Source organism: Strix uralensis, chromosome 27 (genome assembly GCF_047716275.1).
Source record: "Strix uralensis isolate ZFMK-TIS-50842 chromosome 27, bStrUra1, whole genome shotgun sequence".
Lineage (NCBI taxonomy): Eukaryota > Metazoa > Chordata > Aves > Strigiformes > Strigidae > Strix > Strix uralensis.
Genome location: NC_133998.1, coordinates 1,425,544 through 1,556,939, shown reverse-complemented (window position 1 = coordinate 1,556,939; position 131,396 = coordinate 1,425,544). Strand labels below are relative to the sequence as shown.

The window sequence follows — 131,396 nt, the reverse complement described above, 5'->3', positions numbered from 1 at the left end:
GTATTCAGAGTTCCCTTTCGACTACCTCCTTTCAAGGGCTTAAAGATACAAAAGCTGAATTTTTCATCAAGAACACTGGTAATTTTGTTGCTGGGGGTAGGCAGTGAATGTGATATCTGTGAATTTGGGCCATTCCTGACTGAATTCTGGTAGCCTGCCTTCAGCTTCGAATGAAACCTAGGAAAGCAAAGTAGGGATGTTGTATTTGTTCTCCTCCTCCAGCCGAGAGCCCACTGCTGCTGGTAGCCGTGATCGGTCCGTGCCAAGCCTCGGGCTGTACCGATTGTACACACGGGAAATGCTTTTTATATTGCCTGCTGGAAAGGAGCTCACTAACTGTAGTCCATTTGCAGACAAGATAAAATTCCTGCTCTGGGGAGTTCAGAGCTGTGGGTTTAGATGCAGCTAGGTCTATTGAGTAAGGCCATACAAAAAGCTCCTGAAAGAGGGGAGGATAGGGAAATGTTTTGAATGTGACTTGCTGGTGGGTGAAAAGTTGCAGAGGTAGAAGGGAACGAAGTTATTTGCAGCTTGTGGTACGATGGCAAGTGACTGCCCCCATTTAACAGTTAAGGGAACTAATACTCTGTGTTAGCTAACTGGTTTGTGGCCATAGTCTGCCGTTAGCCATAAAACAGTTGGAGTCAAGTTAGATGTTTTAAGAGTAATATTACTTACCTAGATTGATTTATATGCTGCTTTCTGTGGAACCTGCCTGTTTATAGTAAGATATAACTTATATCTTACAGTATGAGTTCTCTAATGAGCGCTAATTGCCTAGGAAGTCTCTTACAGCATTCTGAAGCCTGAGGATGGGCTTCTGAAGAATAAAGGACAGCAGCAGTGTGCCAGTCCCTAGGGTGAACTGCAGTCTCTAGGGAAGGCAAGTTAAGAGCTGCACAAAACCAGGTGCTGGGTCTGGCAGCTACAGGCGAGAGAAGTAGGAAGGATCTCCGTCCCACCTCACTTGTCTGTGGAAGCAGGGGTTACAAAAAGGCCATTGAATGACTCGAGCGTGTCCAGAGAAGGGCAACGGAGCTGGTGCAGGGTCTGGAGCACAGGTCTGATGGGGAGCGGCTGAGGGAACTGGGGGGGTTTAGTCTGGAGAAGAGGAGGCTGAGGGGAGACCTCATGGCCCTCTCCAACTCCCTGAAAGGAGGGTGCAGAGAGGGGGGAGGAGTCTCTTGAGCCAAGGAACCAGTGGCAGGACAAGAGGGAATGGCCTCAAGCTGTGCCAGGGAAGGTTTAGACTAGATATTAGGAAGCATTTCTTTCCAGAAGGGGCTGTTGGGTGTTGGAATGGGCTGCCCAGGGAGGTGGTGGAGTCCCCATCCCTGGAGGTGTTCAAGAGTCGGGTTGACCCAGCGCTGAGGGATCTGGTGTAGTTGGGATCTGTCAGTGCTGGGTTAACGGTTGGACTAGATGATGTTCAAGGTCCTTTCTAACCAGATGATTCTGTGATTCTGTAATACACATTCAGAAGAGCTTACAGCTGCTTAAAGCCTGGAATGCTGTTCATTACTTAATGGTGTGGAGTCTTATCCTCTCCATCTCATTCTAAAACTGACACTTGACAGCTCTGAACTGAAGATGACTTGTCTGCCCGGCCGTGCCTAACGTGCCACCGCTCTGCTGTCCCCAAGCCAGGGGCTGTGCCACAGCTCCAGGCCCCCTTCTCGCCCTGCTCAGACCTTGCTTAGGCTGGGCCTGGCAGCCTTGTGCTGGGAAGTGCTGTAACAAACACCTCGCTCTTGGGGTGACACCTCCAGCTGCTGTGAGCTCCTATCCCAGAAAAGAGGTGCTGTGGGGGATGCACAAATGAAGTATTTAATACCCTTTTCACATAAAGGGGGAAGAAGACGGGTGAGGGAAAGCTTGAGCTGTCAATCCGGGCAGGGACTTCTTCCATTCAGCTGTTGAAGTTACTTCAGTGGTGGTGAAAAGTGGAAGAGCTTGGCTTGAAGGGCTACCACTGAGAAATCATGGTCGTGAGCCCCTGAATGTTTTATATTAGCAAACTGAGAACTGGAAAAATACATACATACACTACAGCCTAAGTATGTCAAAGCATCTTTATTATTTCAGAAGGACAAAATGGAAATACAAGTGTAGCAGTGTACATAAACACAGAATTAGAAGAGAGTCCTTAAAACTTCATACAAAATAATCCATGTACTATTTAGTTATAATTGTAGCCCCTTCACAAACCAAAACCCACAAAACCCCCAAAACCCCACAAACGACCCCAACACTGAAAGGATTGGTGCTACCAGAAGTGTTGTTCAGGTTTAGACACAGAGCTGCACTCTCTGAAAGCACCTTAAGAGCCACGGCTGCGGTGTGAGCTGAAAACATGAAATACAATTACTTCTCTAACGGATTTCTAAGGGTTCGCTCAAGCACCTGCCAGCCGGAGGCAGCGCAGCGGCCCCGTCCGCGGGAAGTGCCGGCAGGAGGCTCCCGGCGCGGGGATGGCGCGTCCCCAGCAGCAGCTCAGCTCGGGGGAGCTGCGCTCCTTCGGCCTGCACCGGGAGGCCTGTTCGCCGCTGGAGGAGGCCCCGGTAGGCTCAGGCCCAGGCCCAGGCCCAGGCCCCGGGACCGGAGGGCGGCGCTGCCGGGGCGGGGCGGGGCGGGGTCGCGCCGTCTTCTCGCGAGATCTGGGCGGCGCCGCGGCTGTGCCCTTGCGGTGCCATGGCGGGCTACTGGGACGGCCCCGAGGGCGAGGAGTGCCCGCGCCGCACCTGGCTCACCACCCGGGTCGGCGCCGCCGCGGGTGAGGCTCGGGGGACCCGCGGCTGGGGGCGGGGGGCAGCGGCGATGGGCGGCGGCGAAACGGGGCCCGGCCGGTTTCGAGCCGGTAGCGCTGGGGCCGGGCGGCGGGAGCCCCCTCAGCCGCGGCGGCGCTGAGCGGTGCTGACGGCGCCGCCCTGTGTTGCAGGCTTGATCGGGACGGCCTATCGCATCATCCTGCTGCAGCCCGGCTCGGCCCTGGCCGCCTTGCAGATGGCAGCCGCCGACTGCGTCACCATGGGTAAGGGGAAGGCCCGGCTCCGGCCGGCGGGCGCTTCGGGGGCGGGGGTGTCCCGGGCCGCCCTGCGCTGCCGCGGCACCGGCCGCCTCTGGCGAGGCCTTCGGGTTCGGCCTCCGGGCTCAGCCTCCGCCTCTGCGCTCGGTGGTGGCTGGTTTCCTCCTCGGCGTGCCCCAAAGGCAGGTCCTTAAGGATGGAGCCAAGAGCCAGAATGCCAGAACGGCTTGAAAGAAGTGCAACGCTTTACAGTTGGTATTGCCTTTTGCTGTATTTTGTCTAACACAACCCTTATTATATGTCACATCACAAGAGAATAAAAGTTCTAGAAGAGGAGGCTGAGGGGAGACCTCCTGTCCCTCTGCAACTCCCTGAAAGGAGGGTGCAGAGAGGGGGGATGAGTCTCTTGAGCCAAGGAACCAGCGCCAGGACAAGAGGGAATGGCCTCAAGCTGCGCCAGGGCAGGGTCAGACTGGCTCTTAGGAAGGATTTCTTTGCAGAAGGGGCTGTTGGGCGTTGGAATGGGCTGCCCAGGGCAGGGGGGGAGTCCCCATCCCTGGAGGGGTTGAAGAGTCGGGTTGAGCCAGCGCTGAGGGATCTGGTGGAGTTGGGAACGGTCAGGGTGAGGTTCATGGTTGGACGGGAGGAGCTTCAAGGGCTTTTCCAACCTCGATGATTCTGTGACTATTCACATGTGGATAATATTTTCTGCTGGATAACACAATACCAGTAATTATATGGGTAATGGCAGAAAAAACTCCTGCATTAATGCTTGAGACAGAAGAACAGCCGTGTCAGCTCAGGCTGAAGATGCAGCTGAGGCAGCCTCTGCCTCCCATGTTCTTTATGTAATGACACGTTCTTTATGTGAAGTGCAGGTAATGCATTTTTTACAATCTAGAGTAAAAGGTACATCTTTTCAGTATTTGCAAAACAGCTAGTTTATGGACAAAAGTATAGTGGAAGCAAACTTATTTTTTTACTTCATACTTCAGGCTTTGCACTTAATAAATCACACTTGCTGAAGAGCAAATGCAATATTTTTGATGGCAAATGGAGAATAAATGTGGGTTTTTTCCCATCATGCTGTATAGCCAGGAAGAAACCACGTAGTTTTCCTGAATTGCCTTTGTTTTGCAAGAGAAAGGGGACACTGAAGAGACAAGCAGGGAACTGAGGAGCCTATTCCAGATGCAGGTGCAGATCCGCAAGGCTGAAGCTCCCCCCAGCCCCTTGGCAAGTGCAGAGTTTTCTCACCAAACTCATCTTGGTTTTCAGTCTAATTTAGTGGTTTATATCACCTCTGTTTCTCCCCATGCATTAGTGCTCTGAACTGGAAGCAGGTTGACAAGCAGTCCAGATCTGCATTTTTGAATTGTTCAACTCTAAAACAGGACCTGGAATCTCCTGTAATAAGTTGAGCCCTAAAAGGTGATTAGAATGGTCTGGATAATGTAACCAGTTATGATTTCAATAAATCCCATAGTCCTAAACCAGCATATTAAATCTTCTTACCATTTCTCACAGCTGAGGAAGGGCTTATCCTGCCCACTATGAAGGGGCCAGACCTCGTGGTCTGAAGCCGTGTGTTTTACCTACAGACCCCTTGGTCCAAAGCAGAGAAAGATGGGAAGCTGAAATACTGTCCTTGGTCTGTGGGTTTGCTCTTCTCGGTTGATTTTAGGATCAGCATAATTGCACTTTTTGCTGAAAAAATGCAGAGGTTTGTAACATGAGCTTGTGGTTTACTAATTTACCATAGAGATTGAAAATTTTTATCCTGGACACTTTTGCTGTTCCCAAGAAAGATGAATTGGAATCTGTAGATGGTGCCTGGTAGCCAGATTCACATTTTGTGATCAAGAACCTGTATTACAAACAAATCTTTTTTGTTTTTGTTTGTGTCTGCTTGACACAGCTGTTTGCCAGAGTTTGCAGTTACACAGATTTAGGGTCTGACGGGATGAGGTATGTAATTCAGTGGACAAGACAATTCTACTTTGTAGTTTCTTAGTTTGATTCCAAATTGTTAATTCAATTTCAAAATCAGTTTACAAAAAATTTACAAACTCAATCCATTTTTCTACTATCCAAAAATCTTTGCAAGCCCCAGGCAGGCAGAGGAGTAAAATGCCATGGACAAACTGACCTTAAGGAGAGCAGAGCCATCTGAGTTCCTCTGCCTGATTCCCCGTGGGGCTGGAGTCACAGGGACTTGGGAGCGGAGTTTCAGCGCAGAGCCCAAACAGCACTGCTGGCTCCTACGCCCTGGGGGAATGTGCTACAGAGAAACCTCCTTCTCTCTTCTCTTTCCCCCTGGCTGTTGGGGGGCTGCCCCCTTGCTTCATCTGGAAGGGCTCTTACTGAGACCAAGCTGGATGTGGGGGTGTTTGTCTGTAGCCATTCGAGCGCTCCTGCCCTGGGTGCTGACACACAACAGGGCTCCTGGGGACCCAGCTGAGGGCTGTGGTGGCTCGTGCAGGACCCGTGTGGCACAGGGATGGCTGCACCACTGGACTGCAGGAGTCACCAGGAGGAACTAGGTGGGACTTGTATAATGCTGAGTCTCCCCGTAGTGGCGAGGACATGATGCCCCTGGGTAGCCGAAAGCACGTCTTGCTTCATTTTCCTCTCTTCTCTCAGAGGAACTCTGGTACAGCACTGTGCATCTCAAAATATGCTTTGTATGTAATTCTCAGTTTCTTGAGGGGTTTTGTTTTGGTTTTTTACCTCTTGTTTACAGCTACACTAGGAGCTGTGTTTGGAGTAACTACTTGCCTCAGTGCCCAAATCCGAGAGGAACCAGACAGTCCCTTGGACTATTTCATAGGAGGCTGTGCGACAGGAGCTGTCTTAGGTGCAAGAGGTAAATGTGGATAATGCCTGTAATGAAATGAGCCCTCTCTGTTTTCTGAAAATCGTCCTATTAGGGAAAAATGTAAAATAATCTTGATATCAGGCTTATTTGGTAAAGATTCATCTCAGTATCTGAACTCCATTTCGTGCCAGTTTCAGTGATGCTCCGTTGTACAGGGCTGCTAAAATAAATACAGCTACAGGAGGACACCAGAGAAAACATCGAACTGATTTACAGCACGAAAACAGAGCTGACCCAGTGCTGCCGGTTATAACTACTGGTTATGACTTGAAATTGCAGGGTGTGAAAAACAGAGTTGTGGAAATCCGTGTTTTCTTGGCAACAAACGTGATTTATTTTACAGGGAAAATACAGTCAAACATCTGCCTTGTGAATTCTTCATGCTCTCTGAGGGACAAGCTGTATCTTGCTGCTGCTGTTCCTGTGGCATGTTGCCAGGCTAGATGAGCTCCTGCAGATATTTATACAGCTGTTTTCTGTAGGCGTTCAGACTCGGTGTTAAAGATGTGAGGGATTTATTTAAGTTGTAATTGTGGTGAAATAGAATTTATCTTTACTTTTCCTAGTTGCTGAGCTGATGAGAGTTTGAAGCAGCGATTGTTACTTTTGTCACTGAAATAAGCAATTTAAGATTCCTTATGTAAGGGGATGGGGTAGTGGATTATAGAAATTGATATTTCGAATTGCAAGCTAAAAGCATGAGAAAATTTTAAAAAAAGTAACTTCTGATTTCTCTTGGCAAACAACGTTACTGATGGTCAAGGGACTGTGAGTAGCTCATGGAAAATTTGCAGAGTCTGTCGAGATCTGCTGGATAGTGCTTGTGCCCTAAGAGATCTTTTATGGTTTGATGTGTTTTTTGCAGCTCACAGTTACATGACCGGTACCACTGCGTGTGTGGGGCTTGGAGTTACCGCTGCTCTCTTCAAGATAGGTAACAAGGAGGGCTGGAGGCTGACGGGACCTCCCAAGCTGTAAATGGAGCTTTCCTTCCCTGCGAGCTGTCTTTCGCATGCTGTATGTAATAAGCCTTTGTGTAATAAAGATACTGTCAAATCAGCAGTTGTCACAAAATTTTGATGTCGTCCGGCTGTTTACAGTGTTGGGGCCGAGGTGCAAAAACCGTGAAGCCGATGGAGTGGAAACTTCATCTGCTGCTGAGATCTCTACGCGCATCACTTTGCCTCTGTGTCTGTATCGCACACGCAAGCTCGAGGGGTACAATTACTGTTTTCAGTCTGGTCTTTTGGTTGTTCTTGTAATTTTGAGTGGGCCCTGCAGGATTTTTTGGCAAGGATTGGGATTGCAGCGCACTGAGACCATCCGTCAGGGCTTGGAGTCAGAACTTCTGAGGAGGCGCTTGGCTCTAGGTTGAGGATGAGGAAGTTGGGGTGGGGGAAGGAGCTATAGATCACCCACAGCAAGGTGTTCAGGAGCCTGGGGCCTTCCTCAATAAGCATTTAAAGAAGTCTAGAGCCCACAACTTCAGGGTTAGAATTGGGGAATAGCTGAATTGGAAGGGACCCCTGGAGATCTTCCTGCTCCAAGCTGGAGCAGGTTGCTCAGGGCTGGGTCTGGCTGAATTTTCTATGTGCAAAGTGAAGCGTGTCCAGCAAAGCCACGGAGAAGGTGTAGAGGGTTGAGCCACAGGATGCCTGAAGAGAGGTGAGGAGAACTCCATCATTCAGCCTGGAGAAAAGAAGGTCAAGGGCTGATCTGATGCCAATTTTTCACAGTGGACATGGAAAAGGCAGGCTCAGGTGCACAGTAAAGGGTGAGAAATAACAAGCACAAGTTGAGAAAGGGAAATTCTAGATAGAAGGAAAAACTGACAATTGGGGTAGATAAAGTGCTGAAAAGTGGCCTTGGAGAGGCTGTGAAATCATCTTTGGGGGCAGAATTCAACCAGACACATGGGAATACGAGGGTACAGGGACAGGACATTTAGGGACATGTGAGACATGTGGGCATGAGGGGAGGCAGGAATGGGGGGTAGGGGAACACAGGGAGATGCAAGGGGAGGGGACAGCAGATAGGGGAACCCCAGGATAGCAGAGGAGGGGCAGGGGGACACCTGGTCCCAGCCATGGCAGCCTGCTGCCCCCTGGTATGTCCTCTCTGTGGGCAGGTGGGGGTCCTGGGCAGGTACAGGGTGGTCCTGGGGGTACGTGGGGCTGGGCCAAGGGGATGGTGTCCCCATGTGCTCCCTGAGGCTGGGGGCACCCCAGTGTGGGCGTCAGGGGAGCTGAGCTCCAGTTCAGAAGCACAACGAGTGGTGGTGGATGTGTCACCCCCCATGGGGCTGGGGGAGGAGGGGGGTTGTGTCTCTCCCACCCAAGCGCTTTTGAGGGCAGCCTGCTTCACCCTGGGCTGTGGAGATGAGCAAGGGTTAGGGGGGGGTCTGATGGGCCAGAGACCCCCAACAGGACCTGTCCGGGCTAACCCGGGGTTTACAGCCCTGCCTGCGCCTTCCTGCTGCCTGAGAGGGGAAAAAACTCCTGGCAGCTTCCAGCTGCCCCGGCCTGTCCTCAGGGAACCCGGGTGTCCGCATCGTCCTGTCCCAGGAGTCCGGGGCCTTGGACCTCCCTCCGCCTGCGCCTCTCCCAGCTCCTGGCCGCAGCCACGTGTCCCATCTGAGCTATAATTACCCGGGCACGTTCCTGGGGGGTCACAGGAGCTTCCCGGAGCAGCAGCAGGCGGTAAGGGGGGACAAACGCATGGCACGGCTCGGCGTGGCACGCCACGCGGCAGCGCAGGACACGGCACATGACGAGCACCCCACTGGGCTGCAAAGCGCAGCCCGAGCGAGGTCACGCGGCCCCGTGCAAACGCAGCACGAAACACGCGAGGTGCCACTTGTGACGGGGCTGGGGGGTGGGCGGGCGGGCAGCAGCGGGCAGCGCACCGTGGTGTGCCGCGGGGTGCCGCGTGAGGATCGGCACACCCCGAGGGGAAGCGGTGCGAGAGGGAGCGTGATGGGCGACGTCACATGCAGCTGGCAGCGCACAGCAGACGCTGCCACGCACCGAACGGGTGGGGACAGGTGGCTTCGCTGGGGACCCGTGCCAGGGGCCGGTGGCTTTGCCGCTGTTGGGGCACCAGCAGTTTCAGCTGCAGGGCAGTGGTTGGGGAAGGGCCTGGTGGCTTCTGCTATAGGACAGATGGGACAGAGGGTTTGATGGGGGACAGCGGACTGAGCTATGGGGCTGTGGGGCCGTAGCTTCATGCAGAGGGTTCAGTGCTGTGGCAGATGAGGGACATCAGCCTCAGCTACGGGGCAGCGGCGTGGCCCACTGGCCTCACCTGCGGGGCTGTGGTTTTGCCAAAGGGCATCAAATTCAGTTATGGGGCTGTAGCAGAGCCTGGTGGCCTCAGCTGTGGAGTAGAGGCTTTGGCGATGGATCCAGTGGCTTTCACTATGGGGCAGGACCCCATGTCCCCAGCCAGGACTTCTGCTATGGGCCAGAGGCTCCGGGTATGGGGCTGGCACCCTGACCACCCTCTCCATGTGTTCCCACAGGCAAGATGTGGGTTGCGGAGGGGCCGGCCCCAGCCCAGTGGAGCCTGCGGGACGAGGCCCACGCCGAACACTTCTTGTCCACGGCCGACCACCTCCGCACCGCCGGACAGCTGGTGGACGTGGCTGTGGGCCCGGAGGGCGACGTGGCCCATGCTGTGGTCCTGGCTTCCATCAGCTCCTTCTTCCTTCGCTTCCTGGAGAGCAGGACCAGAGAGCTGCGCCAGGGACCCCCGCCCCATGTCCCCCTGCCACCCGGGGCCACGCTGCGGGGCTGGCGGGCTCTGCTCGCCTTTGCCTATGGGGGAACTGTGCCCCAGGGCTCAGAGAACGAGGTGGAGGAGGCCGCCCGGGCCCTGGGGGCCCCCCGGGTGGTAGCCACCTGTGCCCCAAGGCTGGAGAGTGAGGGAGGTCCCAAGCCGCTGGAGGAGCAGTGGGAGACGCTAAGAGCCATGGAACAGCTCCATGCCAGCGGCCTGGGCTGCGACCTCCAGCTCCGGGCAGGGGATGAGGTCATCCCAGGTGAGCTGGGGGTGGGGGTCCCCCAGGAGTGGCTGAGGAGGGGGACAGGGCGCTCTGGGACAGCCAGGTCCCCTGGCAGGGATGCTGGGGCCTGAGGGTCCAGGAGGGGATGAGGAGCTAGAGGTTCCTGGAGGGTTGGTCCTCTCGGGAGAGCTGGTGGTTTGGTGGGGGAGGGCCGGGGCACCTGAGTTCCCAGGGGGCTGCGCGGTGCAAAGGGTTCCCTGTTGCCCCCCACCGTTCTTCCTTCTTCCCCCTAGTTCAGCGCCTGGCCCTGAGCTGCTCCTGTGACTTCTTCCGAGCCCTCTTCACTTGCCCCATGCGGGAGGCCACTCACGACCCTGCCACCCCGCTGGCCACGGGACTGTCCCCAGCCGAGCTGCGTCTCCTCCTCTCCTTTGCCTACACAGGGGCTGTGGTGGGACCGTGGCCCATGGTCCTGGAGGCAGCCGAGACCTCCCTGCGCTACCAGGCCTGGGGGCTCCTCACCCTCTGCCTGGATGTTTTCACCCATGGCCTGACGCCAGAAACTGGCCTGGACGTGCTGGCCTTTGCTGTGGCTTACGATCTGGCCCAGGTGGGCCGTGTAGCAGAGGACTACATCTTGGCCACCTTCCCCAGTGTGGTGGCCACACCGGCCTTCCTGGATCTTCCTTCACATCTTCTCATCCGCCTCCTCCGCTCTGACGATCTCAATGTCCTCCATGAACTGGAGGCCTTGGAAGCAGCATCACGGTGGCTTATGGCCAATGGAAATGGCCAAGAGGATCTCACCAGGGAAGTCCTGTCATCTGTTCGCTTTGCCCTCATGTCTGGCCGGGAGTTGAAGAAGGTCCCATCAGTGATTGCAGGGGTAGCTGACCCAAAGGTCCTCCGTGAGCTCATGGTATCAAGTTTGGCCCCCATGGCCCATCTGCCATGCCGGGTGCGTTCCTTGGAAGAGGTGCTGGTGGTTTGTGGTGGAGACAAACTGACGGCCAACCTGGCTGCCCGGAAGCCCAGCAGAGACCTCTGGTTTGCCCACCGCTACCTCAGTGCTGTGGGGCTGGTGAAGCAGGTGGAGTGGCGAGCACTGGGACGCTTTCCTGATGGCCCACGCTTCCGCCATGCTGTAGCTGTTGTGGGCAACATCCTCTATGTGCTGGGTGGTAAGCGCTACTACGGGGTCCACGACACCCTGGCCAGTGTCTACAGGTGAGAGCTACAGAGGACCTAGAGGTGCCATGTGGCATCAGGACATTGTGGGATCAGAGGAGGTGTTGGTGAAGCTAGAGCTGCCCCATGGACCATTGTGGCATTGCAGTTGGTCAAGTGGCCCAAGACATTCTGGGATTGGTTGGGTGTAGGACTGGGAGATGCCCTCCCACTCCAGGTTGTTACAGGTTTTTTGGGGTTAGGGCAGAGAGGCTCCTATCTGGAGATGCCTCAGGGCATTATGGGTTTGGTATTGCCCAGAAGGTGGGGATATTCCTATGCAAGGGGACCACGTGGCCAACATCACCTCACGGCACTGTAGGTAACTGGTGGTCTCTTGCCCCTTTACCTCTCAAACCCAGGTATCAGCCTATGGACGATTCCTGGGAGCGCCTGTCCAGCATGACCTGTGGACGGAGCTACTTTGCTGCTGTGGCACTTGGGGATTTCATCTATGCCCTGGGGGGCTGCTCGAGGGAGCTCTACTGCACAGACACTGTGGAGTGCTATGACCTGGCCAATGACACCTGGAGGTGAGACCGCTCCATGTAGACACCTGCTTTCCTCTGCCCTAGGAGCCCCTTACATTGGCCAGTGGTGCCCATTGAGTGGTCTTTGGGTCACTGAGCCTCCAATGGAGAATGGGCCTACAGTGGCCTTTGGGAGAGGTCTACTGGGTGTTGAGCAACCTTGGGGTGGTGAATGAGTTTTTGGCCAATAGTTTTCATTGAGGGTCTGTTGACCATCTGCCAATGAGATGAATCATTTAAGCATCTTCCAGCATTGGGTGCTCTGTTGGGTGTTGGCCAATATTGTCCCTTGAGGGAGTCCACTGTGGGTTGACCAGTGGTGTCTTTCGGGGTCTACAAAGTGTTGAACAGTGATGCCCCTTGGGCATCCATTATGTGTCAGCTGATGCTGCCCACTGGGGCTCATTAGGTGTCGGCCAGTGTTGCCTTCACTGGTCAATGGAGCCATGGCTCACTGGGGAACTCCTGGGCAGTCACCGTGGGGCAGCCCTGCTTAACCTGTCCTTCACCCCTCCCTCTCTCCTTGCTCAGGAGGTGCCAGCCCCTGCCAATGGCTCTGTGTGGGCATGCAGCATGTGCCCTGGATGGTGCCCTCTACGTGTCAGGGGGGTGCGATGAGGCATCCCAGTGCCAGGCATCCTTGCTGCGCTACATCCCCGGTATGCCTGCCACGCTTCTGGCCCCCATGAATGGCCAGCGAGCTGGCCACATCATGGAGGAGGCAGGTGGGCAGCTCTATGTGGCTGGGGGGCTGTGCCAGCGGGACGGGCAGACTGGCTACAGGGACCAGCTGGCCTTTGAGGTCTACAGCCCCAAGCTGGACATCTGGGTCCTCCTCAGCCCCCTGCCGCATGCCCATGTAGTTGGGGGTGCAGCTGTGCTGGGGGGGGAGCTGCTTGTACTGGGAGGGTACAGTCATGAGACCTACCAGGACACCCACTTGATCCACGCCTATCAGCCGGGCGCTCGGCGCTGGATCACCCGGGGAACCTTGCCCCATGCCTATACTGACCTCCAAGTCTGTGTCCTCACTGTACCCCCTGCCTTGCGTGGCCCCAGCTGCCTTGAAGACCCCTCAAAATCACCTGAAACCCCCATTAATACTTAGGGGGGCTTAAAAGCTCTGCACCCCATACTGGGATCCCCAGGTAGCATCCATGGGCACTTCTGTGGGACAAAATCACCCCCAGATCCCTCTCCCAGAATTGGTTCCTCCTGTGGTTTCCAGTGAACCCCCACCCCAGGGTACATGCCCTTGACTGTGGGGATCTCATGAGACAGAGACTCCCCACACTGCAACCCTGTGTCTCCAGGAATACTCACTCCCCTGCCCTGAGCACTTCACTGGAAGCTGGGGGGGGTCCCCAAATTTCCCCCCACACTTGGGTTGAATAAAAGTGGTTCCTGAACTGCCCATTTGGGTCTTGTTTTTTCTGCTGGGGAACCCAGAGATGCAGGTGCTTCTTGCGAGGAACAGGAGGAGAGCAGGAGACCAATGGCCTGAGTGTCCTGGATGGGTGGCAGTGGGGACCAGGAGGTGGGTGGAGGGCACTGGGGCTCTGGGTGCCTGTGTTCATTGGACATGGGGGAGGGTGTGTTGTGTCTCAGGATTGAGAGGCATCTTGGGGTGCATGGGGGATCCTGACGGAACAGGAGAGTCCTGGGGTGCCAGGGTTTGGGGAGTAGATGGTAGGGTAGATAGGGGGCATTGGGGGGTCCTAGGTGGTTCTGGGAGGTCTTGGCTTCCTGGAGTGACCTAGAGTGCTTGTTGTATGGAGAGGTGGGAGAATCCTGGGGAGGACTTGCAAGGAGAGGCGGAAGTAATGGGGATTCTGGGGGATATTGGGGCATGAGTGGTACCTTTGGGGAGAGAACTGGAGTACTGATCTGCTGGCTCTTCCTGTTTCTTCCCTCATCATTCCCTGAAACTGGAAGGATAGAGGAGAACACTGCTTGTGCTCCTGATCCCTTAACCAGTTGTCTCCAGGCCCTGAAGTCTCTCTTGGTTGCCCTTGGACTTCTTGTTGCAACTTCATTGCTGCTTACCTGAAAAATCTCTAATGGGTATTAATCTGAGGGCCATAGCAGTGTAGGTAGTTTTCTCTTCACATCTTTAACCTGAGCCTCGGGGGGGTCAGCAGACTTCCCTAAGAAGTGGGTCTGATCTGCATATTGGACCTGTTCCCTTCAGAAGGGAATCTCCTGTGACAATGACCCTTTTGTTTTCTTCATGGAAGCAGTTTTGACACAGGATGTAGGCTGACTTAACCTCGGCAACACCTCCAAGATAGATGAACCGTCGTCCTTGTTATTGTTCAGTTCCACTTGCAGAGCCTCATAGCTATTAGGAGCACCTAGAAAGGTGGGGCAGTCACAGAGGAGAAGCGCCTGCCACGCCGGGCAGGAATTGTCACCATTGCTCCCTACTCCTTAGATCACTGTGTTCAGCCAGGTGGACAGAGGATGGAGAATCGTTAGTGTCAGGCATCCTGTCTGCCTGCTGGGCCTCTCCCAGGGAAGTCAGGGTGCAATTCCAGTAGTCTCTCTCTCTCTCAAACTCCCTGATATCACAGGTATCACAGAATCATCGAGGTTGGAAAAGCCCTTGAAGCTCCTCCCGTCCAACCATGAACCTCACCCTGACCGTTCCCAACTCCACCAGATCCTTCAGTGCTGGCTCAACCCGACTCTTCAACCCCTCCAGGGATGGGGACTCCCCCCCTGCCCTGGGCAGCCCATTCCAACACCCAACAACCCCTTCTGCAAAGAAATCCTTCCTAAGAGCCAGTCTGACCCTGCCCTGGCGCAGCTTGAGGCCATTCCCTCTTGTCCTGGCGCTGGTTCCTTGGCTCAAGAGACTCATCCCCCCTCTCTGCACCCTCCTGTCAGGGAGTTGTAGAGGGCCAGGAGGTCTCCCCTCAGCCTCCTCTTCTCCAGACCAAACCCCCCAGTTCCCTCAGCTGCTCCTCATAAGACCTGTGCTTTATTTCTCAACCCTCTCACCCCCTCCCGGAGCTCTGTCCCTAAGCAGAGGAGCTCCTCTCCCTGGGCTCATCTCCCGCAGGAGTGCTCACTGCTGCTGGCCGATACTGGCACAAGAGCAGGGTCCACCCTGTAGCCTGGCACCGGGCTGGCAGCGTGTTCCCACCGCAGCTCTGCCTGGGCAGCTGTGTCAGTCGTGGGGGGTGCAGAGTTTAGAGAGACCATGGCTTTCTGCTGGGCGGACACCATCGCTCCCTGGCAGAGCTCTTCCTACATGTCCTTCTGTGTGAACTACCACACCGTGCCCTGTTTGCCCGCCCTGGTCCCTGGCACTCCCTTAAGGGCTTTTTTTATAGATGGGGGCAGGGCTGGGCTTGGCTGCCGTTTCTCCTGGCCCTGACCAGGTCCCATCAGCCACTATGGCACAAGCTGCAGGCTCCTGGCAGGTCTCTTGGCCCCCCCAAGATTCCCCCAGTTTGGGAAACCCTCCTGTGCACTATGCTGGAGCTCTCCACTGCCGATTGTGCTGGCACCGGAGCTGCTCACCTGAGCGTGGTCCCAGGGAAGTGGGAGGGAGCATGGTGTGGTCGGAGGGCAGCACCAACACAAATGCTTGCTTACAAATGCAGCGCTTGCGTGTCCACGGACACCCCAGCACACGAGCTTGACCAGCAGACACGCTTACACAGAAGGATGCTCACCCCAGCTGGCCAAGCACAGGCCTACGTACCCTTCTGGGGACCAAGTAATTAATCTGGCAGAAGGCCTGATGACACACGGTAGCTGGACAATACGTTTGGGACAGTTAGAACTGGAACAGTGTTTGAGACTGCAAAAATGATCCGTATGATCTAGTTGCTGCATTTGTGTGCCAGTGCTGAGGCCTGCCGTTTGACCCCTCCAGTGACAACCTCTGCCTCCTCCTCACACCTCCCAGAATGTTTGGGTGATTTCTGCACTGGTGGTCACAAAGTTTGGCCAGCCCCTGGGCACTTTGTCCTAATGTAATCCCTTGTGAGTCACATCCATCACCCTCCGTAGCCTCCCACCCTCCTCCTCCATTTCCAGCCATCCCATGATGGGTCACTGAGGCACTGACACTACTGTTTCCTAAACTTACTGTGTGGCAGTGGGACATGCAGTGGGATGCTTTTCCCACGTGATTCAATCTCACAGGGAAGGATCACATGTTTGGGGTGAAAGTCAGTAAGCTGGGTATAAGTGGACTTTTCTATCTTCACTATTCCAGGTACTGAAGACAATTTTGTCACTCACTGTACCCTGCCAGGACTATGGGAGGTCCAACAAAATGAAACTAGCACCCATTTGAAATTTGGGCAAAGAGAATATTTATTCTGTGATTAACAACCTGGCACTGAGTTGAAAGCATAGCGCATTTTTACATGCATCATTCAAACAGAAGCAGCTGGGGCATAGAATGCAAAGTAAGCTCTTCTTCCTCACACTCATCCCAAAACCAGGCAGTGGCAGCCCCAAACTATCACTGACCAGTTTAAGACATTGTGTCCCTCCCTGGCAATTACCCAAGTGATTATTTCAGATCTAGAAACTTCAGGGTGTGTGAGAGTAACACTAGAGGAAGGAGCTGGATGGCTCCCCACTGGGCAAGCAGAGGCTTCCCTTGTAAAACAAGGCTACATGAAGCAGAGCTATGACCCTCCATCTCTTTCTCTGAACGTACAGAAGCATTCACAAGGAGTTGTCAGCATATTTCACTCTGACATTACCAATGGCCTCGACACCCTCGTCCAGGCTGTAAGCAGAAGGGGTCCTCAGGGACTCGAGGTTTGTGACCGTCATCTTCCTGGAGAAAGACTTGAGCGAAGCATTCGGAGGTCTGTGGTGGACCCACAGCTCCTTTGTAGTGCGGAAGGAGGAATCTGCAGGAGGACTGCGCTGTATCTCCACATCTTTAATTGTGCAGTAAGTGACCTCAGGGCACAACTCCACTTCCTTGATGGTACAGAACGTGGGGCGCTGGAGGGGGCTTTTGAAGCTGCTGAGATGCATTGAAGGGCTTCCTTCTGTTGACTCCTTCCACCTCAGCAGAGGACACTGCACCTCTTGGGTCTGCAGGGAGTTGCGCCAGGAGGGCCGTCCCACCAGACACACCCACACCAGCCAGCCTGCTAAAGCCAGCACGGTCAGGACCAGCAGAACCAAGCAGGCCAGGTAGAGCACCCAGTGCAATAGGCAGCAGTGCCTCAGCACCCACTGCCCCCACTGTGGACCCTCCCCACCTGCCCGCGAGTGCAGCACAGGTATGGTGAGCTCTGGGATGGAGCACGGGCAGAAGGGGAGACGTCCAGGTGGAGGGGAAGGTTCAGGCTGGTTGAAGCGTGTGGTATCCAGGGGAGTCGACAGTGTTGGGGCCTGAGTGGAAAGCATGGTGGTGGAGATCGCTGGTGTGGTTGACGTCAGAGGAGGAGATGAAGATCTGACAGCGGAAGAGGCCTCTAGCGTGGCAGGAGAAGGCACTGCTGTGGAGCTGGTGGAAAATATGCCAGTGGACACCATGAGAGTGGCATAGGTGTTGAGGGTGGTTTGGGGACCGCTGCTTGTGCTGGGAGGTCTGGTGCTCGTAGTGGTTGGCAGTGAGGTGTTCGAGATGGGGGTGGTGGGTCTGTGCGGGGTGCTGGCGGGAGCAGAAATGAGAGCGGTGGCAGTGCTGGGGGTCTGTGTGGGTGTGAGGGCAGGACTGGCTGGCACGGGAGTGGTGGTCTTGGGAGCTCTGGTGCTTGAAGGCATCTCCAGCAAAGTGCTTGGGGCAAGGGTGGAGCTACAAGGGGTGCTGAGGGGAGGCTCTGCGGTAGTGAGGGGAAGCCAGGTAACAGCACGGGGCATGGTAGTGTGCTCTTTGGGGATGGATGGATCTGGGGCCATCCTGGTAGCTTTTTCCATTGTTTCTTCCTCACCATAGTAGTCATACTCTTCATCCCCCACATTGCTGCAGTTGGGCTTGAAGTAGATGATGGGCCTCCGCTGATGCTCAGCAGGGCTGTGACACAGCACCTTCTCAGGGGCGACTTCCACCTTTGTCTTCTCCAGACCCCGCTCCGGCTGATAGACACTGCCTTCGTTCTGCCGGATCCAGGCCCTCAGGTAGAGCAGGTCGCAGTCGCAGTGCCAGGGGTTCTCAGTGAGGAAGACATACATGAAGAGGTGCCCCTCAGGGAAGAATTCGTTGGGCAGGGTCCGCAGGCGGTTCCCTGAGAGCCAGAGGGTCACCAGCTTTTGCAGATCCTGCAGCAGCTCCTTGGGGAGCTCCTCCAGGAGGTTGTCTGAGAGGTCCAAGTCCTCGAGTGCCCTCAGCCCTGCAAAGGCCTCCTGGGGCAGCGTCCGCAGCTGGTTCCCACGCAGGTCCAGGTCCTTCAGCTGTAACACATTTTGGAAAGCCCGTGGGTCCACCGTTGCCAAGCTGTTGTGGGCCACGGCCAGGCGGGTGAGCGCGGGCAGGCCCTGTAGGGTAGGCAGAGCCTTCAGCGCGTTGTGGGAGAGGATCAGCTCCTTCAGGGATGGCAGCAGGGGCCCGGTGCGCAGAGCCACCAGCCCGTTGTTGGACAGGTCGAGGTCCTGCAGCTGGGGGAGGGGCAGGAAGGCAGCAGTGGAGAGGGATGTCAGGCGGTTGATGCTGAGCAGCAGGATGCCCGTGTCCACAGGCAGGCCTGGGGGCACTGCACTGAGAGTCTGCCCTGTGCAGTTCACCTCCAGAAGGTCCTTGACCTTGTTCATCTCTGACGGGCAGGGCTGGTCTGGGTCAGTAGTGCTGGCTGGGGGCAGCAGGACTGGGATGATGAGCAGGAGCAGGGCAGGGACCCACATGGCCTGGAGGGAAGAGCCAAGAGGTGTGGGCACAGGCAGACACACATCTACATGTCGCCTTTCTTCCCACACAAGCACCATTTGCAACAGAGCTGGCATCCCCCGCCAGACCCTCTGGGAGCCCTCTGAGCCCTGCAGCTCCTCCCTGGGAGGATGGAAGGGAGAGATGAGTCCCACACCTATTGTCAGCACCCACCCCATCATCTCAGCCTTGGCAAGGAGACACCATCTCTGCCCTTTTGCTCACCTCATCCTTGTCTTGGGGCGGGGGAGGGGGGCGAGAACCTGATTCACGTGCCTCCTCACAGCAAAAGCAGTAGGTCTGTGGTGTTCACGTCTCTGCAATACCCACACCCGTCCCAGCCCAGAGAAGCCATGTCCTGGCAGAGGCTCCCTGAATATGCTCTTACCCAGTGCCAGCTGAGCCCTCTGATAGATTTGGATTCACAAGATAGAGGCATGAATCATGTGAAAAGAGCTTCCCAAGCACAGACACGGCTGCCCCGTGTGCCCAGGCCCTGATGGATGCTGCTTCCCTGGGACTCACCCGTGGACCCTCCAGCGTTTGCCCAGCTGCCTCTTTGCCTCCGTCCTGCCTGCGGATCGGGTGCTGCTCTGGCGGCAGCGCTGGTGGCAGGGCTGCCCAGGCCTTCTATCAGCACACACAGCTGTGGGAAGGGACCTGCGGCTTCCTGAGCAGCCAAACCCATCTCCTGTCCTTCAGCACAGCCCTCGCTTTAACTGCGCTGCCCCATCACTGTCTCCTTGGAAAAGTCTCAGCCAGAGAATGGCTCCATAATTTCTTGCTTCTGCACAGTAAAGGAGGGGGGTCTCACCCAGGAGGAGCCCTTGCATGTCCCTCTGTTCCCCAAGCCACACCTTTTTACATCCTGGGAAAAGGGCCCCTTGTACAAATGTTTGCGCCTTCCTCTGCTCCAAGGCAGCTCTTTCTCAGCACACTCTGAGCTTCCATTCTTGAGGCACCTCAACCCGGGGACTGCAGGCTAGTTGGCACCCCAGCAAGAAACAGTTTCTGCACATTACCTCAGCTAGCTGTTTGTGGTGCAGACAAGGGATCCTTTCTTTCTGGCTTGCCAGGGAAAATGGGGATGGCTCCTCTGGAGAGCTGAGAGGCAGCTTTAACATTTGTGGGAGAAGCCGCAGCACAGACCAGGCAAGGAGATTAGAGACAGAGGAAGGAGCTCGGTTTCGCAGTTCCTCCGGCTGTCTGTTCCTGCAGCCAAGCTGTCTCCACTTCCCTGGCCCATAGGTCACTGCAGAGCATCTTGGACTGCAGGGCTGGAGGGCCACCCAAAAGCTGCAAGGGGAAATGCTACAGAGGCGGGGAGGTAATGGTTTTCTACTGGTTTTCCATTCTGTGGATTGTGGTGGATCAACCCCAGCCAGCAGCTAAGCACCTATCACCCGCTCGTCCACTGCCTCTATAGTGGGATGGGGAAGAGAACTGGAAAAGCAAAAAAACCTTTTGTGGGTTAAAGACAGTTTTAATGAGTGAAGGAAAGAAAGAGAAAAAAAAAAAAAAGTGATGCAAAAGTACCTTGAAAAAACTCCCTTCTCCCCCTCCCCTTCTACTGCTCAGCATGATGCTACACGGTATGGAATAGCCATCAGGGTCAGCTGTCCCTCCTGTGCCCTCTCCCAGGCTCTCTCTTACCCCCAGCCCACTCACTGCAGGGGCATTTTAGTTCACCTCGTAGTAACTGAGCTGGAGGCAGCAGCAGAGGCAGCACTTGGCAGGCTGTTTTTTGGCTCTGCATCAGCAATTTCCAACAGAAAGCAGAGGTAGGAAGGGAGAGAGCAAATGTAACCCTGGCCTTCTCATAGGATCCCAGGGATTAAGCCTGCATGTGGTTTCTCCTCCTTCACAGCACTACTCTTTCCCTCACGCTGGACCTACAGCACCCCCACGACACCACCAGTCCGTCTTCCATGTCGCAGCCCCACGTTCCCAACCAACAGCCCTTATCATTACTTTTGCCTCTCTGTCTCCCTTTTCCAGGTGGATGAACACACGAGGACACCTTCAAAAGGTCCTTCACCCCACCTTCTTCACTCCCTGAAGGAGAAGAAGCAGAAGACCCAAGCAGTCGACTATGACAAGCCTTGCTGAAGGGGAAGGGGCACGCTGTACCCCAGGAAAGGGGTGCACAGGTCAGGAGTCATTTGCAGGCACACTCCTCCCATGGCTGATTACAAGCAGTGAGGAGGCAGAAGAGATCCTGGGGTCCTGCCATCTGGGTGGGGAGAGTAAAGAAGCAAGGACAGTGACTCCTTGCTGAACCTGCTTCCCTTAGGGGAAGGCAAGAGGGAAATGAGGGTTACGTCATCCATCCTGCTAGCAACGATGATTTTGCCCTGTATTTGCAGTCCACTCTTTCATTTCTGTTCTGGGTTCACATTTTTGTCCAGCCCATCAGCTTCCTCCCCTGCTTCAGAGGCTGTTCCCACACCTGGAGGGTCAATCTCCCATGAGGTTGTCGCCCCAACCTTGATTTCACTTGCAGACTATTTTGAGTGGGTGTTTGGAGGGAACAAGATGATCCAGGCTGTTTCCCACTTCTTTAGCACCTCACCAACACCATATGTGACTCTGGGAAATAGGAAGGACATCATGAGGTGATGGTGCCCGAGGGTCATAGAAACATGTAACTGTATCACCCCTGGCTTGAGCATGGTGCTTCTTCTCCAGTGCAGAAAGCAGGGTCTGTATCTTCACCTTCCCAGCAGCCTTCTCTAGGGACACGAACATCTAACCACTCTTCAGAGCCCTGGCAGCAGGGGCCACCCTCATGCTGCCTGTCCCTGTCGTTCACAGGGCGCTTTGGAATGCTCTGTCACTGGGTCCTTCAACAAGCCCCTCAGCTACTGCGGGCCTCACCACTGATTTAGCATCTGCTGCATCATGTGGGCTTGTGCGTGGCAAGGAACGGAGCTGAGGCATGACCACCAACCTCTGGGAGCTCTAGTCTGGGGCTGGGCAGGCCTGGAGAGAAAGGTGAAAGCCCTAATAGCATCTCTGAGCTGTTCCCTTCGGGCTCCTCCAGGGCGGGAAGATGGAGCTGCCCTGGGCTGAGCATGAACAGACCTACCCTGGCACACACACAAATGCATCCTCTTTCATTTCTGAGAAGCCTGTGAATTCAGCAGTAATGGTGAAGCCTTCCCTTGCACGCTGAGCATCGGTTGAATGGAGTATCTGGTGCTAAAGCATGTCTGGCCTCAGAGGAAGCACATGCTTCTACCCTCCACTTGCAGGTGGCAGTTTCTACTACAGCAAAATAATCCACCCCAAAACACACCTCAGTAGGAGATGCCCTTCTTCATATGAACTTTTGCTTTTTCCAGCTTCATTTCAGCTCACATGGAACATTCTGAGCCTGCTCCAGGCTCCTCAGCACTGGAAGCAAAAGCAGCTTTTCCTCCTCCAGAATGAGCGACCAAAGGTGGGCTCCATCTCAGAGTGTCGGATGTCTCCAGGTCACAGGTGAGCTCATCATCTGGGCTTGTGCTGCAGGCAGACATGGGGACAAGCGCAGGCATGGGGACAAGCACAGCCATGGACCCATCCCACTGACATACCTTCGTTAGCTCCTGCTAACAACGTGGTGAACCATTTTCTCAAACACTAACTCCCCACAGGCTAAAGAGAGGTGGAAACAACGCCACAGACACAGACAAACCCCACTTTAGTAACTTTATTCCATACATTTAAAAAGCAATCCCTGTTGCAGGAATGTCTTTTCAGTGGAAGTGTTGTTCAACAGGTAAAGAGCGAGGATGAAAGGTGACAGTCACCTGCAGTTGGGAAAACTCTGACCAAACATAAAGGGTTGATTCTTCCCCTTGCGAGAGGTGCAGCACCAGAACAGGGGCTTGGAGAGGTAACGAGATCTCCCCCCTTGGAGATCCTACACAATTCAGCTGAACAAGGCCCAAACAGACCTTTGGCAGCTTTGAGGTTAGTCCTGCTGTGAGCACGTGGCTGCCACAGAAACCTCCACAAGTTCCTTCTAACCTAAATCCTTCTGTGAGTCTGAACTCCCGAGGTCCCCTAAAAAAGTCTTCTCTTACTTCCCGCCCTTCATCACGGCCACATTTTGAGCCACGTCCCAGGACCCAGCCAGACCCAAGGGTGGACTCTTATCCCCTCGAATGACACCAGTGGAAACGTGAAGATGGGAATCTCCTCGTCAACACTGAAAAATGCCACCCGTCCCTCCTCATAATCCAGAGAGATCCGGACCCGCGTGGGAGTCTGGATTTCAGGAAGGAGAGTGCGATTAGGGGACGTGAGAGCTTGGAAGTTCCCTGCCCACTTCCCCACTGCCCAGATGCCCTCCTCCGGTTTAAACTCAATATCTCCCTTCCTTTTCACATCTTCTCTAGAGACTCCCACAGTCCACCCTCCTCCATCCACCAACTCCACCTCCCAGTAGTATCTCCCCGAGGTGAAGCCTTCACGGCCCAGCACGCAGCGCCACGGGTTAAATCTCTGAGGGATGTCGGGGATGTCCTGCAGCGTATCTTCTCGTTTCACACTTTTGCAGTCCTCAGACAGGACCAGGTCACAGTGGGCTGTGTCTGGATCCAGAACCACCTTCACTGCGGGAGAGATGGAGTCAACACATCAGGGCAGAGCTCACCCCAGGAGACGTATTTTGCTGGGGCTGCATAAGGAAGAAGAAAAAGGGTGCAAGTGATAGCTGGCAGACTGTGGCATGGGAAGCTGCACGAGCTAACAATATTAGTGCAAGGAACAGAAAATGAAGCAGAGAGATGACATCAAGCAGAGAGGGAAGAAGGTTAGCAGACATGAAGAAGTCCCCATGTCTCTAAAAACGTGGCCAGCACTGCTCACTGGGGACCACGACTCTCCTGAAACGAACGTTGGGGTAGGCACCAAACGAACGTGGGGTCTGAGTATTACATTCCTCCTGTAAAGTGAGGGTTGGCAGAAGCATCCCCAGTCCCACCAGCATCACTGTGGGAGGGAAACTACCCAGAAGGGAGATTAAAGCAGGGAAGACGATTCAGCACCCTGAAAGGCCCAACTTTAATTACCTTCTTCTATAGGCACTGCGTATCTTCTCCATGCTTTATAAAAACAAACAAACAAACAACAACAACAACAAAAAAGATGAGACGTCATCAGAACACACTTGTTACTGGATTAGCTCAGAATAATGATAGGTCAGTGTAGCTGCACGTTTTCTGAATTGTTGCTATATTTGTGAAAGTCATCTCACAGTGTGTAGCTTCAAAACTTCAGTGTCAAGCTACATGAAGGGGCTCCATCTACTTTCTACAAATATAATTACACTGCCTGTCCTGATTCAGTCATACAGAACCACAGGATGGTTGGGGTTGGAAGGGACCTTAAACCTCATCTAGTTCCACCCCCCTGCCACGGGCTGGGACACCTTCCACTAGCCCAGGTTGCCCAAAGCCCCGTCCAACCTGGCCTTGAACCCTTCCAGGGAGGGGGCAGCCACACCTTCTCTGGGCAACCTGTGCCAGGGCCTCCCCACCCTCACAGGGAAGAATTTCTTCCTTAGATCTAATCTAAATCTAGCCTCTTTCAATTTAAAACTGTTTCCCCTCATCCTATCCCTACCCCCCTGATCAAGAGTCCCTCCCCCCTTTCCTGTAGCCCCTTTCAGTCCTGGGAGGCCACTCTAAGGTCTCCCCGGAGCCTTCTCTTCTCCAGCTGAACCCCCCAACTCTCTCAGCCTGTCCTCACAGGGGAGGTGCTCCAGCCCCTGAGCATCTTCGTGGCCTCCTCTGGCCCCGCTTGAGCAGGTCCGTGTCCTTCTGCTGTTGGTGCCCCCAGAGCTGGACCCAGCACTGCAGGGGGGTCTGTGTATTTATGGTCTGTTTGTACTTTGAAAACTGAAAGAATTTTCTTCTTAGTATAGAAGGATTACAGGGAATAGCTTAAAAGCACAGATAGAACAAAGGACAATAATGTTTCTGAAGTGAGTTCAGTATTTGCTATCTCTCCCTTTCCCAAAAGCAAAGGCAAAACCATGGCACACATGCAAAACCCCGATAGGAACTGGCTCAACTGAAAAGTCTTGATACTCACCAAGTTCATCAGCTTGCTTCTCTGAAAAAGAAGATAAACCAGCACAAATCAGTTGTGGGATACCGATTTGGATATAACCTCTGCTGTAACCGCCTCCACGTGCGGGACAGTGGGTTCCTGCAACGCTTGGCAATGCAAAGCCCTCTCCCACCCCCTGCCTGGAGCTCTGCAGGTGATGGTACATGTTGTCCTGCTCAAATCTGGGGCAGGAAAAGGTCTCTGGGAGATCCCTCACTTACAGGGGGACCCATCACTGGCCATGGTCACCCTGCCTGTGCCACCACTGCAGGCACCATCCCCAACCCCAGACACCATTTTCAATTTTTTGATTCCCACATTCACTCTCTTCCTTCCCCCCCCTTCCCCCACCGCTTTTTGGTTCATTACACGCTTCAAAAGTGAAAAGGCAAAAAAAGACCACCACCCTATACAGACTCTAAAAAATCCTTTGTAAGGAAGAGAAGACGACTTACCAATTTCTGCATCACGTTCCCCTGAACAAACAGAAACACAGACCAGTTACTATTTGACACGATCCCTTCTCCAGGGCCCCAGCGAAGGGAGCACAGAGGTGAAGGTGATGAAGGCAGCAGATGTGCTGAGTTATGCTCTGATTGCAAGGGTGTTAACGATTCCTGAGTGAACTGACCTGCATTTATTTTCCCCATCATATATTTCCCCCTGCGTTGACACCAATTTAGCAAGAGTTTTTAATAGCCAAAGGACTATTTCTTGGCAATTCTATGAGCTGCAAGCACACAAACAAAAATATATGCCCTTTTCAAGTGTTTTTGTGGTGTTTTTTTTTTTTTTAAATTTCCTTGTAAATAATCAATCTAAATTTTTTATAAGAAAATTCTCAATTTCTTAGGTTTCTATAATCTTCCCCTAAAAACCAACTACTTTTCAGTACCATTTCACTACTTAAATTGAGTGTTAAAAAGCATTGACAGCCACTCAGGAAAAAGAACCAAAACCTAATGACTTTTCAGAGTGAATTTTCACATTATTAGGGGGTCAAGGCGGGGAGGGGGGGGGGGGGGGGGGAGTAAAGTATCTGCCTAAAAAGAACATTTGAACAGCATGAGAGGATGAATAAAAAAATTTGAAAGTTTCAACAGAGGATTTCACCGGGAGGATGGGGGCCAGACTTACGCAGTACTGCCGCTTGCATCGCTGAAAAGCAAAACCAGAACAGAGCATCACCACCAACGCTGATTCCTTTTTCCCTGATACACTTGTTGGGTGGGGAGGAAAAGCTTGAGCCCAGGAGCTCCTCAAGACTTTGGGAGATCTTACCCTCCCTCCCAGACCCCTCCTTGGGCAGAGGCCAGCACTGCAATGCTGGAGACCTAAGCAAGGGTTCCAGCCACAGGGCAGCAGTGAAGGGGCAGGTTTGCACGGACAAGGGAGGAGCATGGGGTTAAATTTCACCTTCAGTGCTTCCTGACCACCCTGTCCCTGTGGTTTTTTTAGTGCTGAGACAAAGCTGAGGTCCCTGCAAAATGGAATGTGCTACCCCAAAGCTTCCTCCAGCTTTGAGAAGAGCCCTTTGAAAAGCAAACTTCACTGTTGGTACAACACCTTTCATGCTTTCTTTGTTTCTGCAGTGTTTTTCTTTAAAATTACAACATCATTTCATCATTGCATCATTTCATAAATTAATTTCAGAATTTTCTCTAGCTGCTAGCCAAAGCATTTCCTTCCCCCACATCCACCAGAAATGGGCCCCATGAATTCTTCCATTTGAGGGAATTCTCCAATTTATGGAAAATTGAAAGTAAACTTACCTATTTTTTTCTCATGTTTTCCTGTGAAGGAAAGAAAGAAATGTAAGTAATTTAAAAAATCATCCCTTCCAAAGAGCACTGATTAAACCACAGCAGGAGTTACAGCCACTTGCAAGTCAGAAAGGCCGCGGGGTCTGGGAGCGCTGCAGTGCCTGCATGACCCACCGGCTCCATCCCTTTTGGTAACAAACATTTCCTTTATTCCTCTGTATTATTTACTCCCTGAGGGGTGTTTCAGAAGGAAAGGAAGCCCTGCCAGGCCCCCAAAAGTGCCAGGGTTTTTTTGCAGGGCCAAGCAAGTTATTGCTCCATTTCTGCAGGCAGAATCCACCCTCAGCTGGGGCGGAGGAATGGTTGGCTCACGCTGCTTTAATGCCCACTTCCTTCTTTGCTAGACTTTTTGTTGGAGAAACAACCTTTCTTTTCTCACCAGAAGTTAAATCCTCAGGTCTTTAAGTTGCCTGGCACCATACGTGTGTCCGAGACACTGAGACAAGACTCCAGGACCATCCGGGCATTTCTCAAACCCACTTGTCTGTCAAAACCAAAGGTGGCTGAGCAGCACAACCACCCACTCCCCTTCCTCAAACACTGCTCCGGGATGTTACCTTTCATTTTAAATAGATAAACAGCGATAATAAAGAGAGCGACTACAGCAACCAGGACCACACCCAGGGCGGTCATCCAAGGCTGGGCGTTTTGGAAAAAGGGATCTGAAAAAGAAAACCCGCAAAGCAGTTAGGTTACTCTGCAGGTAGCAACGGGAAGGAGAATCACAGACTCACAGAATCATCTAGGTTGGAAGGGACCTTGAAGATCATCTAGTCCAATCGTTAATTTACCGTTAATAAACCATTAACCGTTTCTATTTCACACAAGCTCATCCCAAGCAGGTCTGAATCCCACTGAGGGTGAAAATCAGTTCCTGACGCTACTCCACCAAAAAAAAAAAAAAAAAAATTAAAAAAAAATCCATTTTGGCAATTTAGCACTAGTCTGAGGCTGATGATGTTTTGTCTGTATACATTGTGTCCCTTTTCAAAGGGAAAATGGATTTCTAACCAAATTATTTCTAGTTAAATCAAGGGTTTTTCTCCTTTGGAAAAAAAATACTGTATTTCATTAGGCAACATAAGATCAGAAACAGGGTAACATATGCATCAACAGCACACCGGTATCACCAGGACAAAGGTACCCAGGGAAATAAAATCTCCCCAAATTGTTCATTCCCAAAGTAAAAAAGGAATAGGATGCAGCTGAAAAGCACATGATACTGCAGCGCAGTTTGGTGTATGGTTAGTCCAGTTCACCATTGCAGCGCTGTTCTGATACACCCCCCAACCCAAACCAATCTTCCAGTAACAAAGGAGCTTTTCTGTGTGACAAGAAAAAAATTAAAAGATATTCAATATATGCAGATGCTAAAACGAGACAAAACCATTTACTTGTCATATCAAACCACTAGAACAGGATTTCACAGTAGGGGAGACTAAGTGCATGGGTTGTTCTTTCCTTTTGTTTGGCTCTAGTGTCATGAGTGTTTGTATTTAAACTCTGCTACAATGAGGGTTGTCTTTTTTCCCCTCTAAACCCACCGTTCAAGACCGAACTGGTACATTTGGGCAGCACACCTGTACAAATGCTACACAAAGCCTCAGCTGTTCGCACGCTGCGTGTGCAAAATACACTTGATGCGCTGAACATGCAGCCTGCAAAATGCACCTGAGACTTTCTGCTGCCGGTGCTTTCCCAGCACAGCTCCATCAGAAACCTTAAAAGGGTGTTTTTTTCACAGAATTTCACAGAATCATCTCGGTTGGAAAGGACCTTGAAGATCATCCAGTCCAACCGTTAACCCAGCACTGACAGATCCCAACTCCACCAGATCCCTCAGTGCTATGTCAACCCGCCTCTTGAACCCCTCCAGGGATGGGGACTCCACCACCTCCCTGGGCAGCCCATTCCAACGCCTGACTACCCGTTCTGTAAAAAAATGCTTCCTAATATCCAGTCTAAACCTTCCCTGGCGCAACTTGAGGCCATTACCTCTTGTCTTATCGCTCATTACTTGGTTAAAGAGACTCATCCCCCCTCTCTGCACCCTCCTTTCAGGGAGTTGCAGAGGGCCATGAGGTCTCCCCTCAGCCTCCTCTTCTCCAGACTAAACCCCCCCAGTTCCCTCAGCCGCTCCCCATCAGACCTGTGCTCCAGACCCTGCACCAGCTCCGTTGCCCTTCTCTGGACACGCTCGAGTCATTCAATGGCCTTTTTGGAGTGAGGGGCCCAAAACTGAACCCACTCATCGAGGGGCAGCCTCACCAGTGCCGAGCACAGGGGTCAGATCCCTTCCCTGTCCCTGCTGGCCACGCTATGGCTGATACAAGCCAGGATGCCATTGGCCTTCTTGGCCACCTGGGCACACTGCTGGCTCATGTTCAGCCGCTGGCAATCAACAGTGTTGGCCTTGTCCTCTACTCACCTGATATGTAAAAAGCTGATCCCCGTTCTTGGCTGTGCAGGGCATGTCGGACCCAGCAGGAAAGTTTCTGGTTCCCTCCTCTGGTGAAGATTATGCTGCTTTCTGCTGCAAAGAGTCCGCTCTTGTCCTGGGTAATATTTTCCGAGAGGGATGGGAGATGCTGCCCGTGGGGATCTTGCCACAGCACCTGGGGCTGCGGGTACCAGCCGGCCGAGCGACAGGCCACCCGGATCCCCCCGTCCTCGTAGCGCTCCAGCGCGATGAGCGGGGCAGAGCCGCCGGCTGCGGGGAAACAGAGACCCTCAGGTGATCCTGCAGGGTGCCAGATCTCGGGGGAATAAGGTGGCCTGGCTGTTCCTCTCCCTGACAAGAAGGGATAAACTGCAACACAGACAAATCTCGAGGTTCTTTTTAAGACAAGTGTCAGCTGGAGTCAGGACATTTCCTGCTGTCTTTTTCACATAACTTGATGATCTGCTCTGGAGGCTTCTACTGCAGCAAAATAATCTGCAGGCCTAGATATTAAAATATAAAAGCACGAACCAAGACATTCTTACTTGATTATCAAACACCAAATTCTTTTCTTACGCTCACTTAGATGAAGAAAACGATATCAAGAACATTTCTGAAGTAGGTAGCATATCTCACGAGCTCCTTCCAACCGCTTGGTAGGCAATTTTACCTCTCTGGAACATTCTGGGTATTTTCAACCATAAAACACTATTTCCAAAGCAACCACCTGAAATTGCTTCTGGGAAAGATAGGGAAGAAGAACACTGGCTATGAGCAAATAAATTAGAGGTACCAGGGACATGGACTACACACCTGTCACCCTCAGCTCCACCACAGCCTCATCGTATTCTGAGTCATGGTGAACAAAGCAGGTGTAATTCCCTTTGTCAGACAGTTGGACACGGAAAATCTTCAAGTCCACGGTGCCGTTGGTGAGGCCGTTCTTTAGCAGCTCGGTGCGTCCTTGGTATTGAAGCATCTGATCCCCGTACAGGTCTTGGCCCCCCTTGTAGCGATGCACAAAGGGCGAGAAGTGTTCCCGAAACCAGGTCACCTCTATGTCCCGCGTGCTGTGCTTCGTGGAGAAGTGGCAGGGCAACACCACGTCCTTGCCCATGGCCACGGTGATGGGGCTGGGGGGTCCTGTCACATTGAGCGAAGCTGGGAGAAACCCCCGGAGGAAGAAGAAATAACCATGAGTTTGCTGTGGTGACTGAGCTCAGAAAACCAGCGGATGCTGCTCCGCGCAGGCAGCACGGTGAGTAGGCTGGGGCCGGGCCACTGCCCGTTCCTCTGCCTCCCTGTCCTGCACTGCCATGAAAGTCCTTCACATCCCTAAAAGATGACTTTTTGTCAAGGGACCAAGTGCTGCCATGCTGCTCAGGGCAGGGAGAAAGCAGGAAAAGGAATGAAGGAAGCGGCTGGAAGGTTTCTGGGTGATTGCCTGGAGAAAAGAGACAACTTGGGTACAAATAAAACTCAAATATCTTCAGCTATTTGCAAATAAAACTCAAATATCTTCAGCTATTTGCACCTGTTACAAGAGAAAACAGAAACATTTCAGGTGCTCTGGGCATCTTTGGAAATTAAAAAAGAAAAGGTTTATTAATAAGCTGGCCACTCAATTCACAGAGAAAGTGGTTTCTAGTTGAAGGAAAACAAAAGAGAATCAACTTTTTTTTTGGCAAGGTAACTTTCAACTCAACTGTTGTGCAGCATCCTTTTGCCAGGGCTGCCTTGAAGAAGCACCTTCAGGTCAGCAATCTAACAGAAAAAGAGCCCAGAATATTTTTTAAAAGAATTTTTTTGTGTTTTTTTCCCTTTATTGAATTTGTTCTGCAAAGGATCCAGCGCATCCTGGACACAGCCCAGTAAAGTGATGACATGCTGGGAACATGCTGGGAACAGGAAAATCAAGGAGGGAAATGGCAGCAAGCTATAACTAAACTATAACTATAACTATAACTAAGCAAACTATAATCAACTCATCGGCATCATCTTGACGACACCAAGCTGTGTGGGGTGGTGACATGCTGGAGGGAAGGGATGTGCCATCCGGAGGGACCTGGACAGGCTGGGAGCCTGTGCAAACCTCATGGAGTTCAACAAGGCCAAGTGCAAGGTCCTGCCCATGGGCCGGGGCAATCCCAAGCACAAATCCAGACTGGGCGAGGAGGGGATGGAGAGCAGCCCCAAGGAGAAGGACTTGGGGGTATCAGTGGATGAAAAACTATGAGCCAGCAACGTGCGCTCACAGCCCAGAAAGCCACCTGTGTGCTGGGCTGCATCCAGAGCAGTGTGGGCAGCAGGGTGAGGGGGAGGATTCTCCCACTCTACTCCACTCTGGTGAGACCCCCCTGCAGTGCTGGGTCCAGCTCTGGGGACACCAGCATCAGAAGGACACGGACCTGCTCAAGCAGGGCCAGAGGAGGCCACGAAGATGCTCAGGGGCGGGAGCACCTCCCCTGTGAGGACAGGCTGAGAGAGTTGGAGGGGTTCAGCTGGAGAAGAGAAGGCTCCGGGGAGACCTTTGAGTGGCCTCCCAGGACTGAAAGGGGCTACAGGAAAGGGGGGAGGGACTCTTGATCAGGGGGGTAGGGATAGGACAAAGGGTAATGGTTTTAAACTGAAAGAGGCTAGATTTAGATTAGATCTAAGGAAGAAATTCTTCCCTGTGAGGGTGGGGAGGCCCTGGCACAGGTTTCCCAGAGAAGGTGTGGCTGCCCCCTCCCTGGAAGGGTTCAAGGCCAGGTTGGACGGGGCTTTGGGCAACCTGGGCTAGTGGAAGGTGTCCCAGCCCGTGGCAGGGATGTTGGAACTAGATGAGGTTCAAGGTCCCTTCCAACCCAAACCATTCTATGATTCTGTGGTCTAATCTCCACCTACATTCAGTGAGGTTGTGCGGATGTCTGTGCTGACATGGCTGGAGGAATAAATCAGGTTCCAGAGGGATGTTGGTGCTCTTAGAAGTGGACGTGGTTTATGGCAAAGGGTCTGTCCCCGCTCTGTGTTCTGCCCTTCACAGGGAGTTTCTCCACTGGCAACTGGGAAAATACTCATTCTGGAAACAATGCCACAGGGATCAGCAAGAACCAGGGGGATCCTTACCTGACTGCAGCTCGTGAACTTGGAAAACTAAACCATAAATGATAAAAGCTGGCAGAGAGCAGCAGAGGTGGGAAGCGGAGAGCATCCTCTTTGCTGGAGCACAACCTGGAGATGGGGAAGGAGAGGGAAAGGATAAAATAAAAAGCAAGGATAAACAAATAATGCCAGAAAAAGGCAGTATTCACTTTTAAAAGGGTTTATTGTTGATTGCAGCCCCTTTTTATAACATCTAGGGAAGACCCTCAGATGCTAAAGGCTGAAATCAATTTTCCATCATCAGCCTGCCTTTGCTTGGTCCTTTGCATACAAAGTACCCAAAAGTTGTAGGAATTTCCCCTGAGGGAAAAAATGACAAGCTGCAACATCTCTAATTCCATGAAAAAGTGGCAGTTGTTCTAATATGGAGCCCTTGCTTTTCTTCTCCAGCCGCAAGAAAGAGATGGAAAGGCCCAGGATGAGAAGGAGAAACCCAGACCAAACGCACATGGAGCTGGGGCTGTGCGCTCCTCCTCTGGGACAAATCTGTGACTCAGTGGCACGTCCCCTGCCACCGGACCGAGGGTGGGAGGACGTCTCAGAACAGAGAAAGCAGAACACAAATTCAACACCCACCCAAGATGGGACCCAGCCCTGCTCCAAAACCCCCCAAACCCTCTTACCACTTGCTGACTTAGTCCCAGCGTTTGTTAACGAGATGTGAAGACCACGACTGATTTTGGCAGATGGCAGAAAGCGATTTCAATCTGCAGCTTTCTGGAGGCCCCGAGCTCCTTCGTGGGCTCTGGGTGGGGGCAGGAGCTCCTTGGTTGTCACCGGCTGCATCTGGAGGGGCCACCCCAATCAGCGTTAAGCATTTCCCTGTCTGAAAATCAAACAAAAATGTCCCTCTGTGTCGCAGCCTGCCACCCGTTTCCTGCTGCGCTGCCTCCAATCAAAAATGAAAGTAGCTGAGTGATTTGCCTTTTCTTTGGCAATACTTTTGCTCCGGAAATCATCTTCTGGTAGCATTCGCGGGCGTATCCTTGCTGCAGACACCCTCCACGGCTGCGTACGCAGGCTTTTCCCGCAGCTCTCCCCGGCTTGGGAGGGGATGGACGCCGGCAGCAGTTCGCGTGTCCCTGGGAAGAGCGCGGAGGTGACGGAAAAGGGCTTCACACCCAGAGGCGGTGCCGGGGTGGGAGCAAAGCCCAGCACTAGCTTAAAAATTGCTTAAAAGCAATTCCCACTCTGGCCAAGAGGCGAGGCCATAGAAGATGGTGTGTCCAGAGAAAGCTGCTGCTCTGGGATGTGTCACCAAGGCGGCTCCAGCGGGTGCTGGGTCCAGCCGGGTCCAGCCCCCTCCCGTCCCCGGCCGGGAGCGTGGGTGCACGGCGGGGCTGAGAGCATCCGCTTGGGTAAAGGGGCCTGATCACCTCATCAAAAGGGGTGACAAGGAAGAGAGGGAGGTGATAAATGAAACGTACAGAGACACAGACCTGTCCAACAAATGATAGCAGAGATAAATATAATAAACCAACCTCACCACTCCTGCTAATCACTGGGCTGTCACAAATCTGCGGGCGCCACGTCAGGGCCAGCCTGGCTTCTGCATCTGTAAGGATGCAAAGCGAGGGGTGCCCGATACTGGGGGGTGTCAGTGGAAGGATATCTAAAGGCATGTGCAGCAGAAGGGAATCAGGGGGGACAAAGTGAGGCAACCAGCAGAAAGGGGTGTAAAAGGGACCAGTCACAGGTAAAACTGGTTGGTGAGCTTGGCTGAGTAGTGAGTAGGAGATCCCAGGGCCAGGCAGGGGTATCAGGCAGGCGGAGGGTCCATGCTGGTGTTGGGGGGGGGGGCATGAGCGTGGGGTGCCTGTGGGATCAGTGTATGAGTGCTGTGTGTTTGTAGCAAGCATCAAGCTGGACAAGCTGGTGAGTTGGGGACCTGTGGGGGGGTGTCAGAGGGGCTGGGGGCTGGGCAGGGGTGCTGGGTGGACTGAGGGGCTGTGCTGCTGCTTGAGGGATCTGCAAATGTGCATGTGAACCCAGAGAGTGTCACATGTGCCTGCACCAGTGCCCTCCTGCTCTGCCAGCGCTGCAGGAGGAGGGGACGTGGCTGCCTGTGCTGGCGGGTGATGTGGGTCCTGCAGGTGGGTGCTGCTGAAGGAGCCCCTTGCCTGCGGCAGGCTGTGTGACCGGCCATGTCAGTGTGTGTGTGTGTCTTTGGCTCTTAGGAAGGATTTCTTTGCAGAAGGGGTTGTTGGGCGTTGGAATGGGCTGCCCAGGGCAGGGGGGGAGTCCCCATCCCTGGAGGGGTTGAAGAGTCGGGTTGACCCAGCGCTGAGGGATCTGGTGGAGTTGGGAATGGTCAGGGTGAGGTTCATGGTGGGACTGGAGGAGCTTCAAGATCCTTTCCAACCAAGATGATTCTGGGATTCTGTGGATACATGTTTAATTTTGTCACTGGTTGGCCCTGCCGATGGCAGGTTCAGCAGCAGGTGACTGCACATGCTGGATGCCAGCAGCAGCCCCCACCGTGCCATGCCCATGCCACCAGGCGACAGTGGTGCCTGGCTGAATAGTCCCTGCAGAGCCAGTCTGTCCCCAGCCCTGCCTTCCCAGGGCCCTGTGCCAGCACCACGCAGCAGAGCCATCTGGCAGCAGGTCCCCTCACACTCTGCTTTATTTTGTGCTCAACCAGTGGCTCTCAGAGTGATGTGACCAAGTAGAATGGGTGCCACCTCCCAAGTTCCCTACAAGCTGGGGGTGGGGTGGGGGTGGGGGGTGAGGTGGGGTGAGGGGGTGAGGCCATCACCCCTGGGCACGTGAAAAGCTGCCTGCAGAACAGAGAGTGGGATGCAAAGCCCAGCACCTGCTGTCTCCCATTTACCAGTTGAGCAATCGAGGCAACAGAGGCCCTGCAAACATCCCCACCCTGAAACCCACTGTCAGCATGACAAACCTGAGCAAGCAGCACCTGTAAGGAACCAGACCTCCTCCCACAGCCTGGCCACCCAGAGCGCAGCCACTGCTCTGTGGCTGGTGTCCCCAGGCGACATCCCACCAGGTTGGAGGTGCACGTGGTGCCGCTGGCCCAGGCGGGCTCCGAGCATCCTGCCGCAGGATGATACAGCCTCTTTCAGCGGTGCAGCAGGCTCTTATCACCCCACTGCAGCTGGCTGAAGGGAGGGGAGATGCACAGATCCTACGATGCAAACAGGATCGGGGCACTGCAGGAACCTTGGGAGGGAACTTCCAAAGTCAAGTGTTAGATGAGGTCACACGCCCGCCGGCACCTTCAGGGCTTGGGAGGCAATTCAACAGGAGGGAGGTGGAAGCTCCTGTGGCGTGGTCCCCCACAGACAGGCAAAGGTGCTGGACTCCCAGCTGTGCTCTCCAGGCCATCCAGCCCCTCTGGTCTTCAATCTGCTCACTCAAACAAGCTGGAAATGCTGGGCAAGCCCAGTGCAGCCATGAGCTGATGATCAGGGGAGTGGAGAGCAGACTGAAGACCTTCAGACACATCCAGAACCTCCTTTCCTGGAGTCAGCCTCCAGGCGAGTGCTGGCTTTCTAAAAACTGCCTGAATGCTGTGACTTTCCTATCATTCTTTCTGCTTCTTTATCATCTTTAGGCAGTCTCTGAGTCTTGCAATTTCCACTTTCAACAGGGAATCCCGCCTCACCTCCTGTTGATTTCTGCAGAGGTGTTGGTATCCAGGATGGAGAGACAAGAGAGTGAGACACTGGCCAATGAGATGGAGGAGACGAGTGGAAGAGGTGAGTTTTCAGAAGGGAAGAGGAGGGGGAACTGTCCTCTGTTGAGGAGAAAAATGCAACCTGCTTCTCTTGTAGAAGAATTATTTAGGGTCAAAGCACCTCAGGCTTGTCCCACCCTGGGCTTGTGTTGAGACTTGGTGGCTGCAACACCCCCAGCTGAATTCCTCATGCTTATCTGTGGACCCACCACCAACACCAGACACCTGAGCTGCCATCCTTGGCTCCCTCCATTGCCCACAGAAAGAAACAGGAATCTGGGGCCATGGGTTATTGGTCTTGGGGTAATGTCTGCACTGGTTTGTGCCCAGATGTGCCTGTTTTGCTCTTGCAGCACTAGAGACACCCAAGCTCAGGTCCAGGTCTCTGCACAGCAGATGTGTACCCACCACTCAGGTGCATCCTCCTCCAGGAAGCTGAGGTCTCCTTGGCCGGGGATCGCATGGAAAATCCTGGATCAGGAGCAGGGGCAGGATTAGGACTGAGGCTGGGGCAGTCCACACAAGCGGGTTTCCCATCCCACACTGGACATCTCTGGGCACAGGAAAGGAAATCGCCCTGTCCCTTCTCTTGCTGGGGTGGATGCAGCCCTGATGAACCCCTGGGGTTGCCTGACCTGAGCAGCTTCTTCCCCTCTGTCCCCAGCTGATGTGACCCTGGACCCAGACACTGCCAACCCCTTCCTCATCCTGGCTGGCGACCAGCGAGGCGTGGGACGGGGGAATGAGTGGACTTTGCTGCCCAACAACCCCGAGCGGTTCGACACGGAGCCATGTGTGCTGGGCAGCCAGGGCTTCACCGCGGGGAGGCACTACTGGGAGGTGGAGGTGGCCAAGGGGGGGGACTGGTGGGCTGTGGGGGTGGCCCAGGAGTCTGTCAGGAGGAAGGGGGTCCTCAGTTTTGCCCCCCAGGAGGGGATCTGGGCCGTGGGGCAGTGGTTTGGACAATACCATGCTTTCACTGACCCTGACTGGACCCCCCTGCACCTTGCCTGCCTCCCCAGGGCCATCCAGGTCTGCCTGGACTTTACAGACAGGCAGGTGGCATTTGCTGATGCTGAAAATGAAGCCTCAATCTTTGCTTTCTGCCTGGCTTCATGTCCTGGGGAGAGGCTACGCCCATGGCTCTGGGTGGGGATGGACTCATGGCTCACGTTGTGCCCCTGATGTGGAGGAAGCGCACGTGGTGGGAGGAAGACTGGAAAGGTGAACACCATCATCTTGGGTCTTGGTGCTGGGAACTGGGAGGGTCCTGCGTCCTGCTGGCTTCTCCTCACATGGTTCCTCTGGCCACCCAGTGGGAGGACTGGCAGGTCCTGGAGATGGACCCCATCACAGCTCCCCTCCACCCTACAGCTGGGACTGCAGCAATGGGAGCACAGAGATTCGGTGCATGGAGGAGCTTGGTGCCAGGTGTCCCCAGGGCAGAGAAGTAGCATCAAGTGCTGGGGCACTGCAGAGCTGCTCTGTACATGGCCATCAAAAATACAGCAGGTTCAAACTCCTCAAAAGCTGATGAAGTGTCTGACTTTTTTCAATTAAGCTTAATGATTAAGTTTAAAAAAAAACCCCAAACATAGCTGGATGCTGGAGCTCATGATAACACTTATCTTCATACATCCAAAGCCTCTCCTTGCCTTATTTCCAGTTCTCACTGACATGTCATTAAGTACCTCTCTTACAGCAGAGCACTAGCAAAAGCTATAGGGACAGCCAAGGAAGGTAAGCAAGAAATTGAGAAGTGTCTGAAGGCCACAGGCGAGTCAAGTCCCACAACTCTGCTGTTCTCTGCTCTCCCCCCATCAAGGTCTCCTTCTCCTCACATAGACTAGACTAGACTAGTTCAGGTGGAAGGGACCTACAGTGATCATCTAGTCCAACTGCCTGACCACTTCAGGGCTGACCAAAAGTTAAAGCATGTTATTAAAGGCATTGTCCAAATTCCTCTCAAACCCTGACAGGCCTGGGGCATCAACCACCTCTTGGGGAAGCCTGTTCCACTGTTGACCACCCTCTTGGTAAAGAAATGCTTCCTGATGTCAAGTCTGAACCTCCCCTGGTGCAGCTTTGAACATTCCCAGGGGTCCTGTCCCTGAATCCCAGGGAGAAGAGCTCAGCACCTCCCTCTCCACATTTGCTCCTCAGGAAACTGCAGAGAGCGAGGAGGTCACTTCTCAGTTTCCTTTTCCCAAAACAAGACAACCCAGAGTGCTCAGCCACTCCTCAGAGGACATGCCTTCCAGAACTTGGATTTTGGGGCAATGACGTTCAAAGGACGTGTTATATCTGGAAAAGGTGGGAGGGTCCCCATTCCCAGGGTCCTTTCTCTGTCATCTCCTGCTCACTCCTGCTCTTAGGAGAAGAAAAGGTGAATGTAGGTGAAGGGGAACATTGTCTGGGTCCAGCCTAGATTTCTTCTTCTCCACCTACATTGCTGGTTGGACCCTCTTAGTGCCAACTCAGTTGTCACCTTTGTGGTGGCAGCTGGGCACAGGCAACAGCGTTGGTCTCTCTGGTCTGCTGCAGTAGCTGGAAAGAGTCGCAGCACTGATCCGGCACAGATACCCCGTCCTGGCACTAGGGGATGGGCTCACCAACCTCTCTGGCACTGTAAGGGGACAGGTGACATCCCACTGCACCTGGACTCTGCACATCCGTGGGACCAGCAATCCAGCAAAGCAACCCAGGGGACCATCCAAGGAGTCAATCCCAAAAGCAGGGACAACTCATGCTCTTGGCAGAGCACAGAAGAGGGGCAAATCCTAGTAGGAACGGATGAGGTCTCCAACTGGCTGCCCACATCTTGGTGCCAGCCCAGCCTCAGCTGGTGCCAAAGCTGACGCTGTGCCCACACAGGAGGAGGGACAGCTTACTCCTGCTGGGGCCCGGCTCTGCATGTCCACAAGCACGCTGAGAGGAAGGTGAGATCCCACAGCTGAAGCATGAAGGCAGCTGGGTACATGTCTGGGAAGAGCTGGGATCAAACCCTGCTGGGTACGTGTCTGGGAAGAGCTGGGATCAAACCCTGCTGGGTACGTGTCTGGGAAGAGCTGGGATCAAACCCTGCAGCAGCACCACAGCCAAACCCAGCAGGTCACCAGGGGCTTCTGGCCACAGAGCGAGAAGGGGTGGGCTTCACCCCTGAGCAAGCTGTGACTTTCACTGGTGCTTTTTCACACACACCGCTCTTTCAGAGGTTGTTTTAAACATCCTGGGCAGAGTCTGTGCTTGTAGCATGGCTTCTCTTCCCTGTTCTTTGAATCCTTTCCCTTCCACTCCAGCCCCCAACCACACACAGGTCAGCTTTTTCAACAGAAGTAGATGGAGTCAACATGTTTAAAGCCCTTCTCATCCATCAGCAAGGTCTTGTGGGATGGGATTTAGTTTCATATTTGTTTGACCAGCATTTGAACTTTGGTTATTTATACCACTTTGGTTATTCATAATTTTTACTTCTACCATGCAATGCCACAAATCCTGGCAGTTCTACAAATCAGCAAGTCTCAAACCAGCAACTCCTACAGCCTGTTCCTAAACTTCAGCAAATTCCTGATACTAGTTATTTGGCTGGAGAATATGTAAACCTCTAAATTTTCTTTCCAAGAGACTCATCACAAGCAGAGAAACAAACTGAATAGACAAATGTCGAAGAATTACTGGGTACACTAATTTATTAAAAAGCAGTGATTCCACCCACAAAATGATGTGCAGATATAAATCTTACTAGCACCTCTCAAAAAGATGAATATTTACTTGTGTTTTCTTGGGCTAACACAAGAATCAAATCAGGCCAATCACAGGGACTAATATATGGAGGCTGCCCAGGCTTCAGGGCTGCAGAGCATCACCCCATGGTCAGGTGGGCTGCTGAGGAAGGTTTCATCCTCCTTACCTCAAGCAAAAATATACTATCACTATGCATTCCAATACCACTGCTGTGCCCCTCAATCCCCCTCATGGCTCCTGTAAATAAAGTATGTCCCCAGAAATGGCCATTCTTCACCCAGAGCCCTGCTCTAAGCCTCTTCCACTGCAGTAGGAACAAGATTGGGGAAGCCCATGGAGCTCTGCTCCCAGCAAGGCAATGCCTACTCGCCGCAGGTAGGCAGAGAGGAGTTCAACAGCCTTTGAGGCTCACAGCAGAAAGGTTGTAGATTGAGATGGCAGAAGATTTGTAAGCGGATGGAAGTCCAAGGACTAGCCAGATGGGGATGCAGGAGGGCAGGGTGGCCACAGCAGAGCCTCCCCGGAGGGACACACCTCCTCAGGTCTCAGGACAGTTTGAGCTGGGACCCCTTACCCACCCAGAACCAGGGGTGGATTTTCTCCCCCGCAAACGTGGCTCGCGGGAAAGTGAAAATCACAGCCTTGCTGTCCATATTGACAAACATCACCTGGCCCCCAGCATGGTCCAGACAGATCTGCACCCTCCGGGGGACCATGCTGGGAAGGACAGGGGTGGGAGCTGGGGAAGTGAGAGCCTGGAACTTCTCCTTATATTGCCCCACCGCCCAGATCCCCCCCAGCGGGCTCATGACAATCGGTCCCTTCCTACTGACAGATGCCAGGGCCACCCCCACAGCCCAGCATGACCCGCAGACCACCTCCACCTCCCAACACAGTCGCCCTGAGTTGAACACCTCGCAGCCCAGCACACAAGGCCACGGGTCAAATCGCTCTGGGTTGTCAGGCCGGCTCTGCTGAGTGGCCCCCTGCATCACACTGCTCTGATCTTCTGACAAGATGAGCCGGGACTGAGCTGTATCTGGGTCCAGCGTCACATTCACTGCAAGAGACAAAGATCAGTCCTGGGAAGAGTTTTACCATGCTGGGTCCATTTTTGGTCCTGGCTTGGGAGGAAACCTGACAATACTTTTCTTTAAGAAGGTGCCCAGCTCAAAATGGGGAGCAGCTCTGTGCCCTGTGCATGTGAAGACTCACTGTCCCCCAAAACATGTGTTGCATCCCTTGCAACCAGGGTTCACCAGGGGAGGCTCCCCAGCAGAACTCACCTTTTGTGTACGGTCCCTGTGATACCTCCACTCCCTCCCCTGTGGCAGTTGTCAAAGCATCTGAAAGAGATGGAGCCCAGAGGTCACCTCTGACATCTGGCTAACACCACCATCCCTGGGAGGTGCTTTGTGGAGACCAGCGCCAGGGAGATGGTGGGCAGAGATACTGCCCCTTCCTTCCCCAGGGCACAAGCTGCTTGCTGCACGTGCCAGCTTCTCCAGTTGAAGCAGAAAGGAAGAAACCTAAAGCAGCAGGAGTGAAAAAGAATTTGGGCCTACCTAGCACGAAATGGACATTGACATACTGCAGCACATCTAGAGGGTCACCAAGATGGTTTGAAGAGTCGTGAGATCTTCACCTCCAGAGATATTGAGAACTCAACTGGAGAAAACACAGAGCACTCCCACCTAGTTGTACCTGCTTTGAGCAGAGGTTTGGACTAGGTGACCTCCAGAGGTCTTTTCCAGCCTAAATTACTCTGCACGATGCCAGGTTCTGCCTGACAGTCATCTCAATCGTTTCTTTAGGGATGAACCTCCTCATTAGGAGAGCACGAACTGAGAATCATTCGGACATCTTGGGACATCTGGGACTTGTTCATATCCCCGACCCACTTCCAACCATGGAGCAGGTCTGGAGCACAGATCTAGAGCAGAAAAAGCTGTGGCAGCATCCAAGCCAGGTGTTGCACGAAGGGTGTTAAAAGAGGTTCACATGCACAGCAATTTATCAGTAGGCTTCAGAGCTGATGATGCGAATCAGCACTAATGTTGACTATTCTCTGGGGGAAAATAAAAGCAAAGAGAGATCAAGAGAAAGGACGGGGGGGAAAGGAAAAGAAAAAAGGAAAGAGAACACTCTCCCACTTCAGCTGTGACATTCTCCAATGCATCCCCAGGGCAGGACACGCTACACAAGGATATTCAGCTTGATCTCCCTTCTGTGAGGCATTAACCACCCCCTTCCTTCCACCCCTGGGATGCTTCTCTGTTCTCCTCTGAGATCCCTTCTTTGTACCTTGGAGTTTTCTTGCCATCTCTTCTAGTGCAGGAGCTTTTGCTGAGCAGACACCGGGCTCCTTCTTCAGCTCGTGGCTCGTCCACTCCTTTTGCTGGAGTTTTGCCCTCTCACACCTGGAGTTGTACAAGCCACAGCATTTCTCTTCCTCCTTTAACTCAGTCTCCTGTTAGTGCCAGTTGCTAGAAGCCACTTTCCAGCTGAATCAATACTCTCCGGAATGTTTTGGGGTTTATTTTTTTGTTTTTTAAAACACAACAGCATCAATGACAAGAGAGACAGTAGGTCTCATTGGCTAGGTCAGTACTCTGTCCTGATACTCTTAATTGCCAGTTAAATTTCTATTATAATGATGGCCCTGGTGCCCCCAGTCACCCTGTCCCTTCAGAGTAAACCTGCACCACAACCAAGTGCAGAAGCCCTGAGCCAAGGGCACCGTGCCCTGGTCCCTGTGCCTTGGTGTCACTACACATCAGCCATGGAGAAGCCAACCAGGCCTGCAACCAGCGACCTTAGAAATTAAATGTCTCCTCGAATATTTCCCCAGGGATAGACCTTCTGGTTAGAGTCGTACTGGTTCATCAGTCTCTGGAAAACTGGAACATCAGTGGGATATCCCTGGCATCTGAGGTACTCAGCTTTGTTCTGGGGCAGGAATCTTTGCCAGCCCAAAGCAGCAGTGTCATAGAAGGGAGAAAGCAGCACATACCTGCTCAAAACGTCACCAGTGTCCTAGATGGGGAAAAGAGAGAAGCAGCTCAGTGCTACTTACCCTGCACACACATTCCCCACATTCTCCTTTCACAGTGAACGGACACACCAGCAAGCTAAGATTAATAAGTTAATCAAGGTAAGATTAGCCCGTCGCGTGTTTGTGATTTACTGACCCCTCGTGCTGTTTGCCAAGACAGCGCTGGTGTTTCAACGGACCTCACCTGCAGGCACTCGTGTCCTGGCAGCTGACGCTCCTTCTCCTTGATCAGGCCATCCAGATAAACAATCTTCTTGGAGAAGTTAGCAGCATTTTCTTTCAATCTTGTTTCAATCTGCTTCTCCAGCTCCCCCAACTGAGCCAGCATCTGGCACTCTTGTTCCTCCATGTACTGTCGCAGCTCCTTAAACTCAGGCACAATCTTCTGCCTCAGCGCCTTCACTTTTTCCTTTATGAGCAGAAACAATCCTCTCAAGGAAGGGCAGGACCATGGAAAGGGACAGGCAGCAATTAAAAGCATCCACAGCTTTTACTTTCTGGTGCGGAGCATGGCTGGGACTCCCCGGGGTGATTATTGTGCAGCAACAGCTGGACACAATGACTCGATCTCCCAGCTCCAAAGGTCAAGAATCGACCTTTCTTCATCCCCACCAAGCAAACTTCTTTCCCAGTAGCACCATGCACCTACCACATAGTCCTGGCAGATCCACCACTCCTTCCTTTCCTGTTTCTCCAGTTCTCCTTTCTCTCTCCTGAGGCTCTCCAGCTGCGACTGTATTTGCTCCTGGAAGGAGAGACATCCTTTAGGAGCTCCCCACTGCCCACACGTATGCGTCATGTCCATAAAATAGTCTGTTCCCTGGGCTGGACATAAGCAGCCTCTGGACCTGTGGGTCCAGGATGCTCGCAGGGGTTGGTGGGGACTGGGAGAGGTGATGAGGAAACATGGAGGGGTAGGGAACTGGGGAGGAGCAAAGGAGGAATAGGCAGAAAGGGGTATAAAAGGGACTGGTTATGGGTAAAATGGAGATGGTCAGTGCACTGGTCTGACCCAGCCCTGCGCCTGACCACCAGAGTATGTCCTACTTTCTCATTAAATCCTTTCTTAACTACCTGTTTGCGTGATCTCACTCTGTGCCCCGTGGGTGTGAGTGCTGCAAGGATGAAGTGTCAGCTACTGGGGGGACCAGTGCCAGTGGATTTGGTGGCAGCTACCGCAATGGGATGGGGGGTGGAGGCACCCCGGGGTGTGATCTCAGCTCCTGGAGTCAGGGGGGTCTCAGAATGGCTCCAGGTCCTGAATGCCAGCCTCTGTGTCTGGAAGGGAGCGTGTCCCCAAAACCAGCTACTGGGAGGGAACCGGTGCGAGGGATGTGAGTGAGGAGCTCAGCACCAGCAGCTGGGCCAGAACTACAACACACGTACCTGGATAGGATCCCTGTGAAGTTAGATGTCAAAAATCAAAAGAATTTTATTAAAGACTGATTACAATCACTATCACCACCCTAGTCTGGCAGAGAGCAACGTGCTGAGGGGCACTGGAGAGGCCACACGGGCAGGAGATTATAATGTTATATATGTAAACTGCACAAGAGTATTGAGGACAGACTGCCATTACCCTTACAAAAACTTGATAAATGTTATGTCAAACCACAAAGCATGTAAAAGGGAAACTGCAGCAACAGGAAGATGTTGATTGAAAAAAACAAAACAAAAAAAGGGCTAGAGGGTGCAGTTACAGCATTGACTCACAGAATCATTCAGGTTGGAAAAGCCCCTCGGGGTCATCGAGTCCAACCCTCAGCCCGACTCTGTTACAAAGTTCTCCCCTACCCCACATCCCCCAACAGCTCATCCAAACGACCCTTAAACACACCCAGGGATGGGGACTCCACCCCCTCCCTGGGCAGCCTATTCCACTCTCTGACCACTCTTGCTGGGAAACATTTTTTCCTCATGTCCAGTCTGAACCTCCCCTGTTGCAGTTTAAAGCCGTTCCCTCTTGTTCTGTCACTAATTCCCTGGGAGAAGAGACCAGCACCAACCTCTCCACAACGTCCTTTCAGGGAGCTGTAGAGAGTGATGAGTCTCCCCTCCCCTTCTCCTCCTCACACTGAACAGTCCCAGCTCCTTCAATCTCTCCTCACAGGATTTATTCTCCAGGCCTTTCCCCAGCTTCGTTGCCCTCCTGCAGAGACGGTGGGCTTTTGCAAACCTCCCCCCCCCCCCCGAAAGCTTTCAGACAGGTCTATAAAACCACCGCATCTGTACCGAACGCCTTAGGAGGCCGCGAGCAGGGGATGGCTGGAGCTGGTCAGCACAGGGCCCGCCCGCAGAGTGACCCCCAGCCCTCGCGCCTCACAGAATCACAGAATCGTCTAGGTTGGAAAAGACCTTGAAGATCACCCAGTCCAACCATTAACCTAACATTGACAGTTCTCAACTACAGCATATCCCTAAGCGCTGGGTCAACCTGACTCTTCAACCCCTCCAGGGATGGGGACTCCCCCCCTGCCCTGGGCAGCCCATTCCAACGCCCAACAGCCCCTTCTGCAAAGAAATCCTTCCTAAGAGCCAGTCTGACCCTGCCCTGGCGCAGCTTGAGGCCATTCCCTCTTGTCCTGGTGCTGGTTCCTTGGCTCAAGAGACTCATCCCCCCTCTCTGCACCCTCCTTTCAGGGAGTTGCAGAGGGCCATGAGGTCTCCCCTCAGCCTCCTCTTCTCCAGACTAAACCCCCCCAGTTCCCTCAGCCGCTCCCCATCAGACCTGTGCTCCAGACCCTGCACCAGCTCCGTTGCCCTTCTCTGGACACGCTCAAGTCATTCAATGGCCTTTTTGGAGTGAGGGGCCCAAAACTGAACCCACTCATCGAGGGGCAGCCTCACCAGTGCCGAGCACAGGGGTCAGATCCCTTCCCTGTCCCTGCTGGCCACGCTATGGCTGATACAAGCCAGGATGCCATTGGCCTTCTTGGCCACCTGGGCACACTGCTGGCTCATTATCAATCCCCCCCAGGTCCCTCTCTGACTGGCAGCCTCATAACAAAGCGCCTCGGAAAGAGGTAATTAGCCCGGAGGAGGCGGCCTTCCCTCACCGCCGCGGAGAACCGGCTGAGGAGGGTGCGCAGGGGGGTCCCGCAGCCTCACCTCGGCCCCCCCGGGCCGGCCCAGCCGCCGCAGCCTCTCCGCGATGTTGCCCAGCGGCCGGCTGGGCCGGAGGCCGCGGCCAGGGACGGGCTCCCGGCACTGGGGACAGGCGGGGGGGGTGGCCCGGGCCCAGCACAGGGAGATGCAGCCTCGGCAGAAGTTGTGCCCGCAGTCCAGCATCACCGGAGCGCAGAAAAAATCCAGGCAAATGGAGCAAATCGCCTCCTCCCGGAGCTCCTCGGCGGCCTCCATGGCCGGGGCGCGGCGCTGGGCGGAGGCTCTTGGGCTCTTTCGCTTTCGAGAACCGGGCGAGCCCCGGTGCTGGGGGGAGCCCCGGGGGCTGCGGGACCCCCGGGGGGCTCCGGGCCACCCCCAGCTGTGGGACAGCACGGCCAGAGGAAGGGGAACACACCCCCCCGCCTCTCCTTCCCTCCTGCCCTTATTTAAATTAAAGGGGGTCTGGTGGTTGGAGCGGGTTGACTTTAACCCAGGAGGAGCCCCGCTGTCCTTGGCAGGATTTCCCTCCATCGCTCACCCAGCCAACACTCTTCAAACCCCCTTTCCACAGACCAGCTCCTCTTTTTCCTGTTCCTCCTACCTCTGCATTGCCCGCAGTGGTTTGGTTTTTTCCCTCCTTTCCTTTTCCACCTTTGTAGGTCATACAGTTGCAAGGCTGAAGATTCTTTCATTTTTCTTTATTTGCCTCATTATATACTTCGTGATGCTCCACGTTCACAAGCCAGAGGCAGGTAAGACTCTCCACCACGATGCAGCTCATTTCGGATCAGCTGCATCTTTCAGCAGCGTTTTCCCTTGTGCTCCACTTCCCACCCAGTGCGGTGGTTCACAGCCCTAGGGAGTGATTGCTCTCAGCCCAGATTAACCCCAGAATTATTGCTTTTGGGTGTGTTATTCCACACACACACACACCCCCTCCCTACCTATTTGGAGCTCAGGCAGCTGATTGGATGCATTTAAATATCAGCAGTGCTGAGAGTATTTGCATGAATCGGCATGCATGTCATGGATAGCCATTTTGTAGGGATTTAAAGATATTTAAACAGATTTTCTTGCTTCTTTAATCTGCTCCTTCCCCCGCCACCTAGATGCATGGACCACTCGTCTGTACACGCTGGTCTCTGAGCAGGCCAGGCGGGTGAGTGCACTACCGAGCCAGAAGCCCTTCACTGAAAGGGTTTATCACCTCTCCAATTGAAAGCAGGGCAGGCACATGAGCAAAACTCTCCCAGCAAATATTCTCTGTGTCAGAGACGGAGCTCTCTGCACTGATCCATAACGGTGTGGAGGCCAAAGGCCTGTTGTGTCCCTGGACAACCACAAAGAGCAAGACCCTGCTGAGATGCTGCAGGAGGTGGCACAGGCTCCCTGACTTCTCTGCGGGCCCCTCTTGAATCCACAGTGGCCAGTGCCTCCTTGCTGGGCTCTGAGTCCAGCCCTGCATTCTCTAACATCTCCTGTTCCTCCTCATAGCTCACAGTTTGCATCTGCAAAAAAAAATTGCATGTACCTGTCCCCAACTGCTTTGGAGGTTTGCTTCTAATTAAACATTTCTTTCTTCTCTTCTTAGTCCTCTCCGGACCCGTTCCCAGCTGGGTTTGCAGTGCTGGGATCTGATCCCGCTGGTCCTCACTGCTGGGGGGGGCTGCCCCGCTGCCTTTCCCTGGGGACAAGCGCTTGGCCCTTCGAGGTGACCTGGCTCTGGTTGCCACATTTGCCGCTTGTGTGTGGCTACCGTGAGGGGAAGGATGGGGCCAGGGAGCAGACGTCAGGGTGCCAAGGCAGGACGGAGCTGCCAAGGTCCCGCATCTGCCAGGGCTGTGAGGATTTGAGACCTTCTGCCGTCCAACCCTCCGATGAGGGATTTCACCTGCTTGGTTTGAAGAGGCATCAGAAACGACGATGCCCAGGTGGAACTGAAGGCAGCAGGTTTGTAGTCTGTGTCTGCCTCTTTAGGTTAGAAAGCTCTTAAAAATGAAGTATCGACACATCGGATGGCAGGGGCCCCTCCTGACAGTGAAGCTGCTCAAGACTTTTAGGACGGAGTCTGTCTGGTGCCAGCCAGGACACCTCTGCTTGGTTGGTTTGGTTTTTTTTTACCCAAGAGTGTCCAGGGCAGAAGCACCCCAGAAATAAGCAGATTTGGGCATTTCTCTTTCTGTAGGATTATATGGAGGTGGTGGGTAACATTGCAGCTGGAGATTGTGCCCTGTTTCAAGGGATTTTTTTTTTTCCCTCTCACCTATTGTCCTTCTCTGTTTAAGACAAGAAACTGAGAAGCACATGTGTTCCTGAAATACAAAGACTATCTCTTAGTTTGACACCGGCTTGGAATAAGATGGAAAAGCTTATTCTTCTCATTTGCCCTATGCAAAGTAATTGCAATTCCTCATTGCTGTGGTTTCTAGAATCTGAGGGTAAATCTCAGATGTTGAAAACATGCATAGCTTAGCCCAGTTTTTCTTTTAATGCCGTTCTAGCCGTCGGGTCTGGTCCTCACACCTCTGTGGAGAATAGCCAAGGTGTCCCAGCTGTGTGCCGACCGGCTGGCTGGTACCCGGAGCCCCAGGTCCTGTGGGGAGATCCCAGCCGTCAGCACATACCTGCAGAGTCCCAAACCCAATCCTGAAATGTGAGGGGCCTCTCTGACGCGCAGAGCACCCTCCTTGTCATGGGAAACACCCACTTGTCCTGTGTGGTGAGGAACACGTAGCTCAACCAAGAAAAGGAGACTGCTTTCTGAAAGCCAGCTTGGTCACCCCGACACGGGCAGGGTGAGACCAGAGGAGAGCTGGGTTTCTCAACAGGTTGGTGCCCTGGATCCTCTTCACTGGAATTTCGTATTTTGAAGGGTGAGAAAAGGTTTAATGGGTTCCTTTTTGCTGTGCCCCCAAAAAATTAAAAAAAAAAAAAAATCAACTCTTTGGCAGCTGACTTGCATAATTGCAGCATTCTGGTGAGAAATATAACAATTCCATGTAGGATTGCACCACGAAGGTTCACAGGCTCTCTTCATGTGCAAGGGGTATCCCGGTGTTCTGGTGCCACTGCAGGCAGGAAGTCTTCAGCTACGCAGAGGTCCTTGAAAAGCAAGGCTGGACTAACACGGGTCCTCTAAGGGGCATGTTTCAGGGAGACAACCCGAGCCAAGTACCCAGAGCCTGTGTGGGCAGTGTGTCGTGGCTGTGACCGAGTGAAGGCTTGGGGCTGGCACTGCCTCATTGGTCAGTGGCCACACACGGAGGCCAGCGGGTAACTTGGGAAGCCCACGGTCCCATCAACACCAAGGTGGGGCCTGTCCTGGCAGTGAAGGTAGAGCAGGGTGTTGATCACAGAATCCCAGAATCATCTCGGTTGGAAAAGCCCTTGAAGCTCCTCCCGTCCAACCATGAACCTCACCCTGACCGTTCCCAACTCCACCAGATCCCTCAGCGCTGGCTCAACCCGACTCTTCAACCCCTCCAGGGATGGGGACTCCCCCCCTGCCCTGGGCAGCCCATTCCAACGCCCAACAGCCCCTTCTGCAAAGAAATCCTTCCTAAGAGCCAGTCTGACCCTGCCCTGGCGCAGCTTGAGGCCATTCCCTCTTGTCCCGGCGCTGGTTCCTTGAGTCAAGAGACTCATCCCCCTCTCTGCACCCTCCTTTCAGGGAGTTGCAGAGGGCCATGAGGTCTCCCCTCAGCCTCCTCTTCTCCAGACTAAACCCCCCCAGTTCCCTCAGCCGCTCCCCATCAGACCTGTGCTCCAGACCCTGCACCAGCTCTGTTGCCCTTCTCTGGGCACGCTCGAGTCATTCAATGTCCTACGTGATCAGACCTACGTGATCCTCCCTGTGCCCAGGAGAAAAGGTGGCAGCAACAGGCAGCAGAGGCACCTCAATAAACGCTTTTCTCAATGCTGGTCTGTGTCAGAGATGCTTCAAACAAATCCTGCTCAGATTTGGTAGGTTCTTCTGAGCAGCCGTGAATGAAAGCCACCCCTGTTAAAATGCATCTCCTTTTCTAACAGTGACCCCTCTTTCTCTGAGTTTTCTGTTTCTTTTACACTGTTCTAGCTGCTGCTGCTTCTCCTTATCCTGGGCAGAGTGCTGTGTTGCAGCACAGTTTTATTTTAAAGAACTGGGGTGAGCCTTCTCCCCAGGAATATGACGCTTTTTCTTCTAAAACTTTTTTCCTTTTAACATAAACAAGCCCAGAGCCCTCTTGATTCGCCAGCTTGTCCAGGAAATGTGGCTCATCCAAGGTCTTGCCCAAGGCTCAGGCCTTGTCCAGGGCCTTGGAAACACGTTCAAACATTGTTTTTGCAGTGTTCAGAGTGGCACTTCCAATACACAGCTTAACAATTTCCACCCCTGCTCTCCAAAAGCAGCGCAGCCTTTCTAACCAGGCTTTGCCATACAGGCCCACCGCCCACACCAGGGCCAGGGGCTCAGGGCTGGGACTGCCGGAGGTGCTGGGGCTCTTCATCACACCATGGGAAAGGGACCGGTGGGTGCCTGGGTCTCTGCCCTGGGGTACCAGATCCACCCTGGGCTGGATCCTGCCCCGATGCTGGCCCCGGGTGGCTCTCCAAGCCACCTGCACAGTGTGCCCGGAGTGTGGATCAGCCTCTCCTGGCCTGTAACCGCCAGCAGCTCTCACACTGCAGCACCCCGAGGCCCTGCCAGGACTCAGACGAGAGCACCCAGCAGGCAGCTCCGGCATCTCCCACCACCTCGGAGCGAAGGGCTGGGCCAGAGTGGCCGGCAGCAGGGCAGGCTCTGGTCAGACCGTTCTCTGGGGCAGCCCCCTCTCTGGGGCCGCATCACAGGGAGCACTGGGGTCACTCTGTGCAGCCCCACACCCACCCTCTGGGAGGGGCCAAAAGGACTCCCTTGGCCCAAACATCACCTCCTTGCTTGGGCAACACCACAGAGGTTTCTGTGCGCAGACAAGAGAAACCTGCCCACAAATGACAAAAAGCCCTGGGTTTTGTCCAGCTTCGGCTCAGATACGAGACCTTCTGCCAGCTCTCCTGGGGGCAGGTCAGGAAAGCTGCCCACAGCACCCAGGGCTCGCTATCAGGGAGATAGCCTGGGCTCTCCAGGCTCTCCCACCTCCAGTAACAACACAACAGCCCAAAGGTTGTCTCACTTTTATTTACATAATTGCACAGCCCGTTTCCCCATGACACTGGAACGTGGCAGGTCAGAGACACTAATTTCCCACATCCACAAGCTGAACATCTCCTCTGGGAAGGAGAAGATGACTCAGAGTCGCTATTGGGTTTTGCAGGGGCACATGCAATAACTCCAATTATTGGCAACTACGATAAAGACAGCAAAGCTGAGAGTGAAGCCGTGGCCACAGAGCAGCACAGGGCCAGGCCCCAGCTCCTGCCAGCCAGGGACTTCTGGCTTTCACAGTTGCATATTTGGATCAAGAGTGGGTTTCCTAACTGAAACACTGGCTCCGTTAAGTCCTTACTAGGGAACATGGTGTGGGAGTGCACATCCTTCATTACCTGCCAGAACTAGACACTTTGCAAGACCAAGCTCCTGGGAGGCGCCAGGGCTGGGAAGGTTAAACTAAACCCCCAAATTTTATTTCACTGGGACTGTCCTGGTGACACAGGGTTTGTTGGGGAGGGGCTGAAGGAAGGGGTACCCAGGACAAGGCACAGAGCAGTGGTGCAGCACTCACTGCCAAGGGCAGGGGTGTGCGGAGGGAGGCAGTGCCTGTGTGGGAGCTCCACGGCACAAGCTGCTGTGAAGCAGGATGCTACTGCAGGGACCGTGACTGCAGCTGGGCTGAAGAGGCCTCTCTGCACTACGAGCCGCTGGGAGCACCAGGGGCTGAGTCATCCCTGCACGACAGGGAAAAGGGAAGCAAACGAGACCCTCATGCTCAGAACAGAGACCAGCTCAGACCAGCCCACAGCTGGGCAGAGAGAGGCTGCTGCAAGATGTGCTGGGATATCACGACATTGCATGAGAACCCTGGGACAGCACATTGAGGAGAAGAGCAGACACAGGCCAGGCTCCAGGGCTGGAGCAATCCTGCAGGGAGAGACAGGACACTAGCCCCTGCTGCTCATGCCACCAGCAACTTCCAGCTTAGGGTCAGGGAACACATAAGGAAAAGCATCCTGCTCTGCAGCTAGAGAGAGAGAGGAATGGCATGTGGTGCTTTGAATTCAAGAAATGACAGGTCTTGATTTTGCAGGGCATTGGACTGTTCCACTTGGGTTCAGCAAAGGAGCGGAGGGACACAGCGTGTGACTACCACCCACTGCAAGGACACTGGCACCTCGGAGCCCGCTTCCCCCCTGCCATCTACCCTCCCCATCACGGGAGAGAGCGCTCAGGCTGACCCCAAGCAACTGCAGATGCCTCTGGAGCACTCAGCAGGGCAGCGCCAACACTGGTGTCCTTATGGACCCGCCCCGCTCATGGGGCTCAGGAAAGCCCAGCACCAAGCGCAGGCATTGTCTGCCAGGGTGGGGAGGCAGTAAAGAGGCAAGGACTAAAGCAAAACCTTGGCAGATTGGGCACTCCAAGACAGAGGGATTCATTAGCTAGATGTGCTGGAAATGCAGGTGGATGAAGGAGGAGGAGGAATGCTGGCCCTGCGGAAGAAGGGACCCAGAGTCTGTCTCCTGGGAACCAGCAAACTTGGGGTGTTTCACTAGAGGACACATAACAGGCAGGCAGCGCTTTCAGGGATGAACCAAACCCCAGCAGCAACCGGGGCTGCTGCCGAGGAACGTGCAAATAAGCGCAGAGAGACAGCCGAGCCCTCCTGCGTCCTGCCGAGCGGCTGCAGAGCACGGCCTGTCCCGTGAAGTGTGTGCGTAACCGACACTACGAGAGGTCCAGCCTCAAGATGGTGAAAGAACATCAGCAAACAGAGACTCCAACTCTCACCTTTTGGGGTCAGGAAAGCTCCTTTCTGAATCTTTTAAAAGCAAAAGGCAATGGTGGGCTTAGCTAGTGTGAGCCATCACTTCCCACCCTCAGATCCTCCATCTACCTTTGCCAGACATACCAAGAGCTGAGTGCATCCAAGTCCTGGGGATGAGCCAGGATCTGCAAGGAAAGCATCTTGTGAGATCACGTCTGCACAGGAAAAGATTTTCTCATTTTGAAACTTATTTTGAAATTCTCAAAATTACAGTACTTTACAATACAAAATGTCTCCATTCAGTATTACATCATTTTACTCCTTCTGGGATTATAATAATTATTAAAAACACACAACTTTCTAGAAAGGACAGAAACACCACGAAAGAGACCAAAGAGTAACAGGAAAGGCTGCTGCAGTATTATCAAAACCAATTTAGTGCAAAGGAGAAGGGGACTTTCAAGAACAGTCGATGAAAAGTGTTCTTTATATGCTCATTTGGAGAAAAGGCATAGATTTAACCTCTGTATGAGATCAGGCTGCCAGCTTCTATACTGAAGCTTAGAACATCAACACAAAAGGACTGAAACACAATATGCATGGCCATTAAAAAATAATATTATATATAGATATATATATAGAGAGGGGGAGATATTTTCCACGTATGGTATTTAGTTATAGGAAAGTGTCCCTGCAGACAGGCATATTCTGCCATCTGGATCTTTTGGGCCATTTCACATGACAGACATTGATTATCTGTCTGTTTGACATAGTATAAAGTATGTGCTGACCGCAAAGTCCCTTCAGGTGGGATGATTGTTTTCTAGTGCCTCCACAGTTGCCACATGTCCTGCACATGCAGAGACACCCAACCCTCTTTGCTTCTGCCAGCCCCGAAGGGCTGCCCCGGGGCCAGCAGCCACGTGGCACAGTGGCCGGGGGATGGCTCAGACGGTGGTTTCATCCGCGGTCTTCTTCATGAGCTTGGCGGAGAGGAGGGAGTGGGGCACAGGGTGAGGGCTCCGCGAGGCTGGGATCATCAAGCGGACTTTCTGGTTGGTCCTTCGCCACTCCGAGTACAGCTGGCAGTGGTAGCGGAACGAAACCTGGAGGGCGATAACGCATCGTCCTGTTACCAAACCCCTGCCACTAGTGCTGGAGCCCACAGAGGGCCGGTGAGACCCACTCGCTCACCCACCCACCCTCTGCGTATTCCTTGTCAATTCATCCGCACCCCCTGGCCAAGGGAGACAGCACCGACCCTGAAACGGTTTGGGGCACTCCATGTCCCCAGCCTTTGACGAGAAATCAGTTAATTCCTAGTAACACCAGGCTGAGCATGGCACAGCCAAAGGGGCTTTCTGGGCAGCACCAGGACAGAGGGACAGAGTTTGCTCATCTGGGTTTGGCTACCAGGGAGGAACCACAACTCAGCCCTTCACCCTACCCACAGGCTGAAGCGAGCACCTTGTCTGGGTGAAATGAGGGTTCTCAACAGCACCAGGCTCAAGTGGCTGAATCCAGCTGGCCTCCTCCCATCTCACAGATCCTGGGGATCTTCTCTGCCCTTTGCAAAAGCCTTTGGTGTGCAACAACAGGATATCGGTTGGACTCACTTTTTCTGCCAACACTGTGGCCTGGGAGACTTGTCCACCCGGAGGGAGACAGGAGAGGATGCGAAGGCTGGAAGGGATCTGAACCAGCCTGGCCTAAAGGCGTGAGCTGGCCCTGCAGTTTCAGAGCAGCCCTGCAAGGGGGAGCTTCGAGCTGTGCTTCCCCTGCAGGCTGGACTCCTTGCTGCCTCCCTGTGTAATCATTAACACCGCTACAGATTTCCTCACAGCTCCTCAGCTTTGAAATTAAACTTCTGTAGAATTTCTTGAGGAAGTGAAAAAACCAGCATGTATTCCCCTCCTATTTATTCCTAGAAATTGTGAGCAAGAAAATTAAACACTGAATCCAGTCAGCCACTGATCAAAACCAAGCTTTCATACTTTGTAAAGTACAGGAAACGTTTAGCTGGCAAGTAGGAAGTACCAGGAAGGATGTCTGACAAGGAAGTGTCAGTATTCCTACTACTTTTGGATAGGTCACAGACATCTCCTATGAGAAATGGAGCTGTGCCACAACATTGAGGTAATTTAGCTTATTGATCTGCACACTCCCCTTTTTCTTGTAGAGGGACAGCTGTGGGAATAAGGTTGTTTGCTGATAAATAAGAAATAAAGGCATCTTACAGTCTTCAAAGACAACGTGTGAATGGTGCAAACGCCAAGGAAAGCTCCTGCTCCCCAGAAAGGAGCTACAACCTTGGCCACAGTCTCTCTTGCAATCCTCACCCTGATTACAGCCATCACCACCCACCCACTTTGTGCAGCACAGCCCATGGGGGCATGGAAGGACTCCAGTTGAATATGGTAAATGTGAATAAAGGGGCTTCACTTAATGGCCTTCTCTGTTCAAGGAAATGTGAAGCACAGCAGAACTAGACCCATTTTAGTCAGGACTCATTATTTCACAACACAACCCATTTTTCTGTTTCCTTCAGATTTCCAGCTCCTCCAAACCAGTCCTGGGACAGAGAAGGCTTAAGCACTTCCTCTTAAAGTTTCTCTGAAAGATCAGAGCATGAGATGGCAGGGAAATGGGCTGTGACGTTTCTACAGCCCACAGAACTGCCGGCTTATTGTGGCCCCAACTACTTCTCCAGCAACAGCACTTCTTCCCTTCCCAAAATGGTGCTTCCCAGCAAGCAGATGGAAAAAGGTATCGACAGTGCATAAGCACACACAGGGTTTTGAACAGCAGAGCTGAAATGAAAATCCAAACTCAGAAACCCACCTAGCAACAGAACATGAAAGAATTGAATGGGAAACAAGAGGGAAATCCCTGGCCTGGGAGCCCTGGAGAGTGGGGCCAGGGGAGCCTGGAGGGCTCGGGGAGGGGCAGGGCAGGGAGCTGCTCCCCACCCCAGCTGCTCCCCTGGGCTCTCAGCTGTGAGCGCTCACAGATGTGCTACACAGCAAATCCACGTTTGCTTTCCTCCTCTTCTGGACTCGCCCCAAGCAATGTGTTCCTGGCTGCCTAATTCAGCATGTCCAGAAAGATACAACGCATCTGTGGGAAGCTCTTTCCCAGCACAGATCAGTTCAACACCCAGACGGTGTCAAGTGCAGGTTCCCAGTAATGCCCAGTGCCCCCAGCCCCAGCCGCGCAGCTGTAAAGCCGCAGCAGTGGGCCAGGGCAGGCTGGCTCCCCAGACTTGGCTCAGGGCTCAAGTCCAAAAGCCCAGTATGAGAGAGAAGTCAGAGGTCTCCCCAGGGCCAGAGTGTTCCCTGCACACACCCTTCTGTGCTACCGACATCTTAAAAATATTGTGCAGGAATTTGTTGGCCTGGCCCACAGAGGCCCCCAGCAGCCAGGATGCACCTCCTTTGGGCACGGCCAACCTGTGCTGGGCAGCACAAAGCACAGAGGGACATGATGACAGATTATTTAGGGGTCAAATATTTTCCAGATTTTATTTTTCCCCTAAACCACCCAGGTAGCAAGTTTGTGTTTCTTCTCAAAAATAGGAACAGGCACAACAGCTGGACCGCTGCCTGCACCCAGCACCAGACCTTCCCACCCAGCCACAGCCACACTCGGGCATGTCTGAGCCTGGGTACATGACACCCCGGGGAACACAGCTCCCATGCCAATCTGGAAAGCAGATGATCAGGAAGTGGTTTCTCATTCTCAGCAACAAACTTGAGCAGCTCCCATTTGATGATAATTAAATGGACGTTCGAGAGAAAGACCCCAAGGTTTTCTCATGAGGGGAGTCAGAAACAGCTGGCTGCACCAACACGGTGTGAGCCAGGACTTCGATCTCCCTTTCAAAGAAAATCAAGGCCCTGGCCAGCAGACACTTACCAGCGTCCAAAGGACGTAGATTGTGAAAAGTGCTATAGTTAGTGCTATGAGTCCGATGGCCTCCAGTCGGCTGTTGAACTGCAAATGATCCTGGGCTCCACGCAGACACAGCCAGCCGGAGATCGCTGCCAGGGGAGTAATGAACAGGAAACACACCATGTCACAGAAAAGGGTCCTCTTCTCGTTGCGGGGACCGGGATCCTTTAGCCACTGCAGGAAGGAAGGGAGAAAGGGCATTAGTCAGCAGCACGCAGAGCACACAGTGTGCTAGCAAAACAGGACTGCTATGCTGGGAAGCTCTCTGCAGTCTGTATGTACCTGGTGCATACACTTAACTCACATAAACCTTCACAAAAATAGAGCTAGAGAGCGTCAAGTATATTTTTAACAACCAACAAGGGAAAGGGAAGAGACAACTGAAGAATATGTGCAGAGGAAGTGTTTTGGGTTTGTGTGTGTGTGATGGGGGGTTTTGGTACAGAAGGAGGGGCTATAGCAGTGGCCCCTGTGAGAAGCTTCTTGAGCTCCCCCGCTCCAAGTCAGACCCACCTCTGGCCAAGGCTGAGACAAGTAGTGACGGTGGCTGCACCTCTGTGATAATGTATTTATGAAGGGAAATCTGGGAGGAGGAGTGGGAGTTGCGAGGAGGAGTTGTGAGGGAGACACCTCTGCAGCCACCGAGGTCAGTGGAAGGAAGGAGGAGGTGGCGGGGGGGAGGTGGGCTGGAGCAGAGACCCCCCTCAGCCCGTGGGGAGAGGACAGGCTGTCCCTGCGCCCATGGAGGGCACCGGCGGAGCAGATGCCGACCTGCAGCCCGGGGAGGACCCCACGGCGGAGCAGGGGCTGTGCCTGGAGGAGGCCGGGACGCTGAGGGCAGCCCCCGCTGTTGTAGTTCAGCACGGGCAGGACTGCGACACATGGGAGGGACCCACGCTGGAGCAGTTTGGGAAGAGCTGCACCCCATGGGAAGGTCTCATGTCAGAGAAAGTTCCTGGAGGACTGTTTCCTGTGAGAGGGGCCCCACGCTGGCACAGGGGAAGAGTGCGAGGAGTCCTGCCCCTGAGGAGGAAGGAGCAGCAGAAACAAGGGGTGATGAACTGACCACAACCCCCATCCCCATCCCCATCCCCCTGCGCTGCTGCAGGTGAGGAGGGAGAGAAATCGGGAGCAAAGCTGAGCCCGGGAAGAAGAGGGGTGTTTTTAAGGTGTGGTTGTTATTTCTCACTGTCCTACTCTGACTGTTAAATTAAGTGGTGGTGGTGTTTAAATTAAATTGACGTTCTTCTTCTTCCCCTAATGAGTCTGTCTTTTGCCCGCAACCATAATGGGTGAGTCATCCCCTCTTGTCCCAAGCCTTTTGTTTTATTTCCTCCTTCCCATTCCTGAGAGGCAAGGAGTGAGCGAGCAGCTGTGTGGTGCTCAGTTGCCCTCTGGGCTCAAACAACAACAGGAAGGCAGTAGTACAGGAGCTGCCTGGGCTCTTCACTGGAGTAGCGAGGAGCAGGCGGCAGCTAGAAGACAGAGGGGGGTCTGTTCAGTAAAGCCTGGCTTAGTAAAAGATCTGACAGGTCTTGGATTGAGCTTCAATAGAAACACATCCAGGACTCTGCAACTGGTGTAGGGGCTATGAGAAACCAGGATACTGGGGTCTGTGGCCAGGCCAAGCCATAAGGACAGCTGTCCCAAATCCAGCCCTCTGGTTCCTTTTGGAGAATTGTGACATTTTAGAGTTTCAGTCCTGATTTCAATCAAATCTGAAATGCCCAGGTCCACCTGAGAGACTGCAAGACAGCTCTGAAAGAGTGCTCTCAAGGGTACAGCACTGTCCTCAGGGCTTGAGCAAGCTGTGGCAGTGCTGCTCACCAGGGAGCCTGGCACCCAACCAGGGCCATCAGTGGGTAATGCAAACACCCATGGACCCAGTATTTTCAGAGATGATGACAGAGAGGGAAAAAAGCATATCACTTCAGCAACTAAGAAACCAAGACTGGAGGGGAAAAAAAAAAAAAAAGGCAAAAAGAGAGTGAGAAACTAGCAGAAAGTTTTGCATCTGAGCATACAAAGCAGGACAGCAGCCAAGGGGCCACAGTCTTGGGCTGGCCCCAGCAGAGGAAGGTAACAAACCCATTTTATTTTACAGAACAGACTGTGCCCAAATCTGCATCTTTCTCACAGAGAAAGACTTTGACCATTCCTAAAGAGAAAGCAGCACAACTGTCAGGTGAGGAGGGACACAGAGCTCGGCTGGCTGAGGGAAGATCCCCCATTGCTTCCTCCCAGATCTCAGGGGATCACTAGTGACCATGAAGAGACAAGGCATGACCACAGACAGAGCTGCTGAAGACTCCACCTTCATAACTGCAAAGTCCCAAAGACCTTTCCACTGCTGGTGGCCATCCACTGGCCACCATGTTACAGGCAGAAGAGACATGCCAGGACCAGGACAGACCCGGTTCTGGTGTATTCCTTCCCATTTTCCGTCTTGCTTTCTTGCCTCCCAGGCAGTCAGTGATCTATCACAGTGGAGGTTCCTGCACTTTGCTCTGTGTTACCGAGAGGCTTCACAAGGCCCTTTCTCTTGCAGCTCTCAGAAATTAGCAGGTTGCAGGATGAATGCAGCTCGGATGCAGAATGGATGCAGGCAGGCTTCCCTCAACAGACAATCTCTACTTTTAGGAGTCCTGACTTGCTTGTTGATGTGGGTTCATTTTAGATACTCGACTCTGACAACAGCAATTGTTCTAGTTTTCCTGGGATTATGTTATTTCCAGCCTTTCCTTTCCTTTTTTTAGAATAGCAGGCAGCTGTGGTTCCTACCAGTACCCAGAGTTGTTACAGAACATTTTTACTGGGAGTTCTGTACGCTGGGCTGCCAGATCCTTTCTTTCCTGCATGAAGACAACTGGTCTCATTTAGGATTTTTTTTTTTTCCTCAAAAGAAATAATAATTGGAGAACATGATCAAAAAGGCACAGTCAGAGCAGGGAAGGGAATATCCCCAAGGCAGCCAGGGCCAGACAGACACGTCCTACCGCCAGACTTGGAGCAGGGTGCTGAAATAGAATGAAAGGGCTCAAACAAATGAATTTCTAACAATTATTAAGACTAAACTGTGATGTGATGTATGAAAGCTTTGCTTGTGCTTTGCTTCATTTGTTTCTCAAGGACTCCTGACTCCTCAACTGTTTCCTTAGGTCCCCTTGTCTGTTTAGGTAAGATTGAAACGCTCGTTAGGTTCCCTAAGGAAATCACTGAGAGCAGAGTCAAGGCCTTCAGTGGGCACCTGGGCAACTCCTAGAATGAGATAAGGGGGGCTCGAACAAAGAGACACAGAGACCCTATTACAGAGAAACTGATTTTGCTGACTTAGGAGGGAGACACCTGGACTCTACTTCACAGCACATGCTCTGGAAAGGAGGTCAACTAGCGAACACTGTGAAGAAGACTACTTACTTCCTCCCCCGACCACCAAAGACCCTCACCCTATTTTCACTACGCATGCTCAGATTATGCAAATGAATTCTGGGATCTCATTATCATAAGACACCCCTTTCTAGGAAATCTAATGAATATGATTTGTGTGCATGTAAACTGATGTCCCTTGCTAATTCTTGGGAGCCCTTATGGTGGAGAATCCCCAGGGTGACCCCAGCGCTGCCAATAAAAGAATATCTGCTGAACAGTTCTATTGGATTCTGACTGTTAATTTCTTTGTTTCAGCGCCCACTTTTGAACATACAGCATGAAAAGGGACCCATCTGAGAACTATGCACACAAAGCTGCTTTCCTACAGGGGAAACCACAGTTTAAATAGCAATACAGAAGGGGTGGTGGCAGGTATGTAAGAAATTATTGAGACCACACCGGTCAAAACAGAGCACAGGTAACCTGAGGACATGGCTGGCCAGAAAGACAAGCACCAAGTGTTGGCCCAGAAGGGGAGCATGGAAGGGTTAGTGTAGTTAGTGCAGATTTAACTATGGAGAGAGTCTAATGCGAGGGATGCACAGCGAGACACAGCAGAGGGGTGAGGACAGGATGAGAAGTGCAGACAACTTTTGTTGAAATGGGAAAGAGAAGGGGGAGATGGCAAATCCAGGCAAGGAACAGTGACGTGGCTGGGGTGGTCAGAGCCACGTTATCAGCATGCTCTGCAGACACCTGCTACGGGACGCTGAGCTGGCCCAGAACAGAGGAAAGGATGCTGCAGCAACAGATAAGAGCCTGGCCAGGAATTGGGAGGACTGATAAACAAGATATATTAGTGATGTGACCTGAAGCATTGGAGAGACCCAAACAACACAAGAACAAGTGAAGCTAGAGAGCGAGCTGCGTGCAGACAGATCTGGGGATCAAGTAACACTCCTGCAATGACAGAGGGCAAACTAGAAGCATTTTTAAAGCCATTCTGAGCATGACTTGATGGCCAGACAGGCAGAAGGAAATTTCAGAGCAGCCACAACTGTGGTTTGGACAGGAGGACTGGGAGAAGGGAGGCAGACCTGAAAGTCCCCCCTTGTCAGGCTCTGCAGCGGAGATTAGTGGTAACGAGCTGCATAGGGAAGATAAGGACCACACATGCAGTCCTGAGCATCCCTAAGAGGAAGCGGGCGTGGACAGCAACTCATCTACGCAGCAAAGCTGCTCCTATAAAGAGTGCATGAGCAGCTCCATCATTCGAACCCCCAGCCGTGTGCCTGGGTTTCCCTACTCCAACCAGCACAGAGCTGCCCCAGCTGCACAGCACTCAGGTGAATGCTGAATTACCCCAACTAGACCAACATCTCTCTAGCAGCAATCCCAGAGCACCCCATTCCCTGTAAAATGTCATCTTGGGTCACTTTTGACCCCTGTACAATAAGAATCTCAGGGACTGAAGGCAGCGAGGTATTTTACTGCATCTTACTCTATTTATATTCCCTATGACCTTTGAAACATGTAAAGGCAGGAAGCAAATTAATTTCCTTTTGAAGTAGTTGATTTACTTTGCCAGTATGCACTGACACAGTAAAAAAAGAACACAATAAGCCACCCTAAGGGCGCAGGGTTTCTGGCACAGCAGCACATTAGTGCATACAGGACTTAAAATAAACCTTGCAAACAATCCAAAAAGTGGTCAGTCAGATTAAACAATTTTTGTAGGGAAAACTATCGAGTAAACATGGGAAAGCAAAAAAAGCACAACTTGGTCTTCTTCCAGGCCAAGTTCAAAACCAATTGCTTCCATGCTGCAATCACGTGTGAGACTGAAGAGAAAGAGGTAGAGCTGGCTGCTTGCTGCCCACTTCGGCTATGAGCTGGGTCCCAGATAGCCCTGCTGGAAACACCCTCTCCCCTCTCTCTGCTTGTGTGACAAGAAGTTACTCAGGGTAAAACCACGTGGAAGGGAGCTCATTTCTTGGACCCATGGCAAGGCTATGGGATGATGAGTATCTGATCTTTGGATGTTGCAGTGCCCATGGAAGTGGGGTGAGCCCCAGGTGACGGAAGGCAGGAGCAGGGCATGAAGAAAAAGGCACCAGGACATCATCAGCTCCTCTGGAAGCCAAGAGCAGAGCTCAAAGTGTAACAGAGCAGTCTCCCAGACAGCCCATCCCAGCACCTGCTACTCCACATGTCTTGGAGCTGGGCTGCATTCTGCCACTTGGGATCGAGGGGAATGGACTGATGAGGGACTGTTCCAGCAGTGCTCAGCACCTTGCAGTTTTTCTGGAGCATTACAAATGGATGTTTTAGAATAAGCTTTCATTGATCTTACAGCTCACTTACCTTGTGTTGCAAATGGCTGTGAGCTACCAGCCCCTGTTTCACAAAACGCATTGCATGTAGCATTCACGTGCCAGCCGACAGCAGTCCAAGTGGGACCTGCGTGGCACGGTACCAGCACCAGTGGGACCAGCAGTCTGCAGGCAGCATGTGCTGGGGTGTCTCCCAGCCTTGCAGCTGTAGCCCCGCTCTGGTGAGCACTGTTCAGGACTAGTGCGACCTGTTCATCAGCTGACCCTGCCACAAAGTTCCCCATGTGATTCACAGCTACAGTATGACGCAAGCCGCAGCAGCAACAGGAGTATTTGGCATGTAAAGCCAGCTGTGTTACAGAATATCCCGTGTCCCTTCTGTCCACCAAATAGTTAGCCTGTGGCTGCTCAGGTGTCTGTTGATTTTCCTTTTGCTGCTGACCCTGTGCCTGGCTATGTAAGCCAGAAAGAAAAACATTACCTTGATTCACAGCAGCACAATTAGCCCTGTCCCTGGCCTGAGAAACATGTCGAAGCAAAAAAACGCAGCTTCAGTAGAGGGACCATCACATTCCTTCTCTGTGCATCCACCAAAACGTCCCTGCAGGTCACCGAGCCCTGCGGGCAGCCGCAGCAGGATGGTCCTGTTTTCTTTACCAAGGTGGAGAGGGATGTTTTCTAATGGAGCACCCAAAGTTCAGGAAGCCAAGACCCACAAATACCCCTGTCCCTGCAAGCAGAGCAGTTAAATGCTGCCCTTCCTCACCCTCCTTTCCCCACTGCACAACTGCCTGCCGTTGATGCTCCACAAACCTCAGCAAGCTGAATCTCTCCTTGTACAGGCACGAGAGCCTTCCCAATGCACTCAGCCTGTGGGAAGCACGGGGCACTGGGCTGACCCAAGGAGAGAAAGAGCTGCAGGAGAGCTAGAAATGGTGGACAGGAAAGGAACCGACCCAAGCAGTGCTGCAGGTCACCAGGACACTTTCTTACACAGCAGTAGGTGCTTCTGTGGTTGGTATCACCACGGGAAATGCTGCACCACGACATGCACAAATACGAGATTATGGCACTGCCAGCAGCTGCACCTCCAAGAAACCCCACTGGTAGCAGGTCCTCTAGACCCTCAGGGCACAGGCAGGGCTGGACAAAGTGCTGGAGATGTAGGACTTGCAAGGAATAGACTAGAGCTGGTAAGTGCCAAGAGTGCAGGGACGAAGTATTTCCAGTTTTGGCCCCAAAGAGGCCACTCCAGGATTGCAGAGCAGTGCCAGGGACTGCACAGAGAAATACCAAGCAGATCTAGGGTGGGATCTGAGAAGAGCATCTCCAGACAGCAAATGCAAGCAAAGAGAGAAAGGCAAAGATGAGGGAGTCAGCTGGAGCCAAGAGTGACTTGTTTTTCACTAGATACAGGTCTAGTGAAAACATAGGCTTGTCTAACATAGGCTTGCACTGAGAAAGGAGAGAGACAAGCTGGGGAAAGGGGTAAAGGAGCACAGACAAGACAGAGAACAGTGCAATGAGTTCAGCAGAAGAGTTCAAGGAAAGCAAAGAAAAAGTATGTCTGCAAGGACGATAAGGCTGGAGGAAGGGTGGGGAAAGTTTACATCACATCTCAGTTCTCTGAACCGGAGGGGGGGCAGCGATCGCTGCACGGGGCGCTGTGCCCAGAGGCAAAATTTATTTTCCTAATAACATAAGCAGGACTTATAAGAATACCACTATTGCTCCCCGCAAAGCTCACTTTGCTTGTACCAGGGACATCCCAACAGGACCTCCCACAGCTACAGGGGTACAGGAGACTAGGGAGATGGAGCAGAAAGACTGCACATGGCAGACCCACAGGAGGTGTCCCGTGACCCAAACAGCCAAGCAAACATCTCTGAGAACTGTGTTTGGAAGTCATACTTTCCTTATGAGACAAAAAAAAAAAAAAATCACTGACTTATATAAAATATCCAGCTTAAGTGAACCAAAAGAATTAGCAGTCAGTGAAAAAATAAGCATCTTTTAATCAAAATTGCATAATAAAACACAAAGAAAAACAGTAGGAGCAAAAAATTGGCAGTCTCCTGTACTGCACAATACCCCTGGAAGGGGCTGTTCTGCAGAGGCATAGCGACACACAGATATTACTAAAGCTAGCATTTTTAAATAAAGCATATTAACACATATATTGCAGGAAAGCACCAGCACTGAAGACACAGAAGCAGAGTTTTCCTGGGGCTCCATCATGAGACCTGCTTGCAAGGACAGAAATATGGGAACAAAGGGTGTGGCTAAATTGCTCCAGCGGTGACTGATTCACCAGAGAAATCTTTTTTGGAATTAGTGAGCTGTCTCAAATGAATTTTGCTTTAGCAAAGGTATTAAACGCTTAGAGAAACATCATGAACAAGTCATGCTTAACACTCATTAGCTTTTACCACCAGGATACATTGGCTTTCGACATCCTGGGAATTTCAGCAAAGCCAGAGCCTTGGCCTCAGCGCCAGAAATTCATGGCCACTCTCAGAGCTGAGTCCTGTAACCCACAGGTTCCTCTCCCTAAGATTTACATGATGTGTGGACAAAAATACATCCTTCCTCTTTATCATGGGCTGACATTTTGCTGGGATTAAACAGCTGCTGCTCTGACGCTTCCCTGAGCTGCCAGCCCAGGACATTTCCGCGCAGAGACCTCGGCTGCTCGGCACGGACCCGCTGCGCCGATTGCCCAAGGCCAGGATTGCGCCAGGCATCGCCTTCCCATGGGCCAGAGGAGGTGGGAAACCAAAGCTGACTCGCTGCACAGGCAGATGGCCTGAAATGGGAGTCTCTGGGGCACAGAACTAGTGTTAGAAACACTCAGAGGGGACAAAATTAACAATAGGTTAGAGTTAAAACACTTTACAAGCTGTTAATGAATTGAAAAGAGAAATGAGAGGGTCTGTGCCACAGCAAAATACACAAAACAAGGCAGCCATGGAAGGAAATACTTTTGCTGGTAACCTGGGAAAGCAAAGAGGGCGAACAGGCAGGAGGAGGCTCAGGTACACAAAACAGAGACCGACTGGTGCTCCCACCTCCCTTTGTGGCAGCGGGCTGCAGCCAGGGAGAAGACCAGGAGCTGTGCAGAAGGGCTGCGCTTGCTTGTGGCTGTAGAAACAAAGCCACAGCATCACCCTCGATAATGCTTTCTAGAAATTCACAACACATCCAATACAGGACCAAATGTCTCAATCCAGGCAGTTGTGAAATCCTAGAGGACACAAAGCGTCTTCAGCGTGGAGAGAAACTTTGTGAGAGAAAATAGGTTTGTGATGGATTTAGTCGCAGACCAAAGAAAGTTTATGTGGAAGGGAGAACATTTACAGTCGTACAACGAGCTGCTTGTAACAGTACTTGCCTTGGTTTTAGAGCCAGAAAAAGGCAGGCACCTCCAGAGAGGCTCACCCATCCTAACTTAGGCTTCTAAGGAGGCAGGAATTAATTGATGACAAGAGGCACTTCTTCTCTCTATAGACTATAGGACTCTAAAGAACAAGGTCTGGCTGAGGCAAATTTAACGTGTTAAAAGTTAGGACAAATAAACCCAACCCTGCCTGGAGAATTGTGTGACCATCCATGACCTGGGAGAAAAAGCTGTCTAGGCTGAAGCAATGTTTCATTTCCAAAGGCCTGCGCTCCTTCTTCCACAATGTTCTGGACAGCAAAGATACAGATGTTTCCTGAAGATGAATTCTAGGCAGTAACTGCGCATTTTCTGTGCTTAATGTTACTGGAACAAAGAAGAAACTACCTGTTCCTGGAAAGCTGTATGCAGTGCAACTTGTGGTTTGAACATTTCACCTAAATATCTACTGCTGAAGTCTTCCAGGTAACATAGAAACATATTTTGCACTTTCTGACTATGCCAGCCATGCTGCCTAGAGTCTCATGGATTCAGATCACTTCCCTGTAAACATGTGTATGCACATTAAACTAACACTGACAGGAAATTCAACTATTGGAAAACCATCCCTCTCCAAGGCTTGGCCCTCTCATTCTTTACTGGGGACATGCTCCTCACTCGAGAGCCCCAGTCCACAACCCTCTTGTGCTGGAGACCATTTGAGAGAGCCAAGCAGAGGCCACTCTGTCCTTTCACAGCACAGGCACCGGTGTGGCAGCATCCCGCAGCCCTGGCTACAGACCCTCCTCAGGCACCTGGGACTGCAGTTCAACTCTCCATCTTCACCTGCAGCAGTTCAAAACATGCTCCCGAAAAAGCCCATCAACCTCACAGCCTAACAGTTAACAAAAGCCTTTTGTGGGTTTTTTTTAAGCTTTCAACCAGCTTCTTAGTTAAAAAATAACTGAACTAGGCTGAACTTCAGGAGAGATCCTCCCTGCACCCATGGGCCAGCCCGTGGCTGCCAGAGCTGGCTCCAGGCTCAGACAAGTCCCCCACTCTCAGTTCAGAGATCAGGCACACTGGCAGCAAACACTCTAACTATTTTTAAACTGAATGGACCACAACATAAATAAATGGTTGCTTAAAGAAAATAAAAATCCAGTTCTATTTAAAAATTCTCTTTAATCCATGCTGAACAAGGTTGCTGTCTTCCCTCCCTAAAGGAAGCTGCAAAATTAAATTACTGTTTGCGAAGTGCTCAGATAGCACAGCAATAAGTACCCCTGAGATGCCCATGGGGAAATGAATAATTTTGTCTTGTGAGCAGGGATACAAGAGCACACAGCCATACAACACAGCGGGACAAGCAAAGTTAGCTAGTGAGCATCTTTCGCCCATGCACTGATCCTGGAAAATGCAGTCTGTGACCATGTAAAGACCACCCTGTAATGCAGATACACAAGAGGACTGAAGTAAAAGCTAAGGCAACTTTGGCTGTGGCATTTCCTGACTTCCAAGAACTTTCTGCAGCTTCCACAGAAGCATTTCAACTCGACCATGTAGCTTCCCCACAGTGCTCACCAAAACGCCTCCTCCAGTCCACACTCAGCTCTCAGCCTCTCTCCTTCTGAAGACTCTTCAAACACACACAGACAGAACTAGTTTGTCATGGGGCTGACGGCCCATTCCCATGGAGCTCAGCTGTGCTGACCAGTGACCACCACAGCCACTACGAGCAGCTCTAAGTCTCCCCAGGCTGGAAAGGCAGGACACAGCAAAGCAAACAGCAAGAGCTAGCTGCTTTCTCCTGTGAGGACCAACATCAGCAGGTAGGTGTGTCACCTCATTCTCTCGGGGGTTTCACGGTGGCCATGTGACAACAGAAGAGAGCTAGCATGCCTGGACAGCCTTTCACACCTGGGACAGACCCTTTCATCAACACCACTGCCATAAAGCATGCTCCTGCATCGTTCCCAGTCCTAGTCTCCATCCTGTTTATCCTCTGCTAATTTCTATTTTGGCTTCCCAGTTTTACTTGGTGAACAGCGGATTTTTATCAGAGCTACTAAACAGCACACTCACATGAGCATCACTTCCCCGAAAGTTTCAAAATGCTCCCCACCCCTCCCCACAACGAAGAAGCAGAGAATTTCTCAGATAAGGCTGCTGAGGGAACCATGTCATTTTTAAATGACTAAGCAGCCTCTTCCCATAGCCCTCTTCTCAGAAACAGATGAACAACTTGGGGATGACACTTCCCAAAAGTATTTGGTGAAGAGTTTTGGCCCAATCTGGTATGGGGTTGAGATTACACCAGACTGCAGACAGAGGGTATTAATGGAAAGTGCCAGCAAGCCAACAAGTGGTTATCAGCTCTTTCAGAAGGGCTCTGCACTAAGGGCAGAACCTCTGCTAACAGCAGGTGCACTTCTGAAAGCGGCCAAGTTTGTAAGTTGGCCTTTAAGTGAACAAAAAGCCCAAGCAAACATCACATGGTGAAGCACATTCACTGTCACTACTCCTGGCAAGCACAGATTTCAGTGGCACAGAAGCCCAGAGCAGTTGTAACAATTCCCAAGGAAAAGGAGAAAGTGAACTCCACGATGTTCTTCCCAGACTCCAGGCAGGGATTGGAATGTTTTACAGTGTGGTGGAAATAGTACAACAAAAACAGGCAGTCTTCCCAGCCGGGTGAGCCATCTCACTCTAGCAGGAGCCCCCCGCCCGTGCCCAGTGCACACACGGATCGGCTGAACCGCGCCGTACGGAGACCCAGCACATGCGCTGCTCCGTGCGGCTGGTACCGGACTCACAGCACTCCATGGCGTGGTGGGGAAGGGGGGCTGGCCCCCGGGGAAGAGCAAGAGCAGGCTGCTACCGTGGGATTTATTAAACCAGGCTACAGGGTGCTCCTCAAGCCAGGGAAGGAGCTTTCTGCCAATGAACTGCAGGTAAGGGAATCACTCTAGGGCTGTACGATGATGGCGACCTGCACGTCGAGACTCTGCTCTGCGGCAGGGATCACTCTCACCAGCTAAGGGGTGACTTTTCATCAAGTGCTTACCAGCCCCCAAACTCACAAGGCACTAACAGCACTTTACAGAAGCTGTTCCCCTAGCAGACACAGGAGACACCAGAATAGGGCAGATCACCCCCTTTGCTGTGCTCACAAACAGTCCCAAAACATGAGAAGTAACAAATAGTTCACATCCCAAAGCTTTGACAACTATCAGTAACAGCTTGAGGGGTCTATTCTTTTCTGAAGACACAGTGGCAATTCTTTTGCTTTTGAGGCTCATTAAATGCTGCCCACCCATGACCTCTCAATGCTCACAGATTGCTTGGTGGTCACCATACCCTTACAGGCTCCAGTTCAGAGGAGATTTCAACAGGAATTAAAATTTGATTGTCCTGGGCCACTCACTCACCCACCTTGGAGTACAGACAAGAAGGCGCACAGAAGACCCATGACTTTCCTGTCACACTGTCCCAGAAAGCTCCTCTTGCCTGCTGGAGAGGCACAGACGTCAGTGTCAGAGGAGAAACTCCTCCAGTATACACTGGTCTTCAAGCTCTTATTCAAGTATGCAGTTTTCTAAGCCTGTATTTGTTACGAGGTGCTACAGCATCTGTGAACTATAGCTAAACGCACTTCCACATGTTTGTTTCTGGGCATGAATGCTTTACTAGCTCTTAAGCTAAAACATCTGAAACCTGCACTCGAAATTTTGGCCCGCATAAGCCCTAAGCAACCTCACTGTTACTGGGCTTGCCTGCAGTGTGTCCTCAAAGCCAAGATACAGCCCTTCCCAAATGTTTTAAAGCACTGGTTTTCAACCTCTGAAACAACCATTTGAGAGTTTTCGGTTAAAGAGCCATTTTAGATGTTTTAGCATCTAGGAGAAAAGCGATAAGACTCAGTGCACCAGTTTTGGCTGGGATAGAGTTAATTTTTCCATAGTAGCTGGTATGGGGCTGTTTTGGATTTGTGCTGAAAACAGTGTTGATAACACAGGAATGTTTTCATTATTGCTGAGCAGTGCTTAGCAGAGTCAAGGCCTTTTCTGCTTCTCGCATCACCCTGCCAACAAGGAGGCTGGGGGTGCACAAGAAGGTGGGAGGGGACACAGCTGGGACAGCTGACCCCAGCTGACCAAAGGGATATTCCAGATGATGTCATGCTCAGCAATAAAAAGCTGGGGGAAGAAGAAGGAAGGGGGGAGGTTCAGAGTTAGGGTGTTTTGTCTTCCCAGGTAAGGGAAGATTCCCAAGTACATGTGATGGAGCCTGGCTTTCCTGGAGACGCCTGAACACCTGTCTCCCAATGGGAAGTAGTGAAAGAATTCCTTGTTTTACTTTACTTGCATGCACAGTTTTTACTTTACCTATTAAACCATCTTTATTGCAACCCACAGGTTTCTCACTTTTACTCTTCTGATTCTCTCCCCCATCCCACCCGGGGAGAGTGAGTGAGCAGTTGGGTGGTACTTAGTTGCCAGCTGGGGTTGAACCAGACAGCACTAACCTCTGAGGCGGGGGTTAAACCAGACAGCACTAACCACTGATGTAATGCTCTTTTACAAACTGCTTTGCTAAATACATGGTTTGGTTTAGCACTGTAGTCTAAAGCCTCCTCCTGGCTGGGGCTGTCAAGTCTATGACAGTCAGTTGCAAATTAAACAATCATTAAAACCGAATACCAATTTTACAAACTGAAGTTGAATGCTTCCCCAGCCGGGGGGGCTTTTTTCCCCTCCAAGGCTCGTGGGGCACCCAGAGGAGATGGGAATGGAAGGAGAGCTGGGGACTGCTGGAAGGAGGAGGGGGCAGGTATCATTTCCAGAGGGAGACGGGAAAGGAAATTACCTCTAGAATTGATGGGAATGGAAACAGAGATGGGAAAAACAATTTAGAATTCCAGTTGTGACTCAGTTTTAATCTAACTGATGGAGCAAGGGAAAGGAGAGAGCAGTCACAGTTACAAGCCAGAATTAACCCCCACACATACACTTCTGGTGGCAGGCCCCAACAAAGCTCCAATAGCTGGCAGGTAACAGGAGTTTGTTGTTACAAACCAGTTCACAGACCTCCTTTCTGTGGAAGATGTTTTGCATTGGTTTGAAATGCTATCAACAGGAAAAGTAACTTCTGAAACCAAAACCAGAGCTTTGTGCCATAGTCCAAACACAGCCAGGGAAGGACACAATGCAAAACCTCACAGGGCCAGGGTGCACGCAGAGAAGTGCAGTATTTGCAGTGGTGGCTCCAGATCGTGCTTTCCCACTTCTCTTACTGCTGATGGCTGCGGGACTGGAGGGGCTCCCAAAATTAACTGTAAATCCCCACCTGCAGACTGATGCTTCTCTGCAGTGGCACATCGTGTTGAATGAACACCCAAGCCCAACCTAGCAGCAAGGTGACACAGGGAAGAGTTTGCCTGCAACTTTGCAGGCAGTGAACGGGATCCGCACGGGGTCTGGGCAGCGAGGGCTGCAGGGCCTTGCTTTGATATTCCAGGCTGGACCTCACGTGTGCCAGCAACACCCTCCCACGCGGTCCTGCAGCACTGTCAGAAGCAGTAGCCTGCTCACCTGCCAACGCAACTCACGCATATTTAGACAGATTAAACCGTCTTCTAAAACAAACCATTACAGCCTTTTGTACTGCAACTCACTGATTTACTTATCCCTCTTTGGGGATGTACACTTGAATTCTGAGGTCAGAAGATGGCCTGGTCCAAGCTGACCCTTGCTCCCCACATTTAAAGGCTTCATTTCAGGCAGCTGCTATAAACTTTGCAGGTCAAAAGAAGTCTGAAATGTGAGCACATCAGACTGCCTAAACAGGGGACTGAAGAGCGCCTCGTGACAAAAAACCCAAGAAAACCCAAATCAACCCACCAGCCAGAGCCTAGATTGTTCCTTCCAAATCTGGGAGGCTGATGGACCCATCAGGAACCTGGTTCCCCTGCAGCCAATGCGAAGAGGAACACAAGGACTGGCTGAGCCATGTCCTGCTTTCTCCTTTGACTGGGGGTACACGGCAGCAGCAGGGCACCACGGCTCAGCAGGAAGCAGCAAGACCCAAAGGCTTTGAAACACACATCAATGTTAGTCAAGGGAGCACGGGTCTTTTATGAACACTATCAGCAATCGCCACACCTCACTTTTCAGAGCAGAACGCGAGGAGGAAGTCACATGCAAGAGAGCTGCACTAATGCAGCACTGCGGGATAAGATTAAAACTAACAGGAAAAAAAAGAATATTTCCAAGAGCTTCATATTTCAGTTGGTCACATGGTGATCTCTGCATTTCGACACTTGGGCATTAAAGTCTATCTACAAGGGCAATGGTTTCCATAGTCCTACCACCTGCCATTGGTAGGTAGCATGCGGGGGGTTCACAGGCAAGACTTGCCCCAAACATTGCTACTGCATCTTTTGCAACTATGTCACTTGGTCTGATAAGAGACTTGATCGCTCTAAACAAATTGTTCTTTGTGAGTGCTAAAGTACTACAAGGAGGAAAAGACAGCAAGAACCACAAGGACAGAAGGGCAAATCAGTCATGTTCTCTCAAATGGCAAGGAAATAAAAGTGAAGCAGGAAGAAAGCGGTACCTCTGTCAAAGGTCTCGGTCTTCTCTCTACAACAAATTCTGTGTGGCAGAGCTCACAGTAACTTGTGTTGGAGGAGGATAACCATTTTTCCAGGCAGCTCTTGTGCACGGTGCCCAGTGTTCCTGTGCAGTCACACGGGGAAAGCAGTCCCTCCCCATTTCCACCTTCGTGACAGATTCGACAGATGGGACCGTCACTAAAGAGGCAGACAAACAGAAGGAAATCACCATCAGAGCAGGCAGAACGATACAGCCACATCGGAGAACAGGGTCCGATCCCACCGAGCCCCAGAAGGGCACACGCACAGCAGGCAGCGCGTGGCAGAGCATGCCAGGCACGCTGCAACTCCCCAGGGCAGCCTGCTGCAGCAAGAAACCAGTCGCAGGGGAGTGTGGAGGTGCCTGGGACATTTTAGGTCAGCAAAATCTGGAAGCCATGTTGATGAGCACCACAACACCCAAGAGAAGCTGGCACATCAGCCAGAAGGGACCACAGCACGTGTATCCCACAATTTCCAGCTCTGCTCACAGCAGGCAGAGGGGCTGACACTGGACCCAAAACCAACCCTGAAGCACTTAGGCGAATCCGGAAGCCCAAAGCGAAGCCGGATGACCCACACTAGTCACAGCATGCCCCCAGCCAGCTGGAGCCACTCAAGAAGTTTGCAGTCATAGTCACATTTATCAGATCACCTACTCACTCTCACCCCATCTCTGTCCTTCATCCTGAATTCAGCAGTAACTGCGTAAGGAACAGCAGTATCTAAAGACACAACTACATTGACCCTGTAAGCTCAACTCTCCAAGGACACAACATATTTCATGGCAAACAGTCACCCAGACTAAGTTCTCAGCATACAAATCCTCTGCCCATCACACTGCAGTAACTAACGCTCAGCATCCTATCTGCACACCACCACGCAGAGAACCATTCTGCAGCATTCAGGCCTTTAATTGGCTACAAAACTGCCTTGGTGCTTCAACAACCACCGCTTCTCACTCCCTCCTCAACTAGAAGTTTCAACTACAGAATGAGGCCTCTTTGATCATGCGCAAGATCTGCTCTCTTTAGACCTCACAGAACCAGAGATGCTTATCAAGGGAAGTACCAAAAGCTTTCAGAGACACTTGCAACCTTCCCCACAGCAGGCCTGCACCGCTGATTGCGCTCGAACCATCCATTTGTTCCCAAGATGGTCCCTCACAGCTCTAATTGGCACCACTGACTGTGGACTATTAGTGCTACTGCTCCAACATCCAGCAGCTGTTAGCTCAGTTGTATCAGATTATAGTCATGAGACAAATTTCCATCATAGACTAAAGTAATTTTTTTTTGCACCTACGTAAACTCAGAGCATCCAGTGTCCTCATGTAGCAAGGACTTTCTCTAGCTGCACAAAGAGCCAAGTCCTTTTCACCTGAAACCTCTCATTTCCTTGTTTTGTGTACTATCCCCTAATTCTTGTCCTGTAAAAGACAATGTTTTCCACACACTCCCAGATTTACAGACCTCCACCATAGCCTGCTCAGTCACCTCTTTTATGAGCCTATTTAGTCATACCTTAGGCAGAAACACATCCACCCTTCCGATCACCTTCACTACCCTTCCCTCTGCTGCTTGCATTTCTGAAACATCCTTTTAGAGCTGCGGGGACCAGAGCTACAGTTTTCAAGCTGCGGGCACACCAGGGATTTTTGCAGTGACCGTGTTCTGCTCTTCATTGCTTTCCTAAATCTTAGGACCTTATTTGCCTTTTGGTCACTGCTGCATGTAACTGCCACATGCCCAAGACCTCCTTTCTCCACAAACACAATATGTAAATCCCAGACTACTGTTCATCTGCAACACTGCACACCGAACTGAAACCACTATTTTCACCTGCAGTCATTTCCAATTACATTCAGTTCCCTAAACTCAGGCATCTAGTGCCATTTTAGGTCCACGGGCATCCCAGCTGGCATCTGAAGGCACAGGTTACCTAGAAACCTGTGCCACATCCTCCAGCCCCATAATGAGGATGTCTTGGGCTCCCTGGGAAACCTCAAAATGGCTCTAGACAAAGTTCACTATCTTCAGCAATTTGGTACATCTCTTCCGCGTTCATTGTTCATCAAGATCACTTAGGAATAAAATGCTGGACAGCAGAGGCCCAGTGCAGAGCTACCCTCCCTAGACCATGAAAACAAGTCACTCACCAGCATCTCACTTCTTTCCCACCTCCCAACCAGCCGTTTCTTTCACAAAACAACCATCCTCTTCTATCCATAGCTGCACAGATTTGGGGGTGGGAGAGAGGGTGAGAAAGGAACATCTTTATTTCAAAGACCCTATTGCATGCCTTCTTGAAATCCAGGTGAGCTGTATCAGCTACCACCTTTTTCCACATATTGCTGACAGTACAAAAGCCACACTGATCCCATCTCACAGTTCATACTCCACTGCTATTCTGACTTTAAAAAAAACACACCTGATTGCAAAAGAAGTTTGTGGGATTGCAATACAACAGTCAGAACAAGCAATGTGCAACCTTCAAAACTTCCATTAGTTTGCGCAACCAGAGAAAACAGAAAGCAAGGGCGAGACATGGAAACACAGTGCAAGGAAAAGGAGCATACTGGGGAAAAATGTTGGTGGGACATGAAGGGAAGAGAAGAACCAGCAAGAAAGTGAACATCAGTTCACTAAAGAGGAAGCAAGACTCCTCTCCTGGTGAACCAGAGGAGGTATCTACCACTTTCAACTCAATGTTTAGCAGGTTTCATCCCAGCTGGACTTTTTAATCATATTTAGGGCTGTGAAGTGATGTACACCCACTTCACCCATGTCCTTCTCTCTGCCAAACATCACTGGTGAACCACTGACCTTTGTTCTCTACTCATTTTCACATGTCTTTTATTTAGGGGCCTTCTTCAGCTGGGACAATCCCTGAAACAGGAATCTGGAGAGGTGGTGCAAACTCCATCCTCAGAGATACTGAAAACTGCAGCAGACAAGGCTGAGCAGTCTGATCCGTATTTAAAGTTGGCCTTGCTCTGAAAGGAGGCTGGACCAGATGTTCTCCAAAATTCCCTTCCAATCTGAATTATTTGATGGTTCTGTAACCATTATTGCCATAAAGCTCAGTGCTGTATCAGAACAACAAAATTACAGTCTGCTCCCACAGCTTTAGTGACAGGGACAGACCAAGAAAACCCCAAGCCTCCAGTGCTCTCGTACATCTGTTATTTCCTCAGAAAAGCATCTGTAAGGTATTTCATCCGTTCTCTTCCTGTTCGAGAAGTTTCATATTTCCAGTGCATTAATATAACCTTGGCTACCAATAAACAATCCAGAAGGAAAAAATTTGCTGACAGTGCAAGAAAAAAAAAAAAAATTCTTATCAGACTCCATTTTCCTTCCTTCCTATCCAGAGGGGGAGGGGGCCTGGCCACACTCCCACACAATACACCCTCAAACAGAGTTTTCCAGCAGGCTGTATCAGTAATTCAACCTTCCAGTACAGTCACGCTGCTCCTGGCTTTGCCTTGCTAAGTGCTGGTGACAAGAGAGAGACTGAAACCCTCCACCACCAAAATGAACAAACTGGTGTCCCATGAAGATACATAAGGAATTCTGGTTTTTTTTTTTTTTAACCTGTAATTCCAGGCAGTTTCTACACTCAATTTTTAAGCTTCCACAAGTTTTAAGGGGTTGCACAACTTCTTGCCTAGCCTATCTGTTGTCAGAGAGCAAGCTCAGTTCCCCTTGCTTTTTTATTGACCTGCTCCAGGTTTGCTAGATACAGCAATTAAGTTTGCTTCTGTTCTCATCTAGCTTTCCTGCTTTCCTCCCCCATGTTTGCAGTCACCACTTTCACACCTCATCAACACTTGGTCAAATTAATTGAAAAAAATAACAGCTGTTCAGACAGGATTTGAACACAAAATGTGACCAGTCTCACTAGCCGGACTGAACAATGCTGCCAAGTGTCCTCTGTTCTGGAAGCTGCTCAAAATACGTGGTAAGTCACATGAGGAAGAGTCTGAGCAAGTGAAGCTGCCACACATCCCCTCTAGCAAGAGCTGGACACTGCAGTTCCTGCAACACAAACACCCTCCTTTCCCTGGGGCTCCAAATCGACACCACGCCTCTACTCCCTGACCATCACGGAACAGGGGCTGTGCTCCACTTTCAGCCCTTAATCATCTCCATGAACAACACGCTACCCTTGCTAGCACGGCATCTCACCTCCACTGCTGCTCAGCAAGGCCTTGGCAGAGCCACACGGTGAGAGGCTGCCTGTCCCATCTCACACTGCAGGCCTGGGGGGGTTTGATGAACACGTGAGTCCCGATTCACCAGCACACGCAACGGCGTGAGCTCCCGCAAAGAGAGCACAGGCCTGGGAAACATCTGGCTAACGAGGATTTACACTCAGCATTGGTGCCCCAGAGAACTCCTTCACAAACAAGATGTTGTCGTCTCCCTCTACCCCTAGAGCCACAATAAAAAGGGGAAAAAAAAGGCCAGATGCAGTAATCCCAAGCCCCTTCCCTGAAGCTGCCTTACCTCTGCGCACCCAGCGCCTTGATCACCGTCGAGAGGAGCCGTCCATCCTTGGCGGTGACCTGCGTGACGTACTGCGGGCGACCGATGTCGGAGTCCTCCACGGACTTGGAGAGAGCGGCGCTTCCCGGGCAGTCGCAGAGGGAGCCGGGGAGGTGGCAGCAGTCGCCTGTCGTCATGGCAGCTCCAGGCCCCTCTGCCCCGGGGACCGGCACCGGCCGCACTGAGACCTGCGGGAACGGCACCAGGGTGAGAGCCCAGTACCCCAGAACACCCGACCGAGGCACAGGCCCCCCCCCCTTGCCACACTCCTCCAGGCCCACTTGGGCTGGCAGCACCCCAGGGCCCCAACAGCCATGGGTTTTGCTAGTCCTCTGTCCCCTTTAATAGGCTTTGTGAGGCTGCCTTACCATAAAATTAAGCCTTCAAGTGTCCTACTTACATAATTTAGTGTCAGAACTGCAAATTTGCCTTTCCCAGCAAGAATTCCTGGTACCCAGCCTTTAACCTGATGACGCCTTTCAAACCAAACATGCTGATGCAGAGATGAGGAAGGCAACCAGAAACCTTACAGGCCCATGTCGTTCTGGCTACAGCTGACCTGAAAACTTATGTTCATAGACTCTGCAAAAGTTGCAAACTTTCACCTGAACACAGCACTTAAACCACTTGGCGTGGCTCAGTTCAGGGACGCCCTTCTCTCAGCTGCATTCAGGTGCTTTCTGAGCCCTTTGAAGCCTGTCCACCAAACTCAAAAGGCTCCCCCCCCTTTCATTTTATATTTTTTTATTTCTTTACAGAAATGCACACGCTTCCATTTCCACATCCCATGTGGTACATCCCAACAGTGAACATGGGGGTACTAACCACCCAAAAGCATTAAAATCCTCCCAGAGCTCTACAGAAAGGGCAGAGGGCCAGTTTTCCTCCTTTGCCTTTCTAACTGTTCAGACCAATCATGATTTTTACAATAGTCACGTGCAAACAGCAAAGCACACCATCACATTTTCAGCACCTCTGCAACTCACCCAGCAAAGAGAACACAAGGAACAAACAGCAAATGCAAGAATCAGGGGGAAGATGCAGAGAAAAAGCCCAACATGACAAATCAGGAGCTGGCTCAGAGAAGCCACGTGCAGATGGGAGAGATCTCTGCCTTTGAGGGACGGCAGCAGCTCACCCAAGCTGCCAGCAACAGCCGTGTTCCTCCCTGGCAGGGGTTATCCCAATCCCAAAGACAGGCATGCTTTGCAGATTCAGAAAAATCCCATTTTCTCCAATCTCCTTTAGCCTGGTCCCTAAGAGGCAGCTGTGCAGAAATAAAGAGCTGGGGTTACAATTAGTCACAAGCTGAACGCAAGCCAACAACATTGTACTGCTGGTAAAGACCAAAATCCTTGTGTCTGTAAACAGGACTGCCTTATGTAAGGCACGCACAGTAATCCCTGTGCACCAGTACTGCTGGGATCATAGCTGGAATGGAGTCTCATCCTGGTGGCTGGATTTCAAGAGAGAAACAAACCCACAGAAGTTCAACTGAAAGCAATGAAAAGGTTAAAAGGGAAAAAACCCACAACCAAAAATAACTCCAATCCCAAAACTTAACAAAGAAGAAATATGAAAAGAATTAGGTTTGTTTAATTTAGGGGATGTGGGGGGGGAATCTTCAATCTCCATCTCCTGGAGGTACAAGCAGGCAAACAAACCTTCGCCATTCCATCCAAGGCAACGCTTTTTTGTTTCAAGATCTCTGTGCACAACAGGAGGCAAACATTCCCATGAAACTGCAGTTTCGTCAGGTTCAGCTAAGCCTAAATCAAACTAAAATAGCTAAAGAAAATAAGGGCTTGTTCCTGGTTGGAGGCTTGGCCAGACTACAGAGGAAGAAAACAAAAAGCACAAGTGTTCTTTCGTGTCTTGGAAATTAAGCAACTCTTACACAACCAAGGGCTTCGTCTGTCAGGACGGGTCCCTTCATGGTGAACGTGTTCAAGAGAGAGCGCACTTCACTGGTGTCTCATCGCCAGACACCAACTTTAGTAGCATCCCCTCAAGTTATGGAATATTTTCTAATTTCTAGTAGAAAAGTTTCTAATCCCTTTATTAAAGCTGCTCTTGCTAACTATCTGTAATCCTTCCTCTGCATCTGAACAGGAATAAGCTTAAGCTTGTGAGCAGGTCAATCCCCATCGAAACAAATGGGAATCTTTCCATCAACTTAAGGAAGAACTTAAACTCAGCATTACCTTGACTCAGCCTCTCTTTCCACCTGTGCAAAGAGCACACAGGGTTAGAACCACTTTTCTTATTGCTGTCCTTTAAAAAAAGAAAAGGCTACAAGCTCTCCAACTTTAAGGAGCAAAAAGTAAGATGATAAATGCCAGTGGAATGACTTAAGTCAGCTGTTTTGCAAGTTAAGGAGTTCTTTCAATTTTAAAAGCCTCTTACTGAACCAGGCATGAGAAGATATATGCTCTTAATAAAAAGGTCGGTTCCATTTGTTCAGCCAAAACATTGTTTATTTTTAAGTCCAGAGGAAAAAGGTCCATTCTGAGTATTGGAATAAAACTGCCCTCACTCCCTGTGTCCTGGGAGCATTTATACTGAGGCTCTTTGTGCTCCACATCTGACAGATACAGGCAGCACCATGTCCTTGCCCTGGCAGCCCTATTCAGGGCTGAAAGGGAATCACCACCCTGCTGTCCATCAGGAAACACACGGCTTTCTATTACAAGTTATTTGGCATTTGCTTGTCGGGGTCCATCCCAGGGTGGAACCTGAAGTCACCGCTTTAATATCTGACTTACGCCATTCAGCAAATACAAAGGAAAAGCAGCAAGATTTTCATGGATACAGTTAGTGAGGAAGTAGCTGAAATCCAAAGATAACATCTGCAGTGCACTCCAGTTCCAATTTCATACCCAGCTGAACATGAACCATGGTGTACAGCCAAGCCAGTCCCTTTCCCCGCTCCCTAAAGGCTCAGCTCATCAACACGCAGCCTGCTCCACAACTGTCAACAGCTCATCGAACCCAAACCCAACCTTACAGCAGAAACACCACAAACTCAGAGTCAGAATCAAGACCCAAACAGTTGGTTTGAACCACACACTGTTTTTTTTTCTGGGCAGCTGCAATTTCTGAGCCCACTCCTTAGGGATACATTTCTTGTTCTCATTTAAAAAAAAAAAAGTCTCCAAGACATTAGGTTTACTATCAATATCCCCTCTGCTGCCACAGTTAGACATGAGCAAATAAATCAGAAGTCTCTTCTCAACAATATTTTGTATCCTTAGCTTCTCAGCAGATCCAGGATATAAGGGGCTGAGTTTGTAGAGATTACTCAAATTGAAGAAAAACAAACCCTGTTTGTGGAAAGTTGGCTCAGAAGAATGAGTTATGCACTAGGACTCCAGAACTCAAACACGTGCAGCGAGATGAGCCGGTTCCTCGAAGCTTGTGCTTCTTCGCTGCTCCAAGGCAGAGACCACGGTGCTGCTGCAGAGTCCTGCACGCTACCCGGCTTACGCCAAACACACCAGCAAAATATCCCCCTTGTCACTCTTCAGGCATTGCAACAAGTGATTCAGTTTATATCATCCACAGGGCAACAGGGGTTTCAAAACTCTCTCAAATGACTGAACAGCTCAAGACTGTAGAGATCAGGCTGGACCACTGCTCTCCATCCAGAAGACATCCCAGCAGGAACAAGCAGAAGACAAGGAGCTAAAGGGTCCCCCAGCTCAGTTCTGCATATCTAGACTTTGCAGCCGGATAAGACAGTTATTTCTCCCAGACAGGGAAACCATAGCAGGCCAGAAAAATACCTTGATCAAAGCCACAAAGAGAAAAGCCACAGTCAAGATGAGAAAGAACAACAACAGGAAAGGCTCTGATGGTCAAATGATGACAGCAAAGGGGAATTGTTCGGTGCAGGTCGTGGCTCCTCTGGGCTGCTCGCGGCCTGTCTACATGATGAATATTTCAAGCGGTGTAAACCCTCAGAGCAGTTCTGAGGTTTTGATAGGATACAGAGCAAATTGGAACTAGAGCCAGCTCCACCTTCTTTCGGTGCAGCTCATATGCACCAGCTTCTGTACAGATTAGCTTCCCTGGAACATCTCCACCAGGAAAAAAAATCCACCTCCTGGCAAGGCTGCCAGCAGCTAAGTCTGTTCCTCTCACTGAGCAACCCATTTCCCTGATGACCGTAACCAAGACCTGTCACCTCACTACAGCACCGCCAGGTTGTGTAGCCAACGTAACCCACCCATCTGCACCTAAGTACCTTTTTTTTTTTTAAGATTTAGTTAGTAACCCACTCACTATGTGCAGATCACCTGACTGTTGTTCATGCAAGCCGACGTTTAACCCCCAGGAGCAAGGCTACCCAGCCTGCTTTCCAAATCCATTTTAGCTAACTTGGGTATGCAGACACTGAGTTTTCAAATCATATGATCCTGCAAACGTCATCGGTGAACCAAAGGTTTTTGGTGCTAAAGGGCATTTCCAAACATCAATGCTTTCCTTTTCACCACGAAAACCGGATTTCCCAAATCCTGGGGCCCTAAGATCATCTGAACACAAACTTCTTGAGGGAGACAAGTACAAAGAATTGCTTCCTTCACCACATCTAAGCACCTGCTCCCACACACCCTGTCTCATCCAGCTAACACACATCTTTCCATGGCCCAAGTCCAATCCCAGGCCTGCAATATGTCTCTCAGCACCCAGCTCTGCCTGCTGCAGGTGGCTGCAGTGCCTAACGCGTATACCTGTGGCCTCTGGGCGACTGGCAGGGTACCCCCTCCTATACATCACAGAGGGCAAGCTCTGGCCGCCAGACCCTCGCACCCACAGTGATCACACACCCTCAGATACTGCCACCAAAGCTACGCACGGGTGGGATGCGATGAGTGGCCTGAAATGCAAACCTTTTAACAGTAGCAGGGAGCACAAGTGGTTTAATCTAAAGAGGAAAAAAAAAAAACCACCACCACACTCCCCTCCCCCAAGAACCGGTCCCAAACTGCTTTGTTTTTCAGTTTTGTTTGTTTAAACATACTCTCTGCTGAGGGTTGAAGACTGCAGCATCTTTTTGTTCTTTAAAAAAAAAAAAAGTACATGATTTTGTACATCAATTATCTGACTCCCAAAAGTTACCCTGCAGGTCTGCTGCATAACACCCTAAAAGCACCCGAAAAGGCAGCAACAGATCTGCCCACACCTGATCCATCAGCTGAAGATAGCTCTAGAGCTTCACAAGATGTGCCCCCAGACACAGGGAGGGGAATTCTGCTGTGAGACCTCACCACAACTCTCACATCGCCCAGGACTTGGGAAGAAATCTTGTGAGTCATATGCTCAGAAGTCATCTGAATGCAACAGTCCTACAAGTCAGGGTGCAGCAAGCCCTGTTAGTGAGAAAAGTGACACAGCATTTCATGACATATACCCCAACACTTTTAAAGCACAACAGCTTTTGAAGCATTTTAGAATTTGGTGGATAACACACAGGAAAGCATTTCACTCCCCAGGAGCTTCTCAATTTCCTGCCTCGCCTGCAACATTTGGTTGACAGTCACAGCTAAAGGAGGTGCTGTAAAAACTTCAGCATTAACTTGCTCCTCAGAGAGCGCCAGTGGAGCAATGCTGTGAATCACTCACGGGACAGACCCGTCCCTGGGCTCAGAACAAACCAAACCCCAAAAAGCAAGAAAAAACAATAATCAAGGGACAACATCCTGCGAGTTTGTGAACCTTCTAATAAAGCTTCACACCAGAAACCTCCTCCTACACCTTTAACAGCAAAACACGCATGCTGAGATACCGTGAAGCACCGCTGCTGTCCCCAGAGGCTTACCTGTCTCATCCCTAGGGCTGAATTTCAAACATTCATAAGATACTCCAAGTTCAACCATGTAACACCCAGGAGGAGGTTAGACGCTTCTAGGAAGCAGCCTTTTTGGACTCCTGTTTTTGTCATATTTGTACATTATCTACTACTTGCCAGGAACTCGACTCTGCTGCCTCTCAACTATTCCAACAGCACAACCAGCAGCAGTGAAATAGTACCACAAGCCTTCAGTTACTAAGCTCTGGCTGAGGACAAACTACCAAAACTTCTCTATATCAAGCCACTATTTAGGCATATTTTAGAAGCTCTCTGAAGTCTTGATTATTCAGACTATGGTTTGATGGCAAATCAGTTTGTTTTCCAGACACAGATGAAGAGACAGTCTTCCACAGAATGTGGTTTATTAATTTTTTTCCAAACAGACACATTGTCAGGATCGGACTTCTATTCCCTGTTGGTAAAGAAATATTGCAATCAGCCTTTGTGATCAATATACTGTTGTTTTCCAAAGCCTGAATCCACACACATCTCACCTCTCCAAAATTCTCAGCATATCTGATCAACCTCTGCAGCAGCCGCCCTTCATCACCCTGTCGTGCAGCACTGGCAGACCAGCAACAGGCAAAGATGAAACCCACGTGGAACACTGCCTGCAGGTCTCAGGGGGCTCCCACTGGGAGCGAACCCTAATCTTCAAACAAGGCCATAGGGATGGGCCTTGTGCGAAAACAGCAGAGCTCCCCTTACCCCAGATTTCGGGGTACCTATCATGTTGTTCACCCCCTTGTTTTTCAACCAAACTTCATTTTACAAGAACGTTGCTTCATAAATATGTTACTCAATATTCAAAAAGAAGCAAAAGGTTCAAGTTTGCATGTTGAGAAAAAGCTCAGCATAAAAATGAGAAGCGTAAAGGATGATTTTTTTCTTGCTGTAAGCTGTACTTGGGAAAGATCAGGCCGTGCGTTACAGCTGGAGTGCCAAAATGAACAAAGTTATCTCAGATCTTCTGAGACTTGTTATCTTCCACAAGACCATATGAAAGGAAAGTTTACTGCACTTTAATTACCAACATCTGGAAAAACGAATTGCAACATTAGGAGAAAATTCTTTGCAGAGGGTATCTCCAACTAAAAATCAGCCATTCAGCCATTTTAATAACAAGTTTCATAAGGAAACAACTGAAAACCATCTGGGACATGAGAAACACCTGCTGCTCCTCTGAGTATTCAAGACATCAGATTTCAGAGGTGAACAGCAGCACAATTCACTATATCATGCAACTACATAGACCCTGTGCCTACCTCCCTCTGCATTTTGTCACTCTCCTTCTGCGGGGAAAGAGAGATGCATTAGTAAGACTTGAAAGTTTTACTGAAATCATGAACCAGGGTGAAAAAAAAAAATCAGTTCTCATGCCCAGAAAGCAATGCTTGCAGAAGTGCTGCCCATCAGTGGGGAAAACAACCGTTCCACCACCCACAAGCACATCCTTGCCCTGCTCCCACCCAGCAGTGCTGCTCCTGAAGGCACCAGAGCCATGTGGCCTCTCACTTCTCTCTGCACCCGTGTCATCTACCAAAATAACAGCAGCAACAACGCAACTGCTTCCTAGCCCCACCGCTTCAGAGAGCTCCCCTTTAAAGAGAGGCAGCATCTGCAGCAACCACAAAGCGCAAGGGCACCCAGTCCTATGCAGTCACTTGCCAGGCAGTTTTAGTTTACTCAGAGCAAATTGATTTTCCAGCTCTGGGTAATACATCAGGAAAAAAAACAACTTTAGCGTGGCAGGAATGCATGTACCAGATCAACACAGAAGCGCCCACACAACGTTGGACTGGTCAGTCCCTCAACGGGCATTACTCAGAAGGATGCAAAACATTATTTCAGGATCAGGAATCTCATGCCAGGAAGAACATGAGTTTTCCTCAGTGTTTTCCTCCTTGGTTTATAAAGCACCATTTACACTGTTATACAAATAATAACGCTCTGCTTGGAGACAAACTGGAGCTGGAACAAACCACTTGCCAGCACGCAGCAGCCCTGCTTGCTCCAACTGCTCAGAGCCGCGTGCGGCCGGCACGCAACCACCGCTCGAAACCAGGCAGCGCTGATCTGCAAACAGATATTGGATCCGGAATTTAACTTGCCTATTTATATTTTTCAACCTAGCTCTTTCACTGTACAAATCTCTTTAGCACACTCAGTTTTCAAAGGGCTTTCCAGCAAAGGCACCACCACAGCCTCTGACCCCACCACCCATCTGCATCTGAAGAGCTCCAAAGCAGACACCAGCTGAGAGCATCCTCCCTCTCCACGGTCAGCCAAAGAGGAGGATTAGCTGATCCTAGCTGATTTCACTGGTGTCTCCCTTCTGCCCACTCCTTACCGCTACAAATTCCCTCCTCAATCCTGAAGTGAAACTTCACAATAGGTATCAGTACTGCAAAATCCCAATCTCTCTCACTCTCAAGTTTCCAATGTTTTGTTTAGGCTGCATTTCTAGTTTTTCTGGAGACACAGGACTCAACTGATTTGTCTACAGGGAAGTACAAGAAAAACTGGGAGGAAATAAAAGTTGAGAACAGGCCAGAATTGTAGTTTACATTTTCCCTCCCACCACTCTCAAATCTAAACCCAAACAGCTTTCAGCTGAAACAGGACTAAAGCTCTCAAAGCTTCAAACAAAGAAATAGGTGTTAAAGCCAAGACTGCAAGAGCTTGGTGCATTCCCCTATTTCCAGAGAAGTACTTTAGGTTTGATTTGTTTGTACTCGTATTTGCCAAGCCAGTACTGCTCCTTGCCCCTTGTTCCCTTTTTTTGGGAACAGCAGGAAAATGTTTCCCTCAGTCTATCACTGACTTCATGACAACTGATTAAAGTTGCAAGAGCAGTTACAGCATGCCTGCCCTTGAGGTTAACCACACATCATCATCTTGGGTTATATCAGGAATTGAAGTTCAGTTAGAATTGCTACGTAAAATCTGGTAGAAAATTTACAGATGCCTATTTCGATTGAAAAGGGGGACAAATCACAGATGCCAAACTGTAACACTGCATGTCCTAGAGAGGTCTGGGGCGAGGAATGCACTTGCACAGCTGACAGGTAGGAAGAGCTGCAGGTCAGTACAACTCCCGCAGAGCTATTCACTTTAGTAGAGGGTACAAAGGGTTCAGGCCCTGCCCTGAGACACTTTGTCAGTCCATGCCTTCAAGATTTTGCCATTCTGCGTTTTACCATCAGTGCTCAGAGCTCTCACAACCTGTAACCATCACAGCTATAAAGGGACATATTCCACCACCAGGAAAAGTGGCCAAAACCGTAAGAAGCCCAGTAGCAACTTCCCCACTTTTACACAGTGGGATAAACAGGCAAGCACCCTCCCAAATGCTCAACAAGTGGGTAACTGCCTCTCCCAGCAGAGCTGCGTTTGCTGCTGATGATGACCTGGAGCCCACCTGGTCTAACTACAGCAAACACAGCACAAAGATGACAGAGCGAGGATGACAGCATCCTCCCCGAGGGAACAGCGCTGCTGCAGTCGGAGCAGGGAAGACCAGCCTGGGAGAGGTGGAGGACCTGCTGTTCACATGCATGACATTAACTGTCTCGAACTGTGCCTCAGCATAGAGTAATCCATCATTTTAGCACCAGAGAAAGCTATTCTACACAAGCTTCATGGAAACTGCTTGCTTACCCTTCACCTTAATTTGCTGCTGTGCTCACTTCCTTCACATAAAAGTGAACCACGGCTTTATTTTTCATACTATTTGTCTTTTACATCACAGAGACTGTGTGCCTGTTTCTTACTAACTTAGAAGTGGTTAGTGTGGTTTCAAGGGGACAAACGTAAGTAAACAGAGATCATTTCTCTCTCATGGGAAGGCTTTGAGCTAAGAGCATACAGAAGCATAAGTTAACCAGAATAAGTAAGACGGGGGGGCAGAAAAGACCCACCAGTTATGAACTTTAATCTGGAGAGGGGAAAAAAAAAAGTTTAGAAAACAGAAACTCTGATATCTCCAAATACCCAAAGCTGAGTCAAAATCAAGTGAGGGAAAAATAAACTCATATAGTTCAGGATGCCTGATTCCTCCTTTTGTCTTCTAAGAAAAGGTTCTATGGTTTTTAGTGTAAAAAGTCAAGCTATTTTAAACAACAGTGAAAAAAATCCCTTAAATGCACATTTTGCTTTGTATCGCTGCCTGCAGAACCCCTACGAAGTCACATCCTGAGGACTTGAAGCAGTCGCTCAGAACTAACAGAGTCTCAGAGCTTGTACCCAGCCTCCACTCGCCCAGCTTGTGCTGGATGCATTTGTGGTCATGCTGTTTCAAGGAATCTATGCTCCCAAGGAAACATTCTGTCCTGCACTTGCTTGATAGGGGCCAGCATCAATAACCTAGAATGGGAAAGCCCTTCTTCCAGCATCTATTAAGTCAAGAACGCTATTTACAATTAGTACATTTGTAATACTGCTCATTTGCATGGTCTCCTTGGCATTCTGTGTGGAGTGACCTCACTCTGCAGCCTCAGTGCAATTCCACAGCAAAAAAAGGGGCAGTCAAACACATCAGAAACAAGAAACCATTAGTTCCAATGCTGTTTCCACTTAAAGACTGCCAGTGGTGTTAATTAGCTAACCACACACAGACAACCCAGGTTTTACAGCTGGTATTTAACGTCCATGGTATACTCATTAAGCTCACACTTGGCTGTTTCCGGTGCCACCCGGTCCACTCCTAGTGAAGTTAACACTTCCTTACTGATGGAGGCTGCCTATAATGCTCCACAAGGCATGCTTGGGGGTAGTTACACCTTGTGTCCTCAACTGGAGTTACTAAATTCACTGTTCCAGTGCATGCAACAAAGGGATTTTCCAGTCCCAGCTCCTTTCCCTTCAAGCCTCTGTTTCTGAAAGGGGACACACCATCACAGTTTCAAATGCACCTGGAAAACCAGAGCTCTTCTAGCCCCCCAAACACTCTCCCTTGCAGCTGTCTCCATAATCCTTTGGAGATGCAAAAAAGTATTCAAACTCTTAAGCCTTGGAAAGACAAGGCTAACATCCAGCTGTTAAAAGGATTATTCTGTGCATGCGCGAGCTTGGCAACGGAGCAGGGTTGTACGTCCCCATGAGCAGGGTGGATAAAGGGGACTGGCCACAGCCATCAGAGCTGACCTACCACAGCGGCATCACTGGCATTCTTGACAAGAACCTGGAAGAAGGTTGAGAAAGTGCTAGAAACTATATCAGAGGGGAAAGACACAAATGCCTGCTGAAAGGAGAGTGAAGCAGAGAATGAGAATCCCGAGGTAGGTGAGGGCTGGTAACAGGGAGAGTTGCGAGGGGGATATAAACAGCCCCTTGAGTATGAGCAAATAAAGGGCACAGGGTGGGATGAGAAGCACATCCCCACTGACAGATCTTCATCACACACACATCAGGGCAGGACAGCCTCATCTCCAGACACCACGGGGACAGTGCGCTGAATACAAACAAGTCTGCTGAAAAGCTAGAGCTGCTTTGGCTAACCCTGGCATTTCCAGTTACTCATCATCAGTACTGACTTGAGAGACACCCCACCTGTCTCCTTGTAAAATCTGAGCTCTGCACAGCTTCCTCCGAGAGGACAAGTCATACAACAGCCTGAACTCTCATAGGGGCCGTAGCATCATATAGCGCGGGTGTCACCCCACATTTAGGCGAGCACCATTTCTGTGGGTGTAACAGCACAGGCAATTGCACAGACAAGTGAGAAGACTCAGTCAAAGACCATCACATGGCATTTCGGTTTTTAATCTTGGTCTTCCCATCAGATAGAGAACATGCTCATATGACAAGAGCAAATATTTGAGACCATGAGAAAAGTACCTTCAATGTCACAATCATCTTCACGTACATGAGCCACAGGCTTGGCCCTTGGACAGATCCCACAAATGAGCAGTTTTGGCCCCTGTTGCTAGCAGTTAAGTTGCCTCAAGAAAACTGGTTTAAATGAGATAGAGAGATTTACAGGTCCTAGTTTAAGAAAAGTCAATCACAAACTCTAAGCTTATGCCACAGAGGAAGACAGCCGGTGCTCCAACACACAACTGTAGCAAGTTCTTCTATTTTGCTGTGACACTGAACTTACTCTCTTTGGAAATCTCTGTAACAAGCTCTACAAGACACTGCACTCCCTGTCATGCCACGCAGCACTCAGTAGGTCAAAAATATGCATTAGAACAAGAGCCAGTAACACTCCAAAACAGGAGGAAAAAACAGGCATAGGTGTCTACTTGCGAAGAAATCTTTTCCTAATAACTACTTCTACCTGTGGAAACAAAGTCTGACGAACAGATATAAAAAACCTGCTGCTCCAAACCTCCAGGCCTACAACATCTTCCTCCCAGGTTGAGTTTCTACACAGCACCCCCAGCTTTTCCACGCAGGGGATGGATGCCAGCCCCCTCCCCGTCCTCCGCCGGGAAGAGCCGCAGGCCCGCAGAGAGGGGCCGCAGCTCTGCCTTCAGCAGGCGGCGGAGGCACGGCAGGGCCGGCTTACGACCTCGCCCGGGACACCGCGAGCGCTCAATAATAAAGCCCGGTAGCCCGGGGGCAGCTGGCTCGCCCGGCGGCCCGGGGCCGGCAGGAGCGGACAGAGGAGCCGGCGACAGCTGCTCCCGGGAAGGCGGCTGCGGTGAGAGCGCGGCCAGGTCAGCCATCCTCCCGCGGCGCAGCGCGCCCCGAGGCACAGCTCCAGCACCCGAGCACGGGCGGCGGGACGCTGCCAGACACCGGGGCGCTGAGCACACCCCCGCGGCGGAGACCCTCCCCCGAAGCGCGGCTGGGGCACCGGAAGGGCTGTCAGGGCTCTCGGCCCGCAGCCCCGGGGCGGCCAGAGCGCGGCCCGCCCGCCTCGGCCTGCCCGGGACGCCGCTGCCGCCGCAGCCCCACACCGGAGGGCGGCGCGGCCCGACCCGGCCCCGCCGGCAGCGGGCAGGGCGCGGCCCCCGGCCGGGAGCGGAGCGCTGGGCCGGGCCGGGCCGGCGGTGGCCGCTGCCCCCTGCGCCCCGCAGGTACCGCCCCGCCCCACCCGGTACCTGCGGTCCCGGCGCCCGCGGCCCCTCAGCGCGGCGCGCGCCGCCCCATCGCCGGTTCCTGCGGCCGCCGGGCGCCGCCCACCCGCGACCGCCCGCCCTCACAGCGGCGTCGCCGCCGCCCGCCAATCCCCGCGCCGCACTGCGCTGACGTCAGCGCCGGCTCACCCAATGGGCTGCGCGGAACCCGGCCGGCGTCGCAACGCGACCACGCTGGCAACAGCCGCGGGCCAATAGGGACCCGGCAGCGCGGCCGCGCCCCGCCCCCCGGCCAAGGGCACGCGCGCCCCGCCCCGCGCCGGCGGGCACCCCGGCCCCGCTGCCCCGGCCCTGTCAGGGCGGCTGCGCCCCCTCGCCCCCACCCGAGGCTTCGAGAGGCCGGGGAGGGTGCGGGGAGCCAGCGGGGAAGCGACCGGCGACCCGGCGGTGCCGCCTCCCGTCGGGCCGCAGCCGGAAGGGACACCCCCACCGCCACCCCAGGGGGGACCCAGCCTGGCCTCGGGCCTCCCCCCGCTGCCCCCGCCCCACGCCCGCCCTCCTCGGACAGTTGTGTCTGGAGGAGCAGAGCGCGGAACCCCCAGAGCGGCCGCCTCCGTCCCTCGGTGGGGACCCACCTCCTGTGGGGGCTCCCCCAGAGCAGGGACCGGCTCTCGCTGCCAGGCGGGTGCGGGAGGGCGCAGGAGCCCGGCCAAAGCCCAGCGCAGGGTGCTCAAGCGATGGGAAGAGCCCCCTCAAGAACATTCGCTCCCGGAGGTAGCGGATACCGAAGGTAATTCACTCCGGCCTGCCCCTCCCTGCAGGGACACAGCCCCGAGCCGCACACCCACGGTACCCACGCTGGCAGCGACCCCCGTGCTTGGGCTTTGGAGCCAGCAAGGTAGCAGCTCCAAAATTAGGTTCCCTTTATTCTACAAGTGTGTTTGGAACAGAACTTTACACACACAGTATGATTTGGCAATCTTTATATCCACAATACATCATAACCATGCACAAAAAATCAAGTGATGTGTATATTTACAGAGTGAATTGCACTTAACACAGGAACCAGGAATAAAAGTAAATGAAAGGAACCTCTCTTCTGGGTTGTATAAAGGTCCAGTGCTATTTATAGCCTACAAAGCCTGATAGACCACACTACTGTGCATTATCTGACCAGTTTAAAGTAAGAATTACTGTTACTTACTGAAACAGTGCAGCTCTGGAGATGCTAATTTCATGGAAACATTCCATTAATCACCATTTGAACTGTATGATCTGTTAAGACTCTGTTAAGTCTGCAAGTCAAGAGAATCCAACCTCAGCCCTAACTCACTGTATTTTACTTGAAGGACAGTTAGTCTTCACCTCTAATTGCCTGATTTTTCTTTTCTTATTTGAAGTTCAGGCCCCTACCTTTAATACTGTTTTCCTAGTTTTTTATGAAGGAAAAAGGCCACCCTAAGTGACTGAGGATCTTTTTTCTTGTACAGAGTCCAGAACCTCTAAGCGAGTTCCTCATGCTTGGAAGGGAAACAATCACCAAGCACAGGTAAGACTCAACCATTAACAGCCCACAAACAGATCACATCCACAACTTCTGGAACAGTACAGCATGCAGGAATCAAAGCGTCAGGAAGTGGAAATACCTACTGTACATTTTTCCAAGCAGGTTTTGGTAACTGACCTACTCAAATAAAAGGCACAGACCAATCCTTACCATCCTGGCATGTCCAGCTGAGAGAGCGCTCTCCTGTTCGCACAAGAATACCCCATTACCAGCCTTTCCACATACTGTGGGGCCATTACAAGTGATCTAACAGAACAGCACCCAAACCGCAGGGATCGCTAGGATGCAGCAATCTTTCTACCGCTTCTAACCTGCTAGAAGTGCTGAGAAGCAGCCACGGGGGCAAGAGGGAATCATAGTGCCTTTTCCTTCTACCAAATTTTGATGGTCTCCAGAGCACACACAAAAATCTTTTTAACGAAGTAGCAAGCAATCACTCATCAACTGAATTTTTACATTTATACAAGTACGGAGCTTTTAAACTTTCTTATGAACCAAACTTTCTTGTCTTGTGCAGGCTACAAACTCTCAGCAGAGATCCCAGACTTTAACTCAGTCTGTGAGCCTGCATCTGACTCAACAGAAAGAAGTTTGATTGAGGCAGTCTACCCAGTGAATTTATTTTACCAACTACCTATTTGTGTGCTCACCACCAAATCACTTTTATGTGTGAATTTTGGCCTTTACTCTCCCCATAATAAACAGGGTAGTTGGCAGAAAAGACTCAACCAATTTGGCATTGGAGGATCTGTTCTAAATATCAGCAGGAGCCTTCAACTGAGGTTTATATTGCTGACACTGGGTGGTAATCACCCAGTGCTTTTTAGTGTTATTTTTCAATAGTTAAATGAAAGTCATCCTCAACATCCAAGTAAAGCAAGTATAGCACATGTTCCTTCTTTCACAGGCAGCTTTCCTGTCACGAGGAGTTTTACATAAGCCAAAATCTGCCCTCAAACCTCTTATGGCAGATGGAAGAGAGCTGGAACCTTTTCTATTTTCCTGACAGTAATACTGAGAGACACTGAGCCAGCAAAGTTGCAGTATGAAGCAGTCCTGGTGAGGTTACATTTAACTGTTATTTTCACATCAGGAAAGCATGGTTAAGGAGTCTGGCCTATTGGACAGCTGCTTTGAATGTCAGAACAGCTCTTCAACAGTTCAAGCTTCCTCAGGATTCCTCCAAGTCCTCCCCTCTGCAATTTCAGTAGCCATCCCCACAGCAGGCTGGGTTGTAGCTACAGTTTCTGAGGAGTGTGCAGTGCTTTCAAGCAGGGCACCAGGGTACTCAAGATCAAATGCATTTTCCCTGGCTATGCACAGGAAGATGGTTTTACCAGGCAGAACTGGTCCACTGTCCTTTTTCTATTGGCACTAATGGCCCTGTGCTTAGTTTAGGCAAGACCATCTCAAACCTACAGGAGGGCTGCATCTCTAACTGCCCAGAGGACAGCACCCCAACCCGGGAAAGAGTCCATACCTGCTCTAATAAACTGAGTGACCACAGCAGATAAAACCACCACTTAGTTTACAGTGCTCACATAAGGTCTATGTACACACGTGCACACATACGCTTCCCACATCTCGGGTATAGCAAACAGTCCTGCAGCAAGAGGCAGTAGGCCTTTCCACATCACACAACAGATCTCAAACAACCCAACCTCCCTGGCATGAACAGTACGGGTCCAAGATCCACCTGCTCGGAGGGGGACTTTGGCAACACACAATGAAGTTGTACAAAGTCTCTTCAAGACCCATGTAAGTTAACAGCACATAAACTCTAGACATGAACCTTTTGTTGGGACCTTGAGGCACAGTTTAGAGCCTTCCACAAAGTCAAAGACTAAAGAAAATATCTTTTAAGAGACAAGGAAGTGACTAAACTGCTTCACAGCTGCTTATACCAGGCCAGATTGATTCTAAAAACATGTTATGAACAGGATTTGCAGAGTAAACATGTTAATACATCACCCTGAACTCATAAGCCTTCCTCATGCTATTCAACTGATTTCTTTATAAAAAATTTTGTTCAAAAATTAAGGAGCCCAGCTCCACTAGTGTCCACCTGTTCTTCAATGAAATATTTTCAGTATCTCAGAATTTTCCATTCTCTCTGATGGTGTGCTCATCTGCCAGCCTTCTAAATACTGGCTGCACATCACATTCTGGTCTAGGACCACCAAAAAGGAGACGTCTCCAGTTCCCTCTGGCTGCACCTTCCCTCAACAGGATGCTACTGATGTAAATACCAAGTGTTGAAAGTGCTTCCCAAACTGGGACACCCTTAGGACAGAGCACTGTGATGCCTAAGGAGGAATTCATACCCTCATTCCATGGGATTAGGCTGCAATCATGCACCCCTTCACCTTGAATGTATCCTCTAAATACAGTTGAAAAGTGGAAGTGCTAGGCACCACGTGCACCCTTTGCTGTGAGCTATAGCCCTCTAGGTGCATACAGTACAAAATTAAAGGCATTGGTCTGGAAATCTTATAAAAAGAAAAGCCATCAGAGTTAACCGCCCTTAATTTTATTACATAACCAGACAGAACAGTTGAGACTGGAATGTCAGATTTTCCCTTCAAGCACAATTCACAGTTTCATATTTGCTTTGTATCAGAAAAGAAAAATCAACTCACTAATATGCAGGTAGGATTCATCAAGTGAGGTACAGTCTCAGAATACAGAGCAAAACTTCACTGCAAATTGCTTCACTAGCCTTCAGAGAGCAGCAGATGGTCTCCAACTCTTCCTTTAGATCGCTTCACCCAGTATTTGCCTCATCATAACATTCAGCATATACTGGAGGGGATGCAAGTGTGCAAGAGCTAGTAAATGATGAAAAGCCATCATAGAAGATTTTCACAAGCTAGCAAGAGACTGACTACACATGTTGTGATAACATTCTTCCCATTCAGCAAAACAAAGTATTATAGTAGTTAGCCCTGCTGATGACAAATCTGTTACATCAGGTGAAGTACAATCATTTGAGAATTACAGTCTGCAATTCAGTAAAACAGAATAAGAGGAAAACAACAGGTTAGTAGTTATGTGAAATCTTAATATTATGCATTTTAGTAAAGGTCAAGAAGATTATGCACAAGGTCAATAGTGAAAGATCATGAAGAGAAAGTTCAAGATGCTATGGTTCTGCAGAAGTTTTACAAAATGTATAAAGTATTGTGTTTCTCTACAACAACCAAAACCCTTACAAGTGCAGGTATATACATGACATGAAAATATTGCTTCACTCAAACAGGGGTAGGAAAGATCTAGAGAAAAAGCAGCATGCAAAAAAATCCTGGAACTACAGAAGATCCTGCTTTCAGACACTGATCTACAGTACAAAATAAGCCTACTTGTACAGGTTGCAAAAGGTTTCTGAAATCAATATGCTGGCACTTACTGTACAATAATGTTAACTGATTAACATAAGCCATGAATAAATATTAAGCCACTTCGTAAAGCCTGCACGAGCAGCACAGGCATTCATGGTGGCAGAGAAAGCAATGCAGACATACTTCATTGTTCCCAAATAAAACAAGAGAAAGATTTCCCAAGCAGGAAATGGTAAACTACACGGCCAGACTAACTGTATTAGGGGTAATTACATAATAAGTAATGTTATTTTCAACAGCTTTCTTATGTGTGTGCAGCCACTAAAAACCTCACTGTGAGACTTTATCGGGACAGAAAACAGAGCATTTGGTAGGATAACTATTTTAATTTCTCCCCCATGTTTACAGAAACACAAGAAAAAAAATCTGACTACGAGAGGAAAAAAACCTTGTCACCTAAATGTAGTTATTTCTTCAACTGTTATAGTCAAGTCCTCATGGTTTGTCTCCCAGAAAAAAAAACAAAACCATTTGAGGAGTGTTTCATGGGATAATATCCAGCAGCAGATGTTTCAACACAAACAGGTCTATCAGATCAGTGCCTACATTTCAAGCCCAAAAGTCACCACATTGAAGGGGATTTCAGAGGCAGGGGAATGTTAGCCCTACAATTAAAGCTCTAAGATGAAAGGGGGTACTTGGGAATAGGGTAAAGGAGGGAAGAGGGAGTCACTGAATCACAGGAGATAAGAAGTGCACACAAGTTTCTAAATGAAGCACAGACGAAGTGAAGGGCACAAGAGTCATCTACAGGAGGTCACAGGTTCTGACAGCACTGGAGTTTGTTGGATTTCTGTCCATCGGTGGTTGGTGGGACACTGATGTCAACTACGTTGTTGCCAGGAGACTCATCGTGTGCAGACCGATCTGCAATCTGCTTCTGCGAAACAATGCGGTAGATTTCTGAAATGAGAACAGACTTGTTAGAACCCAGACATTGCCTCCGACAGAGCACATGACATGTCAGAGCAAGCTGTCAAAGAAGATGCTAGAACCCAAAAATGGGAAGATTTTAACTTGAGAGCTGTGGAAGGGAATCTAGGCTGACCAGCTGTGGCATGTAACATCTGGCTGGCTTTCCAGCTCTGTCTGGAAAAGGTATTAAGACAAGATTCCTTACTGTCTTCCACAACAGTGCTTCCTATCACATTCTTTTTCAATGACTCCATGAACATGGGTATTATTTTTTAAGTGAAGAAGGAGCAGGAATGCTCCTTTATAAAACAGGGATTCATCTTATTTTTGATTCAAAAAAAAAAAAAATGGGCAACATCATCTAGAAACACCAATCAACAGGATGCTTGCAAAACACCATTGCGCAGCAGCAGCGATGGTATCTACTTCACACTTCAGCTTCTGGCAAGCTGCTACTACCAAATGACAGAAATGCCTACTCCTCTCTGCAACAAATCCGTTTTCCCACCTATGACAGTAAAAAGCCACATGCTTCCATAAAGCCCCATATTGATCCAAAAATGCTTTTCCTGAGAGAATTAATTTATTTGACTCAAATTAATTTGTGCCTGAAAGCACACAGATCCACAGAGCTGTAACCGCTGAAGAGAGACTGCCAGGTTAAAAGCTTTCAGACACAAAGCATTTCAACTGCAGAGTCAGTAGAAATAATTTAAGTTGAAAGGGTTTTAAATCACTTATTTCACTGACTATAAGCCCTTGTTCCAACTTCCCTCCATTGTGAGACAGGAAAAGGGCAAGTACCTCCCTGGAAGTCCATGGTAAATATTATGATCACATTCCTACAGCCACAGCCTCGAAACAGCAACACCCAAAGTCTTTAGTAAGGTTTAAAAGTCATGGGGCACTATGTGGGTTTTGTGTATGTTTGTTTAGGTTTTTTTAAAGAAGCTGCACATATTTACATTGTTTAAAATGGAATCCTTTAACTGATCTCGTTGCCACTGGCTACCTTCAGCTCCTTCTGCTGAAAGGGATGAGGAAAACTGTGCAGAGATTGTCACATTCCCCTTGTTTCGAGCTCAGTGGTGTATTTTAATACTAGCTGTTCAGAGTCATTGCCAAACCCTCTTTTCTTTGGGGTAGCATCTGTTTGGGGTTTTTTGTTTGTTTTTGTCTTGGGTTTTGTTTTGTTTTTCCCCCTCCAGTCTTTAGCAATCCCTCAAACTGGTGGCCAGTAAGGAAACTCCTGTCCCTCTGCTCCCACCCTCTTCCCCCCTCCAAGCCCCCCACAGTTGTTCCCACCTCACTGCTCTACACAGCACTTTTTCCCAGGTTTTTTCACCACCAGGATGATTCTCCTCCAGGTAATCACTTTAGGAACAGCCTTTTCAGGACTACTCAATCTTACTAGCCACGTCCCCACTGTACCTGAACTGGACAAACTCAACACTTTTGGGAGCCCAGGATGCTGTTAAGAGATAGTGTTTTGAGCTCAGCTTGCCCAGACCTGAACTCAGCTCGAGTTCTGGCTCCCTAAGGATCTTTTCTGTAACAGCAAACCATATTGGGGCTCTCTCCTAGAGCAACCTTAGGCCATCTCCTCTACGCAGGGTCAGTCTCAGGACAACACCACAAGGGAAGACAGGATGGATGGCAACTGCTAAACTATGCTCAAGAGCACTAAAACCATGGATACCATCCCAAAGCACCAGGCACATTGCCTCAGACCCAGCCAGGTGTCACAGATAAGCAGCAAATCTTCTACAAGGCTGCCCTGCACAAGAGACAGTCCCAGCTCAGGCACCAGGTGGTCTTTACAGCTTTGTCTCGACAGAATATTCTCCAGTTGCTTCACCAGTAACTTTAATAATGCAAATCTTGCTGGGCAGCAAATATAACCCATTCCTAGTCTTTCAGGCTTTTATGTACAGGAGCAGCTTGGCTATCCTTTTTCTCCTGCCTGACTCTTCTTGCTCATCTTCCTCTAATTGCAGCACATTTCTGGTACCAACAGAGTTGGCCAGCACCAGACCTAGTGATCCCAACACTTCCTTCTGCTTCCCTGCACACCTCTGAAAAAAGAAACCTAGAAGAGCCTGCCTTACAGAATTCACCATATTAAAACTCAGCTTTTTTCCTGGTAATAGGCTCTCATTCATACATAATCAAGAAACAATAATACAAAGCCAATTCTTTGGTCAGCATCCAATAAGCAACATACACCAGATAGTTCCTGGTAATCTAGTAGAACCAGAACAAAGGCTCATTCTTGTTTAACTGAAATCAGTATCTGGTCAAAATAAAGCTCAGAAAATGCTCATCTGGAAATGTTGTGGGACATGGAAATCAGGCACAACTTCACAAAACAGTGTACAGAGGTGAGACTACACAGACAGTTTATCAGTCTAGAATTCAGCTCTGGTAGGCAATAGTCAGGAATTGGATCATGCCACCTCTTCACATTCATGGTATGAATCTTGAAAAGCTTTTCAAGAGACAGAACAAACACACTGTCAAATTATAGAGATAAGATAAGATTCTCCTTAAGATAAGATTCAGATTTCATGGGGCAGCCAGAAGTAGAACAGTAATCCAATAGCTGTTTGGTAGCCCTCTTCCTATTTAGATACGATTTTTAAGGGTTCTTTGCCAATTACCAATTACTTAATTTTAGGAGTGGAAGACTATGCTTTGAAACATCAACCTCCCTGTCGCCTCAAACAGTATTTTGAGATACGACCACTGCAGAACACAGAGTGGAAGGCAGAGTCTCTGAAAGAAGAGATGCTCAAGTTTCTCAGGGTTAGCTCCAATTCAGCAGTCCCTCAGGCCCATGCTGGTTTCCTTCAGACCCTTGGGTGTGACAGGTCCATGCTTCCCAGGACTCTGCTTCTGAGGATTAGCTCAGGCACAGAGCTACCCAAATGCAGTCACCTCAGACTGCTGACAGAATAATAAATGCAACCTCTGCAACAAAGTGCTACAGAATACAGTGATGACACACTCATACAAACTAAAGCCTAACTAAAATTAGAGTAAGATCAGGCCAAACCCCAAGTTCAGGAAAAGTTACCCACCCCAACTGAAGTAACAACACAGAGATGAGCAGCGCTTATTTTAAGCGCCTCTCTTGCTCTGCACGCTTCCCACTTCTACTGCCTGTAGGCTACGTATCTCCCAGGATATATTCTCACCACTTCAAATCAACCCTGTCCTCCCTCCTCATGCTGCCTCATGACCATACAACTCACTTCTTGGCCAGCCTCACTTTGAAGGAAGTCTGCAAGCTCCCCATGTGCTGCATTTAGCCTAGAACAGAGCCACACTCTTCCCCAGAGAGGCCAAATGAGCACTCAGCTCAGATTTGCAAAACACCAGCTGGAAATCCCTGTGAGCCTACTAACAAAAGTGCTTTGGTCATGGATTAGCACAGTAAGGAGGACTTGCTGGTGTGCCTAGAGTAATAAAGCTTTACTGGTGAACCCTAGACCTCATGTGCAGTTCCTTACTCGAGGGCCAAGAAAATACATGCAGGCAAGAGCTCCATCTTAAGGAATGGAAATTCTAAGCCCTAGTCTGAATGAGGAAAAAAGCAAGTAGTAGGGCAGTACTACCTGGAATACCTCTGATACCACATGCAGCGGACCTACTGCACAAGCCACGTAGTGTTCCCACATCTACAGCAAGTCTGAAGCTGCAAGTGGACACTGTGCACTCAGTAGCCACATCTACAGCAGTTACACATGCTGAGGAACATTCCTGGGCAGGGGAAATCGTAAGCCCTGGCTTCATTTTGGCCTGTGACCACTATTACGTTCTTAGACAATTCCCAGGACTCTTCAGGGACGTTCCCAGAAGGCAGCCTGCACACAGCTGTGCTGCTGTTGGTGCAGCCACCTACAACACTTGCCATCAGCTGAGAACAAGAGTTCAGTAGTTTGGACAAAAATATTAGTAACGTACCAGTCTGCTTTGGTGCAAGAGAACACACTGGAACACTTAACTTCCTAGTGAGGCTGGGGCTTCACTGCCTAGGTTTTGTGCAGGCACAGAACTACTAGTGCCTTTACAACAGTGCTATTGCAATAGCTTGAATTTATGAAACATCAGGAGACTCGAAACCACCAGATCCTTGGGCAGAAAGGTATGTGTGGGGTGGGAGGCAGAACACAAAGTTAAGATTACAAGGCCTGCAAACTAACCATCGTTCCCAACGTTCATTTCCAAAACATTCTAGATAACTGCAAAACATGCGCATGAAGAAGATCCACTACCCCAGGAGGTCCCCTGAATCCATAACAAACCATACCTGTAAGGATGTTCTTGAAGGCTTCTTCTACATTTGTTGAATCCAGAGCAGAAGTTTCAATAAAAGATAAGTTATTTTTTTCTGTAATAAATAACAAATGGTTCAGTTAAAAACTTCAGTAGCACTTTATTTTACTCTGAGGTTTTCCACCTTTATTTTTAGGCCAAATCAGCCAGGGCACAGTCCACAGTCTTTTTGGTTTTTTTCCCCCGTTACACCAGGAACAACTTGGTGCACCATTTATTTAGCTGCTAGCATTTCAGCAGTGTCACCTTTGACCACTGCCTGTCCATAGCGTGAGAACATTTTCCTCACTGCAGCCCTCGTTCAATCAAGCAATACAATATTCTTCTCATCTGGCTACAGATCACACCTAGAAGCACCTTGAGCAAGAGCACAGGCAGAACATGCTGGCTGCAACAGGAGTCATAATTCTCCTCTGCAACCCCAGAAAGATAAACAGACACTTTCCTAATCATATCTTACCTCCAAATAACAATAAAACCCCTAGTAATACAGTTTATTTTCTTCTTTCCTCTTACAATGCAAATGATATATATTTTTTATTTAAAATAAGATTGTGATTAACACCCAAGCATCACACCTAGAATGGTACTGTACCACCCGCCTGGAAATAGGCAAATTTCGGTCACAGAGCTTAAACAGCAACACCTGTACTATCACTAGTTATTTAAAACAGCCTTAGTAGGAAGTCAGGGCAAAAAATAAGTCATTGAACCAAGTGACCAAAATAATGCACTATCTAGGGTGCCTACTAACTCGTTTTGCTTCTCTTATACTGACTTCATTTCTCATTCATCTGAAAATTTAAAGTGGTTTTACTAACGACAGGGTACTGGCTTAGTAGCAAACTTCAGAAAACATGTTTAAAATCCTTCTAGGAATATTACTAGGGCTTGCTTAAAGACTATACATTTAAATTCCACCTCCAAGCTTGAGTATCACACAAAAGCAAGCTGAATATCCCTAGGCCTATAAGGGCAAAAGAGTATTTGACCAGTGCTCTGCGAGATAAGGAAGAGAGAGAAGCAATGCAGTGGCAGCAGCTCACATAACCCACTTCATTTCTCCCAACAATTGATAATCTCCAAGTCTGATGATCACTGCATTTAAATGAAACTAGATGACACTACTATATGCATCAGTGCTCTGGAGCAGAAGCTACAGAATCTAAGAGAAGGGTCAGTATTCATTTGCAGCTGTCCACACTGATAGGTACTCAGTAGAGTACATTTTCCTCCCTCTAGGAAGGAAGGAAAGTCATTTTGTGTTGTGATATTTTATATTTATATTGTGACATTTTCTCTTCTAATGTTGCTTACTGTTTCCAGCCTTGCTGGAGGAAGTGTTTAATCTTCAGCTATCAGGCAGCTCAAGGACAGTGTTTCAAAAAACACGTACTACCACTAGATTTAAAAGGCAAAAAACCCCACAACCACACATGCTATTCAATAAGCCAAGATATTTTCATTTTTAAAAATATTAACTTTTTAAGGTCAAAAAGAAAACTTGAGGTGAAAGTTCAGTCCTGAACCACAACAGTGTGATTACAGATTGCACCAACACCATCAAGTTCAGAAAGCACCAACCTAGAACACGCTGGCTACAAACCTGCAAAAGCCCGGGCCTCATCAGTGGGCACGGCCCTCAGATGGCGGAGGTCACTCTTGTTACCCACCAGCATGATGACAATATTGTTGTCTGCATGATCTCTAAGCTCCTTTAGCCAGCGCTCCACATTCTCATAGGTGAGATGTTTGGCAATATCATAGACAAGAAGAGCCCCAACAGCACCACGGTAATATCTGAAACCATAAGGGACATTCCTTTACAGTGAGCTCTGTCCAAATTATACCAACAAACCTGGTACCTGGCTCTTCTGCACTGATCGCTACTAACAAACACATTCCCACTTCAGAAAGAGTTGTGCTGATGCAAATACTGTTGTTGGGGGGGGGTTAAGTCTAAAACCACATTCCAAATGCTCTTTTTTTGAATGGCATCCCTAAAAAAATCCAATATAGGTAACAAAATGCTGAAGAGACTGCGGAAGCCATGACATTTTTAGTCTGCTAAAGCAGTGTGCAAGAAAACTCACAATGCATTTCCAAATCGGTACTGCTACAGGGTTTTTGAAGTTGTAACTTATCTTTCTACTTGTAACATGTCAGTATTTGTTGCTGATCTTTCAAATTCCTCCCGTCCCTCTTAAAAACCAAAGAGGGGCACTCCTGGGCTATATGGACACATCCTGTAATCCGAGGACAGAGTTTGCTCCCTCGTTGCAGATTTGGGCCCATTTCAACTCAAGCCAAGGGTTCAGGACAGCACAAGCCAATCCATATCAGCAATCCTATAATGTCCATATCTCTCTTCCACACAATCCTAACATTTCTCCTCTGCTCCACCAGCACCTGTCCGACACATCGTTGAACCGATTCAGGACACCAAGTCAGCAGAAAACATTCACTTTTTACTGCTGGTTGGCGTTCTGCTGGCTTAGCAAGCTGAACTGGCCTAGCGATGTGTCAAGCAAGAGCTCGTGCCAGCACAAAGGAGAAGCAGGATCACAGGACTACAGATGCACTGATTCTCAACAGCCAAGTCTGTTACTGAACTGGACTCAGCCTGCAGTTTTTCTGCTAAGCAGTAAGAACAATTTAAGGATCACAAAAATTTTCTGAGAAACATGCTAACAGTTACAGAAAAGATGCAATTAGAAATTGCCACTTGCATCTGCTTCTGCATTACTTTGTTTTGGAATTTCTTCCCTATACATATACCCCTTTGGGCTTCATGCTCTTGTATTCTTCTCCCATCTAGTCTGCATTACCCTATTTCACCTCAATGAAGAGAGTTCCCCTTGAGTTTAATACAAATGGCTCAATCTGTGCATGATTCAGAAACAAGTTTGTACCTTTAAAAACTGATATAATGCTAAAATCTAATGCTAAAATGCTATAATCTATAATGCTAAAAAGCTTCAACTCACTGATCAGAATATGCCCTGAATAACTACGCCTGCCAATAAGGTTTTCTTTTTTTCCTCTAAAAGATACTTTTGCCTACTACCTGCATAAACAGATACACTCAGAGGTTACATCTTAAGACACTGTCTGGATTAAGAAGGTGTCATAAATGAAAGCTTCTCAACACCACTGTTCTAAATAGGGATGTGCCTAATGCTGCAGAGTCAGCATTATCACAGTTGCCTTCCTACTTACCGGTTATTCAGCACACACTCTAGGACCTAATTTTCAGGGTTGTGACTAATTCAAAGTCATTGAGATTTCAAGGGAGTTTGTGGCTGCAGACTGTCCTAAAAATACCCTCAATCTCAAGATTGCAGGAGCAATGAAGACCAGAAGCCACTGGTGTTATGGTAAGCTACCATGTCTAGACCAAAACTTGATGCCAAACAGTACCCAGCTTCTCTCAGAAATGACACTCATTCCATGTGGTGAAGACAGCACATCCAGGGCAGATAAAAAACCCCCAAACTGCAAGACTCAGACAGAATTTCCCCACACTTTTCATTTAAGCTGTCATTTTTTTCTATAATAATATCATTAGAATCTAAAAATTATTTTCATTATATTAATCAAGGAACACAAAAGTATTTGCTATCTTACGACTTGGATCTACACTGAAGTGTGTGGTAATGACAGTGTCACATGTCCCAAATATGTTTCATTAATTCTCTGCCCATAAATTTATCTGTACCATCTCTGCTAGAATGCTGCTGTTAGCCCGAGCAAGACATAGTACTCACGCTGAGGTAATGGCACGGTATCGTTCCTGTCCTGCAGTATCCCAGATCTGTGCTTTTATCGTCTTCCCATCCACCTGGATGCTCCTGGTGGCAAATTCCACCCCAATGGTGCTCTTACTCTCCAGATTGAACTCATTGCGTGTGAAACGTGACAGAAGATTACTCTTCCCAACTCCAGAGTCTCCAATCAACACAACTGAAAGAAGAGACATTATTTTCAAAATTAATTCTTCACACCAGCATTTACACAGTGTAATGGTGCTACCTGGCTGCTACGTTGCCTTGCAGGCAGGACCCAGAGGAGTTGTGCAGCCAGATAAAACACAGGAGAAAGTTATGCTGACAACACTTCAGGCTTTAGTCCTCACAGCTTGCTTCCCCGGCCCCAAAACAGCCCTAAGCCTTTTTGTTGCTAGCAACTGCCCAGTTCCTCAGAGATGGAAATGAGAAATTGCTACAGCGACTGTCAACGGCTACACATTGCTTTGGAGGTCCTAAGCCAGGGTCAGTAATTACAGGTAACTAGATGTCCCTTGCATACTTGACCTCTCGCAGAGGAATGCTGCAACCCACATTTTAAGAAACACTACAGTCAAGAACATGGCAACAGGCTGCCTGTCTGCCTGACAAAAGCCTGTGTACAGTATAAGCCTACTCTATTTTTATTTTAAAAAAATAATACAGTAGGTAAACAATTATTTGCAGTTCCCGTGGGGGCTGTAGAGGATGTTTTATTTCAATAATTTAATTCATTAATATGTTCACCATAAAAAGGGGAAAATAGGGGACATTTGATACTAACAAATAAGATACAAGCAAAGCAGAACTTCATCCAGCAAAACGAGTTCCAGTAGATTGCATGAGAAGTAAAAGATGAGCTAAAAATCTCAGCCTCCACACAAGGTGTTGCCATGTTAACAGAAAAATGTTAGTGCAGATGGATCTTTAGCACACAAAACCCAGCTTAACTGAAAGGAATTGTGAAAATAAAAGGTACATCTTGGAGCAGGAGCTTCCCCCTGCTTTGGGGCTGAAGCTCTCCGCTGATCCCGAAGCACACCTCTGCCACCCCTGCTCGGGCTGCTGCTTCGTACCCAGCCATGCTGGACTGGGCTCTCCATGAGACCTTCTCACACCTCCAACGACACGGTTTGTCATACTAGGTTCTTTACTATGCACCTACAGCAGCTACACACATTTTCTTAAACCCTGTATTACTGTCTAGAGCAAGAAATAACTAAAGGGAAACAAGACTAAAAGCAATTAAGCCATCCTCCCTCAGTCTCAGCAAACACTGGATTGTTTGAGGCCACACCTGGAGTGTTGTGTCCAGTTTTGGGCACCTCAATACGAGAGAGATCTCGAGGTGCTGGAGCGAGGGCAGAGGAGGGCAACGAGCTGGGGAAGGGCCTGGAGAATAAATCCTGTGAGGAGCGACTGAAGGAGCTGGGACTGTTCAGTGTGAGGAGGAGAAGGGGAGGGGAGACCTCATCACACCCTACAGCTCCCTGAAAGGACGTTGTGGAGAGGTTGGTGCTGGTCTCTTCTCCCAGGGAATTAGTGACAGAACAAGAGGGAACGGCTTTAAACTGCAACAGGGGAGGTTCAGACTGGACATGAGGAAAAAATGTTTCCCAGCAAGAGTGGTCAGAGAGTGGAATAGGCTGCCCAGGGAGGGGGTGGAGTCCCCATCCCTGGGTGTGTTTAAGGGTCGTTTGGATGAGCTGTTGGGGGATGTGGGGTAGGGGAGAACTTTGTAGAGTCGGGCTGAGGGTTGGACTCGATGATCCCAAGGGTCTTTTCCAACCTGAATGATTCTGTGATTCTGTGTTTATGACTTTGGTATTCATGATAACAGCATCCTGGCTTGAGCAGAAGGAAGAAAGGCAGCCTCAGTGAGGGTTCTTCAACCTTGGGAATATTTCCTACTTTGGTTCAAAGTACAGATTTGTTGATCTTCCTCATTCATATGATCTGGTTTTCCTATAGAAAAGCAGACACCAGCAAAAACCATTCCTGATCCCTCCACAACAAATTACAGAAGACTCTTCTCATTACGCACTTCCAGAATGAGCTCACCAGCGTTCTCCCAGGGCCAAGGATCATACCGGTCTTTTAGTGTTATTACAGCTTTTTTCTGCTCAAGCCATTGTTTCAGGATACAGCTCTGGCAGCACACTGCTCCAGTTCACATACCTCCCCCACCCCTGCTAGCACATTCCCAAACTTCTGCTACTCTGTTACTCTGCCGCGACAGCTCCGGAGCTGCACGGGGAGATTGCTGAAATGCTCCCAACTCCCCCCCAAGCATTTCATCCGGCTGACAGCACAGATAGACGGACAATTGTGCTAGCACAGCTGAACAGCCAAAATACAACAGAGGCAGGAATGGGCAGCCAGTGGATCGTGGCAAGGCGCCACAACTCCCCACCCAGGATAGCTTAAATCAGCTCCTCACAGTGCTCTGCCTTCACTGGCAAACTGCCTAAACCATTTTTTAGGGTATGAGAACAGATATATATAAAAGATTTTATTATGAGTTCTAACTCTAGGATTTTGTTAGTTTTATTTTCCAGACAAACAGTTTTTCATCACTAATTCCACAGGGCGTTCCAAGAACGGGCCGAAGGTCACCCATCCTGCACAGTGATCTGCTGGCTTGGAGTAGGCTGGACCCTACAGCCAAGCCCTGACCAGAACCAGAAGGAGGTATGAACATCCACCATGCAAACTAGACCAGCTTGGAAAAAACCTGAAGCTTCCAACTGTTTCTGAAGGGAGTTACCTTCTCGTGAATCTGCAGCCTGAGAAAGCACAGCTATCTCTCCAGGTTCTAGCCACCTCCTATCCTCTGGCATTTTAAAATTATCAGCTTTGTGCATAAACTGTGCAAATGGCTCTCAGGTCATTAACTCCATCTGTCACAGGAAGAAAATTCAGGGGGTCCTGCACTACTTTAGCTGGTTACTCGCCTCTGCTGCAATCGGGCAGCACAGCACCAGGCTCCCCTTTACCCGGCTTCTCCACAATCTAGCAGAGTTTATAAGAGAGAATTTTTGTGAAGTTACTGGATGCAGAAGTAACAAAAGAAGGCAACCAGATCCCAACTCAGTAAATAATGTTCTCTCTACCTTACAGTCTCCAAGTGCTTCTTGTTAATACTCAATCTTGAGCATTAAATGAGCATTTTCACTTTCAGTAGAAAGATGCAAAGACTGGAGGGCCACACACAGACAGAACCCACAAACTTTTATTTTCTACGGGAATTGAGCAAGAAGATACCTTCAAGATTCTGCACTAAGTGATTACATCTTGGGAAAGTTCCCAAATTTTGCATTGCCTGTTCAAATGCAGAAGTCTCAACAGTGTAGAAAAGAAAGTTCCAAATCAGATCTAAGAGCCTGAACACTCCCTAAACACATCTCACCAGCATCAATGAACTCATACTCCCTAAATGGCCTTTAGAGCCACACTGGTAATGGACTGGTTTTAACTTGGAAGTGACCTGAACCAATAACCAGCACCAATCACCATCAGATGGCTGTAAATACACAAACAAGCCACGCTTAGTGCCCCATTCACATCCAGAATCGTGGTGCTGCTCCTTCAGTCCTTCCTGATCTTCTCTCTCCTGCACCACGCTGTGCCAGTCTGCGGGTTACCATTCACCACGTCAGTCCATCAACAGCAAAGCATTCAGATCTCAGTCACCATCATCACTTCGCTTCCCGTCTCGTGTTAGGCCTCACAACACACGGACCTACAGCCGCCCGAGCAGAGCACAACTCCATCACCCCGACACCTGCTTCATACCACGGGATCCTGGTACAAAGCAAGCGAAAGGCAGAATTAAAAATCCAGGGCAATACATTGTTGGTAAGAAAAAGAAAGATCAAGTTTATGACAGAATTTTAAATACACTAGTTCATTAATCTGGCAAAAAAAGAATATATTCTTTTGAACAATCAAGACTCTAGCAGAGACCACATAAGCAGAGTTCATTATAAATATTGAGTACATAAGGTTGCCAGAAATTGATGACTAATATGACACGCATTTGTTTTTAATAAGCACAGCCTTTGTTAGGCTTAAGCTCTAATCAGAGCAGTCTAAATTCCCACAAAGGTAACAGAAAGATTTTTTTTTCCTACGGGTGTTTTTTCCTTCCTTTTTCATGAGCCAGCGTACATCTGCACAACCTCAAATTTAATTTTTAAAATAAACACTGATAATAGCTAATTTTCTTGAAGGGAAAATTAATGTGCAGATCACATTTTAATAGGTACAAGGCTTCCAATATTTTAGCAACTATTAAAAGGTCATGAATTCAAATCCAGATCCAACCCATTCAAAACTCATCACGAAAAGTTCCTGCTTTTTAACCATCCCAGCTACAAAATTAATTGGGAACAGAGCCCTGAACCACTGGCTTTGCTTGGGTTACATCACTGAAATGCATCTACACCAAGATCCTCACAGCCTCATTATTCTGCGCAGCTCTGCACACAGAATTCAGCTTGTTCTCCCAAAGGTTGGCTCAGTCATTTTGTTAACAAACAACATTTTGTTGTGATCAATAAAATAGGCAGTTCTGACTGTCGGGATGCACACAGAAGAAAGGGAAATTTGGAATAAAGATAAAGAGGCACTAGTTTAGCAGAACAGCTCTGACTATAACCACACTCGCATCCCCAGAGTGCCACCAAACCTTAAATTAGTTTTTGCCTACTGCGTGCTAGACCCGATAAGCCAATAATGTTTGTCTCTCCTGCAGCCCTATTGAAATGGCTGGATCTGAAGCACAAGCTGATGGGTGACGTGAACAAGGGAACACTAAGAACAGCAAGCCAGCTACGCACAGAAACACTTGCTACAAACTCCTTGGCCATTTTCACCGCTGAACAACTGTTTTATAGGCAGTATTTCACATGAAAGAGACCAACAATAAACGGGGCTCTTCGCCTTTTAAACTCTTCATAAAGCTGATTAATATAATCTATGCTAAATGACAGAAGTTCCTATACAAGCAGTTCCAGATCTTCCACAACATAAAAAAGTAAAAACTGTGACTTGAAAGCAACACTGCATTCAACTGGAGTCATCCTAAATAATATTACAATGCAAGGATGCAAATTTCTTAAACAGGCACAGCTGTAAAAGCTAAAATCAGAGTCCAACCAAACCTCCTTTGGAAATGGGGGCTAGGGAAAATGGTCAAACCTTAAACTTAATGAAAATAATCTTTCCCAGACTGTAATCCTCCTCCACCATTATTTCTACCTCTGACCACTATATGTGCCTGACAGAAGAGAGTCCAATCTATGTAGCTAAGAAGGGGCTAAACCAGAAGTCAGTCAAAGCCCAGACATTTTTTTTCATTACGTCAATTCCCCTTGATATTTAATTCCATTATTCAAGAGGGCAGAGGGCAAAGGAAGGGGAATTGGTCCTACAGTGGAGACCTCATCCCACTTGGTCCCATTTACATTCATTATTTCTTGCCTAGTCCCAGAAAGCTAGAAGAAAGGAAGGAAAAGATGAGTAGATAGGGAAGGGGGGGGGGGGTGTTGTTTTTTTTTTTAAAAACCATCCACACAACTACCCTTACCCAAAAGACTCACAGAAAATGACAATTCTCTCCCCCATTTTTCAGTAAGGGCTACAAAGTAAGCCGAGTTACTTTGCAGTATCAATACAACCAAATAGCTTTAGGTTAAGTTTCACTCTAGATAAAATTAAAAACGCATTTCAAAGCAGCGTAAGTATTTTTAAAGATGAATTCAGTTTTGCCTACCTAATTGACTATTCACAAAAAGAAAGAGAGAAATAAAATCTTTAGGCTTTCAAGTTCCTGGCTATTAAACCACTTGGGAAAGAGACAGTGGAATGACTTCAGAAGGAAACTAGTTTAGACCCAGACAGTTTAGCATATTTTTGGAGGCTAGTCTTCTGCTTTATAGGCAGAGAAGAAATAAGGGTTCCCCCCACACACACACCATCTTGAAGACTGTAAAACAAATACACCAAACAGGCAAATGCATCCATAAAATATTTCCAACAGGTGAGTAATTGCTCTTTCCTTTCATCAAGAAGCAAGTGAGGAATCGCTGCTGCCAGTGTTAGGGTTCAGGTACGTACAAGTGTGCCCTGACATCAAACTCCTGGGAAATTTTCATGGCAGCAAGCACAGCCCCACCAGCCCACCTGAGCACCCACAGACAGCAACATCAACCTCGCCTTTTGTAAGCTGGAACTCTTTGGGTGAATCCAAGGGTTTCAGCCACGTTACCACAGGAGACCAAGCGTAAGAGGTTGGGAAATACGAAGGTGAACGGTTTACACCCATCCGCACTATTCCTTGGGCCTCAAAGGCAGAACGGTGGGACACGCTGGGTCAGCCCGAGCATCTTTACACATGCAGGACACCGACCTGCAGCAACCTTCACACATGAGGACGTGAACGACAATAAAAACCACCTGAGCCAGCACAAGAAGAGCGGCACTAAATCCACCCAGCAGTTGCCTATTTTCTCACACAACCCCTGCACGCAGTTGCTGGACAACCCAAAATGTCACAAGTATTGGTACAGAAGCGTTAAAATAACCCCAGGTAAAGCCAAAATAACACTATTAAGCTTCCTGGCTTCAGCTTCGGTTAGCCGCCTGCGGAGTTCTCCACTGAAGCTGAAGTTTTTTCAGCTCCGGCTCGAAACCGGGGGGGGAATCTCTCGGACGACCCACACCAACGGCACCACCGCCAGGCGCAACCCCCGGCCCGGAGCCCACCTGCCGTCCAGCCCCCGGCCCAAGCCCTGACCCTCTCCCCCGTGCCAGCCCCTCCCCGCGGCCGCACTCCCAGCGCGGCCCCCGGCGCTCACAACCGCCCGGCTGCCAGCGCGCAGCCCCCGCCGCGGCGGGGCGGGGAAGGCCCGCGGGGCTCCCCCTCTCTGCTGCTCGCCCGCCGCAGCCCGGCGCCAGGCCCAGCCGAGCCTCCGCCGCGGGCGGGGGCGGCGGGCGCTGCCTGCAAGGCCGCCCCGCGCACAAAGGCCCCGGCGGCCGCCCCGGGCCCCGGGTAGCGCGGCCTGCCGGGCCGGGCCCAGCGCCGCCGCGGGCCCGCCGAGCGGTGCGGCCGCGCCGAGGCGGTGCGGTGCGGCCGGCGGCGGTACCTTTGAAGAGGTAGTCGTACTCGTCGTCGCGGGTGCCCATGGCGATGGCGGCGGCGCCGACCCTCTGGCTGCCAGGCACCGACCGCGGCCCAGCCGGGGGGGGGGGGGGGACGGGGGCGGGGCGTTCCAGCCGCCACCTATCAGCGGCCGCCAGAGCCCGCAGGAGGCGGGCGGCACGCCAGAGCCATCAACAACGCCCAATAGGCGACGGGCGCGACTTTGACTGGCGGGCGGTTCTGTCCAATCATCTGGTGAGGGGCGGTGCTTGGGTGCCTGAGCCTGAACCCTGAGAGACGAGGCGGTGCCGGCGCCCGGGGCGGGGCGGGGCCTTGAGGGGAGAGGGGCGGGGTTTGGCGGATTAGCAGCGCCTGGGGGCGGGGCCTCGGCGGGGTCGCGGGGCGCCCAGCACCGCCCCAGGCGCGGGGGGGTCCCCGGGGGCGGGGGCGCGGCCCGGGCCGGGCGTCAGCGCAGCGCAGCAGCCAAGGGGTGGAAGGCGGGGGGCGGGGGGGTCCCCTAAAACCGCCTCAGGCGGTGGTCGACTGCAGGGCAAAGCCGTCGCGCCCCGCGCTTTGCTGTTCCCCGCGCTGGGACTGATCCTGCCCCGCGCAGCGCGCAGGGACTCACCTCCCGGTGCTAAACACCAGCTGGAAAAGCTCTTCTGGCAAAAAAAAAAAAAGCCCCGCACTGTGACACAACTTGTTCTAGGAAAACATTTCCTTTTTTTTTTTTTTTTTTTTTTTTCCCCAGGCACGGCTTGAGGCAATTTCCTGAACGAATCAGTGATAACAGCCACGGGCCGTTTCGCCACTCGGGGAGCACCGGGGACTCCTTTGCCTTCCCGATGGCAGAGCTGCAGGACCAGCCTCACAGAGCCGCTCGGAAAGGCCGGGGATGTCCCCGGGGCTCCGGTGACCCCCCCGGTGACCCCCTCCCAGCCCTGCGCTGGCTCGCACCGGCCTTGCATCCGCCGCTTTAATGCGTTTGATTTGTGGTTGCGACAAACCCTCCCGGGGAAGACGACGGCTCCCTCCCCTCTCTGTGATGTGCTGGGAAACTCACTCTGCTCATTAAACGGATTTCTTGCTTTCCTGGGCTGCGTTCATCACGGTTCATCTGCCCTACTTTTCTCAGAGGAGTCTTTAGCCAGCTAAAGGATTAGTGGGTCTCCAGTATCACACTATTTTTGCCGGCCTTGGGAGATGCACAGCACGTGAGTGCGGTTGGGGCAGGGGGAGATGGTGGTTCTGACCCTCTGGGCTGTGTCTGGAGGAAGCCAAGAGCTGCCTTGACTTCCCCCAAACACCTGAACACCCTGGTCAGGCGGGGTCGTGGTTTCCAAGGAATCCCATTTCCTGAATAAAAGGGCTAATAAATGTGTGGGAGATGCGAAGAGGCAGCACCCAGCCTAACAGCTACTTATTGGTGGGGGTGTCCAGCTCCTACTCAGTGAAAATCATTCTTTTTATGACCCAGGCTCTGAAAATCGGGTGAGAAACAGAGCATGCTGCAAACACATTGCAATCCCACTACCGTGCTGGGAAGCCGTCTAGGTATCTCCATCACATATCAGGCAATGGAAACAGCTGGGAAGAAAAGCCAAAAATTTATAGAACCAGGGAAAATGCCAACTCCAACCTAACAATGGGTTGGGCCAGTTGCTCCTTTCTGAGTGACAGCAATTGTTAAAGAAGCAGGGAGGAAATCTTTCTTTTCACCTTTTCTTCGCAGTTTTGGTACTCACATACAGCATGGGGCATTGGACTTTTAATCCTTCCCGTGCCAAAGGGAGTTTTAACAACCAGGGTCTGCAGGAAGGCGTTATCACTTTCTCCTGTTGATGCTGTTCGTATCCCTGCAGGACCACTGCAAAGGGCCCTGTCAGGTAATGACTAGAGCACACCCAGCGATGTCGAGCATCCAGCCGACAAATAGTTAAATAGCATCAGGAGAAGCAAAGCTGGAACATGTTGGATGCAGAACCTCCTGGGAAGGGAAATTATCCCATGCTGAGTTTCCCACACCTGATAAAGCCACATCCAGTGAGTGACAAGAGGGAGAGGAGGGTGGCTCCTTGCTGGTCTTATAAATGAGGCCTTAAGCTTCCCTCACTTTGTTCTGGTTGAAATGGGCATAGCAGAAGTAAAACATCTTATTTTCATTATCGCATGTAACTTAATTTGTTCTGAACTGAATATTGGGGTGGGGGGTGGGTGTGTGTGTAAAAAGAAACCCAAAGCTATTTTTTATTGGTTTGGATGGAAATCACTTTCTTCTTTCAATGCCTGGGAATGGTTGCCATAAGTTTTAAAGAGCACTGTATGATGGAGGTGCCCTCATGCATGCCATCCAGCTCTGAAATCCCCCAGTGAAGAGTTTTACCGTGGGCTGCAGGGAGTGAAGATGATGATTCGGCGGTAGAGGAGGGATGCTGCTCTGGGGTGATGCAGAGTGAAGTGTGAGCCCAGAGTCCCCACATCCTTCACCCTCAGGAGTCCCTCAAGCTTGTGGTATGTTTTGCATTGGAGAATCAGTGTCATGACACCAAAACCAGCCATGTGTCACCAGCTGCTGACAGGGCAATGCATTTCCTTTCTGGAAATGCCATGTATGTCCTTGAATTGGTCGCAGACCATCAAGCCTCAGGCAGCAGAGGTCCTACAAGCCCCAAATATTTTCTTAAACTGTGCTGGGGCATACACCCTTAAAAGCAGACAGGCCTATGACATCTGCTTCTTTTTTTTACATGATAAAAAGCTTGCTCAAAATGGTCACCCAAGATGTTTCAGCCCCTGTGGTGCCCCAGTGTGTAGCTGCCTGCCTGGGATGCTTGAGCCAGGAGTTCCCCTTCCCACCCTCTTAGTGGGATCTGGTCCTCTGGATGCCTGTGAGCACCCTCAAGGGAGCCACCCCAGAATACTCTGCCTGTGAGGTGTCCTTGGTAAGGGTGTGGGTGCTTGCCAGGCCATGTCAGACATGTCCATGGGAAACTCGATTTGTGTTCGACGCTGCTAAGCTCTCGCAGAAAAGCTGAAGTTGCTGGGAGGATCCTGATGCCCCAGTGTCCACCCGGCACCCTGAGGCATTTGGAGTGAGTTATGGCTTTGAAAGCGTGGGTTGGGTTGGGGGCGTGCCTGGGGAATGTCAGTGGGTGGAGAACTCGTCTCTTGTTTTATTAATTTGCCGTTTCTTGGCTTTGCACCAGGTTTCAGATTGAAGCAGGGGTTTGCCAAGTTGCCTTTTTTTGTTTCATTGCAGTGCTCTGTGATGTGCTGCTGGGGGGGGGGGGCTTGGGGCGATGCCTCTGGCTTCCCCCCTCCAGCGTCTCAGTGTCACCAGTGCAGGGGACTCAGCCTGTCCACCCAAGCTCTGTGTATGCACAAACACTTCCCCTTTTCGTCAAACTTTGCAAAAAGCAATTTGGATTCTGCTGCTGTATAAAAAAGGGCTTGAGGCCCCGCTGTCAGATTTCCCAGTGGTTGTTTCTGCCATTCAGATGCAGGTTGGATTTGGAGGGGGCTCTCTGCGGCGGGTTGGGGCTCTCCTCACTTTCTGGGGCTATAAACGCAGCTGGGCTGGAACATCAGTACCTGATGTGCAACGTCTTCTCGCTCTAACAATGCTCTGAGAGAACCCCTGGGTCCAAAGCAGCTGTGGTTCAATCTGCTCCTACCGATGAGTCTGAGCTCCACATCGAGGCATGCGCCAGCCCTGTGTCACCCCACTGGACCACAGCCCCAGGCTTTTGGTCCAGAAACACCCTGTCCCACCCCGTCCAGACCACCCAACCGGCGTGTGCTGAGCTCAGGCACCACCTTTGGCACAGCCCCTCCAAGCCAGCAAAACGAGCAGCATCCTCTTGCCAGCTGCTCGGTGAGGCTTTGCTGGGAGGACTCGAAGCCCTGGGTGGACCATCACGTCGGGAGCTGCTGTGGGGCCACAGGCTGGCACAGCACGGCCCAGCCTGTAAGGCAGCGATGGCCTGTTTTGGGGAGCAGCAGCATTTCGTAACCCGAAGGGTGTTTGTGCTTTCGGCAGCGCACGATGCCGTTTCTCTCACTGTCGCTGGAGGGAGCTGCCCCATCCTTCATTGGGCTCCCAGACGTCAGGACAAGCTGCAGCTCAAGTAATTGTTAAAAATGAAAGAGCTGGAGGATTCCAGGGGGATTTCACATGAAAACAGAGACCCAGGACTGGCTTCTTCTGCAGAAGGACCTTGGAAGGGCCCTGGGATGCCACACGCTCTGGCGTGGGAGCCGTGGTCTGGGGGCACGGGGTGGCATTGACACTGGTGGGATGTGGAGACTTGCACAGCAGAACAGGGCAAGACCGAGACACAAAAGAAAGCAGCAGCTGTAGTTCCTGGGCCAGGCAAGATTTGGGCATTCAGCCTTCTCCCGGCTGGTGTTTGGTACTGGCTGGCGTTGTCCTCTGGGCACCTCCTGTAGATGCTGAAGATCAAATGCACCAGTAGTGAGCAAACCCCAGATCTGCCAAAAAACCCCCCAACCCTGGCAACGAATAAATACAGCGAATCTCCTTCACCAGTTTCTATCTGATGCATAAATAACACCTTAGTCTAATCACTTTAGAATCCAGACTAAAACACAGCACTCCAGTATCTGCTGGTGCACCCAGGGACTAAACAAGCTTTGAATTAAGCAAATGGAACATTAAAAATGTATTTCTGAATGCAAGAGTGAGCAGATAGATAGCACAGAGCCAGGTATAATGGGCTGTTTGTGCAATTGTGCTTGGGGCTATCATTAACCCCAGGCTTTTCCCCAGGGAAGGGGCACAGACACAGGAGCTGGGGCCTTGCTTAGGTACATCAGGTATTTACGCAGCTGCTCGAGGGGACTAGAGTTCTCTCTCATCTCTTCTTTCTGCCGTGAGCAATTTTTGTCCCACTTCCTTGACCAGCTAAAGAAGCCCTTGCTCTTTCCTCCAGCTCCAAGATCAGGCCACATGTCTTGGATCATGAGCACAGCTGGAGTTTACTCCCATCACCTTCAACGCTCCCACTCCAGCCCCAGCTCATTTCATTCCTACATATGTAATCATTCCCCAGAAGCTGCAATAAATGCTGTTGGAGATGACTATACATGTATGGTATGAGTAGGCTACTACTTATTGGGGCTTGTCCTGACTTTAATTCATCCAGCTAATTCAGACCTCAGCCTCTGCTCTTGTTCGAGGCGTTGGCACAGGATTTTCCAGTCCCCTACAAGGAATATCTGCCTGCTGCAAGGGTCTGACGTCAGGGAATAAGAAAAGACAGCTCATCATCTCTTCCAAACTTGCTGCCCCAGGGCCCGATTTCCAGAGAGAAAAAGGAATTAAGAAGTCCATAAACTTCAAACAGACTAAAAACTACTGTTGGGGGCTATAGCAGGGATTTATCTCAGAGAGCTCTATAAGGCTACAGCGGAACTGAGGCCAGAAGGAAGCACAGTGCTCGGGTCAAACTCCCAACAAATAAACTGAATCCAGAGTTCTTACACAGCTCCCACACATCATCTACTGGTAACATCGGGCAAATAATCCAGGCGGGACAGTTACAGGCTTGTTTTTATTAAAAGACATCTTCAGAAAAGATATTTTAGTACAAAAAAAAGAGTTTAAAATACACAAGCTACAGTTGGGTTTTTTTCCAGCATCAACATTTATAAATTACACCACATTGTTATTAACACTGCATTTAAATATGGAAACAAATTAAAACAGGAAATTCATCGACAGGATCCAACATCCTACAAATGACTATTTACAATATTTAGCAGCTAGGAGCTCTAGCACAGTAGTCAATATGACTTCAATAGGGCAGGATGCTTGGGAAGCCCCAAGACGGCAGCTTGGCCTGTAACAGTTTTTGGGGACCTGTCTTGTCCACCTCTCCCCAGACACCCACCCCAAAGGCAGAGGGGATCCTGTACATCAGGGTACGTACCCGACAAGGCAGTGTGGCTCTCGCCAAGAAACCCTGTTCTCCTCTGGCCCTTTGGAGCAAGATTTGGGGCATGCACGTGGGACAGTGCTATTCACTCTGCAAATGACGGGGAGTCTGTTGGGAGAGGGCAGCACTCCAGGGGGATTTACAGCGGAAAGCAGGGCTGGTCCTGCCCAGGGACAGTCACTGCTCTGTACCTGTGCTGTCCTAGTGCTCATCCTAACCACCCCCAGCAACACTGGTAGGCTCCAGGTAGAGCTTAAGACTCAGCCCTCCAGGATCTGGCCCTCATGCAACTGGCTGCAGGATCCCACCCATCATCTCCTGGAGCAGGAAGAAGTTTCCCCAGCTCCCACCAAATTCCAGCACAGACAAATACAAGGCTTGAAGCTGTGGGGGCCAGGGAAGCCAAGTGAGCCCGAGGTCCCTGTCTGCACAGGGTGTCCTTCAGCCTACCCACCAAAACCCATATTCTCAGCGGGCTGAAGTCACCAGAGCAGGGGCTGTGCAGATGGAGCTGCCCAAGGCTCACTGCCCCACGGCACCAGGAGGGGAAGGGGGCTCTGGGGGCTCTCACACAAGGGTACATAGGACATCATCTGGGAACAACAGTGAAAGACAGGACACAGCAAGGCTCCGTACCCAACTCTTGGGTCCAGGGTAGTGAAACACTTCACATGCTCCCCTTCCCCTCAGCCCCAGCTCATCAAAACCAGTACAGAAGTGTTCAGACAGGACAGAAAGCACCAGACAACTTGAACTTGCTGCAGCAGCACGTGGCAGGTTGGAAGACCCTTGTGAATGCTCTGGAGGTGGATCTCCCTGCTGGTGGCTCCTCTTCTGGTTTGGGAGCTCCCATCCAGGGGTTTCAACAACATGGAGCTGTTTTACTTACAGCGAGGAGCTGTGTCATGCCACTGATGGGCTGCTAACCAAGAGAAACACTCCTCAGGGGACTTCCCGGGGAGGATGGGTTTGTTTTCTGTAAACACGAAGTGATGGAGCTCAGATCAGTGCTCCACAGAGAAGGTCAAGTCTCAAGTGGCAGCTTTAGGGCTCTGCTTCCAGTGCTGCAGGTTGGATTTTCATGGTGGTTGACTTCAGCGGGTAATACCTGCCTTTCCATGTCTTCCAGAAGATGCCCTGCTTGCGCTCGTGCCTCTGGCGGGGGATGGAGCGGAAGTACTTCCCGTTGAGGTTGGCATGGCCACAGGTGCTGAACCACCAGCCACCTACCAAAGCAACGCAGAGGCCAGTTTAACCCACAGCATTTCCAGACAGAAAACAAACCCAGGTTCAAGGCAGCTGCTGCCCCCATTTTTCCCACTTTTCCAGGGCTTCGGGACCTTACAAGACCACCTTGTACATACGTGGAGTCCCATGCACTGGGAAACCTTTGCACAGGTGTGACTTCAGGATGCATCTGCAAATCCCTGCTGCTCTTTCGTACATGCAAAACCACCTCAAACCCTTCAGCAGCCCCATCTCAGGCCTGGGGACTGACCTCTGCTTCACCTGAAAGGTTTCCAAGCAAGGTGGCAGCCAGAAAGGCTGTTATGAAGACAGATGCTTGGGCCAAGACCTGAATCATGAACCCCTCCTGGTTTCAGCTTCCCTCCTGGTTCCCTGCACGGCTCCTCCTAAGGATGCAGCTTTCCCAGGGAAACAGGGGACAAGCTGGGCTCAACACCAAAGGGGTCTAGTCCCACAGAGTCACTGTCCCACTCACAGCCACTACAAGACAGCAGAGGGCTGAAGGGAAAGTGCACGCCACTGAGGAGGAGGAGCTCATACTGACCTGAGAGGTGTTTGGCACAGTTTGTGTCAGCTTTGAGGTCGTGGTCACGATCCCGAGTGGAGAAGGGCAGCTGCCTGAAGTCCCCAATGGCATTCTCCAGCTCTCCAGACAGAGGTCCCAGCAGATTGAGCATGTAGGCTGTGCTCTCACCACCAAGGCTGAAGACAAACTGAACCACCTGGGAATTTCCCTCCCAGTCTTCCAGCTCAATCAGGAGATTGTATCTTCCCTCTTGGACAAGGTGATGTATCTTCTCCAGGCCCAGCCAGAAGTCACCTGAAACAAGACACACTGCATTGGCTGCAGGGACACAAACATGCTGAGCAAAGAAGACACGTGAACAGGCTCCAGAGACAAACAGGGACAACCCAGGACTCTGTAGCACTTGAATCACTGTCTGGCACCTGCAGGATAAGTCAGGAAGACCAAGGACTCTTGGTCTGCAAGCAGTGGCCCCCCGCCCTCCTCAGCCCAACACTGTGCCCTGGCACAGAGATCTCCAGGGGCCAGCAAGGGGGAATAACTTGTGCTAAGATATCACTTATCCCTCAATAAGAAGATGGACACCATCATCCACCTACCATGAAGGTCTCCAAAGCCATTCTTGTAGGCATCCCAAAGCTGGTCAAAGTCCACAGATCCATCTGTGCGCCTCTGGATCACTGTCCAGCCACCTTCTGCAGGAAGGAAGAACGCGGTCAGTTGGGATTACTGTTTGCCAGAGCACCGTGCAAAGTGCTGTGGGACACCTCCAGTGCTTTACCTGCGGTCATGTCGCAGTAGACTTTGAAGGGCTGAGACCCTGCAGGCTGCACCTGGAAAACCCCGCTGCTTTGCTGCCCGGCCAGGAAGAGCTGGTGGCAATCCTCTGGGAGCTCTGCAGGGAAAGGAAACAACGATTGAGAAGATGGCCCTGAGTCTCAGTTCCTCAGCAGGTTGCTCCTACCACAGCCCCAGCACTTGCAGCCCTGGCCACGAGCCTGGCCAGCTGTGCACAGCGGTGGCTGCAGCTCCGGACGCGTGCTGGAGAGGACAGCCTCCAACTTCAGCATCTTTAAATGCTGTGACCCTGTATCTTCCTGTTTATCCAAACACAACTCCTTGGGCTTCCATCCAAGGCAGAAGCTTGGGGTGAACCTAGGCCACAGAGCACTGCTCCCCGTCAAGGGGAGACCCGAGGAGCTTCCAGCTCCCTCCGTGCCAGGCAGGAGCAGCCTGTTTGGGATGGGCTAACACCAAGGGCAATCCAGGGCCAAGCATCCCCATCCCACCCCGAGGCTGAAGCAGTCTCAAAGGTCCTCAGGAGCAGAAACAAACCCCAAGTCCTGATGTCAGGAAGGCACCTGAGAATTCAGCACAGGACCTCTTGCTCCTGGTGACTGTGGTGGCCCCAGCCCGATGTCCCACTGGGCAGCCTGCCACCAGCAGACGTGGGGCCAGGCTGGGGTGACCCTTTTGCCCAAAACACACCGACTGGGGCAGGGAAGGGGTGGCTGGAGCATAGCGAGCCCCAGCTCATCGCACCAGTGGATTGCCCACGGTGAGGCCACCCCCCAGCTTGCACCCCCTCCATCCCCACACCAGCCAGGCCTCTCCTTCCGCCCCTGTGGGGACTTTGCCCCGAGCTGCCAGCAAAGCACCATTTCAACAGTGCTGATAAAAGTCCATCCAGGAACCACCACCCGCAGCACTCGGGGAGAGAAGTGGGGGGGGAAAAAAACCTGTTACAAAACCCGAGTCAAAAGGCCACAGGAGGATGTGCAGGGACTTCAGCCCCCGGGCTGTCGGCGCAGTCAAGGGGCTCTTTGTCAGCCGGGACAGGTGCCCCTGTCACCCCCAGACAAAGGGGGTCTGTTCTCCCCGCATGAGGGTGGGATGGATTTTGGTGGCTCACAGCTGCTGCCAGCACAACCCCAAGACAGACGGGTGAAGAAACCTGAAGACAAGCCCTGGGCTGTGCCAGGGTGCTAGAAACCCCCACGGCCCCCCTGCAGGGTCCCCCTTGCAGTAGCTGACCCCAGAGTCAGGGCTGGCACCATGATGGGGGCAGCAGCGGGGAGAGGGGCTTCCCCCATGGCCATGGGGCTTCGCATGGGGCAGAAGGGGGGAAAAAATGGGGCTTCTGAGTTGCAGAGGGCAAGAGCAGCCCCTGCAAGGCATCACCCCCTGCCCCTCTCCTCGCTGGGCACCCCGATGCTGCGTTGGGGCAAGGAGTGGAGCCACAACTAGAGGAAAGGTCAGTGTGGGGGGGACCCAGGGGACAGCAATGTGTCACCTGACACCACCTTTCACCCATTTCCCCCCCACAAGACCCCCCCCCCCCACGGTGAACTTTCCCCTCCTTGGCACAGGCACTCCCTCTCCCACTGCCCGCAGGCACCACGGCTGGACTCGCCCTGCCCTTAGCATCCCTTGCACCCCCACGCCCACGCCAGCCCGGGACTGGTGCTATCAAGCCCATGAGTGCACCCACGGGACAAGCGTGTGGCCCCGAGCCTGTGCACGCTCGGATCAAGGGCGGGTGTTTTGCACAAAGGGTCACCACCACACAAAGCCACGCAGCACTGCAGGGAGGCCAAGTGCATTCCCAATATCCCCACTTGCTAGGTGAATGTAGCTGTGGAAGCCCAATGAGGCTTGGGGGAAGAGAAACCACAACCTGACCTCACACCCACCGCGATCCCAGCTCTCAAACGCAGCGGCAGGGAGGTGCTGGAGGCTGCTGGGCTCACCCAGTCCCGCATTGCTCCTCGCTTCCTCTCCCACCACCGGTGGGACGGTGCCTGGGAGGATTCTCAGTGACCCCAGCATGCAGAAGCCAACCCCATCCCTGTGTTTTTTTTTTTCTGGGCCCTGTCCACACTCCCTGCACTCGGATCTCTTCTGTTTTCCTGGTGCAATGGGGACTTTCAAGCAGCTGAATGAGATGCAGCTGCTTGAACAGCCTCGGCTCAATCTTTTTGTTTGAGGAACATGCTCGTTAGTTCCAGTTCATGTTGCACATCCGTATGGCACCAGCAGAACAACAAGACCTCCTGGCTGCTCTGGATGTTTTTCTTTCCCTCCCCCTTTATTTAGCCAAACAAGACAGAAGAATCAACAAGGCTGGCTGGAGCTGCCCCAGGCATGGCACTGTATTTACCCAACAGCATCTCCAGGCATGACAGGAGGTCACCAACCTGGGATAAACATACTCTCTTGTGGATGGCAGGGCATGCCTGGAGCTGTCTGCATCGCCTCCCCCTCACCCTCCCCAACCCAACCCAATTATTTTGGAGTCCCAGCGCCACGGGGAGAGAGTGAGCAGGGTTCTACCTTTCCCCTACTGGGCCAGCTGCCAGAAAGCACAGGCTCTGCCTAAAGATGTGATCCTCTTTCTGCAAGCGATTAAACCTTTCACTCTCCAGGCTGCTTCAAGCCTTCAACTTTCACATGCTTGGCCCTGTGCCATCTCTGGCCTGAAAAAACTTGTGTTCACTGGATGCAAATAAAAGGGTCTTTCTGAAAGGGCTGCTGGTGGAGTTCATCGCTGTTCCCCGGGGCCACGCCGGCACTGCGGCTCTGCCCGACAATAGGCAGGGAGCCGGCAGCACAAGCCTTCCTGGCACTTGCCTGCTCTGAAAGCAGCCACAAGCCTCCCCAGGCAGAGGACACGGGGCTGGCCCACCAGATATTGTGTGCTAAGATTTGCCAGAAAACTCACTCAACTTGCTAATGAAAGAAAGGCAGTTTGTTTTCTGTCAGCGATATCAACATCGGGGATTAGGTAAGAGAAGGGGGAGCTCACAGCTCAGCCAGGTGGGAGGGAGTCGGGACACCCAGGGTGCTGGGGATGCTCAGGGTCTCCCCATCGCAGACAGCGCAGCACAAGAAGGGGCTGACCTCTCGCACCCCCCACCTCACAGCATCCCCAGGGGCTGTGGGCCCTCGCTGCCCCCCACCATGCTTCACAAGGGTCACTGCACCCATCAGCCAGCATCTGCCACCAGTAAGTAGCAAAGACCTGAACCCATCTCCCTGCAGCCCACTTCCAACATAACCCGAGAGCGGAGCAGGGGGGTTGGATTAGTTGGACTAGATGATCTTTAAAGGTCCCTTCCAACCCAAACGATTCTGGGATTCTCTGACACACTGAGGGCAAGTCACAAAGCAGAGCTGGGAAAAAACAAGGTGGGGGAGAAAGATTTTGGGACAGTGTTCAGGCTCGCTAGTGCTGCTCTGAGCGAGACCTCACGTAGCCCTGCTGAGGGCTGGCCAGCCCCACCGAGCCAAGCACTGGGGGTTTGGAGCCCCGTGTCCCATCTCTCTCCTTATCTGCATTGATTCTGTAGCTCTTTGTTCTGCCCACCCAGCTTTCAGGCACACCAGTGACAGCTCCAGGCTCCATGTACAAATTACCATGTGTTTTCCCATAGCTATCCTTGTGTTAAGCCCTGGGGCAGGATTTCCCCATGCATTCTCACCCTGCCTGGTTTCTGTTTGGCTCGCACTGGACGTCCCCAGACAGCTGCACAGACGGAGCCAGCACCGTGATTTAGCTGACATAACACGAGAGCAGCTGCTCCTGGCCAGCAAACCCTGCGGGGACACCAGTTCCTATCTGGGAGGGAAGCTGCAGGATGCAGCGCAGCTGGGGACACCCGCTCTGCTGCTCTTCACTCTGCAGGAGCCCCTCCAGCCCCCTCGCCAGCAGAGAGGATGCTCCAGATGCAGCATCCACTTGCCTGCTTTGGTTTCCCGGGGTTGTGAGTGCCCGGTGCCTTCCTGCCTGGGCGTTTGCTGCAGCTCAGCACCTTCTGCTAAGCATAGTGCAAGCTGAGGCACTTGTCTTTCATGTATGAGCCCTAAATACGAGCCAAGGGAGACAGATGCACAAGGATCTAGCTCCCTCTGCCAAGCCTCCCCTCTGCCAGCAGACAGGCAGAAGCAGACTGCCTGGTAAAGTGAGAGCAGGTGAACAAGAGTTAACTCCGAGGAGCAGAGATCCTCCTTTCCCGCCTGCATTTATCCCCACAACCTGCCAATCCTCTTTGACAAATACCTGCTATCAGTGTTCACTCCCCTCTGCATTCTTAATATCAGGCAGAAAAATTCCTCTTAAATCCTTAAATTCCTGCTGGACTAATACTGATCCAGAAGGCTAGGATCCTGCCTGTGCTCCAGATCCCCTCAGTCTGGCCAAACTCCCAAGCTCCAGTTTTGCAAGCAAATCTCACATCCTGACTCAGGACAACTAAACCTTTTGTTTCCAAACAGTTGCAACTGCTGCAGGTTTGCTCCAGCACAGAGTGGGGTGGCATGAGCAGGTACTCACTCTGTGTCAGCACGGGCTCCCCACTAGCATTTTGGCTCTGGTTAGTGAGGCTGAGGCTCTTCAGGTTCATCTTCCACTTTGGAGACTGTGTTTTGTTGTCTTTCAGATGTAAGGGGATCAGTAGATTGACCTAGAAAAAAAATGCACAAGTCAGAACAGTTTTATCTCAGCTCATTTTCCACACTGTTACTCAGTGGAGCTGATCAGCCAAGCCACCAGCCGCTCCCCTGTGACCAGAGTCGGGGCTGAACTTGCCCGGAAACCTGGAGGAATATGAGATACCTGAGGCTGACAAAGCCAGAAATTATTGTGGTTTTTTCACACCCATGCTAACGAGTTCATTCTGCAGATAAACTCAAAGGACGAGCCCGGAGAGGCTCCGTTCCCACACACCAATTCCTCCTCTTGCTCGGTGCAAATACTGGGGATCTTGCAGTCTGCTCCCTTGCACCAAAGCTGTGGCACCAAGGCCATGGCCTTTGTAGGGTCCCCAAAGCCGGGGAGCAGCGGCACAGCCGGTTCTCCTGTCACCAGAGGGCTGTGCCAGGCGTGCAGGACCAGGCTGCGGTCCCCCAGCCGCAGAGCGGGGTGGGAGCTCACCTTGCTCTGCAGGCTTTTAATCTGCAGATTCTGCTTGTCCAGCTTGTACTGCTGCTGCTTGATCTTCTGCAAGAGCTCCTCAATTCGCAAGTTCTGCGCATCCATCAGGGACTGCGGGGGGGAAGAGCCAGGTGAACCCCGCAGCTCTGGGGAGATCCAGCTCTGCTGCACGTATCACACGAGCCAGGTCCCCCCGGCAGGGCTGGTCCCCACGGATGCTCCCGGTGCCCCCAGGACCATCAGGTCCCCCCACCGCTCTCCTGAGGCCGATCCTCACCCGCTGCTCCCCGTGTCCCAAGAGGGTCGGGTCCCCCCCACCCCTCCAGGCTGCCCACCGTGTCCCGGGAGGGCAGCTCCCCACAGCCGCCCTCTTACAGCTGCTCCCGTTGCCCCAGGAGGGCCGGGTCTCCCATCACGCTTCCCGGTAAGGCAGCGACCCCTCCCCACTTCCCTCCACACTGGTCCTGGTACCCCGGGTGGATCTGGTGTGTGTGTCCCCACTCCTTGGGTCGCTCCCGGTACCTCCGGGGGGGTCTGGTGTGTGTGTCCCCACTCCTTGGGTCGCTCCCGGTACCCCGGGGGGGTCTGGTGTGTGTGTCCCCACTCCTTGGGTCGCTCCCGGTACCCCCGGGGGGGGTCTGGTGTGTGTGTCCCCACTCCTTGGGTCGCTCCCGGCGCCTGGGTGGGTCGGGTCTCCCCCCGCCCCCCCGGGTCGCTCCCGCTGCCCCCGGGGCGGCTCCCCCCGGTCGCTGCCGGTGCCCCCGGGGCGGCGGGCGGTGCTCACCTCCAGCGCTCCCAGGTCCCTGGCGCTCTGGTTCCCGGCGGGTCGCGCCTGCAGCGCCAGCCGGACGCGACCCTCCAGCTGCTCCAGCCGCCCCTGGATCGCGGCTTTGTCGGCCGCCACCTCCTCCAGGCGCTGCCGCAGAGCCTCGGAGAGGTTGAGGAGCTGCCGGCCGCGGCCCTCCAGCTCCCGCACGCTGGCCCGCAGCCGCTCGCCCCGCTCCTGCGCCTCCCGCGCCTGGCGCAGCAGCCGCCCCATGGAGCTGTTGTGGGCGCTCAGGCGGCTGCCGAGCTCCCGCATCTGCCCCTTGGTGCGGTCCACATGCTCCTTCAGGCCGTGGCCGAGCTGCAGCAGCCCGTGGGCGATCACGTTCACCTCGTCCCAGGAGGCGAACTGCGCCCGCCGCTCCTTGCCCGCCGCCGCCCGCCGCTCGGCCCCGGGTCGCCCCGCTGCAGGTGCCGGTCCCGCGGTGGCCGTGGCGGCGGCGCACAGCAGCAGCGCTGCCCCGGCGAGCTGCATGGCTGCCCGGCCGCCTCCCAGTCCGCGCCCCGCCGCCGCGCCCCCGCTTTTATCGCCGCCCGCGCCCCGCGGCGGGGAGGGCCCCGGGACCGGCCCCTCCCCGCCCGCCCGCCCCGCCGCTTTGTTCGCCCTCCCCCGCCGGCCCCGGCTCCGAGCCCTGGCCGCACCCCCCGCCCGGGGCAGCCTCGGTCCCTCGCCGCTGAGCCCTGCCCGCGCCCGTCCTCGCACCCTTTCCCATCCTTGTCCCATCCCTGTCTCATCCCCATTCCCATCCCCGTTCCCATCCCCGTCCCAATTCTCATCCCTGTCCCCAACTCCGTCCCCATCCCCATCCCCATTCCCATCCCAATTCCCGTTCCCATCCCCATTCCCATCCACATCCCGGTCCTTGTCCCCATCCCAATTCCCATTCCCATTCCCATCCTTGTCCCCATCCCCATCCCAATTCCCATCCCCATCCCCATCCCATCCCCATCCTATCCCCATCCCATCCCCATTCCCATCCCATCCCCATCCCATCCCCATTCCCATCTCCATCCCCATTCCCATCTCCATCCCCATCCCCATCCCATCCCCATCCTATCCCCATTCCCATCCCCATTCCCATCCCCATCCCCATCCCATCCCCATCCCATCCCCATTCCCATCCCCATTCCCATCCCCATCCCCATCCCCATTCCCATCTCCATCCCCATGCCCATTCCCATCCCCATCCCCATGCCCATTCCCATCCCATCCCTGCTGACTGCTCTGCCCCTCACCTTACACTGGGGACCCTCATCCCCACCAGCGCTGTCACTCGACCCCCCCCCATGGAGCCCCAGCCATGTTGCTGCCCCACCGTGTGCCTGCACCCGCCTCCTCTCCCCAGGCCTTGCCCTGCTGGGAGCTGCTGGCCTTGGGGTGGGTGGGTGCTGCAGGCACAGGGCTCCCAGCCCATGCCCTAATGGGTGCTGGGGGCCCCAGAATGGGTGCCCGCTGTGGGCGCAGGGCTCTGCTGGGTGGCCCCAGCCCCGTCATGGGTGCACACTGCAGGCACAGGGCTCCCAGGTGATGCTCTGCAGGGTGCTGCCAGCCCTGGGGAGGGTGCACGCCTGGGGTCAGCTCCTCTGCGTGCCCGGGGTGAGCAGGACATTCCCTCCTCTAAATGCTCCCCATCTCCCGGGCTGCCAAGGATTAATTCCCTCCCTCTCTAAGACTTCAATCATCCCCCTGTGAAAAATGTGCATCTTATTTCGTTTGCAAGTGTCTTGGTTTCTGGTTACCAGCTCTTCCCCCTTGTCCTGCCTTTTTTCACCAGCTTAAAGGGATTTTCAGTTTCTGCTTTTTCTCCCTGTGAAGGAATTCACACACCGTGATGGAACCACTCTCGGTTCTTTTCAGATAAGAGCAGATGGAGCCCTTCTGCTCCCTCTCAGCCGGGTGTTTCCTCCTGCTGCTCCAGCGCTCAGTCCCTCCTCTACAAAGCGCATCCTAGAGCAGGGAGCTGCGTTCCCATCTGCACCACCTTTAGGGGCTAAATTCCCACTTCCCACCCCTTGCTGGGCCCTGCCTGCACCCGTCTGGCTGACGGCGAGGCCCCGTGGGACCAAGGCTGCAGTGGGGGCTTGTGCTGAGCTCACCACAGAAGCCCACAGCAGTTCTGCCTCCACCCCACCGCTGCTACCCCCAGCCCAGTATCCCAGGCATGGCCTGTCCAGCCCGGGAGAGAAGCTTTTTCATTTTATCCAAAACCACCTGGCAGCAGGATTTACCCTTCTAGGAGTCCCCGTGTCACCTGGGGGTGCAAGCAGGGTGGTGGCACAAGAGTTTCCCAAAGGCAGTGGCCATCAGGAACGGCTTTCCCACCCTGCACAGCTCTTCCCTGAGGATTTTTTGCCAAGAGTCTGCATTTGAGATCTGCCACTCTATTTAGCTGCAGTTTCGCAGAGCTGATTTTTAAGCCCAGCCTCTCCCATGGCACTCAGCCTTGCCGAAGCGATGACGTGCGCACCCAATGCTTCCATCAGCTAAACTTATGTTCCTGTGCACAAGGAGGCAACTAATATTCAGGGTCTCCCATCTTTTTCCTTTGCAGGGATAAACTCCCTGTTGTTGGGAGCGAAGCATCTCTTCAGTGTAGGTGTGTTTATGTACAAAGGTGTACGAGGCTCCTGCAGGAATAAATACCAGCCACCAGTTTCTTGTTCTTCTGGGCCTCAGCCGTCTCCAAGCATTTCCCAGGCTGCTGCTTGCAGAAAGGGTGAGTGAGAGGCCTCAGGGCAAGCACCCAGCAGCGACAACACAGGGAGGAGTCACAGAGGTAGAAGCTGGGGAAGGAGGAATTTGGGAAATTTCAGCAAGCAGAGAGTCCAGAGAGCCCCCAGCCCCCTCCGCCACCCTCCGGGTGTTTTCTCATTTGTTTCATGGTCAGAAGGAATTTTTCAAATGAGGAAAAAAGAAAAGAAGGAAGAAAAAAAAAAACAGATAGGAAACACTGCAGGGGAAAAAGAAACAACAAAAAATGCAAATTGTGGTTGTTGCTTTTTCCAAAACTTTGTGGTTTGGGGGGGCCCCTCTGCGCTCACTCTGCTGCAGTTGCTGAAGGGGAGCTGGGGATGTGCTGGGGGGGGGTGGTGGGGAGGGGAAGGGGTCACCCTCTGGCAGGGTGAGAGCATCAGGGTTCTCTGCGGTGCCTGGGGTCCCCTGCATGGCACCTGGGGCTGGCCTGTGCCCCTTGGGCTGGCCTGTGCCTCTCGCACTCCCAGGTCATGCCAGATGTTGTACCTCTGCCCCCCAAGGGACAGATCTACTGCCGTACCCACCACCACCCCCGAGTGCTGGAGGGGCAGCCACAACTCTGCCAGAAATACCCTGATGGGGTCCTCCCCCTCAAAAACATGAAAATTTTTCTTTTCATCTTGGTCCTGCTGGTTTTTGGCATCCCAGAAGAGAGATCTGGCAGGGGCTGTGCCCGTGGAGCCCGAAGTTGGAGCACCCAGCACCCCGAGAGCCCTCTGAACTGGGAAACACCGAACCCCCGAGTCACTGGGACAAACAGAGAAGCACAATTTCATGTGTTGACTATTGCTCCGGGTTAACGACGTCAGGCGAAATGAATCCTGTGTGCAGCTTTGCTCCCTGCCCTGCCATTACCCAACACTGGAGCTTGTCCTGGGAAATGATGGGGTTATGCCAGGTGCCAAAGCAGACGTGTTCCCACTGGTTATTTTCTGCATTTGCAGTATTTCAGCTGAGGCAGGAGAGGAGTAATGTAAGAAGCCAAGGCATGTTGAGAAGGCACATGATTTATGCATTTTCCTTTGGCTGTATTTTCCTATTGGGACATCTCCAATTTGCCCTGAGAAATATGAATTTTTAATGTACACAAATGAAAAGTCCCCTGAGGCTCTCAGCTACCCCAGGCTGTGAATGACCACGGGTCGATGGGAGAACTGGGAGCGTCAATGGGAGAGTGCAGAGCCAGATGCACTCAAGTTTAAAATGGCCTGACCAGTGGGGATTGATCTATCAGGGCATTCCTCTGTGCCAAGAGGGAGCCCTGGTCTGCCCTGTGTAGAAAAGGGCTGTAGCTGAAATCCCTGTGGGGGTCCAGACCACCCGGCTTGGTTTGGGGCTGGGAAAGGGCCAAGGTTTGCTCCTGGGGGGATGAAGAACCCTCTATCCAGCGCAGCAGAGAGCACCTCCAGGAGGGACCCCACAAGGACGCCCCCAGACCAGCAGACCCTGCAGCCTTTGGGACACAGGAGCAGCCCTGGGAGCAGCAGGGCACAGTGGCCCTCGGGGCTACCCCTGTGTCTCTGCGGGCTTCATCAGGGTCCACCTGGCTGGGGTCATCCCCTGGTGAGGGAACAGCAGACTCCAGAGGAAGTTATTTTTTGTGGAGGTCTCTATGTGGGAACAGGGGTCACTCCCATCCCCATCCTCATCCCTATCCTTATCCCAGTCACCACACCCATTCCCATCACAATCCCCATCCTGAACACCATTCCCATCCCCACCCCCTCTTCCATGCAATCGCCCCAGCCCAGCTGGCCAAGAAAGGCAGTATCCCTGGTATGCAGCAAGCAGCTCCTCCAAACAGGCCCCATGCACCTGGTGGCACATCCCCATCCCCATCCCCATTCCCATCCACATCCCCATCCCCATCCCCATCCCCATCCCCATCCCCATCCCCGTCCCCGTCCCTGTCCCCATCCCTATCCCTATCCCTGTCCCCATCCCCACCCCCATCCCCATCCCCATCCCCATCCCCATCCCCGTCCCTGTCCCTGTCCCCGTCCCAATTCTCATCCCCATCCCCATCCCCGTCCCTGTGCCTGTCCCCGTCCCAATTCTCATCCCCATCCCTGTCCCTGTCTCTGTCCTTGTCCCCATCCCCATCTCCATCCCCATCCCTATCCCTGTCCCCGTCCCCACCCCCATCCCTATCCCCATCCCTGTCCCTGTCCCCATCCCAATTCTCATCCCCATCCCTGTCCCTGTCTCTGTCCTTGTCCCCATCCCCATCTCCATCCCCACCCCCATCCCTGTCCCCATCCCCACCCCCATCCCCATCCCTATCTCTGTCCCCGTTCTTGTCCCCATCCCCATCCCTGTCCCTGTCCCCGTCCCTGTCCTGTGCGTGGCAGGCTGTGAGCAGACGGGCTGCGATGGGTCTTTGTTCTCTGCCTTTCTCCATCCCACTCCTTCCCACGCTGACCTGGTGGGTCACTGTGTGAAAGTTCAGACCGGTCTGAACTCGCATGAATTCCTGCAGCTGCTCAGCCCCGGGCTCACGTCACCAGGAGGGACGGGAGAGATGCTGATTTACCGGACAGTTGCTCACAGCGTTGCTTTATTGTTGGAAAAGGCAAACGTAAGGGAGACTCCAATGAGAGGGGATTAGGGCATATGTGAATTATGCCGTCACCGCTTCAGGGATAAATTTAGGTTTTCCAGAGGAACGGTTATTCTGATTCAGCGGAGGTCGGGAGACATCCAGCAGGGATTTCCTACCGGTCCCTGGCTGAGCGCAGCAGCACGTCTCACCCAGACAGGCACTGGCAGCATTCCCAGCCGGAGCGGGCACCCCATCCGCCTCGGTCTCCGCTCAAACCTGGTTCTGGCAGGGATTTATCTATCGCACAGCCGTGGGGCCCAGCCCTGCTAGCAAAACAGTTCTGCCTGCTAAAAACCCCACACGCTGGGGTTGCTTATTCCCGCTCTTCCCGGGCATGAGCTTTGTCGGACCAGTAACACCATCGCTCCCCGCTGTGGAGAGGGGCTGTGCCTGGCAGCCAGGCTGGTTGTACCCTGACCCTCGCTGCCCCGAGGGGACCGGTGAAAGTGGGATGCCACAGGCTGCCTGAGCACCAGCCTCATCCTTCCCCAGGGTCCGAGACACCCCCTCATCCCTGTCAGCGAGTTCGCGAAAGCTTCTGCTCTTGATGGTGCTGTTTCATGAGCAGAGACAAATTTCCAAGCAGGGTGAGTCAGAAACATGGAAAATTCATTGCAGCTGTCCACCCCCAGCAAGGACCGGCTGCATTGGGAGCTCAGCCATGTTGCCAGGGCTTGATTCCCAACCTCTCTCCTCGGGTTTTCCCCACAAGCACAGGGCAGCTCTGGATAAACCGCTGGCAGCCCAGGAGCGGGGCGAGGAC

The 131,396-nt window shown here is 51.4% G+C and overlaps 9 protein-coding genes and 2 long non-coding RNA genes across 22 annotated transcripts; 5 read left to right on the top strand and 6 right to left on the bottom strand.

The window, feature by feature from the left end:
* Positions 1-2,621: 2,621 nt before the first annotated feature.
* NDUFA11 (NADH:ubiquinone oxidoreductase subunit A11) lies at positions 2,622-6,963 on the top strand. Its single transcript, XM_074851558.1, has 4 exons — positions 2,622-2,773; positions 2,939-3,031; positions 5,769-5,891; positions 6,769-6,963. The coding sequence occupies exons 1-4, from the start codon at positions 2,692-2,694 to the stop codon at positions 6,879-6,881; spliced, it is 411 nt and encodes a 136-aa protein (XP_074707659.1). The 5' UTR covers positions 2,622-2,691; the 3' UTR covers positions 6,882-6,963.
* Positions 6,964-8,581: 1,618 nt separating this feature from the next.
* Positions 8,582-13,077, top strand: KLHL33 (kelch like family member 33). Its single transcript, XM_074851982.1, has 5 exons — positions 8,582-8,602; positions 9,424-9,942; positions 10,200-11,133; positions 11,496-11,666; positions 12,195-13,077. Exons 2-5 carry the CDS (start codon positions 9,429-9,431, stop codon positions 12,769-12,771), a joined length of 2,196 nt encoding a protein of 731 aa, XP_074708083.1. The 5' UTR covers positions 8,582-8,602; positions 9,424-9,428; the 3' UTR covers positions 12,772-13,077.
* A 2,909-nt stretch (positions 13,078-15,986) lies between these two features.
* LOC141935593 (uncharacterized) lies at positions 15,987-21,860 on the bottom strand. Of its 3 annotated transcripts, XM_074851980.1 has the most exons (3): positions 21,809-21,860; positions 19,533-19,953; positions 15,987-18,491 (listed from the first exon to the last, which is right to left on the bottom strand). In XM_074851980.1, the coding sequence occupies exons 2-3, from the start codon at positions 19,632-19,634 to the stop codon at positions 16,356-16,358; spliced, it is 2,238 nt and encodes a 745-aa protein (XP_074708081.1). In that variant the 5' UTR covers positions 19,635-19,953; positions 21,809-21,860; the 3' UTR covers positions 15,987-16,355. The 3 variants fall into 3 exon arrangements, with proteins under 3 accessions (XP_074708081.1, XP_074708080.1, XP_074708082.1); XM_074851979.1 differs by lacking the exon at positions 21,809-21,860 and having other exon boundaries at positions 19,533-20,022; XM_074851981.1 differs by lacking the exons at positions 19,533-19,953; positions 21,809-21,860 and adding an exon at positions 19,036-19,519.
* Positions 21,861-22,189: 329 nt separating this feature from the next.
* On the bottom strand, positions 22,190-33,434 carry LOC141935596 (butyrophilin subfamily 1 member A1-like). 3 transcript variants are annotated; one of them, XM_074851985.1, is made up of 11 exons: positions 32,643-33,433; positions 31,984-32,088; positions 29,689-30,036; positions 28,864-29,145; positions 26,993-27,097; positions 26,385-26,405; positions 25,750-25,770; positions 25,068-25,088; positions 24,595-24,615; positions 23,571-23,603; positions 22,190-23,111 (listed from the first exon to the last, which is right to left on the bottom strand). In XM_074851985.1, exons 2-11 carry the CDS (start codon positions 32,066-32,068, stop codon positions 22,594-22,596), a joined length of 1,455 nt encoding a protein of 484 aa, XP_074708086.1. In that variant the 5' UTR covers positions 32,069-32,088; positions 32,643-33,433; the 3' UTR covers positions 22,190-22,593. The 3 variants fall into 3 exon arrangements, with proteins under 3 accessions (XP_074708086.1, XP_074708087.1, XP_074708088.1); XM_074851986.1 differs by lacking the exon at positions 26,993-27,097 and having other exon boundaries at positions 32,643-33,434; XM_074851987.1 differs by lacking the exons at positions 31,984-32,088; positions 32,643-33,433 and adding an exon at positions 31,762-31,974.
* A 1,637-nt stretch (positions 33,435-35,071) lies between these two features.
* Positions 35,072-37,250, top strand: LOC141935598 (butyrophilin subfamily 1 member A1-like). 2 transcript variants are annotated; one of them, XM_074851989.1, is made up of 3 exons: positions 35,072-35,519; positions 35,667-35,741; positions 36,384-37,250. In XM_074851989.1, the coding sequence occupies exons 1-3, from the start codon at positions 35,087-35,089 to the stop codon at positions 36,902-36,904; spliced, it is 1,029 nt and encodes a 342-aa protein (XP_074708090.1). In that variant the 5' UTR covers positions 35,072-35,086; the 3' UTR covers positions 36,905-37,250. The 2 variants fall into 2 exon arrangements, 1 of the variants encoding a protein (XP_074708090.1); XR_012626588.1 differs by lacking the exon at positions 36,384-37,250 and adding an exon at positions 36,073-36,377 and having other exon boundaries at positions 35,493-35,519; positions 35,633-35,741.
* Positions 37,251-39,390: 2,140 nt separating this feature from the next.
* Positions 39,391-46,205, bottom strand: LOC141935595 (E3 ubiquitin-protein ligase TRIM11-like). The gene is made up of 7 exons (XM_074851984.1): positions 45,627-46,205; positions 43,168-43,263; positions 42,703-42,927; positions 42,477-42,499; positions 41,768-41,883; positions 40,750-40,809; positions 39,391-40,523 (listed from the first exon to the last, which is right to left on the bottom strand). The coding sequence occupies exons 1-7, from the start codon at positions 46,152-46,154 to the stop codon at positions 40,009-40,011; spliced, it is 1,563 nt and encodes a 520-aa protein (XP_074708085.1). The 5' UTR covers positions 46,155-46,205; the 3' UTR covers positions 39,391-40,008.
* A 4,558-nt stretch (positions 46,206-50,763) lies between these two features.
* On the bottom strand, positions 50,764-89,778 carry MARCHF2 (membrane associated ring-CH-type finger 2). Of its 7 annotated transcripts, XR_012626591.1 has the most exons (6): positions 76,724-76,950; positions 72,176-72,371; positions 56,441-56,650; positions 53,317-53,631; positions 52,670-52,710; positions 50,764-52,579 (listed from the first exon to the last, which is right to left on the bottom strand). XR_012626591.1 is itself a non-coding variant. In XM_074851992.1 (5 exons), the coding sequence occupies exons 2-5, from the start codon at positions 76,897-76,899 to the stop codon at positions 53,473-53,475; spliced, it is 741 nt and encodes a 246-aa protein (XP_074708093.1). In that variant the 5' UTR covers positions 76,900-76,950; positions 89,666-89,778; the 3' UTR covers positions 50,764-53,472. The 7 variants fall into 7 exon arrangements, 4 of the variants coding, with proteins under 4 accessions (XP_074708093.1, XP_074708094.1, XP_074708092.1 ...); XR_012626590.1 differs by having other exon boundaries at positions 52,670-53,631; XR_012626589.1 differs by having other exon boundaries at positions 50,764-52,710.
* On the top strand, positions 56,661-57,728 carry LOC141935602 (uncharacterized). The gene is made up of 2 exons (XR_012626592.1): positions 56,661-57,122; positions 57,333-57,728. It is a non-coding gene; the product is annotated as an uncharacterized LOC141935602 (long non-coding RNA).
* A 209-nt stretch (positions 89,779-89,987) lies between the features above and the next one.
* Positions 89,988-99,946, top strand: LOC141935567 (uncharacterized). Its single transcript, XR_012626579.1, has 3 exons — positions 89,988-90,431; positions 91,132-91,190; positions 99,762-99,946. It is a non-coding gene; the product is annotated as an uncharacterized LOC141935567 (long non-coding RNA).
* On the bottom strand, positions 90,608-110,887 carry RAB11B (RAB11B, member RAS oncogene family). The gene is made up of 5 exons (XM_074851906.1): positions 110,793-110,887; positions 103,627-103,822; positions 101,466-101,659; positions 99,834-99,914; positions 90,608-95,509 (listed from the first exon to the last, which is right to left on the bottom strand). Exons 1-5 carry the CDS (start codon positions 110,830-110,832, stop codon positions 95,364-95,366), a joined length of 657 nt encoding a protein of 218 aa, XP_074708007.1. The 5' UTR covers positions 110,833-110,887; the 3' UTR covers positions 90,608-95,363.
* A 5,460-nt stretch (positions 110,888-116,347) lies between these two features.
* ANGPTL4 (angiopoietin like 4) lies at positions 116,348-125,757 on the bottom strand. Its single transcript, XM_074851641.1, has 7 exons — positions 125,236-125,757; positions 124,452-124,562; positions 123,852-123,981; positions 119,301-119,414; positions 119,119-119,214; positions 118,538-118,813; positions 116,348-117,971 (listed from the first exon to the last, which is right to left on the bottom strand). The coding sequence occupies exons 1-7, from the start codon at positions 125,749-125,751 to the stop codon at positions 117,790-117,792; spliced, it is 1,425 nt and encodes a 474-aa protein (XP_074707742.1). The 5' UTR covers positions 125,752-125,757; the 3' UTR covers positions 116,348-117,789.
* Positions 125,758-131,396: the final 5,639 nt, after the last annotated feature.

Excerpts from the sequence above, each read along its gene's own strand:
- LOC141935593 (XM_074851980.1), bottom strand. The coding sequence starts at position 19,634 with ATGTTAAAGCTGCCTCTCAGCTCTCCAGAGGAGCCATCCCCATTTTCC. Across the intron at positions 18,492-19,532 it reads ACCACAAACAGCTAGCTGAG|GCCATGTGGGTCCCTGCCCT; the intron begins GTAATGTGCAGA and ends TCTTCCCTCCAG.
- NDUFA11 (XM_074851558.1), top strand. The coding sequence starts at position 2,692 with ATGGCGGGCTACTGGGACGGCCCCGAGGGCGAGGAGTGCCCGCGCCGC. Across the intron at positions 2,774-2,938 it reads CCGGGTCGGCGCCGCCGCGG|GCTTGATCGGGACGGCCTAT; the intron begins GTGAGGCTCGGG and ends CCTGTGTTGCAG. Across the intron at positions 5,892-6,768 it reads AGCTGTCTTAGGTGCAAGAG|CTCACAGTTACATGACCGGT; the intron begins GTAAATGTGGAT and ends TGTTTTTTGCAG.
- LOC141935595 (XM_074851984.1), bottom strand. The coding sequence starts at position 46,154 with ATGGAGGGAAATCCTGCCAAGGACAGCGGGGCTCCTCCTGGGTTAAAG. Across the intron at positions 42,928-43,167 it reads GGATCTGCCAGGACTATGTG|GAAAAAGTGAAGGCGCTGAG; the intron begins GTAGGTGCATGG and ends CTGCTCATAAAG. Across the intron at positions 40,524-40,749 it reads ACAGGGACCGTACACAAAAG|TGAATGTGACGCTGGACCCA; the intron begins GTGAGTTCTGCT and ends TGTCTCTTGCAG.
- LOC141935596 (XM_074851985.1), bottom strand. The coding sequence starts at position 32,068 with ATGCTCTCCGCTTCCCACCTCTGCTGCTCTCTGCCAGCTTTTATCATT. Across the intron at positions 25,089-25,749 it reads GATGCAAGCGGCAGTACTGC|GGGAACGTGATGCAGAAATT; the intron begins GTAAGTCTGGCC and ends CTGTTTGTTCAG. Across the intron at positions 23,604-24,594 it reads GAAGCAAGCTGATGAACTTG|CATGGAGAAGATACGCAGTG; the intron begins GTGAGTATCAAG and ends GTTTTTATAAAG.
- RAB11B (XM_074851906.1), bottom strand. The coding sequence starts at position 110,832 with ATGGGCACCCGCGACGACGAGTACGACTACCTCTTCAAAG. Across the intron at positions 103,823-110,792 it reads GTACGACTACCTCTTCAAAG|TTGTGTTGATTGGAGACTCT; the intron begins GTACCGCCGCCG and ends CTCTTCTTTCAG. Across the intron at positions 95,510-99,833 it reads CTTCAAGAACATCCTTACAG|AAATCTACCGCATTGTTTCG; the intron begins GTATGGTTTGTT and ends TTCTCATTTCAG.
- LOC141935598 (XM_074851989.1), top strand. The coding sequence starts at position 35,087 with ATGATACAGCCTCTTTCAGCGGTGCAGCAGGCTCTTATCACCCCACTG. Across the intron at positions 35,520-35,666 it reads TTCCTGGAGTCAGCCTCCAG|AGGTGTTGGTATCCAGGATG; the intron begins GCGAGTGCTGGC and ends TGATTTCTGCAG. Across the intron at positions 35,742-36,383 it reads GGAGGAGACGAGTGGAAGAG|CTGATGTGACCCTGGACCCA; the intron begins GTGAGTTTTCAG and ends CTCTGTCCCCAG.
- MARCHF2 (XM_074851990.1), bottom strand. The coding sequence starts at position 82,095 with ATGACTTCTGAGCATATGACTCACAAGATTTCTTCCCAAGTCCTGGGC. Across the intron at positions 76,951-81,947 it reads ATCTTCAGCTGATGGATCAG|GTCTCAGTGCGGCCGGTGCC; the intron begins GTGTGGGCAGAT and ends CCGTTCCCGCAG. Across the intron at positions 53,632-56,440 it reads TCTACGTCCTTTGGACGCTG|GTTTCGTTCCGCTACCACTG; the intron begins GTAAGTGTCTGC and ends ATCGCCCTCCAG.
- ANGPTL4 (XM_074851641.1), bottom strand. The coding sequence starts at position 125,751 with ATGCAGCTCGCCGGGGCAGCGCTGCTGCTGTGCGCCGCCGCCACGGCC. Across the intron at positions 124,563-125,235 it reads GGGACCTGGGAGCGCTGGAG|TCCCTGATGGATGCGCAGAA; the intron begins GTGAGCACCGCC and ends TCCCCCCCGCAG. Across the intron at positions 119,215-119,300 it reads CTACTGCGACATGACCGCAG|AAGGTGGCTGGACAGTGATC; the intron begins GTAAAGCACTGG and ends TCCTTCCTGCAG.
- KLHL33 (XM_074851982.1), top strand. The coding sequence starts at position 9,429 with ATGTGGGTTGCGGAGGGGCCGGCCCCAGCCCAGTGGAGCCTGCGGGAC. Across the intron at positions 9,943-10,199 it reads AGGGGATGAGGTCATCCCAG|TTCAGCGCCTGGCCCTGAGC; the intron begins GTGAGCTGGGGG and ends TCTTCCCCCTAG. Across the intron at positions 11,667-12,194 it reads CTGGCCAATGACACCTGGAG|GAGGTGCCAGCCCCTGCCAA; the intron begins GTGAGACCGCTC and ends CTCCTTGCTCAG.